General features: G+C 43.5%; 1 protein-coding gene across 1 annotated transcript; it reads right to left on the bottom strand.

Moving 5' to 3' along the window:
• Positions 1 to 26,108: 26,108 nt before the first annotated feature.
• Positions 26,109 to 107,517, bottom strand: epha2b (eph receptor A2 b). Its single transcript, XM_028807920.2, has 17 exons — positions 107,376 to 107,517; positions 95,911 to 95,978; positions 91,478 to 92,123; positions 61,633 to 61,788; positions 61,182 to 61,514; positions 60,973 to 61,097; positions 56,895 to 57,054; positions 54,877 to 54,979; positions 50,227 to 50,279; positions 49,126 to 49,251; positions 44,739 to 44,924; positions 44,407 to 44,468; positions 41,314 to 41,523; positions 35,055 to 35,204; positions 34,533 to 34,726; positions 32,461 to 32,616; positions 26,109 to 28,049 (listed from the first exon to the last, which is right to left on the bottom strand). The coding sequence occupies exons 1-17, from the start codon at positions 107,455 to 107,457 to the stop codon at positions 27,941 to 27,943; spliced, it is 2,919 nt and encodes a 972-aa protein (XP_028663753.1). The 5' UTR covers positions 107,458 to 107,517; the 3' UTR covers positions 26,109 to 27,940.
• Positions 107,518 to 144,179: the final 36,662 nt, after the last annotated feature.

The raw sequence follows: 144,179 nt of genomic DNA, 5'->3' as shown, positions 1-144,179 counted from the left end.
TCACAAAGACAGCCAGCCCACTGTGCATTCCTGCTGGCCGCCAAGCCGCTGCAAACTGCAAACAAGTGCCAACAGCAGGCACAACAGGCAGCAACAGACGTTTTATGTTCATTTATGGGTGAAACCATTGCTACTGAACATATGACTGATTATGCTGCTCCCTGATAAAAGAAAATGTTTCTGCTGGTGTCTGTTCAGATAAAAAAGCAAACAGATTTAGAAATGTTGCTCAGAAGGTGCCTGTTATAATGTTGTGATCATGGTTCTGGACTCTGAGGGTAACTTGTTTTTCTATAACAAACTGATAAAACGTTAATGCCCTAGCAGTGGCAAATAGCTTTGGTTTTATATTTGATTTGATTACATTAATGTTTAAGTTGAGATTTACAAGAAATATTCTAACTGTTACTATGTAAAGGGAATACTGCTGTTAAAAAGCACCTTATTTGTTTAAAGTGTTTGCAAACCAAATACACGCAATACACTACTTTTGAGTTCATTATTGAATTATGCACATAACAATGTGATTGTTGTGATTGTCTGTGATTAATCTCTGTAATTCTTAAATGGAAGATGTTTGGAACAACCACAACTCTTCCTAGAACTATCTGCATAGCCAAGCTAAACCATCCATCACACAAGTGCACTATGGTGAGTGATATTACAAGGGATAAAGGGTTGATTGTACATACTAATGCCTCTCTCTCTCCATCAACAGAACTAAAGACGACAAACCGCAACTCACCGTCAATAATTCCGGTCATTCAAAATGGCTACCACGCAACAATCCTGTCTCCATATTCCATCAATGACGCCACTTCCGGCTCTCCCGAGATGATGTCACTTCCAGCTCCTCTTTATGACGCCATTTTCTGGTCCGCCATAATTATGTCACTTCCGGTCCTCAATGATGACATCATTTCCATCAATCTGCATTTGATGTCATTTCCTGTCACCATTTTGATATAAAAATCTGATGTATTTAGTTCTCATGTGTCAAATGCTCTTGTTTCTGATCCATTTTTGTGATATTTTTTTCATTCTGTCCAAGGACATTATACGGGGTCATTCCCCAACTCTTTTTGAGACTTTTCGGAGTCGTTATTCTATCACACACCATAGGAGAAGGGCATTGATATGAGAGGTGACCAGGAACATGGTGGTCACTCTGGCTGAGCTTTAGGGAACCTGTGTGCTGATGGGAGAAGTTTCTAGAAGGACAGCTACCACAACAACATTCCACTAATCTGGACTTCATTGCAGAGTGGCCAGACGGCAGATGAAAGCCTGCTGGGAGTTTGTAAAAAGGCACCTAACAAGACTCTCAAACTATGAGAAACAAGGTTATGAAATGAAGACCGCACTGTTTGGAGACAATTCTAAGCATCATGTCTGGAGGAAAACATGCACCACTCATCACCTGCAAAACAACATTCCAATGGTGAAAAATGGTGGCGGCAACACCATGATATGTGGGGTTGGGGAATATGGGAGACTTAGAGAGGGATGAGTGAAAGCCAAACAGAGCAAAGTGGTGAGATATCCTTAATGGAAACCTGCTCCAGACTGTGGTGGACCTCCGACTGGGCTGAAGGCTGTTCTTCCACCAGGACAATGACTCGAGGGGGAGTCACGCTAAAGTTAGAAAGTGGGATTTATCAGAAAAAGGAACAAACCTTAACAGAACGGATCATGTCATTTCTCAATGTCGTCATCCACCCTGCACCATGCACTGGCACCACCTGCCAGGAAGTGCCAGCAGAATAAAAGGTCTTGTCTTGTCCTCGCAGGTCATGTTACATTTTCAGATGATTCTGCTCTAATCAATAAGGGAGATGAGACAGAGGAGAGGGGTCAGGTGGAGAACTCTGAGAATTGCCTGCACCGTAAGGAGTGGCTGTTGAGGTGGTCCATTCCTTCAAGTACTTGGGGTCCATATCACTGACAGACTGGACTGGTGTTGGAACACAGTGGAATTACAGAAGGAAGAGCAGAGAAAGCTCCTCTTCTTTAGAAGACTGCGTTCCTTTAATATGGGGCAGTGACATCCTTCACATCTTCGATAACTCAGTGGTGGCCAGTGTGGTGTGCAGGGCTGGTCACATCACTTCAAGAGAGGCCTACCCGATCAACAGGCTAATTTAAAAGGGTGGGTCCAGTTATGGGATGCACGCTGCACTCTGGAGGTCATAGAGGAGGACAGAATTAAAACAAAACTGAGTATCACTATGACCAATGCTGCATATTCTCTCCATAACAAACTAAAACTGAGGCCTTTCAGCCTGTGATTTATTCAGCAGAATTGTGTCAAGAAATCTTCAAACTAGACGTAATAAGCCTGCATAATGCCTCACTGGCACTCGGACTGCCAAATCAGAAGTTTTTGTTAAACATTTTCTTCCTTTTTCGTCATTCTGGTATGTGTTCAAACCATAGTATGTGTGTATATACATATTTATTTATGTATGTATTTATTTATTTAAAGACCAGTAGCGGCGCAATGCACATGAATACACTTGACTTGAGCATTTCTAGTTTTCATTCTTTCTCTGTACGTTTAGCATTCGTTTGCTCAGAGGTTGATGCGCTTGCTGCTTCCTGAGCAGCTCTTCTTTTCTCCACCCTAGCGGCCCACTTCTTCTCTTCTTCCATCGGCATCTTTTCACGTTAAAACTGATTAAGTCAGTGTTTGTGTTACAATTACTTAGTACATTTTCTTTAATTTTTCAATCTGCCTCAAGAATGATTTAAGATATGAAGAGGTAGGGGAAGTGACGGTGAAGGTGGTAGGGATGAGAACGGCACTCGTACGCATGCGCCTCACGGTCGCCCTGCTGGCCACTGCCGAGAGTTGATTGTACAATAAAATAAAATAAAAAGAAGAATAACCTTGGAGGTCAATAATCACCCCGAAAGTGGACAGTAGATGTCACGTAGTATATGAGTACCAAATTTCAGGTCAATAGGTCAAACGGTTTGCGAGCTACAGGTGATTTAAAATCCTGGACAGACAAGCAGACAGCCACGGTAGCGTATTATATAAGAAGATCTGTGCACAGTCAAATTTGCCCAGGGGACAAATAAAGTTCTAAACAGACCCATCAACAACAACATTTCTTTCTATAGTCCGTTTTCACACAAATGATGTAGCTCAAAGTGCTTTACAAGATGAAGAAAGAAAAAAGAAAAAAAAATATAAAGATAAAATTAGGCAATACTAATTAACGAAGAATAAAGTAAGGTCCGATGGCCAGGGAGGACAGAAAAAAAAAACTCCATAGGGCTGGAGAAAAAAAAAAACAACAAAATCTGCAGGGGTTCCGAAGCCACAAGGCCACCCAGCCCCCCCCAACCACCCTTGGGCATTCTACCTAACATCAATGATCTCAATCAGTCCTCATGGTTTTCAGGCTTTACATGGAAGAATTTGTCGATGATGGTCATGTGGACCTCTGGCCTTCAATCCACCAATGTAGGGACTGCACCGGTGCTTTGCTCAGTACTTTATATCAATTACCATATACAGTACACTCACGTATAAGTCGGGTCTTGAAACCAGAAAAATCAATCATAAACTCAGACCCCAACTTATACGCTACGGCGCTGTTCAAAAATGCAACCCTTACATTTTTTTTTACATCTTCTTGCCTCCTCCAATCTTGCATCAGTTTTTCAGACGCATCGAATTTTGTTGCAGCAGCACAGTTACCAATTACTTTTGCCACTTCAACAACTTTTAATTTAAAACCAGCTTTATATTTTCTTCTGATCAAACGCTCCATCGTAGATAAGGGATGCTCTTACGATAAAGGTGTATGAGGGTGTGAGATACAAAAAAACACAAATCAGTGCAAATGTCGCTTCGGAATAGTTTGGGTATTACCATGTAGTCACGTAGGACACAACACATAGTAAAAAAAGGCTGTGTGCTCCATGGTCACTCTCTCAGGTGGGCATTAGCATATCATAATCTCTTGGACCAATAGCGTGAGTTTTCCGCATTTGACTTATATGACCAACATTATAAAATACCGGAAATTATACGAAAAAAATCAAGCCCTGACTTATTCGCGGGAGAACTTAAACAGAAGTATATATGGTATGTTATTATTATACGAGGCGAGACATAAAAATAACTGGACTGGGCTTGGGGCTTTCCTGAAAAACCACCTGGAGGTTGGTTGGACATGAATCATAGAACTATATCCCTCCTACACGCCCTCTCAAACCGCCGACCGTCTAGGTATATCCTGTGAATAGCCCAGTCAGTATTTGCACAACAATCGCTACACGAGTTGCTGCGATAATGTCGGGTGAAAAAAATCGAACAGTGAATCAACATCAAATTTCTCGTGAATTTTCTCTTTTTCCGTAAAGCAGTTTTTGACTGACAAAAACATTCCTGTCCTCGATCATCCTCCCTATTCACCCGATTTAGGTCCCTGTGATTTTTAGTTGTTCCCAAAAATCAACAGTGGATCAATTTAGGATCTCAAACTTGCACCTTTTAGATGTGGAAGCCTGAACAAAAGCCCACAAATACAAGGGGAGAGCAAACAAACTTCTCACAGATAGTGCCAGCGCTCCGGTTTGAACCCTGACTCCTGAAGTTCACATAGGCATGACACTGAGTTTTCGTTGATAAAGAGTCTTTGTTCTGTAATACTTTTGACAGTTTAAGAGACTCCCTCAGGGTCACCCAGTGAGTGAGTGGTGGGGACTGAACCAGCAGTTCGGAGCCTTGGCCACTAGGGGACCGCACAGGACATCCTCAGTGCATGTTAATTGTCTATTGTGAACGCAAGGGGTCGCTGTTGCCCCTTCAAAACCAACAGACAGACATTCAGGACACAAGTTAAAAGCGCCAAGAAGACATTTAATATTTCTCTTCTTTAACTCTTTTAGGGCTAATTTTTTTTTTGTTTCTTATCTCCCAGGGCTGAATATTTTTCCAAAAACTAACATTTTTTAAAAAAGAACACAAAGCAATCGTTTAACATATCAAATCAAAAAAAATATTTACTTTTGACAAATGTTACTGTCTTGCATATTGTATGAGCATGCATACTCTATGATTTCACATACATATCACATACATTTTACACAGCAAAGTCCTGCAAAGTCTGATCTCGCTCAAAGCAGCCAATTTCAGTCATTGCCACATTGCACTGCTTACAATATGTGTTGCTTTGGTGCCTACTTTTCAATTGTCTGTTGCTGCACTTTCTCACATAGATTGTTAGTGTGTACTGTAGAGAGACAAGTCACCCATTTGCCATTGTGCCATGCCACTGCCACCAAGTTTTCTGCCTGCATGAAAACCATATTGTCACCTCTTTTCATCTTCTGAAACTTTATGAACTTTATGCATGGTGTTATAGCCTGGCTCACCCCATGGGATTTGCTTCTGTTTATTACAGAAGTGAATAAAACTTTGCAGCAGCACGTACCTATCACCACGCTGCATAACTTGTCCAAAGCCACCAGGGGACAAAGCACGTTTGGACCAATGCTCCCTGAAGTTATATCACCAGTTCTGTCCCATCTCTATTTGTAATGCCACAGCACGCTTCATCTCGTCTTTTGTTGTGGGTTTCCACTTTGAAAAACGAGAATGCAATGCAACCGCAGCCCGCGATTCAAAAAATCTCTCTGCCTACCTGTTTGTCTCGTCTGACAGTAGCTGAAAAGCAGCATCAGGAGAAAGCAGCCTGAATTAGTTCAACAGCTGGGTGTCCAACAGCAAGCCATGCCGTCTTGTGAAATCTGGTAGCCAGATCGGCTCTCAACGGATCAATGTCTGTGTATTTATCCCACGCGAACCTTGCCGTAGATGCATCAGCTGCGCGAAGGCGCTCAACTGGCAGCGGGTCAGCTGGCGCGGCATCGGTTGGTGTCTGATCAGCTGATGCTGGCTTCTCACTCTCTTGCTCGATCTCCTGATCACTGTCAATAAAATCCGATTCTGAAAAATCAGAGTCCGACTCCGCGATAATGCGCAAAACATCGTCTGCCAAGTGTTTTTTTTTCTGCACTTGCTTCGCTCCCTTGTCACATGTCGATGCCATCTTGCCATTGTTTACATTTCGCAACTCACGCACACGCAAGGATTAGTTGCCGAGTCAATGAGTCTAGCATTCCTCCAAGCACAGAGGGAATGCCTGTGACGTGACAGTGAGATCTGTCGCCATTAGCAGCTGATTGTCGCCCTCTATCCCTGGATGTCGACTTTTGTCGACATTCGCCCTCAACCCTTTCTGTTGACAAAAGTCGACATCAGCCCTAAAAGAGTTAAATAGTGCCCAAAGCCCAAAGCACCACAGCCACCACTAATACAGTAACTATAATAAAAATAAACACAATTCTCCTTCCCTTTTCTCCTCCACACCTCCCAGCAAGCATTGTCTACTACCTCCCGACTCTGGCTCACCTGCTGGGTTTTCAGCAGTCCTTTATATATGGTCTGACCCGGAAGTACTTCCATCCTTCCGTTCACATGACTTGCCAGCACTTCCGGGTCAGATGGAGAATTTGAGGTTCTTGTTCGCCCGGAAGTACTTCTAGACTCCTGTCCCAGGGTCATCTCACAGAATCCCCTAGTAGCACCCACGGTATCCAGCAGGGCTGCGATACCGAACTCCAAAGTTCATGATGCCTTGCGAGAATCTGGGGCACCATTAAGCTGTAAGGAAGCTGCCACCTAGCGGTCTGGGTGAGGCAGTGTTTGATATCCATGTGCCAACCTGATTTTCACTACGTTTTGCTTATATCGTCATTGGTCCAACTTAAAATGTAGGCTATATGGCGTATGAGGGACAGGGGTTGTAATTGAGTAGGGGAGCAACCCAAAAACCAAGGCTGAACTACAATTCCCATTAGGAAACAGTCTTTAAGTCTTGCAAGCTGAAGCAAACAATTTGCACAGGTGTCCCAACTTCTGTTGGTTAATTAAAAACTCTGCCTGTCTTTCATTTACAAAAACTGCAAAACAAAGCGTCCGTGAGTCCAGTGGTGTCCTACACAATTTATAGTCAATAGGAAAGTAGAAGAAACTCTGATAGGACGAGATCTGGCAGACCCAAAGTCACAACCTAATCAGAAGGCAAGTTTCTAAGGCGCCTCACAGCACAACAGCTTCAAGCACAGCTTAACAGTGCAGGTCAAGAAAAGCAAATGTCAGTGTCTACTGTGAAGAGGGGACTTTGTGCTGCAGGATTGACACGGCGAGTGGCAGAAAGACAGCCATTCCTTAAAGGATAAAATAGGACCTTGAAATACCTGTGACTACTGCAGACTGCAGGAAAGTCTTATGGAGCGATGAATGCAAATGTGACATCTTCAGTTCATCACTGATGCAGGGTATTTGTACGCCATCAACTTGGTGAAAGGGAAGATTTAGATTTGTCAAAAAATTTGATCTCCGGTTTTCGGCAGATCTTGACGTTTTAGAGTCAATGTCAATTTATTTATATACAGTAGCACATTTGAAACAACACAGGAATGCTGTGGCCAAAGTGCTTTACAATAAAAGAAGAAAAAAAACACACAATTTGATATAAATAACAAACAGAAATACAATAAATGAACATAAATAAAATAAATAATAAATAGAAGTAAGATTACATCATCACAATGAGGAAACCATCAGAATTACTGAAGGTCACGGAAAGCAAGTGAATAGAAATGAGTCTTTAATCTTGTTTTGTACAGTTCAACTGTAGACGACTCCTTTATGTGATCAGGTAAAGACTTCCACAGGTGAGGAGCAGCAGCTGCACAAGCCCTGTCTGTCCCCCTTAGTTTTACACTTGGTACGAGGGACAACAAGAGACAACTGACCAGAAGATCTAAGCACTCTACATGGCTGGTGTGAAGCACACAATTCAGATAAATAGGCAAGAGCAAGCCCATGTAAAGATTTAAAAACTAGCAACAAGATTTTAAAATCAATTTGAAAACTGACAGGCAGCCAGTGTAAAGAAGCTAATATTAGAGAAACAGAGTCAGACTTTCTTGCCCCAACCAGAAAGTGAGCGGCAGCATCCTGGACCAACTGTAACCTGCATATCAGGGATTTACTAATCCCAGAACACAGCGAGTTGCAGTAATCAAGGCGAGAAAAGATAAAAGCAGGAGTAGCTTTCTCAAGATCCCTAGAAGATAAAAATGGCTTGATCTTACCTAAAAGACGAAGCTAGAAAAAGCAACTCTTGACTACAGAATTAATCTGTTTCTCAAAAGAGAGGTTACTGTCAAAGATAACACCAAGATTGCGCACTTGAGGTTTGCAAAAGACAGAGAGAAAGAGCCGAGAAGTCCAAGACCAGTTTGGGCTTTAGCTGATGGACCCACTATAAGCACCTCCATTTTATTTTGATTCAGATCAAGAAAATTATTAGCCATCCAGGATCATAGTTCAGTTGTGCAGCTGATTCATTGCCGAGTTGTAGACGGGAATATAAAACTGTGTCCCATGATACCGAAAACATTGATATCTTGATGATGGGTGTCTGTCTATCTCTGTGTGTGTGTGGGTGTCAAGATGGACAGAAAAATACCAAACTCGAAACTTCAGCCTGTTATAAGATGACGATGTGCTGATTGGTTTTTGAGCCAAATCATGCAAGAGAAAGAGGCACTCGAGAGGAACTCTCAAACACCGTAATTCTGCAATTCATTATGAATTCTTCTCATCAGTTGCTTTCATAATGACCTATTTTACGATCAGAAATATCCGCATCAGAGCAGTAAATGATCACTGAAATGTTAGAGAATAGTTTGGGTAACTTGGTTCCTAAGGCACAAAGCCTACTAACACTCATGTCTGAATTTTTTTTATTTGTTACTGTTTATTTATTCTATGCCTTGATTTTATGAAACATTAAGAGGTGTTCTAAAACTTTTGACCAGTAGTGTATACTCACAGAACAAATAATACAATCAATCAATGGCTAGATAAATAAATGTATATTGTCCAGAAACTGGAAAGTGAACTTAAAGAGCATCAGCATTTAGTTTGGGACGTCAGGAAGAATGACTGATTTGCCTGACAGCAGCAGACAGGAGATGCTCCTCTTAACACACCGGGGTGGAATAAGCCTGTGGCTAAAAGGGCACCAAGACAGCACCTCCCGGACAGGTTGACAGACGAGATCAGACAGGAATTCCCATGGACTATGATGTTTACAGATGACATTGTGATCTGTAGCGATAGTAGGGAGCAGGTGGAGGAGACCCCGGAGAGGTGGAGATCTGCTCTAGACAGGAGAGGAATGAAGGTTAGTAGGACCACCAAGACAGAGTACATGTGTGTAAATGAGAGGGAGGTCAGTGGAATGGTGAGGATGCAGGGAGTAGAGCTGGCAAAGGTGGAGGAGTTTAAATACTTGGGATCAACAGTACAGAGTAACGGATACTGTGGAAGAGAGGTGAAAAAGTGAGTGCAGGCAGGGTGGAATGGATAGAGAAGAGTGTCAGGAGTGATTTGTGACAGACGGGTATCAGCAAGAGTGAAAGGGAAGGTCTACAGTACGGCAGTGAGACCAGCTATGTTATATGGGTTGGAGACGGTGGCACTGACCAGAAAGCAGGAGACAGAGCTGGAGGTGGCAGAGTTAAAGATGTTAAGACTTGCATTGAGTGTGACGGGGATAGACAAGATTAGAAATGAGGACATTAGAGGGTCAGCTCTGGTTGGATTGTTGGGAGACAAAATCAGAGAGGCGAGATTGCGTTGGTTTGGACATGTGCAGAGGAGAGATGCTGAGTGTATTGGGAAACGGATGTTAAAGATAGAGCTGCCAGGCAAGAGAAAAAAAAGAGGAAGCCCTAAGAGAAGGTTTATGGATGTAATGAGAGAGGACATGCAGGTGATGGGTGTAACAGAGCAAGATGAAGAGGACAGAAATATATGGAAGAAGACGATCTGCTGTGGCAACGGAAGCAGCCAAAAGAAGAAGAATCCAGTTTTGCTGCCATCCTCATTTCTAAAACCATTTCCAGCATGTCCAGTGTTGGCCCTGTGATGGCGCGGACTTTCCTTGTAAGTTTGCTCAGGTGTTGTGCTTCTTTTGAGTTCAAGTTGCTTCCCTAAGCACAGAACACCATAGACTGACAGAACATTTCCAGCAGCCTGCTGCATATATCAAAAGACCCGAGTCTTCTTAAATAGTACAGTCTTCTCTGGCCGCTCTTGTTGTTGTCAGACCAGTCCAGTTTGCTGTTCATGTGAACCCCCAAGGTACCTGTAGCTCTACACCACTTCCATGTCATCCCCCTGGATGGTGACTGCTCTCGGAGGCTCCTTGGCATGCCAAAGTCCACCACCAGCTCTTCTGTCTTGCTGATGCTGAGCTGCAGGTGGTCCTCCGTGCACCACAAGATGAAGTCCTCCAAAGCCTCCTGCACTCCGACTCGTCTTTGTTATTAGTGCAGCATGTGATGGAGGAGCCATCAGAGAATTCTGTAGATGGCAAGCACTACTATTGAGCTGGAGGTCTGTTGGGCAGAGGAGCGAACAGGAAGGAAGAGGGGACAGTGCCCAGAGGTGCTCCAGTATTACACACCACCACTTCTGACACACAGTTTTACATTTTTAAATAAAGCCAACGCTACTGGACACCAGCACATCATTACTACAGTAAGTGTGATAGAGATAAGCCTGGAAGAAACTGAACATTAGCACATGCTGAGTCGCTGTTCAGAATACGAGTGTTAGTCACTTTTACTGGTTTGATGGCAGACATTTCTTTAAATCCATTTTATGAGGAGGCGGTTATAATTTTAGGCTTTGATGCCAGCACAGCAGTGTGTTTTGTACCAATCTTTCAATCAACGTTGAATGAGCCAACTCTGAATCATCTTTACAGCTGTTATATTTCATCCAGGGTTCCTCTCCTCTCCTGGCTGGGGTTCAAAGTCTTGTTTTACATCGTTTTCTGTTCTTTGCTGAGCCATTTATTTATGTTAATGTTGCTTGTATTAATTACTTGCTGTGTTATGTTGCATGTGTTTTGTGGGTGGTCCCACATGGTGTGGGCTCACTTGCCAGAAACTGCCCTCCGCCCTATAAATCTAAAGGGTCTCCCTCCCACAGTTCCTGATGGTCCATTGGGAATGTGCTCTGGAGTTGGTGAGTTTCTACACCTCTTTTCTCTTATTGTAAACTAGCTGTCCCCTGCAAATCCACCCACGTAGTAGTGAAACAGGACAAACTTTAAAAATCAATAAAAACAACAAAAAAATGTAATTCTGGCCAAGCATTAAGTAACTCGAACGTTGGCACTGTATCTGATCGTGTTTAGCTCCGACGGGAGAGTGGCCCCCATGTGTGGAGAAAAGCACATGGCTATGATATCTCTGCCAATCAGCAGCTACCCTCTAAAACACACGTAGCTCTGATCTCTCTCTCAAAGACGTCAAGCGTTTCTCATTAACAATCTCTAGATGATATTGTTTGCTGAACAAACAGGTATCGCTAGCTAAGCGGTGGCAAGGTGCACTCCAACATGTGGCGACAGGTAGAGCGACTCGAACAGAGGCTGGCATGTGAATAAGGAGGGACCCTCCCACAGCCTGTCTTGCTCGGATTTGCGCAAATAAATTGCTACCGCATGCAAATTATGCTACTTAGCGTGCTGAGAGAAGTCGCAAAATCAACCAGAATGTTCAAGCAAATTACAGAAAAAAACACGATCTAAATCTGTTAAGAAGTTCTCTCGTGAAAAGCAGACAGACATACAGACAGACGTTGAATTTTACATATATATTAAATATATTATTAAAATATTACATATTAATTAGTACTTTGTTGACGTTGGATTGCCTTGTTGTTATAGGAAACTCCATTTTTCATCTGAGCTTCACTGGTACTCCACAGAGCTTTCTTTTTTGCCTCTGGGTACTTTGTGGAAATAAACCATTTTAAGTTTTCTAAAGATTCTATGAGGCCCTTTTTGTGTCTAGTTGAGGTTTATGGTGGGAATTTCCCCCTGTGGCTGGTATTTTTGGAAGTGCTTTTGGAACTTTCTAGTGCTTTCAACTCCCAGTTATTGACAATAACATTATCGACTACCAGCACAGGTGATGTCTCCTGTAATAACACAGAGGCCTGCATCAACGTCTGTGAGCCCCAACCCCAACCCACCCCAGGCCCCTCTACTGTGGATGCTTTACACAGCCCATGGATTCAGATATTCAATTTAATAACGTTGGGATTAAACATCTGCTTGTGAAACAGCAGTAAACCTGGAAACACACAGACGCAACGTGCCAATATCCGTAGTGCCAAACAATGAAGATAGATAGATAGATAGATAGATAGATAGATAGATAGATAGATAGATAGATAGATAGATAGATAGATAGATAGATAGATAGATAGATAGATACTTTATTAATCCCAAGGGGAAATTCACAATTATGTCAGTTATGGACTCAAATTATAGATAAAGCAAACACATTCTCAACAATCCAGAGCAAAGAAATTGATAGGGGGGTAGCGTAGATAATCGATGGGACAGTCAGCAATGACAAAAGGGCAACATTTAAAAACATATCAGAATTTGCTCGTTTACCTTAACCCAGCATACAAAAAATATATACAAATTTTTTTTAAGTAAAATGATTTTATTTACTTTAGTTATAAATGCGCTAAAAAGTAAAAAAGAATTTTCTTTAACCACAATTTTCGTGGTTATATGTGACTAAATAAAATCGTGGGGCGCACATAAATTAATTGATTTAAACAATTTTTGAAACTTGTTTAGCATGGTGGGGAATTGTTTTTTTGTATATGTTATGATAAAAGTAGCTATTCTATTAATTGATTGAATGATTTAATTTTTGTGCGCCCCACAATTTTATTTTGTTGCATATAACCATGAAAATTATGGTTAAAGAAAATTTTATTTTTTTCTTTTTACTGCATTTATAACTAAAGTAAATATATAATCATTTAACTTAAAAAACATTTTTTTATATATTTTATTTTTTACTTTTTAGTTTTTGAGTATTTCGCAAATGATTTTTCTTTAATAATTTTTCATGAACAGGAAGCTTTTTTAAAAGTATTACATAATATATCTTCTTTACAGAATTATTTGAATACTAAAAAGAATGATATTTTGGTCTCTATTTTTCTGATCAGGCTCTTATAGGATTAGCGTTCGGTCACTATGTAAAAAAAAAAATAATATCGATGACAGAACAGCAAGCTTACGGCAATACGTTCTCACCGAGATCATCAAGGCTACTCCTTCACAAGAGTCAACAAGTCGGCAGGCATATTTACCGACTTCATTCACTGGAAGAGGCAAGTGGGGGCACTTGTAAGCTCCAATACCTCACTATACTCTCCCTCTCCACAATTGCTGTGTGTGCGTTAATTGGAATCACATAACCATTGATTACGGAGAAATCTGTGACGTAATTGCATCAGTTTTGACAGATTATAGTATTGTCAACGATACTGAACACGTGTGTAAAATTTGAAGAAATTCACTTTGCCAAAAGTGGGTTTAAAATCAGTTGCAAGATTTGACCCAGACAGACAGAGGTGTCAAGTTAAATAAAATCGTTCAATATGCAACACCGGCCACTTTGGCTAGTACTGAATAACACTGTTAAAGGCAGATCAAACAATATAATAATTAATATCGATTTAAAAAAATAAAATCTGCATAGATTTTTTTAAGAACATTCCTACTTCCCTTTTAGGTGCAGTTGCATATACTATACAGACGACCCCCAAAATTCATGGGGGTTACGTTCATAGAGCACCCGCGAATTGTGAAAAACCACAAATTTTGGATGTGGTCAAAAAAATGCCTATACAGTAATCCCTCGCTATATCGCGCTTCGCCTTTCGCGGCTTCACTCCATCGCGGATTTTATATGTAAGCATATTTAAATATATATCGCGGATTTTTCGCTGCTTCGCGGGTTTCTTCGGACAATGGGTCTTTTAATTTCTGGTACATGCTTCCTCAGTTGGTTTGCCCAGTTGATTTCATACAAGGGACACTATTGGCAGATGGCTGAGAAGCTACCCAGCTTACTTTCTCTCTCTCTCTCTCTTGCGCTGACGTAGGGGGGTGTGAGCAGGGGGGCTGTTCGCACACCTAGACGATGCGGACGCTCGCTAAAAATGCTGAAAGATTATCTTCACGTTGCTATCTTTTGTGCAGCTGCTTCCTGAAACGACATGCTGCACAGTGCTTCGCATACTTAAAAGCTTGAAGGGCACGCATTGATTTTTGATTGAAAAACAAACTCTGTCTCTCTCTCTTTGTCTGCTCCTGATGGAGGGGGTGTGAACTGCCGCCTTCAACAGCTTTGTGCCGCGGTGCTTCGCATGTTTGCTTTTCTCTCTATCTCTGTGACAGTCACTGCTCCTGACACGCACTCCTTTGAAGAGGAAGATATGTTTGCATTCTTTTAATTGTGAGACAGAACTGTCATCTCTGTCTTGTCATGGAGCACAGTTTAAACTTTTGAAAAAGAGACAAATGTTTGTTTGCAGTGTTTGAATAACGTTCCTGTCTCTCTACAACCTCCTGTGTTCCTGCGCAAATCTGTGACCCAAGCATGACAATATAAAAATAACCATATAAACATATGGTTTCTACTTCGCGGATTTTCTTATTTCGCGGGTGGCTATGGAACGCAACCCCCGCGATGGAGGAGGGATTACTGTAAATGCATATTTTTATAGTTTAAACCCTAAATATGCCCCCCAAAAAAACTAATTTCAAATTCAGCTTAATACATTACTCTAAAAAAAAAAAAAAAAGAATGTAAAGGTAAACCCGTCTACTGTACAGTACTGTACTGCTATGTATCCCGCAGTGCTAGAATGTAAAATACCGATGTTACCCCAATATGTACTGTGATTCATCGAAGTGCATTTTCTTTGGTATGCCCTGTTTGTTTTCTTTGGTATAAGTAGGGTATATACGTAATAATTTAATTTAATAAAAATACAGTAAAATGTACGGGTACTCGCCAATAATGAATGATATTGATTGAAGATGATGATGAATTAGCTGTGCAGTACGATGAAGGTATGTAATGAAGATAATGACTGCAAAGCAAAGCAGAGGATTTACAGCTCCTCAGATGGCTACTGTGGCATAACTTTTTAGTTCATGGAGCAAATCCAGTAGTTCAACCTTCTCCTGGAGAGTCTTAAACTTTTTCTGGTGCTTAGATTCATTGCCAGAAGCCTTAGAAGGTGCAGGGCGTTTGGGCAGCATCTTACGGCTATAAGAAGAACAAAACGAAAAACACGAGAACACTCTGTGAAACACTCGAGATAGCTACACGTAGTAAACTGTTATGATACGGGAATGCTGGGCTACATCTGCCGCAGATGCGTCACAGAGCAGCAGCCAATCAGCAGCAAGGAGAAATGAATAACGCTCTCGGATTGGCTACTTTCACCATCCCAAGCCGCGTTTTCCTCAACGATTGCTTTTTGTTCTCTCTACAGTACAGTATTGCTACAAAAAAGCCATAAAAAATTGCGGAGGATATTTGCGGTTTCCGCTAACAATTATTAGTTAGATTCTAAGGAAAAATCCGTGAATGACTGAGGCCACGAACACTGAACAGCGACTTTGCGGGGGTCTACTGTAATGTGTGAAGCTCCGACTACAAAAGCCCGTCTGTCTGTCTGTCTCTCCACATGAAACAACTGCAGCTAAATGAACTAATTAATAACACAGGAAAGGCGCATCTGCCCTAAACTGATACAAACACAGGACAAGTTAAAAATTGGACAGTGGAGTCGGGAGGTGGGGTGGGCTTCAGTGGCTTAAGCCCCTGATTTTTGAGTCTCAGATATACACAAATACAGTAATCACAGTAAGCCCCTGATCTTCTTGCCCATCGTGTACCATTCGTATTCCTGTTATATAATAAATCAGCTTCCTTTCCAAATTCTTAAAGTATTTATATAATTTTAACAAACGGTTGTGCTTGACTAATATTAATAGATGGATGAGGAACTTATTTCAGGAGCTTTTATCATTTCACTGGGCAATACTGATTTTATGCTAGTATTGGCCATTTTGTATTAATATTTGCAATTGATAATTATTGGATACAACTCTACTGGGTATACTGTGAAATATGCAATGTTTAAGAAAACTGGACATGAATCAGTCACAGACCCTCCACCACTAACATGTTCACATTACTTGAATTGCAGTCTGCCGTGTATGAAAGCCACTGAGCCACCACAAGCCCCTTTGCGCTCTATTTTCAATTCCACTTTAAAGTGTAGTTAAAAAGGACACATTTAATGTTGTCTACGAAAGCAAGGAATTGCATTCTAGTATCGCTTATAGTATAAGCCTTATACTTTCGAATGTGACTCTTTGTTACAAAACTATTTATTAAACAAAACTGTCAAAGGAAATAAAAATTGCGAAATGTTCCACCGTTCCTATCAGTTAAGTTAGTCGCCGAATGCACCTGAATGTCACGCCATGCAGGCACCGTCGACAAAGCCCAAGTAAAATCTCTCTTTGAAAACACTCTCTTTAGGATGAGTCATTGTGACACTGAAAGCTTTTCCATTCAGGTTTGGGTTTGCCTTCAAGTCTCATTGCCCACCCAGTGGCCCCGCAGAGGTGTTTTTCTCCCATGGGATCTTCCACTGCCTTGTTTCCATGAGCTCAAAATGTGACTTCCTTGTGTTGTGCGCAGCCTGGTCTGACATTCCGCCTCTTCTCATGTCTGCACTGTAAATCCCTGGAGGGCAATCGCTGTCTCATTGTTTATTCTTGTTCTCTGACCCAAAGGCCTTCTTCTTGTCATACTGGGTTTGCCATTCTAAGAATTGCGCTCTTTTGTTCGTTTGAGGAATCTGAAGAATTCTCTCGTTCGGCATGAACACACATGCTGCGCTGCACGCTTTCCAACCTGGGCTGTGTACTTAATTAAAGGCCAAGATTGAATTTCTGTTCACCCTGGGGACTCGGGAGGTTTCAGTAGCTCAGGACCTAGTATAATTCACATTCCCAATGCACGTGAAATGGATCTTCAGGATCTCCTGCTTTCCAGTGAAAATAAAAAGCTGGGGTGGAATTGATAAGGCAGAAAAGAACTGTAGAGGGGAGAGGACCAAGAAGAGAAAAACAAATAAAAAGTCATAGTGGGAAAGGTAAATGCACCATCCGTCTATCCATCCACTAATTACATTATGTGAACAAATGATGGAGTTCATGTGTTTCACTGTCAACAGGTGGGTAATATCCAGCACCCAGCCATGAAATCAGCATTGACAAACACTGGCCATAGAATGAGTTGGACTGTGGAGCTCAGTGACTTCAAACACGGCACTGTCATAGGATGTCACCTTTGGCAAAAGTCAGTATGTGAAATGTTCGCTCTGCTAGATCTGCCCCAGTCATCTGTAAATGGAAACATCAAGGAGCACCAACAGCGCAATCACCAAGTGGTAGACCACCAAACTCACAGGCCAGGTGCTGAAGCGCACAGCAATTAACAATTGCCTCTCTTTTGTAGTGTCACTCACAACCAGGGTTGTGCAGTCAGCACACAAAACCTTCAACTCCGACTCCTCTATTTGTAAGTAAAGCCAATTTACGGTACTGGTCAAAAGTTTGGGGTCACCCAAAAATTTCCATGTTTCTGATAGTAACTGACACCTTTTTTTTTATCAGGATACTGTTAAATGTCTCTCCATTATAAAAAAAAATCTTGGATGGAGACGAGACGTGATTTTCTCTGAGAGACACTTGTATGTCCCACGAGACGAGTCCACACCTGGGGCCGGAAAAAAGGACAAAGAGTAGATGACAAAGTAGAACGTCGTAAAGAATTCAGAAATGTTGGTGCGGTACACATACAGAGCAGGTTACAGATAATGAATGCACGAAAATTCAAAAGTCTCAAAAAGGGGATTAGAAAGATCGCATTAGCGCAAACAAATGGAAATTATTACTCAGTGAAATAACGGAACAGCGAAAAGAGATCGAATATATTGTTCAGATTTAAACTTTAATTTCATTTCAAACTCAGCTTAATACATTGTAGATTAATACTTGTAGATCATCTAATTCGTGTTGCCAGCGAGAATTAAAAGTTTCCAAAAACATTGATGCAGTATGAAGTTCCGTGAGATGGAGACTTTTAACATGAGATTCTTTCAAGTCACGCCCTACTTACAACTATTTTCAAACAAGACCACAGTCATCTAACCTCTGAGTTGTGTGAATACTTTTGTCAGACTCACTTCCTACGCTCTCAGCTCTTGTAAATTTTATCAGGACAATAATTTCATACGTTCCAGATGACACGTTAACGACTAAGCGAAGAAGAAAGAGCATGAACAAACTTTCGAAAAAGTCTGTTTATTTATTAGAGAGAAAGAAACGATATTCACTCACGGGCAGTTATATGTTGCGTTGTCACGTCATATAAGTCCAAACACGGAATCAAAATGCAGTGCGATCTTGAAGAAATGATAATTCCAAATATTGTTTTTACTTAAAGTTTTGAACTAAAAGTGAAAATAATGCATATGTAATAATTATCATGAAAATAACAATCTCATAAAATTGTATATCCGGTTAACCAAACACGGGGGTTGGCGAGCGAAACGAGCAAGGGGCAGAGCCCCCTAGTATTTAAAAAAAAAGCCACGGCATTACTAGTGTTTCTAATGGCTATTACAGCTGGTAATGAATGATTTTTATTATTGACATTGCCTACTGAAAATGGAGCTTTGCCGTCCTATCTTTCACTGTCGTAAAGGTCAACTCCCTTCGCTTATCCTTCATTAGTCCTGTTGAAACGCTAACTGGTTATTAGAGAAACCTTTCTAATGTGGAAGAATAATTTTAGGGTAACAGCATTCATCTTAAAGAAATAGCATAAAGGGTTAATAAATGTGGGAAACCAAATAAAGGTCAAGAGAATGTAGAAGAAGAATGTTCTCCTCAGCACCATGTATTTTGTGTGTTTAGTAAATTAGAATTTTTATAATAACTATTTTGTAACTTGCCAGTGAGAGACACTTTGGCTTATGAACTAACAAAAATATGTTATTCCAGGATTCAGGAGAAATAGTGTCCACATGAATAAAATCTAAGCTGTTTCTTGTTTTCCCTTTCTCAGAGTGAATGTTTCAGGGACAAGGTCATGAGGCTGCAGAAAGTACACGTAGTTTATGCAAAGGCGTCTCTCCTGTGCTTAGCTTTGAAAACACAGATAATGCTTAGCTCAACAGACATATTGTTTAACTTTACTGTTTTGATAAGGATGTTCTTTCTGTCTTATTAATCATGAGATGCTAAAGTATAAAAAACCCCTCCTGGCTTTTGATCAGGGTTCAATTGAGCTTTGCGGCAATAAGTTATGCTCTTTTGAATCTCTACTTACTGTGACTCCGAATGAATAAACAAGAGAATTGAGAAAAAATATTATCTGTCTGCTCTTCAGTGTGCCTTTTTCGTCCACAAGAACAACAAAATTTAGATTTGGTTTAGGAAAAATACTGAGATGGTCAAGTAAATAAAGAATGTACCACAAGAAAGGTTGATGTAATATACAAAATGTACTGAAGGATGACTAAGAGATGATGAAGAAATCAGCAGATGTCCTATAAACAATGAGAATGGACAATTGTTATATGCACAGAAGTTTCAAGGGTGGTGTCTCATCTCAAAAGGTATAAGAAGAACCAGAATATAATATAATAAGACTTTTATTCTATATAAATATTTGGGTGTAAACCAACAAACCAACCAGAGTAAAATGTATGCATTGATTGACAATGTATGTAAATTAAACAGTTTATAAAATGAACCTCTATCCTTTGTTTCTCTGACCATTCTGATCATGTCAACCATGCTGTAACGGACTGCTTCTGAAGAATGTTCCCTCCAAGGCATTTTGCTGAGGAGTAATTCAAAGATACAATTAACAGCTTTTCTCCTGCCTGATTACTGAATTGTCCTGTTAGATGATATTTCTTTCTTTAATAAGACTAGGGGGCTCTGCCCCCTGCTCACTTCGCTTGCCCACCCCCGGGTTTGGTTTACCGGATATACAATTTAAAGAGATTGTTAGTTTCATGTGAATTGTTATATATGCATTATTTTCACTTTTACTTTAAAACTTTTGTAAAAACAATACTTGTCCTCTATTTCCGGCCCTGGGTGTGGTTACATCACTTTCTCGCAGGACGTATAACGCTGCTCGCATTGTGAAGGGTGTGCGGTTCATTGCATGTTAAGAAGAAGCGGTCGGATCATCTGCTGGCTTTCTGCTGCTGGCGAGCTGCGTGTTTTGCTTGTCGCTTGTCGTTGTTTTAAGAGCTGGGAGCACATGAAGCGTGTCTGCCAACAGCAATCCAACAACTGCTAGGTTAGATGTCCGTGGACTTGTTTTAAATGATGTCTCACTGCCTTGTCTCGCGTGATGTTGTAAAAACAATACTTATCCTTTATTTCCGGCCCCAGGCGTGGTTAAATCTCTTTCTCACAGGACGTACAACTCTGTTCACATTGTCATGGGGTGGGTGCGGCTGAACGCATGCAAGGAGAAAGCGGTCAGATCATCTGTTGTCTTTCTGCTGCTGTTGCTGCTGTCACGCTGCCTGTGGATCATTTTAAAGCCTGTACAGCAGCTGTCCTTTTGCCACTTCGTGTCTCTGCCACTCGCGTTGTGAAGGGGGGGTGGGGGGGGTTAAGGTGGCTGAACACACGCAAGGAGAAGCGGTCGGGTCATCTACTGGGTTTCTGCTGCTGGTGAGCTGCATGTTTTGCTTGTCGCTTGTTGTTGTTTTAAGAGCTGGGAGCAAGTTAAAGTGTCTCTCGCGGGACTTCAAATTGTCTTCCGAGACGATCACATCTCATCTCCCTACCAAAGATTTTTTTTTTATAATAGAGAGATGTTAAATTTCAACCACACTAACTGTGTCGACATGGCTGAAACTTGTTATTCTGTTCACTTGGGTTACAAGGTACTGGCATTCCTACAGTTCAGCTCTAGGGTCAAAATGAAATGGCTTTCTAAAGAAACATGTCAGTTATATCTATCTATCTATTTATTTATTTCAGAAGGAAGGTTATTCCATACGACAATTGTCAAGAAACTGAAGATTTCATGCAAAGGTGTCAGTTACTGTCTTGAAGGAAGCGGGCAAACTGGATCTGACCAGGATAAAAAAAACAAAATGTGAAAGGCCCAGATGGGCAACTGTATAACAGGAGGTGGACAACAGAGTGTGTGTAGTGTGTGAAATATCTCCTCAGTTGGCTTCTTTACTAAACACACACACACACCAAATACCAGTGTCATCTGCAACAAGGGAAAAAGATGAATCCAAGCTGTTGAACCTGCTCCACTTTTCCAGTTATCGTCTGTTAAATGCCTGCGTTCTTTTGCCCATTTTAATCTTTACTGTTAACTGAGAATATCAGACCAGGGTTTGTCTACTTTTATATAGTATATGTTGTTAGTACAGTATATTAGGTTATGTTATGTGACATTACAGTAAGTAGTTCTGTTGCTTTACGTTCTGTTGTTCCTGCCGATTCCTGACAGGCTCATGTCTCTGAAGGTTTTATTTTCTTTTTTCTTATCCCAGTCCCCCATCTCCTTCACTTTGGAGTAAATGCAGATCTTTAATGAACGCCACCACGCACAACCCCTAGTGATCAAACTGCAACATTGTCATTCCATCCAGCTGTGTTAAGTTCTCAAATACATTTCATGGGAATTTTAATCAAGATTCAAAGTTTATCAATTACAACAGTTTCAGTTTTCTTATTTATTTTTTAATTATTGAGCAGCACAACCTGACCCCAGGAGTCACTGACAGAGACAGCGGGGAAGTGAGGAGGCCGACAAGAAAGAGCAGGATGTGAACCTCAGATCACTAACAGCCTTCTGTCGCTGTTTATTATTCAGTTGTTCTCACTGAACCCCTTGACCTGTCACTAAAACACTGGGCCAGATATATAGAATCTAATATTTCGAATCCATCTTTGTGCAAAGCGCTAGCCAGGAAACATCTGAGAGATAAAAATGAAAAACCAGGAAAGCAAAGAGAAAACAAATTACAGACTCCCTGTGGTCTTTGGCTTCATTACCATTTTATTAAAAAAAAATCCAACAAGAGCATATAAGCTTTTTTTTAGATTTAGTCTTCAAGAATTAATAAATTAAAAAAAAAACATCAATAAATTACAAAGTGGGGTAGGAGTAGAACAGGAGAGAAACAATAAGGGAGTCAAAATGGGGAAGGCCTTGTTGGTAGAATAAATAAAACCAGATTCTGCTAGAGAAAGCATGTTTCAAATTTGAAATAAATTTTTAAAAAAAGGATATTGTACAGTGAAAACATAAAGGAAGCTCAGAGACATTAATACATAAAATGAAATAAAAAAAAAAAAAAACCTCTGCGCAAGGAAATGGGACCCTGGGGTGTGAGTTGGGGACTCTTCTGGTTGTGTGTGTGTGTGTATATATAAATAAATACTTCATCAAGATACCATTAAATTGATTTAAAAATACAGCCAATGCATTACTAACGTTGCTTTTACTACTTGAAATGGCTTACTCACTTGTAATTTACTATTCACATACACTGTAAATGCAAAGCTCCACTTTTAGCAGCCATTCTTTCAAAGCCCTAAAGGTCAACTCCCTTGGCTTACCCTTAATTATTAATTTGAAATGTTAATTGGTTATCAGAGAAACCTTTGTAATTCCATTTGCCCCACTGAATCCTGTTATTCTGTTCACTTGATTTCCAAGGTCCCTGGTATTCCTAAAGTTCAGTCCTGGGTTCAGAAATGGCCAAAGGGTAAACTAACAGCTTTCTCAAGAAACACGGCAGACGAGGGCAAAGTGGGTCTAACTGGGATAGAAAAAGACGGGGAAGGCCCAGATGCAAAACTGCATGAGAGGATAAGAACATCAGAGTGTGTAGGGTGACAAACAAACGCCTAACAGGTCCTCCGTTGGCTTCTTCATTAAATACACGGCAATTACTAGTGTCATCTGCAACAGAGGATGGTATCTTGATAAAAAGAGTATCAGTTTCTGTTAAAAACATGAACATTCCTGGGTGTGTCCAGACTTCTGACTGGTAGTATATACTGTATTTATATGTGTGTGTGTGTGTATACAGAATATTCATCCATTCATTCATCTTCTAAAGCAGCTTTATCCTGAGTACGGCCACCAGAGAGCTGGAGGCTAATCCCAGCAAGCATAAGGTGCAAGGCAGGAGCAACCCCTGGAGATGATGCCAGTCCATCAAAATGGTAAACACACTCATATGATAGATGTACTGAATGAATACATTAAAATGATTACTATATGCATATAAACATACATACTAGAACAATTATGAGGAGGGCAAACCACTCAGCCCAAGCTCATCCATTCTACTCACCAAGACTGCACAGTACATACTGCATTTACATGTATTTAGCTGCCCCAATAAGCTGGATGGACAAAAATAGTCCTCTCTTGTTTGTCTATACAGTATAAGAAAATAAGAAGGTCAACATACACTATTTATACATATATACATCTACATATTTATCTGTTTATCTTTATATATATCTACATATATATCTACATATATATATATATATATATATATATATATATATATATATATATATATATATATATATATATATATATATTTTTTTATATATATATATATCTCCCATGACACTGCTCAGGTTAGTAAATGGTATAATACGGTATGGCACACAAACACACACACACACACAATGTAGATACATATATACAGTATTCAATAAACTATATATAATATATACTGAAACATCTATGTGCATTAAATGGATGCTACACATAAACTGTATATCCTGAATGTACATGTATGCATTATGCTGTCACTGTACTGTACATATAATCCATATATGGTACATATTTATGTAGGTATGAAAACATAGGTGCATATAGCGCGTATTACTGTATATACATACATGAGTACCTATAGGCACACCATAAACACATCTAATTTCAGAAACCCCTTCAACATAGATTTCTAAATTCAAGTTCACAGAGTACAAATTCATTAAAGGCTGTTAAAAGTCTATTATATATAAATATAAAATGCTTATGAGCCCCACCTGTGTTATTTTATTCATAACAGGATACATTTTTTTTTACTGTTTTATCTTTTTTTTTTTTTTTTTGCTTTTTCTTAAACCACCTCTTGTGAAAGAGCAAAGGAAGACAAATTATCTACAATCTGTACATTTGAATGTATTATTAGGAGACACTTGGCAGGAATGAAAGGCTGGCGGCTCTAGGAGGCACGAGCAGACCCTCTGAACGTGGTGTCCCCGACACCCCTGCCTTTCAGTTACACACGACAAGGTGACATGTCACGCTGCCACTGCTCCTGCTGGTTGTGGCTTATTGCTTTCATATTAAGACTACAGTCTCACACACCGCTCTGCCTTTTGAGGAATCACAAGGAATGTTCAAGGCTCAGACTTCCCGCGAAGGAACAGATCCCCAAAAACAAAGGTTGTGGTCGGACATTTAAAGAAAGAACAACTTAAAACACAAAGGGATTTACAGGATAATAAGAGCGGGCAGCTGACGTTTAACTTATGGGAGTGGAAACCCACTGGGGCAGTTTGTGGTAAAAAGTGCCTTGCTAAGCTTAGTGATTCCATCCTTTTTTTTTAATATCTCGGCTTGATTTCTTTTTTTTTTTTTTGTACCTCGCTGTTCAAACGAGAATTGAAATACGCGGTCATCAAATATTAGTCCAGACGCTGTCAATATAATTGCGGGTATTTCTTGATGCTTTGAATATTTTAATAACTGTTTTCTCTTGACCGCTTTAGTTCCAAGCAGTTATTACGGCTGAACTAATGACAGGTGGTGCGCTCCTATTAGACAAACGTCTTATATTCGGAAACACAGCCCTGAATGCTAATCAACACGCCGAGTTAATGCATCAAGATTGTTTAAACGTATTTCATTTGAAGGCTAAATTTATTATATAATGGATTCTTGTAAAGCTCATTTCTTGAATCTCACAGTATACGTTTGTTTTGAAGGAATACTCCTCTCTAAAATGATATTTTTATATGTTACTTACCTCACGTGGCTTGTACGGATGAGAAAAAAAACTTTAATCTCACGGACAGGGAACGCGGGAACGCGCTTCGAAATTGAAGACCCGCCCCTCGCGCTCATTCGTTGGTTAGACGTCCATTCAAAGCCTCGCTTTCCCCAATACCTGCGCTTATTTAAAAATATTCTATCAAACGCGGCATGCATTGCGAACATACAAACGGATATCTGATGCGTGGATTATGCAACTCTAATAAATATTTCCTATCATGGACGTTTATATATTTCTTGCTGTTTAACAGCTTTGGTCTATGTAGATGTCCCGTTCTATCAGAAAAGTTCTCCACGCTTCATTAAAAACGTGAGATTATTTTTTTTTCTCAGCCATCACTACGAAACAGTTCAAGTATAAACAATATATTTTTTTAATGACCATATAATGTTTAGTGGTGCTGCTTTTCACCTCTGGAGACCTAACTTTAAGTCCTGACTTATTTATTCACAGTATGTGTGGAATTTGCATGTTCTCCCCTAGCTTCTCATCAGGTATTTTGCTTTTTATTCCCACTTCCCAATGACTTGACTGTTGGTGACTAAACTGGTCCAGTGTCTATGAGTGGGCATCTCGTCTAGAGGTGGTTCCAGCCTAGTCTCCAGTGTTAGCATGACAGGCTCCTAACTGAAACTAGAACAAGGTGTTACTGACAAAGCTGACAGCTTTATAGAAACACAGCCTGATGAGACATGCAGCTCTGCGGGTGTGAAGTCATAATAAATTACAGAAGAGCTGAATGCTGCAGGTGTGCGAAAATAAAATAAAAATCAGCGTATTTACTGACATTCACTATTACAGGTAAGATACTGGGCAGCCCAGACCATCTAAAAGTGCTCTGAAACCACCATATTGGAACGATTATTTTATTAGTGTATTTAGATCTCATCATTTTGAGGTTTTATTATAAGTTTTGTATTATCATTCCTAATTCTTATTGCTAATTTTTCCACTCATGCTTTTCATTTTCTGAATTGCGAGGAGACAGATCCTATCATTGCAGCATCTGAGGCAAGACAGGAACGGGGATGCCATTCGATCTCTGGGTACAGTTACTGGCGCACTGAAATCTTAAATAATCAATTAATCCATTTGTTACTAGCTCATGGGAAGTCAGGACCTATTACTGACTTAAATAATGGTCTACTAAATAAGTACATTCAGTCTGTCCATGTCGTATCCGTTAGCTCAGCCAAAAGGCAAAGCTCTCAATTTACCAATCGCCTTAACGTTTTCACCCTCACCTATGGCCACAAGTTTTGGGTACTTGATCACAGATAGAAGCGGTGGAAATTAACTTCATTCTTGGGGTGTCTGGTTTCAGCCTTAGAGATTGGATGATGGGCGAAGACATTTGGGGAGAGCTCAAAGTAGAGCCGCTATTTCTCCACATCGAAAGGAGACAGTTGAGGGTGTTTCAGGCATCTGATTAGGATGCCACCCTGTTGAGGTGTTTCAGGTGTGTGCAACCCGGGAGAAGACCTGGGGGGGCACATCCAGAACACACTGGCCTGGGAATGCCTAGGTATCCTCCTAATGAAGAAGATGAAGGAGATGACGGGGAGAAGAGACGTCTGGGCATCTTTGCTTAGACTGCTACCCCTGCAACTAGAAAATAGATGGCCGAGTGAACAGTCTGACCACCCCACGTTCTCCTGAGCACGGACTTGGCAGCAACCCAGGAACAGGAGGGCACCCTCACACACATCAGGCTTGTTTTCGTATGTTGGAGGAAAAGCAAAGCAGCATGAGAAGAAGCCTCATGGACACGGAGAGAATATGCAGACCCCATAAGTGTGTTTTGATCAATTGATGCTCCTCTACTAATCATTCTGCATTCTCTTCTCATACTACCTCTTTCAATTACTGATTTGTCTTTCCACTTCCTTCCTTCCTTCCTTCCTTCCTTCTACTGACTTTATACTGACTGTAATTTGAGGCCTCAGTGATTAGTGTCCATTATGAATGGTTCTACATTAATTAACTGAAGTGGTATAAAATACTTTTTTCTGATCCCAGGTAAAAAACATAACACATACATCATCAAATTCTACATAAATTATTTACTAAATAAATTATTTACATTTGTGCATAATCTATGTGCATATATTTAAAAAATAACACGGAGATTCTTAGAAGTGATGCAGATGGGATCTGCTGACCAGCGGAGCTTAAGGCATGATTCATCTCCTACGAAATGAGTTGCTGTAGCGATGCCCAGCAGCCATTTATTAGTCTTGAGGGCACAAAGGCACCAAGCGGAAACCCATTTGCAGAAAAATGGAGGCACTTTATATCCAAAAAAAAAAGAATGGGGTGGAAAAGGCCACCCACCAATCAAAGCAAAAAAAAATAAAGTGTCGGAATGAGACACGGGGTGGCACAGGTGACGCCAAGTTTGAGAAGACCCCGTGCGTCGTGGGCTTGCTTGTTCCAAGTTCCCAATCAGGAATGTTGGAGTCTTAAGTTGGGAAAAAAAGAGGATTTGTATCAACAACGATGTGGCCTCCACTCGAAGATCAGATGCGGGTCTAGAGCATGGCTACAACTTCAAAAAAAAAATAGAACTCTTCTGCATGTCTCTCATTTTTATAGATAAATAGAAATCTTCTGTTTCAAGTTTATAGGCAGTGCCATTGTAGGAGTTGGGCTGACTCAGTCCTCTCTGATCGGAAACAGCCAGTTTCTGTCTCTGGTCAGCCACCCTGAGGTATGAAGCAACTGGACCTGAACCTCCTGCCTGTTTTCCAAGCACCGGAATTGGGCGTATGCTGGCATCTACACTGCGAAGACGCTCATGGTGCTCGTCTGGTCCTTGAGACTCACAATGCTGTAGATGATCCTTTTCAAGTGGCCAGGCAGTCGGACACCCACGTTACGAATATCCCTGAAAGACACAAAGAAAGATCGGACTTACCAAATGAGCTCAAACCAAGCCAAGCTGCTGGTTAGTGGGGAGGCACAATCAAACCCCACGGTTCGTTGGCCAACAAACCAATATTATTTTTATTGTGCCTTTAATAGCAAACATTGTCATGAGGCAACTGTGGGACTCCGAACATGAGATCTTGTGTGCTGCTAATCATGTTGTGACTCGAATGGGGGCTCACCATAAAGGCTGCTTTGTAACAAACATTTGCAATTTTCATATTTTTATGAATATGTAACGAGAAAAAAGTGACATTTTTCTCACTTCCAGTTTCACGTTTTCTTGCACATTTCCAGTGTCTCCTGCTCCTCTGCCCAAGTTACACAAGCAGAAATCTGCCCCAGTCTGTCCTTCATGTGGCTAATAAAGACTGCTGGCTTGAGTGGTTCTTCTGCTTCCAGACACCAGTTTTTCTGGGACCGGGACCCCTAGACAACACTTCAGGGGATGTGCTGTGCCGTGATCTGGAGGTCCTTTCCCTGGCTGATGTGTAATTCCTGTTAGGTTTGTTCATTGTGTACTGCAGTAGTCTCAAACTCCGGTCCTGGAGGGCCGCAGTGGCTGCAGGTTTTCATTCTAACCCTTTTCTTAATCAGTGACCTGTTTTTGCTGCTAATTCACTTCTTTTGAATTCATTTTAATTGACTTGCTCATGAAGACTACAACCTCTTAATTGTTTCTTTTTTCTTAATTAGCAGCCAAACAATAATGAGATACAAAATGATCCAGACATGACCAGTAAACTGTGATCATCACACAATATCTGAAAATAAAGAAAGGCGAAGGTCTCAGGAATGTCGTTCTGCTCAGGTCCACAAAACATTTTAACGGTGCTCTTAGAAAAGAGAAAAGCAACAGTTTCGTAAATGTCTGATAATGCACCGTGAGAGCAGCAACAGGCCACGGAATTAAAGAACGGGTTTAATTAAACGACACAAATTGGCACCTCATTAAGCAACTGGTTGGAGTTTGAGGCCCTGACTTAGTTGGTCTTCTGTTGGCTCACTCACTTCAAATTTCATTTCTGTTTGTGTGCCAATTAAGGAAAGAAATAAAGCAATTTAGAGGAACAATGAAGAAATTCAGGGGAACAAATCTTAAAAAGGCAAGTCAATTAAAATGAAAGGTAAAGAAGTTAATTAGCAGCAAAACCAGGTCACCAATTAAGAAAAGGGTTAGAATGAAAACCTGCAGCCACTGCGGCCCTCCAGGACTGGAGTTTGAGACCACTGGTATACTGTGTCTTTAAGTACTGTGATATATTTGGGGAGCCCTAGGAGGCGGGGCCACCCTGATGTCACAGCTGCTGGGACCACTCTCAGCCTTTACATCGAGGAGAACGAGAAGGTCCAAGTAGCGGGTCATTGAGTTTGTTGGAGGTGTTATTGTGAGTATTGCTTCTCTTTGTTTTTGTTTTTTTTCAATATTTCATTTTTCATTTTGGATTCCTGATGTTTGGATTTTGTTTTGGGACTCGTTCACCTTAAATTGCCTTTTTACGCTAATCTTTATATATATATATATATATATTTATGTATATATATATATATATATATATATATATATATATATATATATATATATATATTTGCCCCTTTTCCTTCATTCTAAATAAATTATTGTTTGGACTTGTCTTATCAAGCCAGATGGTTTGATAGTTCATCTTTTTTGAAAGATATTTTTGTACATTTCTTGAACATTTTAAGATGTTTTGAACTTTTAAAGCCTTCTCCACAGACTGCCTGTGGAGTATGGGGTCTGGCTGCCAAAGGGTGAGACTATGACTGGGCAAGTAGATGAAGGTCACAGCCTGTTTTGTGGCTCTGTTAGGAGGCTTCACACCCCTTTTTGCCACATTTGCTGCATCCATGGGTTATTGTGAGCATAAATAATGAAGATGACAAAGAGATAGACCATCAATCAGAGCTAAAACAAGAAATATGCAAAGCAAAGAAATCCAGGAGGCAAGACGGGTTGAGAACCAAGTGATGACAACAAAGTCGAAACTGCAGATCAAATCCTAACACTCTAGGCTCACTTAGGAGAAAGCCGACTACTGGTAAACCGAGCTGTTGAATATCTACCTAGGGATACCAAGCTGTGTGATCACTGCCATATTTATACCGTAAGGACAAACATGTCTCCAGTAGAGAAGAACACATCACGTGATTGTGTCATGTAAAAAAATAACACAAGACAGTAACAAAAAGCAACCACATCAAAACAAAAACTAAATGAAAAATTAAATTCAACATACAAAAAAAAAAAAAATTTTGAAAGTGCTAAAAGTCCACCCCAGAGCATCATGGGAACTATAGAAATAATAAAAGTTAGCTCCATATGTGCAAAGCATACAATTATTCAACTTAAAATAATCTATATGAGCGCATCACTCTCATTTAAAATTATCAAAAATGTTTCCAGGGCAAGATCCAACCTGCAAACGTTGCAGTGGAGCTCCAGCCTCACTGGGTCACATGTTTTGGGCCTGCACCAAATTAACATCACTCTGGACCAAAATCTTTAAATGCCTATCAGATAGCCTTGGAGTCACAATCCCTCCTAATGCATTAACAGCTGTGTTTGGTGGGCTTCCAGATGGGCTTAAAGTGGAGAAGGACAAACAAACTGTAATCGCTTTTACTACACTGTAGGTGCCACATGGGTTGGACGGACATCCTGGCCAGGATGGGGAATAGACCTGGAAGGAAGGATCGGAAAAGGTGAACCGACACCCCATTAAAAAGAGAAAATGTGGATGGACGTTTTTTACTCCCCCCAACATGCTAGATGGCAGCAGCCCTGGGGTTCTGTGCACTATAAGGAACCAGCAGGGTATGCCAGGATATGTAGTCCGGCAGAGCAGCCCTGCTGGGGTCTCTGAGTACCACGAGAGGGCGCTGTAGGGAGACAAGCTCACTATTATGGATTTCCGTCAGGCAATCACCCTGGCACCGGTAGTACTCCCGGGTCTGTAATAAAAGGGACTGCACTCCCTTATTCAGGCGAGTCAGAGCTGGGAGGTAGAGAGGCAACACTTAACTGGAGGAGGGCAGTGCGGTGGTGAGAGAGTTATTAGGGAGGAGAGGATGACTTGTGGGTTGTGCCTTTTGTACCATATTGGAGGTATTTTTTGGTTAATAAACAACCTTTATTTGAACCCAGGACTGTGATTCTGTGTTCATGTCGGGGTTTGGGCTTGCTGACGCTGGGTGTCCATCACAGCATGTAGGCCTTTCTTGCTCGACTGGAAGAATCCTAACTCACCTCTTTTAAGTCAGTGGGTAACTGATGTTATATGCGATTTGAAACTGGAAAAAATCAAATTCACACTTAGAGGATCCGTTCAAAACATTTTCAAACCCTGGCAGGACCTAATCAATAACATTTTAGAATAAGCACTTAAATTGAGGAAGCGGATTCTCTTATTTTTATTAGTTTTACACTGCTGGCCTAGCTCTCTTTCTCATGGGTGGGAGTTCATTGATTCAAATTTAGTTTTGTAAAACTTGACTTGCTTGCATGGAATGTTTTTTGATTTTAAATACATTCAATAAAATGTTAAAAGCAAAACAGAATCATAACAATGCCGGACCATACGCTAAGGAAGAGCTGTCATAGTAATGGAGAGAAATTTGGTGGTCAGACAGCAGTCTTAGCTTGACATACTGTAACTCTGGGTGACACCTGACTGTCATGTAGAAGGACAACGTCAGGGAGTCAAGTAGCCGGACAGCCCTCACTGGACTGTGTACTGAAAGTGTCACTGCTGGGTTGTCCATATGGGAACTGTGACTTGCCCATTGTCATATCTTCCCGTGGTAGGTGCAGGGTCTTATGGACATTCTCATAGCTGGACAGCCCACTCTTCTTGGCTCACTGGAGTAAAATCCTTGTGCTCAGGGCAGCATTATCATGACTCACAGATTGAAAGGTGTATGGAAGATGCCTTAGTGATGTGCATTTGATAGATAAATAGATAGATAGATACTTCATTAATCCCAAGGGGAAATTCACATACTCCAGCAGCAGCATACTGATAAAGAACAATATTAAATTAAAAGAGTGATAACAATGCAGGTATACAGACACACAATAACTTTGTATAATTTTAACGTTTACCCCCCTGGGTGGAATTGAAGAGTCGCATAGTGTGGGGGAGGAACGATCTCCTCAGTCTGCCAGTGGAGCAGGACATTGACAGCAGTCTGTCGCTGAAGCTGCTTCTCTGTCTGGAGATTATACTGTTTAGTGGATGCAGTGGATTCTCCATGATTGACATAATTGATATTTGGCCAAAATACCTGGCAGTCAAAGAGGAAGGCCATGCTGCACAACACACTGACAGGAGCTAAATGAATATACTTACTCTGCCTTCATCTGCACCACCTGGTCCATAGACGTGACGCCGGCTGACAAGAAGTTCTCACAGTACTGGCTCATCTTGATCGACTCCAGCCACTCCGCCACTGACTTGAAGGGAGTTCCATCAGACCCGCTTGTGCTGGGAAGACGGATGGACACGCTGCAGGTAGACAGAAGTTGCGATGTTCAGGTTGCACATGGGAAGAACATAGATGGATAGATAGATAGATAGATAGATAGATAGATAGATAGATAGATAGATAGATAGATAGATAGATAGATAGATAGATAGATAGATAGATAGATAGATAGATAGATACTTTATTAATCCCAATGGGAAATTCACATTCTTCAGCAGCAGCATACTGATACAATAAATAATATTAAATTAAAGAATGATAATAATACAGGTGAAAAAAACAGACAATAACTATGTATAATGTTAAATATTAACGTTTACCCCCCCTGGTGGAATTAAAGAGTCGCATAGTTTGGGGGAGGAATACTGCATATACATGCAAACAGAGGACTGCACGTAGCATTATCCCAATGTGAACATCCATCCATCCATTATCAAACCCGCTATATCCTAACTACAGGGTCACGGGGGTCTGCTGGAGCCAATCCCAGCCAACACAGGGTGCAAGGCAGGAAACAAACGCCGGGCAGGGCGCCAACCCACCACAGGGCACACACACACCAAGCACACACTAGGCACAATTTAGAATCGCCAATCCACCTAACCTGCATGTCTTTGGACTGTGGAAGGAAACCCACGCAGACACAGGGAGAACATACAAACTCCACACAGAGAGGACCTGGGAAGCAAACCCGGTTCTCCTAACTGCGAGACAGCAGCGCTACCCACTGCGCCATCGTGCCGCCCCCCCAATGTGAACACTGATCTTTTAATAATAATAATAATCTGATTGGATTCTCTTATCATGCTGACTCTTCTGATTGTTCATTCTCTCTCTCTCTCTCTCTCCCTCTCTTTCCTCACTTCTTTCCATCCAGATCTTCCATTTCCTGTCTCCATGTTTTAAGTTAGTTTTCATGAGTGTAATTTGTTGAGTTGTTGATAACAGACATTGTGCATAGTGCTATATTAACTGGCTGGCTGCTTAGTGGCTTGGTACACTTTTGTTTTTCAAATCTCACAGATAAAAAACATAACACAAGCATCATAAAATTCTACACAAATCAATTCTAAATATATTTTATATGTATTGTCACACGTGCGCATGGGAGGCAGTCTAAGGGTTTAACATAAGGTAAATCACAGAGACAGGGGCTGATGAACAGCTTTCTCCCTCTTTCCAAGACCTTCAGAAGGGAAGACCAGCTAAAGCTCTTCCTACTTCCGGGGCCAAACCACACCTTCCTGCCTACCTCACTACCCCTCCTAATCCTGCCTCTTTCTGCTAAGAAAATTTAAAGAGCTGCCCTCCACTCACCAGTTCAGCCTATAGTATGTTAATATCTTAATGACGCAGTCATTGTTAGCAGGGGGCAGTCAATATAAGAGGTGGAATCCCCAAAACTTTATCTTTTCTCCTCTATTTTGTTTGCAGTATGCATAGGGCCTGGGGGTATTGTTACACAACCATGTGGGAGGCCCCACCCCTTGTATGTCTGTATGGAAGGCCAAGGCCCCTTTATTGGTCTATGATGCTCCACATTCACCATTAAGCCTGTCTCTGAGTGTTCATCCTTCATATTTTCTTATTAGTCTCAAAGCTTCTTCTGATTTGCCAGAGTTGTGCCCTCTTCAAAAGACTACCCTACTCCAACTCTAAGGCCACACCCTTTTACCAAATAAGTTCAAAGGCCTCATCCTTCCCCTCCCACTCTGGTGAGGCCCCGCCCCCTCAGCTCCCCTGCATATCACTTGAGGGCGGCAGCAGCAGCAGCAGCAGTTTAATGACTTTTATGAGTTGAATGGCCAGCATAACAATAGCATGGGGACTAAATGAATTCTAGAAAGACAGGTAGCTGGAAGGACACTGTTGGCTTTTAAGGGTCTGCCCAGTCCACTCCTTATCTCCAAGCCACTACCTTTCTAAGGTTTCTTACCGTGGGTCAAAGTCAGCAATAGCTTTCAGTGAATCGGGATTCATCATCAGTTTTTCCAGGAGGCTAACAATGTCGGGGAAGCGGGGCCGCTTGCTGCGATCTTGCTTCCAGCACTGCACCATAAGCTGAAACACGGCTGACGGACAGTCCATAGGAGCGGGTAGCCGGAAGGCCTCGTTTATTGCCTTCATCACCTGTGAATCAGTAGGAAGAAAAGAAGAAGCTCAGTCAGCTTGTGAACAGCATGCAATGAAACAAATGGCTGATAACTTGGAGGAATCAGTCACTCTTCCCTGTCAGTGTTTGTCTTTATCCTTACAGATCTTCCTCATCCTCACATGACCAGAATTTACTCTTTCCTAAGATGTCCGCACACTAATAGAAGCATTAAAAACATTCTGTATGTAGAAGAGCTTGAGTGCCCACATCTGCAGGGCCATATTGTTACACTCAAAGTCCACACAGCAAACCAGCACTGTGAAGCTGCTGGATGAAGAGTCTCTAAGATGGCCGGCAGCTCACCTCATGGTTAGACATGTCCCAGTAGGGCCTCTCCCCGTAGCCCATCACTTCCCACATGACTATGCCGAAGCTCCAGACGTCGCTTGCCGAGGTGAACTTCCTGTAGGCTATGGCTTCTGGAGCTGTCCAGCGGATCGGAATCTTGCCTCCCTGTTTAAAGGAAAAACCGATACAGTAAGAAAACGAGGGGAAAAGACGATGATGTCACCAGCTGACGTGAGGCTGGGGTGAAACAGAAGAGCAATAGCAGTTATGACACTGAGCACATTCAGGAAAGACATAGAAATATGAAACAGCCGACTCATGGAAATGGATAACAAACTAGGCTGCTAGTTGAGCAGCAGTGTGACCTCGTGGAGAAGACTTGGACCACAGGGATGCAGGTTCAGTCACGCTGTATGACCCTAGATAATCTGTCAGTGGTCCCACTGTGAAGACAGATTTATAGTTCTGCAGGTACAGCATAGCTTGACACGCACCTCCTCCAAAAATGTGGCTATGTGTCATGTTGACAAGATCAGTGAGCAGCCCCCACGACTCCAACCGGCCAGTTTGGTAACCACGTATCTCCAGTAACGCATTTCCATTTATCTTCTGCTACTCTGAAGTACACATGGAGCAGATCGAGGAAAGACTTGCAGATGAAGTTAGAAAATATATACTTTTATATGATATCTCATCAAAGACAAACAGAGGGCAGCCGGCTTGTGTAGTATGAAATGTCGGCTAACATCGGTTTGGAAATCGGCGAACGTAGGAAAAAGTGGAAAAATGTGAGAGACAAATTCCTATCGAAAGAAAATGTCTAGCAAGAGAAGCAGTCACCGTGGAAGGGTGCAAATTACCTGCCTTTGAGTGGATCTTTTGCTTTTCCCGTGTGCTACAAACAGCAGCAACTAGCGTTCAGCACGGTGTGACGTGACCCAGAAGTATAAACTCCATTTGATGGCATAGCCTAATGTGTAGCGGCATATCTGGATGCGGGAGGATCAAATTGTGGAAATGTTTTATACTTAAAAGGTGTTTTGGGTTGATAGTCTGCCCATGGTAACGGCTTCTCAGATACTGGGGAGCCTTCAAATCATCAGATGGAAAGATCCAGTCGTCGGAAAGGGTGGCCCAGTACAGACTCTCCTATAAAACAGTCAGGATTGGGCAGGCGGCTCCAGGACTCTGAGTGTGTCTGTTATCACTGACCGTGGACACCATTTTCTCCATTGATGCTGCCGGCTGAAGTTTTTGGTTTCCTCTCCTCCACAACAACATTAATATATAAATGTAATAAATTATTATGATTATGTCTCTGATGACTCTTCCTATGAAGTCAGTAGATGGATTGGGAGAGCGTGAGGGGGTCATGAGGTCAGCAGTAAGGGGTGTGTGATTCTCCTGATATCTCTGCAAAAGGATGAAGGTGCAAGTCTTTAGAGTCCTGGTGCTTCCTGTCTTGCTATATGGTTGCGAGACATGGATGCTATCCAGTGACCGGAGATGAAGACTGGACTCTGTGAAGGAAAAATGAACTGCTTGCAAGCTGCTACGGGTTAAAAGCTGACAAAGCTGTTTTGCTCTAACGGCAGGTTATTCATACAGGCGCCAGTCATAAGACAGGGTGCAGTAAGCTGACCGAAGAGAACTTCCTCTTTAGGAATGCATCTGTTAGACACAGGAAAGATGACCTTTCCCTCTTTAGGGCCCCATCTGACACGTACAAAAAATAGAAATGGTTGGCCAATTTGCGTAATATAAGATGAAATACTTAGATAAATTATATTATGCTTATTGATAAGGGAAGTGGGGGGGGATATAAAGCCGATCGAAAAAGGAAATCTGCGCTCTTCTACCTTGCAACGCATGAATCCATGTCTTCACCGGTGCCTGAATAAAGACGGATTGATTAAATTATTCCTGTCTTCCTCGGGGGTTTCTTCCACAACTCCTTCAGTACTGTGTCTCTACGGAGAATCCTTGGGTACCGTTGGTTTGACTTTTTCTTGTTCCCGGAGTCCCGAATGAGGCACATTACCTGCATTGTGAAGGAGCGTCAGTTACGGCACTATGGCCACGTGGCGTGATCTGGCTTGCAGGACCCTCATTGTTGAGGACCCGAGTGGCTGGACCAGGCCAAGGGGACACCCACAAAGCACCTGGCTGTGGTAGATAGAGGGTCATTTCCGGAGAGTGTGACTGGAGCACGTGTCTGCCTGGGGGGTTGCCAACTGGGGTCCTGAGTTGTTTCGTTGTGTGGCAGGTGCGGCAGCACGCCTTACCAGTGCATGCTCCGCAACCAGATCTGACCTGACCTCCTCCATTGTCAACTGGCCATAACTCAATAATTAATTCATGTATAGACGTTGGTTTAGTTTCCATGTGTGTTAATCAGGTTCTACTTTGTTTTCTGCATGTTTGCATCTTTACGTGTACTAATTCTATATTTATTACATTGTGAAATTTAAAACTGCAATTTTACCTGAGAACTCTGCAAAGATCTCTATAAAAAAATTAACTGAATTGATTTGAACTGAACATGAAGTAAAGCAAAACTGCTTCAGCTGCTCTTCTTCTTTTCAACCCCCAGAGGGAAGGCTGTTATTATATCCAGAATGAGTTGCTGAGATTTAGAAAATATTGCTGTGCCTTATGCATAAAACTATTCTTGTAAGGAATAATAATATTATTCACAGTGCAGGAAAGAGTCCCATTCAAATCCTCATAAATGCAATCCTTATCTTTGTTATTTCAGTAGTGCGCTACCAGACTCTCCCCATCCTCTCCATAGAGAATTAAAGATTAGCAAAGATGGAGGTCAGATGGAGATGGGCAGCCTCAGAAAAATACGTGAATGCTGCCCTACGATGGATGCAACATCAGGCTGATTCCTGCTTTGAGTCTGATAAGCCCCCAAACTGAAAAAAACGTTTAAGAAAATGGATCAACAGATTCATTTAAGATTCTTTAAAAAAATAAAGGAGTTTACTAGCGTTTAACAGTGCCATTCTTCTATTTAATCAAACAAGCAGTGTGGCTTAGTAGAGGCTGGACTGTCAACTGCAAAGATGTCACTGTCTGAGAGTGGGCAAGACCCTAATATGGCTGCGCTCCAGTTGCAGGGAAGATTTACGAATGACTCCATATTTGTAAATCACTTTAGGAGCCACCAGATACCTACAAAATATATAGCTGTGATGATAAAAGGTAATGGTGTCAGCAGAGCTCATTCTAGCAACATCCGACGCCATGGAGGACCTGGCACTGGGTGGCGTATCAGACCATCACAGCACCTCATCCACACGGACGTAGCACCACTTCAGACATTTCAACTCGTCAGTCGGTGCACTAGTTAAAATTGCCTACAACTCCCAGCAGCCCCGGTGGTTTTATGCCATTGGACAGATTCAGAGGGCACAGGGGTTGCTGGGAAAAAAGGATGATTAGGCGGGTTCTTTAAAAAGGAACCAAATACGCACAGAGGAGATCGCAATCAACTGTCTGTATTTGTTTCTACGCATCACACACACACTATTGGGTTACAACTCAATCACCATTTTCTGCATATATGTGCTGTCCTACGCCTGCTTGTCCGTCTGGTTTGGTCTTGATTGGCTACGTCTTCGTTTGTGCATCCAGTCACATCAGATCTTCACACTACAACTGGACACTGGTAGGACAAAACCTGACATTTCTTTCAGAGGGCTGTTCACTCCACACACCTTCGTCATCTGTACCGGCTGTACTGGACTGTGTTTGGAGTTTATTGTTAGTGTGTGTGAAGTGTTTACTGAGTAGTGTCTGTTGTTTCGTTCGGTTTCCTGTATGTAAATAATTATCGCTGTCAAGGAATCATATGCATTTGCATGTGTTTTCTGCTTAAAGATTATCTTCTTTATTTCTTTATTATCTATATTATTAGGGGGCTTCAAGTCTCCAACTTAAAGTTTAAATCCAAACAATATCTACATACTTCTGTCATTTCACCTATGTCCATATATTCAATCTCTTTTCACTGTTCCATCATTTCACCAAGTAATAATTTCTGTTTGTTTCCGCTAATGCGATCTTTACTTTCGAATTTTAGTACTTTCATTATCTCTAACCTCCTCTGCATGTGTATCGCGCCATCGTTTTTGAATTCTTTACGACGTTCTACTTTGTCATCTACTCTTTGTCTTTTATTTCCGGCCCAGGCCTGGTTAAAACTCTTGGCACAAAGTCTCGTCTTGTGGGACATGAAAGTATCTCTCTGAAAAAGTCACGTCTCGTCCCAGGATTTTTTTATTGTAATAGAGAGATATCTTTATTATTTATCGCTTATCAGTGTCTCTCTGTGTATAGGTGTATATGTGCCAGGTCAAGGCTGGGTGTGTTCCTGGGGTCCTAGTAATAAAATAAACAAATCCCTGTCTTCAGACAGTGTCCTCGCAACCCCAGCAAACTTAACTTGAATGACTGTGAGCTGTGCTGAAGCTTATGTGTGTCCCTGGAGACATGAGCACCGGGCTCAGGATTCAAAGCCAGACCACGGTGACCATTGCAAGATGCTCCTCCATTAATGGTAACACACTCTGAATGTAAAGCCACATACTTAATTTGCTAACATGTCCTATTTTTGTATTGCCCCTTATTCTCATGAGTACTTGCTTCTGCTCATCAACACTTGATACATCACCACTCTCCTGAGTCATAGTCCACGAGTAGATCTACCTTATAGTGGCGGGTTTATACTCGGGAGCTGACAGCTGCAGACGTGGGCTTGCGCAGAGGTTTGCAAACCCTCGTCTGTTTATAGTGCAACTGTTCGGAGTGCGACAGTAACTTTATATATCAATCTTGTAGATATTTCCATTTCTGCCTGCACAGACTTCATCTTGGCCCAGAGTCTGACCAATTTTGTGCCATTTGGCTTTCTCTGTGCATGTTTAATGCTGAATTGTATAGGTCAGGAGTGGGCAATGTCTGTCCTGGAGGGCTGCAGTGGCTGCAGGTTTTTCTTCCAACCCACCTTCTTGGTGAAAAGTCAATTATTGCTGATGAAGAAACACTTACTGCTCAAGTGATATTTTGATGCTAGATTTTAGTGGTCTCGCTTGTTAAGGTTCCCCACCCTTAATTGCTTATTTCAGTCTTAAACAGATGCATTCAGTGTTTTTAATGGCTCGTGATTAGCAATAAGATGTAAATGATAAAGCAGCCAGCAGTTCTCCATCTAGCTTGTTTCCATTTACATCTCTGTGTGTTCATCATGCACTGTTTGATTTAATAAAACACTTCAAAGAAAAAATGTGACAGACTGAAGATTATCCGTTTTAGGCTTCAAATCATTTGGATGACATCCTTGGAAAGGAAAAAAACTATGATATAAGAACCTAATATTGCAGACTAACATGCCATAGAATTAAATAAGGTCTGAGATTGGCAAGGATTGGTTTCTAATTAAGCACTTGGGTTGGAATGAAAACCTGTAGCCACTGTGGCTCTCCAGGACTGACATTGCCCACCCCTGGTATAGGTGAGTGTCTAGTGCATGTGCAGTCAACGTGCACAGGACGGGGCAGTCACAAAATTCTGGAGACATACCATTGCTGACTAGATGGCCCATGCACCATGACTGCTGACGAAATTTATGTCACACATATGCCTTAACGGACCCTTGCAGCCCGTCCCACGCGGGCCTGTACGTCTGTCTCCCTTACCTCAAGACGTCTGTCTTCATAAGTCAACACCTTATCGTTTTCCAGTCCTACTCATTCCAATAAAGGGTCAGGCTACATAAGCAAAATCTTATGACAGCAAACTGAGGCCCAAGGCAGTATGTATCCATCTCAGGACACCCTCCTGCACACACTTGGGTCAGTTCAGGATTATCAATCAACCCTTACCCACATGAAGTGACTATGCAGAGCTCAGAATGGACAGTCGCACCAAAATCCCTGGAGCGGTAAGACAGGAGTGCCACCAGTGAGTCACATTTCACGGTCATTCCTTAGATTCATTCAACTCAGGTACTTGCAGGCTAACAAATGCCACCAGTTTCTTAAAAATTCACCCAAAATGTCCCTCTTTTCCCTGACTGGACACACAGACAAAGCTGTTCAGCTCTCCTAACAATTTCAGATCACGTCAAGGCTTCCAAGTTTACTCCTCCTATCAATCCCATTGTTTAGCTTAAGGCCCAGGAACAAACATAAGAGCTCACCCTGTGCTGGTGAAACAGAATAATAAAAAAAAACACATGCAGAATTTTGAAACCCATCCCACTTACAGTGGTGGTGTAGGTGCCCTCGGGGTCGTCCTCCAGCACCCGTGACAGCCCGAAGTCGGACACTTTGCACTCGAGCTTGCTGTTCACCAGAATGTTACGGGCCGCCAGGTCCCGATGGACGTAGTTCATGTCAGACAGATACTTCATGCCTGATGCGATGCCGTGCAGCATGCCCACTAGCTGATAGGCCAGAATCTCTCCATCACGGCCCTAGGAAAGAGAAAGAAAAAAAAAGTGCGTGAGTGTTCACGGAATTAATTGGACACGAAAGCAGCTGCTATTTCATAAATGTTCAATTCACGTTATTTTTGTCGAGCTCTCTTTGCAGACGTTACAGACTACTAATCACGTGATGTGTACGCATAAAGACATAGGTTTGTTACAAAAGACCTGCGACAAAGTGGTTTGAAATGGATTATAATAATAAAATCCAGAAATATCTGTTCATTCACAGATTGTTGAACTAGGGAACTATTGAACCATGACATCCACGGTCACAAATCAAAAGCAGAAACATTCGTTCTGTTGTGTCACTACAAGAAAGTCCTGTCCGCAGGTAAATAAAACACCAAAGGGTGTGTCCCATCCTGCCAATAACACTAGAATCCCTGAAGCCTTCGATAAAACCTGTAATGCCAGGCCACTTTAAATTCCTTTGCACCTCCTCATCAACATCTTTTGTTTTGCAAGTGTGTCGATCAGCTCAAGCAGCAAGCAGCCTGCTATCCCACCAAACCGCCGCAGCTCAACTCGGACAAAAAGTTCTCCCCAGTCAAGACTCCTTATCTGTGTGTGAGGTGCCTGGAGTTGTATTGGGTAAATAAGAGATAATTATTTTTGAACACATGCATTTCATGCGTGTTCCGTATCTATGACGATTTGTGGAAATGTAGGATAACAGGAAATGTGAGGAAGGCAAGAAATGTCAGAGTTATGTGTATGTGTATGTGTGTGGTGTGATGAGGGTGTTTGAATTAAAGATATCCACGTTTAGGAAAAACAACACCACCCCACCCAGGCCAATCAGGAAAAGGTGGACAGAAGAGGGCTGAGCACACATCCCTGGGTGGGCTACAGTGCTGAGCATTGTGTTGTTGGAAATGTAGCACATAGCTAAAAGAGAAACGTTTTTCATGTTCTACTAATAATTTATGTTAATCGGTTTTGAAATACTTTGTTTTCAGGTCTGCTGAAAACAACTCTGTTCTTTATGTGTACTCATTATGTAATTAGTCATTTGTACATTTTGTAATTGCGGTTTCCAGGGAACTTTTCAGTTTGCACTCATTGAAGAGCACTACAGACAAACAAGTGAATTGAGCTGACAGCAATTGAGTATCTGCTAAACCAGGGGTCCTCAATCACAGTTCTGGAAGGCCGCAGGTTTTTGCTCCAACCCAATTGCTTAATAAGAAGCAGTTATTGCTCAAAGTAACACTTCTACTTCACCTTCGTTGTCTCACTTGTTAAGATTTTGAACACTTATTTCTTATTTTAGCCTTAAACTGCTGTATTCTTGGTTTTTAATTGCTCCTAATTAGCAATAACATGCAAATGACAAAAGAGACCAGCATTTCTCCATTTAGCTTGTTACCATTTACACCCATGTGTATTTATCCTGCACTATTAGGTTTAATTAAATACTTGGAATGAAAGTGAAGACAGAAAAGTGAAGGACTGAGAATTACTCATCTGTTTAAGCCTTAGATGATATTTCTCTATTATAAAAAAAATCTTGGAAGGAGACGAGACGTGATTTTCTCAGAGAGACACTTATATGTCCCGCGAGACGAGTCCACGCCCGGGGCCGGAAATAAAGGACAAAGAGTAGATGACAAAGTAAAACGTCGTGAAGAATTCAAAAATGTTGGCATGATACACATGCAGACCAAATTAGAGATAATGGAAGTATGAAAATTCGAAAGTCTCAAAAAAATGATAGTAAAGATCACATTAGTGCAAACAAACGGTAATCGGTGAAATAACGGAACAGCGAAAAGAGATTGAATATATTGTTCAGGTATAAACTTTAAGTCAGAGACTTGTAGATCATCTAATTTGTGTTGCCAGCGAGAATTAAAAGATTCCAAAAATGTTGTTGCAGTATGATGTCCTGTGAGCCGGAGACTTTTAACATGAGATTCTTTCAAGTCACGCCCTACTTACAACTATTTTCAAACAAGACAATGATCATCTAACCTCTGAGTCGTGTGAATACTTTTGTCAGACTCACTTCCTACGCTCTCAGCTCTTATAAATTTTATCAGCACAATAATTCTATACGTTCTAGATGACACGTCAATGACTAAGCCAGCGTTTCTCAACCTTTAAGTATTTGCGACCCGAGTTTTCATAACAGTTTTGATCGCGCCACCCTAATGTTTTTTTGAAACCCTAATAAAATTTATTCCTATATTTTTTGCTGCCGTTACACCGCTACAAGTTTAAAATTTTCCAACGAATAGCGAAATTACGCCACATATGGCAACATTCGCGCCCCCTTTTTTGCTACTTCATTCGCGCTCCACAGTTTGAGAACCGCTGGACTAAGCAAAGAAGAAAGAGCAGGGATAAACATTCGAAAAAGTCTGATTATTTATCTGAGAAAAAGAAACGATATTCACTCACGGGCAGTTATACGTTGTGTTGTCACGATGTAAGTCCAAACACAGAATCAAAATTCAATGCGATCTTGAAGAAATGGCAATTCCAAATATTGTTTTTACTAAAGTTTTAAAGTGAAAGTGAAAATAAGGCATATGTAACAATTCCCATGAAAATAACAATCTCTTGAAATTGTATATCCGGTTAACCAAACCCGGGGGTGGGCGAGCGAAGCGGGCAGAGGGCAGAGCCCCATAGTCTTTAGAAAGCGGAAGAAAATCTAGGATATGAGAATGACCTGACATGGCAGATTTCAAGCACTAACGAGCCATGAAATTAATCAAGCCACCAGGTTAGAACAAAGACCTGCAGCCACTGCGGCCGTCCAGGACTGTGATTGAGGACCCCTGTGCTAAACTAAGACATTCTGGATTGTTTAAGTCAATAGGCTCACAAGAACTCCAAGAAGAAAATGGAATGAGAACTCACCCGCAGATACTTGTCCAGTGCGCCATTCTCCATGTACTCAGTTATAATCATGGCATGTTTATCTGTGGGAAGATTTGTCATCTTTTTATTAGTATGTTAGGACACAGTCACTGGTTATCATCCTGTTTTTCCTTACCCCAATCCAGTAAACCACCCCTCCAGAGCAGTAACTCGCCCGGTACATCACACATCATTCTATCTATTCATTCCAAAGATCCCAAAATGCAATAAGGTGGCTCACGAAACCTTCATTACATCCCTGCTCAGGAAAGAAAGCCCACCGAAGAACCCCTGCCTCTGACCAAATTTAAAAAAGACAAAGCCGTAGTTACTCTTGGTGACGACGCCCTCCAGACGGATGATGTTCTGATGAGAAAACTGGCCCATGATGCTGGCCTCGCTCAGAAAGTCTTTGCGCTGCTTCTCCGTGTAGCCCGGCTTGAGTGTCTTGATGGCCACCGGCGTCTCCTTCTTTCCAGAGAATTTCAAGATACCCTTGTAGACCTCCCCAAATTCACCTGCAAGGACAGGGACACACACACACATACACTGTGAGTAGGAGTAGGCCCTAGTTCAGGTTTGGTTTGATGACGTACCTGAGCGGTACACTAAGTAACAGCTGGCAGGTTAGGGAGGTGATTGACAGGGCAGAAAAAGGAGGGGTGGGATTCAGAGGGGGATATGGACCTCCTTACATGGCTCAGAGTCAGGGTGCACACCCAGCCTCCCCGGCTCATTTCTTAGCATTCTGCTCGTCTTTACAAAAGGAAGTTGTTTATTTTATTAATAAAGCGCCTTTCACAGACAGAGTCACAAAGCACTGCATACCATAGAAAACAATTAAAACACACAATTACAAACAGTAAAACAGAACAATTAACATTTAACAAAGGAACCATAACTGGAAGAGCCACACAGTTACCCATACGCTAACCTAAACAGGTGCCTTTTTTAAATATATCAAGTGTATCTGCAGCCCGTAAAGCAATACAATAAATCCAAAAAGTAAAGCGTGGGCCCGAGAGACCACCTGATATGAAAGCTAAGGCTGCTGGTGCTGCAGATCTCCCCTTTGTAACTGGAGATCGGACTTCCTTAGTAGAGAGACGGACCACAAACAGTCCGCGTCGGCAGTAATATCTCTAACAACACAATGCTCAGCACTGCAGCCCACCCAGGGATGTGTGCTCAGCCCTCTTCTGTCCACCTTTTCCTGATTGGCCTGGGTGGGGTGGTGTTGTTTTTTCCTAAACATGGATATCTTTAACTCAAACTCCCACATCACAATACACATATATGCATAACCCTGACAGGCAGCTGCTGGAGGAGGACGTCCCCCATATTTAAACCTACAGTACAACACCTACGTCATACCAGCCTGGGACAGACAAGACTCCAGGATGGATGGATGGATGCTGATTCTCCATTTGTCTTGTCCTGGATGTCCTGAGGTGGAGTTTTTCTTAACATGGATATCTTTAACTCAAATGCTCTCATCACTCTAAAGAGATACATAATAATGCAGACAGACAGCTACAGGACATCCCCTTTGTTTAAATCCGCAACGCCCACGTCACACCAGCCATGGACAGACAGGCCTCTAGGATGGATGGATGGACGCTAATCCTCCATTTATCTTGTCCTGGTGGTCCTGAGGTGTAGTTTTTCTAAATATGGATATCGGTAACTCAAATGCCCTCATCCCACTACACAAATACACATAATGCAGACAGGCACCTGGAGGACATCTCTCAATTTTAAAAGCCCTCATCACTCTAAACGGATACACATAATGCAGACAGGCAGCTAGAGGACATCCCGTTGGTTTAAATCTACAACACCCATGTTATATTAAACTTGGACAGAAAGACCTGTTAGATGGATGGATGGATGGATGCTAATCCTCCATTTGTCCTGTCCTGGTGGTCCTCAGGTGATGTTTTTCTAAACATGGATATCTTTAACTCAAAAGCCCTCATCACTCTAAACAGATACACATAATGCAGACAGGCAGCTACAGGGCAATACCCTACAGTTAAACCCAACACCATCCACGTCATACCAGCCTTGCACAGACAGACCAGCAGGAGGTGCCACCTTCTCACCAACTCTGGCCACTGCAGTGACTTCAGCTTGAATCCCAAGTCCGGGTGCTCAGAGCTCTCTTAAGCTGCCCAGTGGCTCCTGCCATTTGTTTCCCGCTGACGTCTTCATTAAAGGTGAGCGGCTCCTCTGATTTATTAGGCCGTCACCAAACACCCAGTGCCATGTGCTTGACACATTTAGCAGACATATGGAGTTCAGGCCCCGAGCATACCCCGCTGAAGTGCCAACTGGATGGCTCAAAACATGTGGCTGCTTAACTCTTTACTTAATTTGAAGTCTTTTTTTGGTGGGGGGGGGATCCCTTTTATTAGTGTGAATTAGTGGAATGTCGATGCGGCTGATTTCCTTTTCTCTTTTATTTAATCTGCTGCTGTGCACATCTGGAAGGACAGGATATGTAAAGCATCTGCTGCCACCTTTTAATGTGAGTCTTAATAACGGCGGCACACTCCACTTGCTTGTAATTTGCTCCCAGATTGTAATTAAGATAAGCGGCACATGATGGCTTTCATCCCCCCCCAAGATCTCGTTCAGGCAGCTGTTTTTGACTTTTCTCTCCTTGTAAAAAGATCGTCCATAAAAGACCCGTCTGAACGAGCAGCGCTTCTCAGGAAAAGATTTGTTCTCTGCCTTCTTTTTTTGTCTTCCTAAGCTTGTCAAGCGTTTGGGTGCAAAAGAAAAGCTCTGAGCGCGTCTTCCCAGCTGAGTCCCAATTCAATACCTCGGCTTGACACCAGTGTGGGAAAAAGGGGGAAAAAATGAGAAAAGGCCGAGATGAGAGAGGAGGCATCTGCTGGGCGGCTGGGCTCTTAGGTGCCGGCCGTCTGTTCTCCGTCTCTCCGCGGTGTGGCTTATGCAAATCCGGGTTTGTTCACTCGGCACCTTCACGCAATGGCCGCTATGTGCCAATCTAGATCAGGATTAAGGGGAGCCTGCGCCTATCGATCAGCCGTGCCACTGCTTTATACTGTATAGCGCCTTTCATGGTGTGGCCAAACAGTTTTGAGAAGGACACAAGTGTTGCTTATCACAAAGTTTGCTGCTGCAGTATCTTTAGATCTTTTTGTCAGATGTTTCTATGGTATACTGAAGTAGAATTACAAGCATGTCATAAGTTTCAAAGGCTTTTATTGACAATTCCATGAAGTTTATGCAAAGAGTCCATATTTGCAGTGTCGGCCCTTCTTACTTTTTCAAAACCTCTGCAATCCACCCTGGCAGGCTGACTATCAATCAACTTCTGGGTCCAATCCTGTCTGATGGCAGCCCATTCTTGCATCATCAGAATTGGTGGGTTTTTGTTTGTCCACCCACCTCTTGAGAATTGTCCACAACTTCTCAATGGGATTAACGGTCTAGAGAGTTTCCTGGCCATGGACACCAAATTTCAATGTTTTGTTCCCCGAGCCACTTAGTTATCACTGTTGCCTTATGGTCCGGTGCTCCATCATACTGGAAAAGGCCTTGTGGGTCACCACACTGTTCTTGGATGGTGCGGAGAAGTTGGTCTCGGAGGATGTTTCGGTCCCATTCTTTATTCATTATAGATAGATAGATAGATAGATAGATAGATAGATAGATAGATAGATAGATAGATAGATAGATAGATAGATAGATAGATAGATAGATAGATAGATGAGTGCACTATATGATAGATGTGAAAGGTGCTATATTACAGATAGAGAGGTAATACTTTTCTCATAGGGTCTTTCACGGTGATCATGTCCAAAAAGTCCCCTCATCAAAGCAGCTCGTCCATCCTGATTTTCTCCAGCGCCAGTCCTGTCACTGAGCTGTCACTTCTTTCCCAGTCAGCACTATTCTTCATACAGTAGCTGCCTCACCACTACGACTACTGCTGTACTATGAATGGCAGGTGGAGAGGAGAAGGGGGTAGCGGGACTTCATTAAATAAACAATCCTTCCCATATTTTATTTTCTGGGATTATGTCCACTAAGTCATTTTCATTATTTTGGCTTCTGCTCATTTCAGTTTTACCGGATTCCCGAAATGATTGGTTTGAAACTACCAGTACATTTTACTAAAATTTAGCATCTTCTCTGTAATTTGTTATTTTCACACCATTTGTCAGGGTGCCAGACCCAGACAGCCACCAGTCCATCACAATGCATCACCTCACGCTGAGCCAGGGCAGCGTCATTCGCCGGCGTCTTTGGGATGGCACAGTTAAACCAAACGCCTTGCGGCAAAGCCCAGGGTCGGAGCTCACAAATTTCAAACAGATTTTCGTTTTATCAGTTTTAAATGAGAGTTTTGATTTTTAAAATGTAGCCCCTCTTCACGGGATATCAGTCACTCATAGGCAAAGAAGAGAGGAAAGGAAAGCCATGTCAGCCTGTCATCTCCCAGCAGGGCTCTGCGGCCCCTCGCTTTCATAGCTGGCTGGATCAATGACCGGAGAGTCATGGGAATCACCTCTGAGGGTGAAGGGCCAAATCTGAAACCTCGACAAGTCAAGCGAAATCACAGAAACGCGCCGTTAAGAGTGTATGCAAATAGCTCTCGTCTAATCGGCTGGCCAGCACTATGGCACTTGTCCCTGTGCTGCCTTTCATTTTGCAGGCTACTGCTGGTCACCGAAGGAAACTCACCAGCCCCGATGACCTTCTGCTTGGTGACGTTGCTCGGATGGATCTCTCTGGTAAACTTCAAGATAGCCTGGTTGGGGTCTTCATAAGTGTGGGGGTCCACGTAGAACTTCAGGGGCTTCAGTTGCTCTGTATAGAAGGAAGAAGAGAAGACGATTTGAAGGAGGTTGATTGCCTGGGGGGCAAAAGTGGCACCCCACTGGGAATTTCACACATTTTTGCAGAATGGAGGATGAATGGCAAGTGGAGAGGAGAAGGGGGTAGCGAGAGTTCATTTCTATAGGTGAATCTCTTTTATCCTGTGCTTCTCAACCATGAAAATGACGGGATGTTGAAATCAAATCCCTTCCAGGTGCCAGCTGTACCGACCACGGGGGTTGGTGGGGGGGCTGTGGGGCTTGGGGGGTGGGGGGGGTGTTGAAGACTTTTTATCTGTTCAGGCTTTGTTGTTGTCAGCCTCACTCACACCTCCTTTCCGTTTGAATGAAGAATGTGGTCAGACTGGCCAAAGGTGTGGTGGGTGGGAAGGGGGGGGGGGTGAAGTTGGCCCTGATGTGACCTGTCACCAGCCACTAACCTGTGTATAAATAAAAAAAAACACCTTGGAGCAAACTGGGGGCATAGTAACCATGCATTTCCATTAAAAAAAAAAAAGACCCCCAGGTGAATGCTGAAGGGCAGGAATCTGATCGGACCCCTTATCTATTAACAAGAATGAAATTTGGAGGTCTTATTTATCCCCCACTTCCCCAAACTGGGGTCCCCCAAACAAAAAAAAGCACTCCCCTCCCTCCCCCCAAGGAGCTGCTGGCGCTACACAACAAAGAAAGCTTTGAAGATGGGTGCCCAAAAAGCCCCTCCCCCCCCCCCCCTCCTGTCCCATGGAGTGAGATTACCATCTGTGACCTGTCAATCAGCCCGCCGTTGAATGGATGACACTTCTCACCACTGGACGCCACACTCTCACGCTACTGAGGGGCTACCGGGACACAAAAGTGCTCACAAGTGGGTGACCCCTGAGTAAAGGCAGCTGCTGACCCCTGGAATGGCTGGATGATCATAATGATGGCTGCTCGAGTATCACAGGAGTGTTGGGATTCTTACCAGGGTTGAAATAAGTGTCCTCGACTCCTTGACGACCGTGGGGGCTTCTCTTTCTGTTCAAAGGAAAGAATCATATTAGAAAAAAAAAAAAAGGTTTCTGTTTTACTCAACAGAATGTCATGGCCAGCAGCCTTATAACATATGAGTAGGACAAAACATGTCAGTTTATTAATCCATACTTTTATATTACGAAATAATACAATCATTTTACCTTTCATGCGAAAAACACTTAGGGTACAGCAAAGTAAAAATCTGAATTAAACGATATCCAGGAGAAACAGTTACAGAAAAATCTAGCAATTGGGAAGATGGATAACCACGAGGCTCTCTGTCCACACTTATTAAAATACGGACAATGAGTCTCCATTGTCACCTGTAGTTCACACACCCCCCGGCATCTGCAGCCCATCACAACGAATACCCCAGGGCCGCAAACTCGTCACTGCAACGTGGACGGGTGAAAGGAGGCTCTGATCGCGCTCTGATTGGTCAGCGCATATTAGATAGATAGATAGATAGATAGATAGATAGATAGATAGATAGATAGATAGATAGATAGATAGATAGATAGATAGATAGATAGATAGATAGATACTTTATTAATCCCAAGGGGAAATTCACATACTCCAGCAGCAAAAAATATTAAAGAGTAATAAAAAATGCAGGTAAAAAACAGACAATAACTTGAATAATGTTCAACGATTATCCCCTCTGGTGGAATTGAAGAGACGCATAGTTTGGGGGAGGAATGATCTTCTCAGTCTACAGATTATGTAACCCTTCCCTGATTGGCTCTCACTCATTATACAGCGTCTCATTCCCTGATTGCTGATTGGTTGCCCTTCACAGAAGAAAGTCAAATTCCAGCAAAGTGGGCATCAAAAAGCGGCTTGTTCTGTTGGTTACCCTCATGCATACGTCCTGTACAGCTGGAATGCTGCATACGTGCGCAAAAGGACAATCATTTACCACTTGCAGCGATCGGCAGTCTTACCATCCTTTCAAGGATCGTCCCGCTGATGTGTGCACCCCCTGTGACGGTGAACGTCTGCGTCATCTGCATTTTCAGTTGTTTTAGCGTGTAATGAGAACGATATGGAAACGCTACGGTGGACGGAGATCGTGTCAGTGTAAAAGTTACTGCTGCTGTCTGCTGAAGCTGGCATCCCAGCCCAGGCTCCTGTCTGTCTGGAGTTGACACGTCCTCCTCACGGCTGGGAGGATCTTCTTCAGTACATACTCTCCAAACAGTGGGGGCTTGTGATATAAATAAATACATAAATAAATAAGTAAATAAATAAATAAAGTTCTGCTCGCAATGCTACCAGGGGCAATTTGAGTGGGTCATCACCCAAGCAAACCTCACATTGTTGATATTGGGGGCTTTAGTTGGATGGAACATTCTTACATTTTTTTCCCATGTGAATCCATTTATGTCACTCTTGAACTCTCCGTTCTTGTGGCTCTCAAACTCAGTACTGAGGACCCCTTGTGGCTGCTGGGGTTTGATGCTCCCAGCTTCAGAATCAGTGAGTCATCTGACTGCAAAGTGACCTCATTTAATGGGCTCATTAATGCCTTCTATCTATCTATCTATCTATCTATCTATCTATCTATCTATCTATCTATCTATCTATCTATCTATCTATCTATCTATCTATCTATCTATCTATCTATCTATCATATAGTGCCTTTCATATCTATCTATTAAATAGTGCCTTTCATATACAATCATATGAAAAAGTTTGGGAGCCCCTCTCAGACTGCATAATAATTTCAACAAAAAAAGTTAACAGTGGTCTGTCTTTCATTTCCTAGGAACATCTGAGTACTGCGGTGTTTTCTGAACAAAGATTTTTAGTGAAGCAGTGTTTAATTGTATGAAATTAAATCAAATGTGAAAAACTGGCTGTGCAAAAATGTGGGTCCCCTTGTCATTTTGCTGATTTGAATGCCTGTCACTGCTCAATGCTGATTACTTACAACACCAAATTGGTTGGATTAGCTTGTTAAGCCTTCATAGACAGGTGTGTCCAATCCTGTGATATAAAGATATTTAAGATGGTGAATGGCAAGTTGTGTTTCCTTCCCTTTGACTCTCCTCTGAAGAGTGACAGCATGGGATCCTCAAAGCAACTCTCCAAAGATCTGAAAACAAAGATTGTTCAGTCTCATGGTTTAGGGGAAGGCTACAAAAAGCTATCTCAGAGGTTTAAACTGTCAGTTTCAACAGTAAGGAATGAAATCAGGAAATGGAAGGCCACAGGCACAGTTGCTGTTAAACCCAGCAGGTCTGGCAGGCCAAGAACAATACAGGAGCGGCATATGTGCAGGATTGTGAGAATGGTTACAGACAACCCACAGATCACCTCCAAAGACCTGCAAGAACATCTTGCTGCAGATGGTGTATCTGTACATCGTTCTACAATTCAGAGCAATTTGCACAAAGAACATCTGTATGGCAGGGTGATGAGAAAGAAGCCCTTTCTGCACTCACGCCACAAACAGAGTCGCTTGTTGTATGCAAATGCTCATTTAGACAAGCCAGATTCATTTTGGAACAAAGTGCTTTGGACTGATGAGACAAAAATTGAGTTATTTGGTCATAACAAAAAGCGCTTTGCATGGCAGAAGAAGAACACCACATTCCAAGAAAAACACCTGCTACCTACTGTCAAATTTGGTGGAGGTTCCATCATGCTGTGGGGCTGTGTGGCTAGTTCAGGGACTGGGGCCCTTGTTAAAGTCGAGGGTCAGATGAATTCAACCCAATATCAACATATTCTTCAGGATAATGTTCAAGCATCAGTCACAAAGTTGAAGTTACGCAGGGGTTGGATATTCCAACAAGTCAATGACCCAAAACACAGTTCAAAATCTACAAAGGCATTCATGCAGAGGGAGAAGTACAATGTTCTGGAATGGCCGTCACAGTCCCCTGACTTGAATATCATCGAAAATCTATGGGATGATTTGAAGCAGGCTGTCCATGCTTGGCAGCCGTCAAATTGAACCGAACTGGAGAGATTTTGTATGAAGAATGGTCTAAAATACCTCCATCCAGAATCCAGACACTCATCAGAGGCTATAGGAGGACAACGTCTAGAGGCTGTTAGATTTACAAAAGGAGGCTCAACTAATTATTGATGTATTATCTTTGTTGGGGTGCCCAAATTTATGCACCTGTCTAATTTTGTTATGATGCATATTGCATATTTTCTGTTAATCAAATAAACTTAACGTCACTGCTGAAATACTACTGTTTCCATAAGGCATGTCATATATTACAAGGAAGTTGCTACTTTGAAAGCTCAGCCAATGAGAAACAAAAATCCAAAGAATTAAGAGGGGTTCCCAAACTTTTTCATATGACTGTATATGTATCTGTCTACCTGTCTGTCTGTATTATATAGTGCCTTTCATATCTATCTATCTCTCTCTCTCTGTTGCCCCCTCCTTATCTGGGGTGTTGTATTTTAGTCCCACCACGTAGCTCACCCTGAAGTGTACATTTTGTCTTCTTCACTAGCACACAGTCGCTTGGTCACCCAGCACATGGCGACTCAATCTAAATTGGCCCCCGCATGGCAGGGCTGGCTGCTGAGCGGGCGTCCACTTCTGCGTATTTCACTTTAAGGCCTCTGAAAAGGAAGTAAACGCGCCCTGTGGGTTCACCATACTTACCTTTACAAGGCGCTGTATAAATCCATGAGGAATGTCAGCTCTGTGTAACTCTATGGAGTGTGTGTGTTTTTTCAAGTGTGTGTTTATTTCGTGTTTCTCCGTCTGAGTCACAAAGTCCACATCCGCCAGCTGATAGGATTGCCCAGTCATGTTTGCTTTGCATTCTGCCAGCTTAGCCCTCGGACTTTGATCACCACACACTGATATGTGGCCGATTTATTAAAGGCAAATAAACATTCCCAGGAGGAGGTATAAGCCTTGAGTCAAGACATGAGATGACAGTAATAATCTTCTCTTGCCTTGTGGAATTTTAACTTTTTTTTTTTTGTTTGTTCCTTTTTAAATCTTTAAAAGCAGAAGGGCCTGAGAATGAAGGTAGCGGCATTGCGGGTGCATTGGCCGGTGCACTCAGTGTTTTTTTAAAGCTAAAGCCAGAAATGTCAGAATGCTTTCTGTGAATGTTTAGGAGAGCCGAGCTCAGAGAGCTGCGGGTGACCAGCAGGGAGGAATGTGGATGGTGGTGGTCACCTGCTTGGCCCACAACTCCATGCCACTCCCTGGCCTGCAGGCTCCAACAAGTCGCCACTGTCTGCGGGTGGGTGGGGTGGGTGAGTGGGGTTTCTCTTCCTCAGCCTGCCCACCCACAAAGAGTGGACCACATTGGACGACCTGCCAGTCACAGGAAGTGCCGGGGCGCTATATATCCGAACACGTCACACTCGGGGGTCACTTCCGCAAAGCTCCACGTCTTCAGACCCTAAGCGGAAATGAGCTTTAGTGGGACATGCCAGTGAGCAGCAAGCCAGCTCTCATTGTTGGGACAGAAGTAATGTGCTTATTACAGAAAAATGTAAATTATATGGCTCCGCATTCCCTGTCACAAAACAGCGCAAGGCATGCATCCGAAAAATGAGGAAGAATTTGAGCGGTTGAGTACAAAAAAAAATATATAAAAACTACACCAACCTCCTCCTGAGGAACAGAAAGATTCCCACAAGCAGCAACATGGCAAGGCCACCGACAACGGCACCGGCAATGATAGTCGAGTCGTTCTGAGTGTGCTTGTCGGCTGCAAAGAGAACAGACAGGAGGAGTTAGGAGTAATGTCATCAAAACCGAACAAGCAGACAGCCTTGCTTACATCATGACGATAATAATAGTACATTTCATTGATATAGCGCCTTTCCCATGCTGAAGGCAGAAAGCGGCCCACACCAGGGCCTTTTATAAAAAGTGGAGCAGATAAGAAGGGGGGCATACTATGGGAGACACAGATGGGCAGATATGGTGGGGCAGAGCAGGACATGGGCACCACCGACAGTTATGACCCTTCGTTTGCTTTGTTTATACCAAGCAGGTCATATTTGGGTCACAGTGGTGCAGTGGTAGGGCTGCAGTCTCACGTCAAGGACACAGGGCTCTCCTGCATGGACTTTGTCTGTTCTTGCCGTGTCCACGTGCACTTCTTCCAGATGTTTTCCAGTTTTCTCCCACAGTAAAAAGACATGCGGGTCAGGTGGCATGTGTGTCTGTGCTCACCCGGTGCTGAGCTGGCACCCTGTTCAGGAATTGGTCCTGCCATGTACCCGATGCTTGCTGGGGTAAGCTGAACCTGACCTGCGAATGGATCAGCAAAAATGAGCTGGACGGATGGGTGGTCAGGTGGAGAGAACAGGGGGGGTCAAATATTAATGGCAGAGCAGACATCTAGTTACCTATATAGTGCCTTACACATCTATCTCTCTATTATATAGTGCCTTACATGTCAATCTATCTGTCTGTCATCCTGCCAACTATACCAAATTATCTATCTATCTATTATATAGTGCCTTACACATCTATCTCTCTATTATATAGTGCCTTTCATATCTAGCTATCTGCCATCCTGCCAACTATACCAAATTATCTATCTATCTATCTATCTACATTATATAATGCCTTTCATGTCTGTCTATCTATCTATCTCTATTATATAGTGCCTTTCATATCTATCTATCTATCTATCTATCTCTATTATATAGTGCCTTTCATATCTATCTATCTATATTATATAGTGCCTTTCATGTCTGTCTATCTATCTATATTATATAGTGCCTTTCATATCTATCTATCTATCTCTATTATATAGTGCCTTTCATATCTATCTATCTAGCTATCTCTATTATATAGTGCCTTTCATGTCTGTCTATCTATCTATCTATCTCTATTATATAGTGTCTTTCATATCTATCTATCTATCTATCTCTATTATATAGTGCCTTTCATGTCTGTCTATCTATCTATCTCTATTATATAGTGACTTTCATATCTATCTATCCATTATATAGTGCCTTTCCTATCTATCTATCTATCTATACCCTGCTGTTCTCTCTTAAACTCTGTGAAGTGCCTTGAGCATGGGAAAGGTGCTATATAAATAAAATGTATTATTATTATATATCTGTCTGTCTGTATTACTGTATATAGTGCCTTACATGTCAATCTATTTATCCATTATCCTTCCAACTATACCAAGTTACTATTATCTATCTATCTATCTATCTATCTATCTATCTATCTATCGATTGGACTGGTACCAGTGTGTTATACAGGAGCAGATAGCATCTGTGTCAGAGATGCATGGTGAGCTAACAGAGGGTCTGACGTCAGTGGCAGTGCAGACATCTTTTAAGTAATCAACTGCACTTCTGACATTGGTGGCTGTGCAGATGCCATATATGTAGAGAAGTTGGCATTTTTATAAGAAACAGGCATGGCGAACAAGCTGTGGGTTTAACATCACCAGCTGCACAGACTGCTTTTCTACAAAGCGTGGGCCTGACATGAGTGGCAGCACAGACAATGCCCATACCCAGCAGATGGCAATTATACAGAGCGGGCATGGCGGTGCAAACTGCTGGCTGTGCCCAGGCTCTGCTGACATGTTGTGTGGATCAAGGGCACTATTTTTTTTTCACCTGATTTCTGTGGGGATGTCAACTCACCATCTGGCAGGGTGCTGAACTCGTGCTCTGAGCTGTAGGTGCCAGGCCCCTCTGCACTCACAGCCTGCACACGGAACACATACTTGGTGGACGGACTCAGGTTGGTAATGGTGACAGAATTCTGGTCACACCTCAGTACCGTGTAGCTCTTCTCATCCACCTGAAAGCAAAGGTGTATTTTTAAAACAAACTGATGATAGGGCTTAATAACTAACACTCACTAATTCATTAATTAATTATAAAGCAAATTCCAAGTCACTCGTTATTAAGTCATGTGGTCACTGAAAAGATGAACGTGTCAGCGGCCTGCCACTGTAACAACACAGAGCCTGGGGGGTGGAAAGGTCAGGAACATGACAGAGATGAAGAAGAGACCCCCAGCCTGATGGAAGTCATAATACAGTTATGGAGCAACAAAGAGCAGAACACTGGAAAACATTTGATGAGAACAGACAGTAAAATTTGGCCTGTCCACTCAATTACTCCAAAATAACATCAAGTGGAGTTTTGAGGGTCCCTAAAATCAGACTGTCCACCACACTACTTGGTCACTTATTCTATTTGTCTATTATTCTCTGTGTAAAGAAAAACCTCCTAGTGTTTGTGTGAAGTTTACCCTTAACAAGTTTCCAACTATGCCCTCGTGTTCTTGATGAGTTCATGTTAAAATTACCGTCTTGATCCACTGCACTAATTCCCTTTCATAATTTTAAACACTTCAGTCAGGTCTCCTCTTCATCTTCTTTTACTTAAACTGTAAAGGCTCAGCTCTTTCATTCTTTCCTCATAACTCGTCCTCTCTAATCAGCCTTGTCGTTGTTCTCTGGGCTTTTTCCAGTGTTGTTATGTCCTTTTTATGGCCTGGAGACCCAAACTGCACTCAGTACTCCAGATGAGGCCTCACCAGTGTGTTATAAAGCCTGAGCAGAACCTCCTGTGACTTGTGCTCCACACATCAAGGCGCTATATAACCTGACAGTCTGTTAGCCTTCTTAATGGCTTCTGAACACTGACAGGCAGTTGACAGTGATGAGTCCACTATGACTCCAAAATCTTCTAATTTTTCCTCCTAACTCATCCCCTGTAGCCCTCTAATCAGCCTCGTCGTTCTTCTCTGGTCTTTTTCTAGTGCTGTTATGTCCTTTTTGTAGCCTGGAGACCCAAACTGCACCCAGTACTCCAGATGAGGCCTCACCAGTGTGTTGGACTCCACACTGTTACAACCTCTTCTAGATCTTTCTGTTAAACTCTGCTCATTTACTTTAATTTGGTGCAGATGGCTTAATCGAGTCCTGCCCTAATTACCCACCTATTCAGTTGCTCACTGTTAATAAATCACCTGGGCTGTCGGTGGGGTGTAGGTTAGTTTGGGTTTTAGGGGAGCGAGAGAGAGTGTGAGAGGAGAAGGATTCAGGTGTGGAGAGTTAGGGTGGGATGGCCTGGCTTTGGGTTTTGTTTCTTTTTTTTCTTATTACTTGTTGTAAGCTAAGCATCTACAGTATGTGATAAATGTGGACAGTGGGTATCTAGCTGTGTACATGTTGTTTAGCTGGATCGCTAAGTTAGGGTTGTCTGTTTTGTGTGTAACTTTCTCCATATTTTGTGAGGTTTTTCTTTTGGACAATAAAATGGAGTCTGTTTTTATTTAGCTGGTTTAATTTTTTCTGTGGTTTGTCCCCCCACACCCCCCTTGTGTGTGGCCTATTTCTATACCCCTAGGCCTTTTGGTAGGCCGTAACAACACATCAAGGCGCTATATAACCTAACATTCTGTTAGCCTTCTTAATGACTTCTGCCAGTTGATAGTGTCGAGTCCACTATGACCCCTAAATCCTTCTCATGAGGTGTACTTTCAACTGTCAGACCACCCATTGTGTATTCAAACCTCCCATTTTGACTTCCTAAGTGTAATTCTTTACATTTGCTGACTTTAAATTTCATCTGCCCAAGCCTGTCTGCTGTCCAAGTCCCTCTGTGATGACTCCACTGATTCTCGATTATCTGCTAATCCACCTGTCTTGGTATCATCTGCTAACTTAACCCGCTTGTTCTTTATATTGCTGTCCAAACTGGTGACCCTTCAGCTCCTCGATGGCCATGGGCCATGCTGTTTCTGTTCACAGCAAGGAATCATTTTCTGTCTTCCTCACTAGCATGTCATGGTCTTATAACAGATGACTGTGGTAAGCTAGTGTAGTAATCAATGTTTTAAAAAATGATACCATAATTTGAATTCTTTTAAAAAACAACTCAGAACTCATCTGTTCAGGAAGGCTGTTAGCTCTACTTGACTTTATCACCCCTCTCTCGGTTTACCTCTCTGTCAAGATGATCATGTAACCTGTGTGTGTGTGAGACCATCAATTATGTTGTCTGTTAGGCTTTTCTCTGAATTTACTGTCTTACTCTTCTCTATTTATTTATCTGGTTTAGTACAACGCTATATACTGTATACCCTGACATTCTCTCTTAAACTCTGTGAAGTGCCTTGAGCATGGGAAAGGCGCTATATAAATAAAATGTATTATTATTATAATAATAATAATAATATTACTATTATTATTATCTGTCTGTCTGTATTATATAGTGCCTTACATGTCAATCTATCTATCCATTATCCTTCCAACTATACCAAATTACTATTATCTATCTACCCATCTATCTATCTATCTATTGATTGAACTGGTACCAGTGTGTTATACAGAGCAGATGGCATCTGTGTCAGAGATGCATGGTGAGCTAACTGAGGGTCTGACGTCAGTGGCAGTGCAGACATCTTTTAAGTAATCAACTGCACTTATGACATTGGTGGCTGTGCAGATGCCATATATGCAGAGAAGTTGGCATTTTTTATAAGAAACAGGCATGGCGAACAAGCTGTGGGTTTAACATCACCAACTGCACAGACTGCTTTTCTACAAAGCGTGGGCCTGACATGAGTGGCAGCACAGACAATGCCCATACCCAGCAGATGGCAATTATACAGAGCGGGCATGATTGTGGTAAGCTAGTGTAGTAATTAATGTTTTAAAAAATGATACCATAATTGGATCTTTCTAAAAATGTTCACCCTAATCACGTGTAGCCCGTTGTCACCCACATGCTCATGGGAGGCTCAAAAGAAGGTAATTCCCGGTCAGGCCAGGGGGCGGCAGAGTGCATCAGTCCTTTCTCTTATCTCCCAGCAGACCAAATGTGGGAAATTCCACCTGGCTCCGCCCCAGAAGATGTCACTTCCGGGTTCCGCCTCCCAAGAAGTCGCAGTCCGATGACCTCATTTCCTGTTCCTTTCCCAAGATCCCTCCGCTTCCTGCCATTCAACTATATATCCGCCATGTTTACTGACCTGTGCAGTTCTGTTTTGGACCCTTTTTTCATATTTTGCAGCCAAGCATACGGGAGGCTGCCCCCAAACCTCTTTGTGTATCAAGGCTTGATTATTTACCACAGTAAATATATAAAAAAAAAATGAATTGGACAATATACTAGAAAAGCAGTTAGCGACATGTCAAACAGTTGGGTCACACTGAGGGTCCGTCCACACTACTTAGTGTCGACACTGGTCACCGTTTTTGCCTTTTTGTCCACATGACAACGCTCCACAGAGCAAAATGTAAAGTAGGTGGGCGAAAATGAAGAGATCTGGAAAAGCAGAGCTCTGATTGGTTCGTCTGTATTATGTAGGCCTTCCCTGATTGGCTCACCCTCTCACTCTCTGATTGGTCGCCCTTCATGTAAAGAAACTCTTAATTCCAGCATGGCAGACCTGGTGGAGTTGTTGTGCTGCTTCCCCAAATGCATATAAATTGGGTTTTGTTCATTCTGAATGCTGCATACACGGCACAGAGTGCAAATCATTTACAGTCTGGTGATAAATGTTGTGTCCAACAGCAGCGTTGGTGCCCCTTGAAGGATTTTTTTGGCCGATGTCCGCACTCCCAGTGCAGGCGCTCACCTGTGTTGGACGGGCATGTATTGATTTCATTGCAGTTCCAGCACCGCTACTGTAACAAACAGGGCTAACCCCACGGTCTCAAGTCAGGCTGAAATAATGGCCAGCTCGAAAGGCTTCACCCACCTTCTTGCGGTACATGACTTCATAATGGCCGCCACGAGCAAGGTGGCGATTGGACACCGGCCAGGATACGGTCAGGCTGGTCTTGCTACTCTCTTCCAGAGTCATGGAGGTCACCCTTGGAGGTTCTGTGAAAGAGAAAGATGGGAGTCACTTAGGGTGGGAGAACATTGCCCGGGAGGGGAGCCACCATTGCTCTAACCGCCACTCACCTGTCTGGTTGATGCTCACTGTGACAGAGGTCACGGCCCGCTGCGTGCTGAGATGGGACACTCCATTTTGGGCCTCGATCCAGAAGGTGTAGTTGACGTGGGCTTCCAGGTCCCAAACTGTGGCGGTGCAATCCTTGAGGTCCTTGGCCTGCGGCTCGAAGCGCACGTTGGTCTCGCATGGCTGACAAGTTTCCCCCTTCGCCGTGCAGCGCTCGCAGGTCATGCTGTACCTGAGGTCGCGGCGGCCACCCGTGTTCAAAGGGGGCTGCCATGACAGCTGTAGTCGGGTGCCGGACACCGAAGTGAGAATGTTACGAGGGGCCGAAGGAGGTGCTGCAAGTGAAGGAGAATTCGAAAAGAAATGGAGAAAAATGAGTGTCTGAGAAGGGATGGGGGGCCACTTGGTACGAATGGCAACAGAAGGTGTGAACACCAGAAGACGACGACTTACCCGTACAGTCCTCAGTGAGCGGGTCGTCAGGTGCTCGATAGTAATTGTCCTCACAGAGGCAAGACAAGGAGCCTTTAGGGGACAGCTGCGTGTTCTTGGGACACTTCATGCAGCGGCCATTTGACACATCGGGCTTGAAGAAGCCGCCATTACAAGCTGGAAGAGACAGAGAAAGCATGACTGAGTGGTGCAGGGGGTCCAACCTGAATAAAGAAATGGCGGCTGAGAATGCAAATCACATTGTTAGGCTTCTCTGTGACATTCTGCCATACGAGCTGAGAACCCAAGAGGGCCCAATAGATAACTGCCATTGATCCACGTTCATAGTCAAGTGGGATGAATAATTTAATATTAGAAAACTGATAAAGAACACAACATCAGGCAGATTAGCAATGCAACGCTAGAAACAAAGTGCTTCATACTTAATATATACTTGCTTATTAGTATGACAAGCATCCACAAAAACCTCTAAATTACAAGTGCAAAGTACAACCATCTCCATAGTTCTTCAACCGGACGCTATGGCCAGTTAAGGGGCTCACTGACCGGACACTTGCATCAGGACACGCCATGGTCACGTCACGGCCCACAAAGTCAAGCCATGTAAGCTTTGTTCTCTCTGAGTTCAACCACATATGACTGGCACGTCTAACACCCCCTCACTGAAGGTCCGCGTTTCCGTTTTGCGCATCCTCAGTACCAGTGCTAGTGGAACGGAAAAAAAATGGCTGGCTTGTCACCCTGGGAATTGCAACTTGACAGTGTCACCCTGTCACAGTCGCTTATGGCCTTCTGTTATTGATAGCTTATTTCTAGAACAGTGACTTCATTTTACAGATGGGACATCTCAGGTCACCCAAATGAAGCAGCATGACGAGCATCACTGGGGTCAGCTGGAGCCGAAGGCCTGGGGGTCTTCACAGCTCGCCTGTTACAGAAGTCGCTGCAGTCAGGTAAGTTTATACTGCCAGGCACTGGCATCAGGGAATACAGGCCTAATGAATATCATAAGGTTATACAATGGGATTATATTAGCCATCCATCATTCCATTTTCCAACCCGCTGAATCCAAACACAGGGTCACGGGGATCTGCTGGAGCCAATCCCATCCAACACAGGGCGCAAGGCAAGAACCAATCCCAGGCAGGGTGCCAACCCACCATAGGGCACACACACACACACACCTACACACCAAGCACACACTAGGGACAATTTAGGATCACCAATCCACCTAACCTGCATGTCTTTGGACTGTGGGAGGAAACCCACGCAGACATGGGGAGAACATGCAAACTCCACGCAGAGAGGACCCAGGAAGCAAACCCAGGTCTCCTTACTGCGAGGCAGCAGCGCTACCCACTGTGCCACCATGCTGCCTATACTGTATTATATTATATTATATTATATTATATTATATTATATTATATTACTCAATCATTGTCTTTGGTGGCCTATCATAAAAACATTGACAGCTGCCAGTCTATCGTAGGGCATACTTACTGGCACTGGGCAAAATTACAGATGCTGATTAACCAAAGAAGATGACATTGGCACATGGCAGGAAAAAGTGAGGGCTCAATAAGCAGGTTAGAAATTGGGAGACTGGACACAACATCACTTATCATACTAGAACACAACATAACATTCTCAAACCTAGAGATATTATATTATATTATATTATATTATATTATATTATATTATGTCATGTCATGTTATGTTATGTTGTTATATTATATGATATTATATTATGTTATGTTATATTATGTTACATTATATCATATTATGTTATATGTTATATTATATTATGTCATGTCATGTTATATTATATTATATTAAATTATATCATGTTATGTTATATTAAATTATATTATATTATATTATATTATGTTAAGTTATGTTATTATATTATATTATATTATATGGTATTATATCATATTATGTTATATGTTATGTTATATTATGTTACATTATATCATATTATGTTATATGTTATATTATATTATATTATGTTATGTTATGTTATGTTATATTGTATTATCATTGCAGAATCAAACATAAGGTGGGAACCCACCCTGTAAGATGACACACATTGATTGTGAATTTGAACTCTGAAAAATGTATATTATATTATATTATATTATATTATATTATATTATATTATATTATATTATATTATCACTGCAGAATCAAACTGCAAAATGTGTGTGTGTTTGTGTGTGTGACGGACTGGCATCCTGTCCTGTGATTGTTCTTGCTTTGCGCCCCACGACTGCTCCAGCTGCCCCGCGACCCTGCCCTGGATTAGCAGGTTACGAAAATGAACGGATGGACAGATATTATGTTCCACATTCCACCCCTGTGTGACTGAGCTTATTCCAGTTCTGCAGTCATGATGGATCAGTGGCCCGACACAAACATTGGCACAAATGAGGGACATTGCCCGTTTGCTGCAGGGCGCATGTTCTAATATCACCCATTCAGTTCAAGGTCCCAGAGCCAATCTCGCCAGCTCCAGACTGGGCAGCAGTTGACCCGCTGGGCCCACCGACTTGCACAGGCCTAGTTTGAAATCCCCAATTAACGTGACCTGCACGTCTTCAGGGACGTGGGAGCAGACTTTCAGGAAGCACCTTGAGAATAATAAACGCTGTTAGGTTAGTAGGTGACAAGCTCAGAGGGTCCAGTGCAGGAGGCCCCCCGCTTCACCTTCTTCTGTTTTACGGCTACAGAATGCCAGCAGGGGGGATGTTGATTCATTTGCAGCGGGGCTCTGGACAGACGTGCCATTGTGCGGAGTGGCCCTTGCTCTGGGCCTTTGTCACCCCAACTCTGTGAAGCTGCGGCGCTCGCTCGGTTCCTCCCTCTTGTCTTGTAAATGAGTGCCGTCGCTCGCCTTTGTTTTTCTTTCCCTCATCTACAAAGGGAACAGCGGGCCTTGTGAAGTTGGAGCAAAATGCTTTGTTTATCTCTCCCTAGGTTGTAACGAGCATGTTAATCCTCCTCCTCCTCCTCCTCTTCCACTCAGTCCTCTGTTCTTCTGAAGACAAGGAATTAGACAAGTGGAGAACAGCCATTAATTAGCACAAGAAAGGCGGCCGTCATACCTCAGAGCTGAGAGTGCCCCCTGAACACAGACCTGCCGAAATCCGGTCCTGGGGATGGCAGACTAGCCTCTCATCTCGCCAAGGTTGCCCTTTTGGCAGGTGAATAACACCCTGGTGCCTACTCCATGCATGTAATGGGGGGCTACAGTTTGTGTCCTGGCATGAGAACTGCATATCTGCAGAACAGGGCAGGGGGTGTGGGCACAGGAGCAAGCCAGGAGAGGGAGAGGGGCCGGTCGACATCCCATCATCACACACTCACACTCATCTCCCTACATATTTGTGCCCACTCACGTCCATGCAAGTATGAAAAGCACCTACAGAGCACGTGCCCACACGCTGTCTTAACCTCCCATATTGGGATGTTCCCTCACATGCCAGTCTCAAATCTGAATGTGCCCACCAACGTCGGCACATGCCCAGACTTACCCAGGCACATAGAGGCAGGCCACCATTCTCAACACCGCCATCCGGGCTCGCCCATTCATACATGTAAAAGACACACACCTAAACAAACATGCCCACACGCCAACAATATCCACCCACAGACCAGCATTGGTGCCAACGCACCCACAAAGGTCTCAAAACTCACGTAATCCATCCATTCAGGGGCTGCAATCAGGGTCCGCACTACCCTGTAGGTGAACTTGGTGGTCAAATAGAGCGGCAAAATTTGGGGGGATGGCAGGGGTTATTAATCAATACAGGCCTATGAACACTCGGACTCAATCCAACTGTCCAATCATATTGTTTGTTTAAAATGATTTACCCCTACTAGCGGCATTTGGTCTTAACGTCTGACAATAACGCTAATGATAATAATAATAATCCTCAAACTGTAGCATAGAAGACACAGACATCACAAAATGAAATGAAACGAACAAAACAGCAACAGGATGGTAGCTCTTGACGGACAATTTAATTCAGTCTGTTGTTGTCTCCCAAAGGGGCTTACGCTAAAAACTTGCGTTAAAACCTATCTGCCGTTCACCACCAACTACGAAGTGTCACTCTTGGCACAACAAGGCAGTCCTCCATTGTCCATCTCTTGCTGGAAAAAAACTCTTTGGCGGTTGTCCACTGATTGGAGAGTTATATTGGATTATTTGCATATATTAGCAAGGAGAGAGAGGAAATAGGAATCATGGGTGAATGTTTAAAGATAATCATTAAACTTCCATTTCATTACATTTTGTGCTTGTTTTAAGCTTGCTGATTTATTTTATACATTTAAATGACAAGTATATGTTAGAGAGATGCCTTATTTCGATTATTAAATAGACTGTCACCATCACTGTAAAATGTATGCTTAGTTGGAGGTTTAAATAGTGAGCTATAGACAGCATTTTTCAGAGTTAATTGATAGTGTGACTTTTTAAAACATTGACAATTTAAGAAAATGTTATATGCTATAATTCTTACTTGTTTTCTGAAATGGACCCCCGCAAGCGAGTATTTTTCTTGTATTAAGTAATGAACCGTTCCCATCGACATTCTGTAATTGTAAGTTGATGGTTTGATATCCAAACCTTTCATATTTCACTCTCCGTGACTCCAGGTTTCTATGTACAGGTCTGGCCGTAATGACTCTGCTCAAAGGAAAGGGGTGGTGGAGCCCCCCTGTTTGCAGCTTTACCTTTGGCAGGAAAAATGCCCGAGCCAGCACTTATACACGTACATATACGCATGCCCACCTACACACACATGCCCTTAGAAACAGAGTCAGGGTCAGACAGAGCCATGCGGTATGCCAGTGCTCACTCATGCACTTATCCATATGCCCACCTGCACTATCACTCACACACACACACACACACACACACACACACACACTCAAATAATATGTCCTCAAGCACATGTCCACACATTAACAGCCTGGAACAGTGGTGCCCAATCACACACACATAAAAAAAGGGCTACATGTCGATATCTCTGCCATTTGGAAGGAGGCCCACTAATGATTTCTACATTTCTACAAACAGGCCCACCACCTAGCCCTGCCCATTGATAAGCCCACCCCATAATGATAATTACCAGAGATGTATCCATGGGTTAACAGGGTATGATGGTGCCTGCTCTTGCAGAAAGCAACAGGCCTACACATCAATAAGCCGTCTCATTCATTCTCAGAAATGTCCAGGCACAGGTACTATTCATGCCAATGCACGTAAACAGATTTCTACAAACAAGACCCATCCAATCCTGCCCTGTGATCAAATATTAAAATCATATTTCTCTCACACGTCAATATGCCTTCCAGTTCATTTGGAGGGAGGCCTACTCTTGAGTACCAGTCACAATAATGCCCATACATGAGTACCAATCACGACAATGCCCACACATGAGTACTAATCACAATCCCAGAGTCGTACCCAAGGTGGTCTTAACAGCATTATAGACCCCCGGGCAAAGCAGTGCACTGTGCCCCCCCCCCTACACAACCACTCACAAGCATAAAAATGTAAATACATAACACAGATTAGCACTTGTGCCCAGTGTGCCCATGCATTAAGGCGGCCTTAGTACCAACTTGTTAATGCCATCAGCATTGAGCGCATAGCCACTGATGCCCCCCTGCTTTCATTCCTGTAGCTGAACGTCCGGAGTGCGCTCTGCACCCGTCACACTAGTACGGCCATTTTTAAACATTTCAATCCACTCATAGACGACGAGAGGGAACTTCATCCCCATACTGAGCACATGTGTGGCACAGCTTCTGCCCACTAAAAGCGTACAACAGAACGCCATTCCTCAGTTTCATCACCATCTTCACCACAGGGTGACAGCTCTGATACTGAACTGCAAGGACTTGCCAGACAGAACTAGTCACATGACCCTCTCAGACACGACCAATGGCTGCTCCTCCCGCCTTCTCCGTTTCCAACGACAGTATAAAAGGGCGGAGACTTTATTAACGTCCCTGGTAATCAATAAATTGACAATAGGTCAAACAGTGGATAGGGGGTCCCTCCAGCTCTGGAAACATCAGGAGCCCCAAAGAAATCAGCCGCCCTATAAGGACGAAGCTCTACGGCACAAATATTAAGTCGGTGACGCTGTGCAGAGCAGAAACATGGAGGACTACAAAGCATGAAGAAGAAGATCTGAGGCTCCCTAAACCACCGTCTGCGTCAAATCCTCTGAACCCACAGCAGTGCTGGTGGGGAAAGTGCGGCAGACAATGTCGCTAGGAAAGAGAAAGCGAATGGAGACCCCGAAACACCAGGAGGTGGGACCCGCATGATGACGCCAAGCTAACAAGACTCGGGTGAATGGCAGCATTGAACAGACAGAGCTGGTTGGGTTGGGGGGCTGCCATCAATGACTGATCCCCCAGAATGAAACCAAACAAAAAATACACAAACAAACCCCCCCCCCCCCCGCCATGCCACTCACTCTCACACACAAACATCCACCCTCATTTCTATCTGGGCATGCCCATTAAAAATACCTGGGCAATACCCAGTCAGGCCCACAGAGACATGGGAATGGCCACACACATAGAGACTGGCGCACAGCACCCGCAGTATGGCAATGTTCGCTCACACGCACAGTCCAAAGCAGACATGCCCACACAGCTCCGGCAGAGTTATTCCCACTCTCTCTCACACACACACACTCACATACGCCCACACAGGCATGCCCATACAGAGCTCCATTAGAGTCATGCCCGCTCTCACACACACACACACACACACACACATAGAGACTGGCCTTCATACAGTAGTACATCCTCCACACCCAAGCATGGCAATGCCCATTCATGCACAGTTCTTGCCCACGTAACCCCCTGGCCACGTTGCCCTGCCCCCCTCTGTGCCTACCGCGGGTGCCGTCTGCGATCGCCCAAGAAGCCATACTGCACAAGAGACACAGTAAAAACGTCTGAGTCGGTCTGCTCTCCGTCTCTGCCAGCTGCAGCTAATTTAGCATGAAATGAAGAAACCGCAGGTGACGGGAAGAAGCCGTAAGGAAAGTGCCAACGAGGCCACAAAGGCAGCACTCAGGCTTTTAACATGCATTTAATTAAGGAACGGGCGTCTGACGCCACCTCTCGTGATCCCATCAGCCGCCTCTCGGGTTGCCGCTCCAGGTCTCCAGGTGCCTGCCATATGTTAATGCCAAAAACAAATGCGACACCAACGTGCCACCCCGAGTATGACTTTAAAGCCATCACTCCACATGCCAATTCTTGATTCCATTTCCTTGCAGCCAGATTAACATCCAAGTGCCCACCTGAGATCATAAAATGATTTAAAAAAAAAGACCCCAACCTGGGTCACTAACTAGCCACAAAGGCAAGCCTTGGCAGTGCCAGGCTGTACTGTATAAACACACTCTATGCGGCTGAACAGCGGGGCGACACATGCCAGGGAGACAAGTGAAAGCTGCCAAGACAGCATTCCGCACTACAGACACATGGCGGACCACCCTGGTGCAGCGCAAATCCTCAAGGACAACTTGGCACAACACCGTAATAGGAGTACAACGTAATAGGAGTGCTTAATCTCCCTCATATTGATGCCAGGGTGCCCATGCCAGGAAGTGTATGTTTCCAAGGTAACTTTCTGATGCAGAGAAAAGTGAGTGCCTCCATCTTTAATAGAGAGAAGGGGGGGGGGGGTTCAGGCTGGTATCAAGTGCTCCATTATGGTGGATTATCAGCTTGATGAATGCCAGCACCTTCATCCACAGGGGCACGGGGGTCCTATCTTTACGCCATTATTGCCCATAACATATAATTCCACTCCTCTATACAAGGCTTTCCGGGCGGGATGACCGAAGTTGTGAACTCCTCCTGGCATCACAGAGAAATGCCTTGTGTACAAGTGGCACCACGTCCTTATGATAGTGCAACGTGCCAACAGTACCGAGCGTCTTCTCTCCTCCTGGTATCCCCTGGCATTTGCAATGAGGATACAACACTTCTATTCTCAGATGAAATTCTCCAAACAAACACTGCCACTTTTGCTTAGAGCAACTGGCACCTCTCACAATGGCGGACTCGATAGAATCCTCTGATGTCGTCGTTTTCTGGTACACGTTACACTCTATTGTCATTTTTTTGGGGTAACACAATCCGTTTCTATCATTACTTTCGATCTTAGATTATCTATTAATATGGCTCTTGATGCCATCTCGTTTTTCATGTGTGCTGTTAATTTGAGCAGCAGTCGTCACAATGCACGCCATGCTACGTCACCCAGAGATGCTTGGCAGCGGTGACGGAATAAAAAGGCTGACATCGAGCATTCCCAGAGCATCCGAGTTTACGGATAAATCAAACTTTCGAGGCAACTCAGATCTTGCCTGAAGAAGGGGCCTGAGATGCCTCGAGAGCTGGCCAATAAAAGGTGTCATTTTGCCTGACTTCTCACTACATTCATAATGGCTGACACGGTACAACACCCTAGTACTACGGATAAATCAAAGAAACTCTCAGAGTGATTGTGGTCGGTGTCGAGCTTGTTAAGGACGTCTAGTTTCTGGCTTTTGGACCTCTTGGACCTTCTTGGTTTTGATTTCTTCTTCTGGTCACCTCCACTCTTTTCCATCACCTGGCACTGATGCTGGCACTCTTTGTTAGGAATTGAGAAGAAGGCCTGGTTTCCTTTGATATCACTGTACAATGTCCCCATGGCACTCTGAGGTGACAATCTGGGGACGGTCCTTCCCATTGGTTTCAGGATTGTCTTTATCTGCTCCCTGAGGAAATGGGGCTTGTCACCATCGTTTATAAGTGGGCAACGTGTGAGTGTGGTTCCTGCGCCATCTCTGCACAGTAGTTGAGTTTTACTCTGTGTTGACAGCCATGCCACCTGCAGCTAATCACGTTCAGGCCCGGCCAGTACTTGGGTGGGAGACCATCTGGGAAAAGCTTGGGTTGCTGCTGGAAGAGGAGTTGGTGAGGCCAGCAGGGGGTGCTTAGCCTGTAGTCTGAATGTGGAACCCAATGCCCAAGTGTAGTGATGGAGGACACTGTGCTGTAAAAATGGTGCCATCCCTTTTTCATGAACTGAGGTTCCTGTGGTCATCAAAGTCCCCTGGGCATCCTTTGTAAAGAGTAGGGTGTATCCCAGTGTCCTGGCTAAATTGCCCACCATGGCCTAGTCATTCCAGCCCCCTAATCATCCCCTGTCTTTGATTGGCTATCTCTCGCACCGCTTCACCACCTAACAGCCTATTGTGTGGTGAGTGTACTGGCACAAAATGGCTGCCATCGCATCATCCAGGTGGGTGCAGCACATTAGTGGTGGTTGAAGTGGCTCCCCACAACCTAAGTAAAGCGCTTTGAGTAGTGAGAAAGGTGCTATATAAATGAATTATTATTATTATCATTATTATTATTAATACTATTATTATTAGTTATTATTATTATTATTATTATTATCATTATTAATTACTTATGCTTAATATTATGATTATTATTATGATTATTATTATTAGTTATTATTATTATTTGTTATCATTATTATTATTTATTAATTATTATGAATATGATTACAATGAAAAGAACTTTCTGGGGTTCTCTTCATGCCAGCCCCATGCCAGTCATTCCCTCCTGCTGCCAGCTGGCTGGCCAGACCTCTGCTCTCAGGGCTCAGCATGAAGGTTGAATGGCAGAAGACTAAGAGTCACCAGCTGGGATGACACCGAGTGGCCCGATGCTCTCATTGGTGTAAACAGAAGCAGCTGAGCACTCCTAGGGGTGGTGGCACGAGGGCCCCCCCCGCCACCCCGAGGCCAATCCAGGTGGAGAGGAAGCAGACCCGTCCTTACCTTCAGAACAAACCAGTTTGCCGGCTCTGCGCGAAGATCTTATCACGCTGGGTGTGGCGCAGTCAGAGGAACTGGCGAGAGGCAAGGCCGCAGAAATGGGGAACGACTGGCAGCGGAGTCGATAAGCACAAGAGGAAGAAGCCAGCAGTGAGCGGACACCAACAACAGCTAAGCTGCAGGGCTTCATTCCATTAAACCAGCCGCACCGAAGCCCAAAAACGTGTGCCAAACCACAATTCATTTCTGCCCGAGTGCAAAGGAAAGCCCAGGAGCACAAGGCACACTTAACACAAGTTGGCGTTTTGGTCCCAAATACAAATGAATTAAATAAAATATCAGCTACTGATTTATGCCTTCCTGCAGTTGGCTTGCAGCAGAATAAAATCCCCCATAAGCAGACATCTCTGTGCGCCCGACGCCCGCAGACACCAGGCTGTCCAGGATGCAACAGGAACCTCCGGACTGCCTTCCTTCCTTGGCTGTAACGCAGCAGTAAGAATTGGAAAAAAAGGGGGCTTCCGGTGTTCCAGGGACCACAGAACAGGATGGAGTGGAGAGAACTGGGGGGGTCGGCATTAACAGGCTGAGGCAGCTGGGCGGGCAGGCAGACTCAAGGAACACAATAACAGCTTAAATGGACTGGCACGGACTGGCAGCGAGTAATTCAAGTACACACAGGCTGGCATGAGCATGGAAAAGGGAAGTAGACAAGAAACGGGCAGAGGAGGACAGGAAAGACGAAAGTGTCACCTACCGCCAAACGGCGGGCATGGAAGAACACAACACATATGCCAGCCTTGAAAGGCTGGCATTGGCATCTGACATCAAACTACATAAACAAAGGCTAGAAATGGAGCTGGGATTAAATCAGCTTGATTTTTTTCTTTCTTTCTTTCTTTCTTTCTTTCTTTCTTTCTTTCTTTCTTTCTTTCTTTCTTTCTCTCTTTCTCTTTCTTTCTTTCTTTCTTTCTTTCTCTTTCTTTCTTATTAAATGACAATAAAGAAAGCATAATGTGTGATGCTATCTAATTAACCAATCAATTACCATGCAAATCCATTCATTCACTCACTCATTCATTTCTTGGTTCATTCATTCATTCATTCATTCACTCATTCATTCACAAGCTACTGTCATGTTACACCCATCATTTATTCCCTGGTTTATATTTGCTTATTTTTTTTTTAATTTAATTGTTGTTTTTGTAATAGTTGCACCACTATTTACTATATGTTTTAAATATTGGTATAATGTCTTTGTTAACATTGTTATGTTTGATTTCGTTTGTATGTATTGTGTGTGTGTGTAATTTTGAATCCATTTGTTGCCTCCCGTGACTGGTACCTAAAGAGGCAGGGCCCCCTTTGGCAGTCCCAAAACACATAAGTCCCAAAATCTCTTCCAAAAAAAGCCCACTTGAGGGGGGAAATCCCATAAAAAAAAAAAAAACCTTAGTTAGATACCATAAAGGGTCACAGAGAAACTTCCACCATAATGAAAGGAGAAGTGTCCATCTTTCTGTCTGTCCGGCTGCTATGTCTTTGTCATTCCAAAAGATGGCGTATCACAAACATTAATGCTGCTTTTAAGAAATCCAAACTGAGACAAATGCATTGCAGTTGTCATTCCAACAGATGGCACTTTACAAACATTCTTAGTAATTAAATGTACTGCATTTATCGTTCCAACAGATGGCACTTCACAAATATTAATGCTGCTTTTAAGAATTCCAAACCAAATGGCATATAACAGAGACAGATGCACTGCACTTGTCGTTCTAACAGATGGCGCTTCACAAACATTCTTAGTAATAAAATGTATTGCATTTGTCATTCCAATAGATGGCGTATCACAAACATTAATGCTGCTTTTAACAATTCCAAACCAAGACAGGTGTATTGCATTTGTCATTCCAACAGATGGTGCTTCACAAACATTTGCAATGATGCATTTTATTACTAGAAATTTTTGTGCTGCTCCATCTGTTGGAATGACAAGTGCAGTGCATATTATTAGTACATGCATTACAAAATACATTCTAATAGATGGTACACTGCAATCATTAACAGTGAGTTCTGTGTTGATTACTTAAGATGTCAGAACGTCTTAGATGGGTATCACAGCTAGCTATTTATTATTTGGTTTACACCGCCTTTATTCATGGCGACTTACAACATTTGACATACTTGAAGATTAAGATTAAGTCCATTGAGGATTGAAGCCAGAAAGTACTTTACTTCTTTACCCAAAGAATTGTGGGAATCTGTACTAAAGTACTGGGACATGGAGCTCAAGCAGAAACCTTTGACGGCTTGACAGCGTCGCGGGATGGACTGGATGGTCATCTCTCTCTCTTTCACAACACGATCACATGATCACAGCATGATATTTAAGGTTTTATAAGTCTATCAAAAAATCACATCATTAATTTGCTGATAAACCACAGGGAATGTATTTCATCTCTGCGGATAATATTAGATCAGTCAATGAATCAATCAATCACGTCAATCAGTCATTCATTCATTTCCTGTGTTTCTTCATTTCTTTACTCATTCACAAGCTGTAGAAAAGGGTGTATATATCATTAACACATTCCTTCTTTCAATGAATTCATTCACAAACAACAGAGGGTGTGTGTCAAAGTGCCTCTTTTTTTGTGAGCAGCCTCTCTTGAAGTTATGCATCTTCTAACATCTAACTTGACTTTTCTTATTCCCATTCATTTATTTATACGATACAAAGAGAAACTGTAAATAAGAAAGGCACTATACAATAGATAGATAGATAGATAGATAGATGATAGATAGATAGATAGATAGATAGATAGATAGATAGATAGATAGATAGATAGATAGATAGATAGATATGAAAGGCACTATAGAATAGAATAGATAGATAGATAGATAGATAGATAGATAGATAGATAGATAGATAGATAGATAGATAGATAGATAGATAGATAGACCATACATTTCTTGACTTTCTTCTCCTACTTGTTACTCCTAACCTGCCTGGCTGTTCCCACTTTGCGTATCCCGCCCCCCTGCACTCCTCTAACCCCCATTTTAAGTGACAGTGTCGGGTGTTCATGTCGGAGGCCTTAGTCATCTTGCCGAGCAGGGAGCTGAGAGGGCCCCTCGCCGGTTACGCTTCTCATGTAGCACATCTAAAAGCCAAAGTCAAGCAATGTCTTACGCAAATCAATATTTCATGTCGCTGGAGCCGATTTAGGCGAGCGCAGCCCCTCTGTTTCACATTAAAAGCGGCTTACCAAAAATGCTACTGTAGCAAAAAAGGGGAGTGGGTGAGTGCTGCTGCAGATGTCGGGGAGGACGCCGCGGTGCTTTGTGATTCGTTTCCCACAGGGCTGTGTCTCCAAAGATCTCATAAAGGAGTCGCTGCTTTTTTATCCCCTTCCTTTCATTTTTTTTTAGAAATCTTCTGGAGGCTTCTCTTCTTTTTCTACCCATCTGACCCCGATGTATGCCGCTGTATTTTTGTAGTGGTAATGGTGGTTGCTGTGCAGGGCATTCCGGTGTCAGCCAGAGGGACACTGAGGGCCGAGATGAGGTCTTAACACTACCACTTCTCTAAGTGACCGTCAGTCTGACTGCAGACATGAGGCTAGCAATCACTTAATTAATTATGCTAATTTGTTGTGGCCAATGAGGAGTCGGCTTTGCTCTCAGCCCTCTCCCATAATGCACTATGTATTCATCATTAGTCAGATAATGTGCTAGATAAAGTTATAATCCACACCACAATGCACTGAGTTTATACACTGTATATATATATATATATATATATATATGAAGCCTCTCCAGTACATATATACTGTATATAAATATATATATATGTATATATGAAGCCCCTCCAATACATATACACTGTATATAAATATATATATATATATATGAAGCCCTTCCAATACATATACACTGTATATAAATATATATATGTATATATGAAGCCCCTCCAATACATATACACTGTATATAAATATATATATGTATATATGAAGCCCCTCCAATACATATACACTGTATATAAATATATATATGTATATATGAAGCCCCTCCAATACATATACACTGTATATAAATATATATATGTATATATGAAGCCCCTCCAATACATATACACTGTATATAAATATATATATATATATATATATATATATATATATATATATATATGAAGCCCCTCCAGTACATATACACTGTATAAATATATATATATATGTATATATGAAGCCCCTCCAGTACATGCACACTGTATATAAATATATATTTACTGTATATGAACTCAATACATATAATGTAGTGTTTATTTTTTTGTAATTTCCAGTCACATAACAGCTCAGGCCTTTTGGGACCCCCAGTCAAATAGGATTAAAAGGATGCAAAAGCTCCTGCTGTAGCACAAGGCGTGGGAAAGCAGCGTCCATTTGAAAATAAACCAGTGGACGTGTGCTTGCGGGAGAGATCTTGGCCAGAGAAAGCCCCCAGAGGAAGCCGGGAGATCTCGCTGTTTATTTGTCGGAATGCCACAGAGAGCCCCGGCTACATCTGTGGTATGGAGCTGGACTTGTGCCCATCAGGCCTAAGGCATGCATTTGATATTCCAGATTAGACTCATTAGTAATCTGGATTTCCAGTCAATGGTAGCCTTGCGGTCGGCGCTACTGTCTCGGGGCAGGAGAGACTCGGGTTCAATGCCAACCTTGGGGTCTGTTGCCGTGGTGTGCAGCTTGCACGTTCTCACCATGTCATTGTAGTTTTTATCACAAAGACATTAGTTTAAGATGGCTTGGGGTGACTCAGGGTGGCCAATAATAGATGGGCACCTCATCCAGGAATGGCAATGCCAGGACATTCAGAAAATGCATTGATGATTGAATGCCTGGCAGTCCTGCCTGGGCGAGCCAAGCCGACATAAACAGAGACAGCAAATAAAAGCGCAGGGCAGAGGCAGGCGGCCCGCCCGGGGGTCCAGGGGAAAGGCCAATCACTTGTCATGCAGATCAGGGGCAGCTGTCAGCAGGAGGGGCTGGAATGAACACATTTGGAAGGCTTTCATCCGATCGTTAGGCTCATCAGGCCTCCAGCAGAAAGAACGGACCCCCAAATCAACTTTGAAAAAGAAAAGAGAAAAAATACCCTCACACCTTTGCATTGTTTTCAAATGAGTGCCCACAGGGCACGGCTGGGACTTCTTTGATTTTAAATGAATATGTTCACATTTTTCTCCTAAAATATTCTTTTTTTTCTTGGCTTTAACTCACATATCCAGTCTAGCATTGCTGGGGGTCCGTCAGTGCCTGTCTCTGGGCACAAGGTGGGACGCCACACCGCATGGTCAGCTCAAGTCACACAGGGCCGAGTTGGTGTTGGCATTTGGGAGGTCGGAGGAGAACGGGATAACGTCCGGCCGGGGATTTGAACCCGCGTCTTTGAAGCAGCTTGCAGCCCCCCTTTAAAATTTGAAATTAACAGAACTCGTCCATCCATCCGTCCGTTCCCTAAACCCACTTCATCCTCAACCGGATCGTTGATGCTAATTGCTTTAAAGTCATTTGCATTATATGAGGGTACAATGTGAAAACAACACAGGAATGGCAAGGGATAAAAGCTGGCACAGCACATGGCATTTGCAGTGGCTTATGGGTAGTCTAGACATGCCCAGCGCGACACTCTGCTGTTAGCCTAGTTGAAGCCACGGTCCAATGAACATGGATGCCGTGCTGTGGGATTTTGAACAGGGATGCCATGCCGATTTTTTCAAAATTTGAAACTTCCTAATGGGGGGGATCAGTGAGCTGTTTGGGTACCCCAAGTCATCCTGCACTTCACTATGGTGTGTGCAGTCCCATAGCTGTGATATCCCAATCCGAATCAGTCTCCGCTCATAAAGGCATTTGCCATCTCAACGTGGGCTTGTTGATGGTGGACCCCCTCGAGCTACTTTGGTCTCACTTGTTCTTCTACCCATTGTAAGAGACGGCCGGGACGCCCCTGCGATGGAAGGATTTTCCAGGACACTGCCTCCCCCAAAACACTAGATGGCAGCTCCAGGACATCCTCGTTTCCTTTCCAGTGTTGGGGGGGGGGGGGTTTGGGGCGCTCACCTTGCTCATATAGGTGCCAGGCAGCAGCCTAAAGGTTTTTGCCTCCTCTGAGGCTGGCAGCCCCCTGTCTGGCCTCTATCCTGTCAGATCAGACAGTGTGCCAATCCACACTTGAGCCCCAAAGCCAGCTGACTGGAATGCCCCTCTCCCGACTGAAGTGGGTGGGGAGAGCACAGAGGGGTCCGCACAAAGGCTGCCTGAACTCCATCTCCGGCTGGGATTAAAAGTACTGGAGGGGCTCTTCATGCGAGTACACCTGCCAACAACAGCACATGGCCCGCCTGAACACAAGCAGGGGATTTACTGGCATCCTGTGCTTGGCGAGGCGGGCCGCGTGGCTTTATTGGCAGCACGGCGGCAGAGAAAAACGCCCCGGCTGATTAAACTCGCCTCTTAAAAAAAGCCTCATTAAAAAGGGCGCAGCAGCTTCATGCCCACCGTCGCCAAGACTAACAGTACCACTAGGGGATAATTAAATGAGGTATGGCAATCCCCGGGCGGAGACCTCTGCCATCCCAGCAAGCCCTGTGCTCCTCATTCCCAGCATTCCCGAATCAGAGATAGCCGGAGTACAGCTGTCCTTTCCCACGAGCAGGTGGAGGCGCAGGATCAGGCCTTGACTTGTACCACCACCTCAGGAATTTCTGTCCGGAGGCGGGGAAGCGACGCGTCATCAAATATCTGCTCTTTTTTCTTTTCTTAATCTCTCTTTCTTTCTTTCTTTCTTTCTTTTTAAGTTAGTTATTTATTTTTAATCATCGCCTTTCCCTCATTAATCACCATCTCAGCGCTGGATTTCCTTCCCAAAATTCCCCTCATGTTACTCAACAGGTAGAAACTGACAAGGTTGCTATGGCGACAGGGAGACACACACACACACACACACACACCCCTCCCCTTAACGATCCTATTGGACGTGTGAGCAGAACTGACCTTCATGTTGTCAGATAAGCAGGCCACCTGATATGGCCAGTAGGACCCTGATGCCTGTCTGCTCCTAACCGTTCTGTGGAGCTGCTCCTCACGCAATGTCACCTTCCACGTATTTGCTTGCCTGTCACACCCTGCGTTGTCTGAAGGTAGCCGTCTGAGGAAACGTGTGAGACGAGGGCCAGGTGTTGTGCCTTATCCAGACAGAAACTAAAATGGGCAAATAGTCCAAGTTCGTATGGGCAGAGCTGTGTGCCCCGCAGTACTGAGCACCTGGCCACCAGTGGCAGCTTAAGGACCACGACAGGCTATGTTGTCATCCATAGCTGTGCTGAGGACTGGGAATTTCAGGGTGCTCATCAATATGTGGGAGTTAGCCACCTGACCGATGGAGGGCTGCGGAGATGGTCGTCCTTCTGACAAGGGAGCTGAGGCTCTGTTCGAGTGACCACTGGGTTCTTGGTCACCTCCCTGACCAGCGGCCCTTATTGCCCAGTTACTCAGTTTGACTGGATGGCCAACTCTTAAGAAGAGTCCCGGTGGTTCCAAACTCCTTCACTTTCACAATTATTGAGACCACCGTGCTCAAAGTTTTAGAAATGGTTTGACCCCCTCGCCCTGATCTGTGCCCCACCACAGGGGTCTGCAGAGGGGGTGCTTGGACTTCATGGTTTGGTTTCTGTCCTGACATGCAGCGTGAGTGTAGGACCTTCTCTATAAGATGACGACGTCCAATCAGTTCAGTTTGCCACCGGTGGACTTCAGTCAAGTTCTAGAAACATCTCAAGGAGAATCTAAGTAAACAGGCGGCACCTCAGCACATGTTGAAATGCCACAGCAAAGGGTCTGAATGCTTATGGGAATGAGAGATTTCAGCTTTTGATTTTAAAAAAATGTGCAGATCACTTCTGGGTTATTAAGTGGAGATTTAAGGGCAAAAATGGCAAAATGATCTATTTAAAATGAAACCTACAACATAACAAAGTGGGCAAAATGTGAAGGGGTCTGAAAACTTTCTGAACCAACTCTGTGTATAACACAAATATATAAATATATAAGAATATATAAATATCCACTCTAATAAAAGGACAAGTGTTTGTGCATCCTTCCAGTTGCTATGTCTCTGTTATATGCAATTTGGTATGGGATTCATAAAACCAGTCCTGTTGTGATGCGCCTAGGCCAGCAGTGTAAAACTTTATGCTAGTAAAGACAAATGAATAGATAAAATAATAAAAGAATAGAGATAAATGGAGTAAAGGAGAGGGAGAGAAAAATACACTGCATTTTATTACTACAAATGTTTGTGATGCACCATCTGTTGGAATGCCAAATGCAGTGCATTTCATTACTACAGATGTTTGTGATGCATCATTGGATAGGACTGGTAAGCTTTGGTTTTTTTTTTACTTTTCTGTTTTTTTTATTTTGATATACTTTGTTAATCCCTGAGGGGAAATTGTCTTTTTGCATGACCCTTGGAGGTCAGAGCACAGGGTCAGCCATTGTACAGCTCCTCCTGGAGCAATTTACAGGTTAAGAGCCTTGCCCAAGGGCCCAACAGCAGTAACTGGATTTGAACCGGCAACCTTCCAAATCCTTAGCTTCAGAGCCACCACTCCGGGCTGAAAGGTCTGTTCTCATCCAGATTGTTCTACTGTTCTAAAGTTAAAATCTGTTGGGATGACAGAGACATAGAAACTGGATGGGCACACAGATACACAGACACCTATACTTTTATTAAGGTGGATGTTGGTGATGTGCCACCTGTTGGAATGACAAATGCAAAGCATTTTATTATAACATGCATTACAAAATACGTTCCAATAATATGGTGCACTTGAAACATTAGGACTGAGGTCTACTTTGATTACTTAGATTGCTAGCACAGCTAGTCTGTAGTAATAAAATGCACTGTATTTGTCATTCCAACACATGGAGCATCACAAACATTTGTAATAAAATCCATTGCATTTTTCATTCCAACAGATGGTGAATCACAAACATTTGTAGTAATACAATGCATTGCATTTGTCATTCCAACAGATTGTGCAACACAAATATTTGTAGTAATAAAATCCACTACATTTGGCATTCCAACAGATGGTGCATCACAAACTTTTGTAGTATTCCAGTACATAGAGTCCACACATAGTGCTGACTTTGCTGTAATGATTTTAGGAGTGCCGTCTCCATAACTTTCTTTTTTTTCTTTCCACCCTCCTGCTCTCTACGTTGTGTTGCTGATGTTCGAGTTTCATGCGTGTGTCATACATTACCCTGGGACTCTACAACAGCAGATATCATGCTGTGGACTCTATGTCAGCATATTACTGATTCTGGAACATTCTAGGTTAGCTTGCATTGCTCTCTGTTAGTCGGCTGTTGATTTTTTGCCTGGTTTTCGCTCTCTAAGTCCTCCCAATCTTAACGGATATAAACTTTGTGTTCTTCTCGGTGTCAGTTCGACGCCTTTTGTATTTCAGTGGTTTTTGTTCTGTTCGTATTTGGAGGGCCGGCTCTGAACGTTGCCCATCATTTTGTGGGAGCCTGCAAATGCTTCTGGCAGCGGCTCGTATGCACTTTGGGGATGTTTGTAATACTTTGTGCCATTAAGTGAACAATGGGAACAAATTACAGGCTTGGAGGGTATTTGAGGCAAGCCTGCTCTGTAGGGTCCATGGAGGAATTCGGGGGTCGCCCACTGAACAATTGGGCTGTGCTCCAGGCAGCTCGCTCGAGTGTCCTGTAATTAACGCCAGGGCTCACAGAGCAACGTGCAACAGCCACAGCAGCAGGGTTTCATTAAACCCAAAAGATAAGCCAGGCGGCCGAGGGGACGGCAGTGGCACGATCCCTTTTAATTAGGGCTTCAGTGGAAACTTGTAATTAGTGAGGAACGATGATTAGCACTTTACAGAGGGGACGCTGGACAGTGCTGGCAGGGTTTACAGACTGGCAGGGATTGTGGCCCTGAAGGAGGAAGGAAAACGAACCCAAGTTCAGGCTCTGAACACCTGACTGCGTGTGTGTGTGTGTGTGTGTGTGTGTGTGTGCGCGCGAGAGTGTGTATGTGTGTGTGTGTGTGCGTGTCCATGTGTAAGTGTGTGTGCGTGTGTGTGTGTCTGTGTGTGCGTGTCTGTGCGAGTGTGTGTAATTTATTGCATTCATTGCCCACTGTATGGAGGTCCTGACAGACTCTTTGTTAACAGCACCCTTCAGGTGTTTGAGCGGAGGGGCCGAACACTCCAGGTGTTTTCCAAGGTGTGGCCGATATTATGCTAGGAATGAGCTGCCCTTCACCCTGTAACTCTTCCTGTGGGCCACCCATCCCACTGCCAAGAGAATACTTGCTGACCACCTGGCCGGGTCCCTCTGAATGGCTTGCGAAACCTCCGGATTAGCCTTTTTCCTCGTTGTTGCATTCCAGCCTCAGCGTCATGGAGACAGCGTGCTACCCGAGCCCTTCACTGAAGCGCCCGTCCCTTCAAGAGAAACAGGAAGCGGAGAGGGACGCCGGGTCAACGCCCTTTCACCCAAGATAAATACCACCTTCACTGTCTCCTTCCCGTCATCCACCCTGCTTCTGTTCCTTTCCGACAATTCCACTCTGGCCTTTGAAGCTGAGGGTCACCACCTTCTTACACACACACTTCTGTTCACACTGCTGAAGAGTTTCTCACGTAGGAAGGCCCAGATTTCTTATTTGTGACTTTTAAATTTAAAGGGTACTTTTGAGGACCCACAGAACTGAGATCCCTCCCTGGGTGCAGAACCAATCTGCCATGATGGGAGCCCAGCGAGGACGTGCCGAGACGCACTTTGGCAATTTTAAGTTCCAATTAACCGTCTTCAGGATGGAGGGTGTGAGCGCGAGTGTGAGAGACTGGCATATGGCAGGCCGTCAAAGTGTTTAATGACTTCATTCGACTTGTCTTCATTGTCTTTCGATGAGTCAACGTCACATATCAGAGCCCTGAAGTATCATTTGGGGAAAACGGGAAGCAAATCTGTGAGCAATAGTGGCTTTGTGAGTGGGGTGGGCTGCTGTGAAAGGCACTATATGATAGATAGATAGATAGATAGATAGATAGATAGATAGATAGATAGATAGATAGATAGATAGATAGATAGATAGATAGATAGATAGATAGATAGATAGATAGAAAATAGTAATTTTGGTATAGTTGGCAGGGTAATGTATAGATAGATAGAGTATGAAAGGCACTATATAATACATAGATAAGTAGATCGATAGATAATAATAATTTTGGTATAGTCGGCAGGATAATCTATAGATAGATAGATTGATAGAGAAGGCACTATATAACATCCTATATTATCCTGCCGACTATATCAAAATTACTTCTATCTATCTATCTATCTATCTATCTATCTATCTATCTATCTATCTATCTATCTATCTATCGATTATCCTGCCGACTATACCAAAATTACTATCTATCTATCTATCTATCTATCTATTATCCTGCCGACTATACCGAAATTACTATTTTCTATCTATCTATCTATCTATCTATCTATCTATCTATCTATCTATCTATCTATCTATCTATCTATCTATCAATTATCCTGCCGACTATACCAAAATTACTATTTTCTATCTATCTATCTATCTATTATATAGTGCCTTTCATATCTATCTATCTATCTATTAATCAATTATCCTGCCGACTACAGTATACCAAAATTACTATTTTCTATCTATCTATCTATCTATCTATCTATCTATCTGGTTCTTTACCTTCCAGTCTATGCTGAGCGTATTGGGCACATAGCAGCAATGCGCCGTGGACGGTGGGCCGCTGGGTTTTTTTAAGCCACTCCCCCCCCTGCTCACTAATCCCGCTTGAGCCCTCACAATGAATGTCATCTTCTTCTGTCGACCTGCCTGACGAGGTCAGAGTTCTCCTGCTGAACCTGCCAAACGGAGACATGGGAATCAGGAGCGGGTGAGTCGGAGGGCTTCAGAGAACTGAGCAGGGTGAGGTCAGGATCCCAGTGACACAACAAAAACTTCCTGTGGAAGTGAGGAGGCCCCCATGCAGACCGGTGGTCATGGCGGTGTGGGGGGACGATCGCGTTCCCCGCCCATTACCATCGGCCACTGCTCATGGCATTGTTCAACCCGACATTCCTATCACTCTTCATTTAGTTATTTTTTTTTTTGTCTTGCCCGGAACAATGAGAATAACTTTCGGATGTATCACTTCCTAAGAAGGTGGGTGACTCACTGAAGAATGTCATCTTTGCTCCAAGTGCTTTCGTTTCTGAGGTGATCAGTAGAAATGAAAGGAGGTGAACTTCTTCATTACCCTCCTCATGCGGGACCCTTAGGGCTGTGCAGTGAGCTGTATAAACAACCACAGCCCCCAGAAACGGTCGATGCCAGCAGCAATTAATGGGGTTAAAAAAAAAGGAAGGAAGGCACACAGCATGCCGGCCAGCCGATGCTGATTTTCCATACAGGATGTGCCCGATTTCACGCCAGTGCCACTCCATTATAAATAATCAAAGCAGAAGATTCAAGTACATCAGAAAATGGAAAGTGTGAACACAAAGGCACGAAAGGAGCAATGAGCTCAGGCATCGACAAGAACAAGGCGGCAAAGAGCAGGAACATCTAAAATGGCATATAAAACTGACGGCAGGCCATGGGGACGAGTGAGCCACCCATCGGGTCATTCCCAGTCGGAGACCCACGTTCAGTCAGAGTACTAACAGGACCGCCAGCGCTTGTGGCAGAAACGGTGCAGCCACACGCATCCACACGAGACCCCCCCAAAAGAAGAGATGACACCTTGACAGAGCGAGTGAGCGGGCATAAAGAGGGCATCAGGCATTACAACAAAACATGAAATGGCACCCACAGTGGCGCAAAGCGTAAAAAATATGGACATCCTGGCAGAGACCCTGCTAACAAGCATATGCTGAATATTAGAAATATCCCTATGGAGGAACATGGAAGACAAAATTAAATAAATAAATAAATGTACTGTGAAATGTGACAATAAATTAAAAAAAACACACAACAATATGTGAGCATTAATACTGAACTGTGCCATGAAATACGCCTTGACTGTGTACTTCTGTATGTGTGGTGTACTGTAAGGCTTTGGACTTCAAACACCGAGTGGTGATAGCAAATCCCACTACTGACACCAACTGACCCTGAGAATGTCACCTCACCTGACCTGCCTGTGCTTCAAAAGTCTCCTTGGATAAAAGTGTCACCCGGATAATCATTCAAAATCATTAAGTCATTCATTAATTTTACTGACATCACCCGCCATCAAATGAAAACGGCCAAATCAGAGCCGTCAAAGCTGAGAGGGCGGGCTCTAGTGTGTGCTCTGATTTGATTGGTGTTCTGCCAGGAGACACTTAGCAGATAGATAGATAGATAGATAGATAGATAGATAGATAGATAGATAGATAGATAGATAGATAGATAGATAGATAGATAGATAGATAGATAGATAGATAGGAAAGGCACTATATAATAGATTGATTTCTGAAGGCACTATATTTAAGGTGCGGAGTTTTCTCGTATGCTTTGCCGTCCCCTCATCCCCTCGTCTTCCTCAGGGGGTAACGTCACCCAATGCTCCTCTCAGTTCTTTCCCTACAGTTCATTCTGTAGCTCTGGAAACAATCAGCTCACCACAAAACCTAAAACCTCACAGACAGAAGAGGAAGAAGAAGAAGATCTTACTGTTTACAAAATGAAAAGCAAAATGAAATGAAACAGATCAGGGCTGCTGGAAGAGGTTCATGCCAGCCTGCCAACGCACCCCCTGCATTTTTTTGGCAGGTCTTAAAATATTTTCTGCAGCCCTTTGGAAACACGGGGAGCTCGACTTCCAAGGCCTGCACGTGTCTGTGGCCCAGGGCCTGCCTGACCCCCTCATGCCATTGCAGTAAGCTGACGGCTGGCAGACACTCGGGAGGCCCCTGCTGCGCGGGCGCAGGTGCAGGAGGAGTTTTGCTCTCGGCATTCCTCTCCGCTGTGGTAACTGGGGAGGCTCCCGCATTAAATCTCTCAGGAATGTTCTGACAGCGGCCACCTTATTGCTCCACTGCCACTCTAACACTGGGGTCTATTGTTCCTGAGTAAACACTCGTCAGATGGGCATTCAGAGGGGCCAAGTGAGCCCAAGCCCGAACAACGAGACGGCACTCGTTTTTCCAAAGACACACAGACTGGTTTGGAGAGGAAGCTGTGCACCTCGAGGCTTTTAGTCGCATTGTGTCGGGGGGCTCATGGGGTCCGGGTGACACGAGGTTGTGCGCATTGATCAAGCTGACGCCACCATAAAGTGACAACATGAATGCAGTTCCTCTCACTTTATTCTTATATACTGTAGTGCCCACCCCAGCAGAGCCGCTTAGAGCCCTGCAATTTCTCAGAGCTCCTTCGGACCCCCTTTAACGTATCATTCTGTTTACCACTGGTAAGTTCACATTTTTAGTTGACATTATAATTATTTGTTGTTTATACCCCGTCCCCTCCCACCTCCATTTGTAAGCAATTAGGCGAGCGTGAGTCACATGATCAGACTTTGTTCTTATATTTCTGCAGGGCACTGGCATCACCACATCTTAGCGAGTCTTCATCTTTGTCCAAATGTGTGGGAATGGTGAGTAAGTGGGACCACACTTGACCCCGACAACTAAGTGCAGGGCACATCGAACGACTGTTTGGTGATCATTTAAAATGAATGTGACCCTCCCAGTTATTGAGCCGAAAATATTGAATCACATATGGGGTGGGGTGGGGGGGGGTGTGTCTCAGTAAGCCTTAGGCACTACTATAAGGGAACAATTGAGCTATAGGGCCTGTCATGCTACACGACTTCTCCAGCAGATCTCCATTTAAATAAACTTAGCAAGCAAAAGGCAATTACAGAGAAACCCTGGGAGCAAACAACATGAATACAAGCAAGTGCCCTGTGGGACGCCGCTCAGCCATTAGGGGCAACATGTGACCAGCTAGGGGCTACTTGTGACATTTGAAGGGCTTTACTGACCACCTCATGTAATTCTAATACTGACTCTGAAATACGTCCATCATGAGAATAAATGGCCGCTCCTTGTCAGGATCACATGGTGGTGGGTGGGGGGTAGTATTGTTTGGGGGGTGATGGAGGGGGGTGTGCTTATGAGTGGTAAGAGATCACCAGAAAGGGGGAACTGAGGACAAACCGTCAAGATGAGAGGCGCTTTATTCTCTCAGTTCTGAATACGGTGGGAGCAAACAGAATAGGCGGCCCACCATATGGCTGGGGTCATTTCTCAGGCTCAGCGCTCTTTATAGACTGGATGGGGGCCTTTGACCAGTCTGCAGGTTGTTAGATTGAAAGTGGAATTTTTAAATTATATTATATTATATTATCCATCCATCCATCCATTTTCCAACCCGCTGAATCCGAACACAGGGTCACGGGGGTCTGCTGGAGCCAATCCCAGCCAACACAGGGCACAAGGCAGGGACCAATCCCGGGCAGGGTGCCAACCCACCGCAGTATATTATATTATATTATATTATATTATATTATATTATATTATATTATATTATATTATATTATTTACTCGTCCATTTTTAAAGGTACTTAATGTTGTCTTCTGTGCTGAGGAGCTGAAGACTAACCTGGCAAAACTGGGCACAAGGAAAGAGCCAGTGCAGGAATGGGCACCAGTGTAACGTACGGATGAATAACAGGGCATTCTATTGAAGCCACCCATCCACTTGCTTATACAGGGTGAGCAAAATGATGTTAACATTTGAATGGTGGAAACAATTAATGCACTAAACAAACTTCAAATGTGCAAAATGATTTTCACTCACCCTGTACATGCTATTATTATTATTTTTTTCTGTTCCATAATTCTTTTATGAGTTTAAGGAAGGTTGTTGTTATTGTTTGTTATAACATTTCTTGAAATTCTGTAATATATAAATATCCCTATGAGGACAAAATAAAGTTCTGTCTATCTATATACTATATAGTGCCTTTCATATCTGTAAATCTATATGCTGTATAGTGCCTTTCATTTCTATCTATCTATGAAATATACAATATATTGCCTACCTTCTTCTCTCTCCCTATGGTTCTATCGTTATTATATTATATTATAATGTTCTTAAATCCTCTTAATACAGATTCAGAGGACACTGAGGTCCATCCCAGCAGCAGGAAACTATCAGCTCATCATAGATATATTCTATTCTATTCTATTATCCATTCATCCATTATCCAACCCGCTATATCCTAACTACAAGGTCATGGGGGTCTGCTGGAGCCAATCCCAGCCAACACAGGGTGCAAGGCAGGAAACAAACCTCGGGGAGGGTGCCAGCCCACCACAGGGCACACACACACACACACACCAAGCACACACTAGGGACAATTTAGAATCACCAATACACCTAAACTGCATGTCTTTGGACTGTGGGAGGAAACCCACGCAGACACGGGGAGAACATGCAAACTCCACGCAGGGAGGACCCGGGAAGCGAACCCAGGTCTCCTAACTGCGAGGCAATATTATATTATATTATATTCTTATTTACTCATCCATTTTCAAAACTGCTGTGGTGAGAAGCTGAAGACTAATGTGACAAAACTGGACCCAAGGGAGCAACCCGCACTGGTGGCAGAGTGGTAGCACTGCTGCCTCACCATAAGGAGGTCATGGGTTTACATTACAGGTCCTCTCTTAGTGAGAAAAGTGCCAAATAAATATAATGAATTATTATTATTATTAACCAGTAATGGGCACCAATGCATTACACAAATAATTTCTATTGCATTCTATTCAATCCACTCATCCTCTTTGTTATGTAATATTCTATTCTATTATATAGTGCCTTTCATATCTATCTATCTATTATATATATGGCTCTTCTCTATATCTCTCTGTCTGCCTCATATTGTGTTATACATAACAGGACGTTCTCAAATCCTCTTACTGCAGATTCACAGGATGCCATGGCACATCCCAACAGCACTGGGTGTGAGGTGGCAAACTACCCTACTATTCCATCACAAACATTTTATATTATATTATATTATATTATATTATATTATATTATATTATATTATATTATATTAACCATCCTTTTTCCAAACCCATTTATCCAGAGTAGGGTCACAATGTCTACCCTCCATTTTCTATTTACTGGTTCTGTGCAGGCAGATCTCCCGCTGGCAGCCTTGACCTAAAGGCCGATGCCAGCCCAGGGTGGCACACTCATGGGTCTGTACGTTTACTGTGCCATTCCCGTGATGTGTACAGCTAAATTCTTCCTTGCACGTGCTAATCAGCACCCAAAGCTAATGCACTGCATGGCGGATATTCGAGTGCCCACGTCGCGCTTGCCATACAGGCAGTGACTGAGCCGGAGGACGGCAGCGTCAAAGCCGTGAATTGAGTTCTCCACTAGCTGATGAACTTTGTACTTTCCAGTCCCTCCTCTGTGCTACGGTTTGCTTTGTGAGATATAAATAATAACCCCGCATTACTGTATGACCCACAGATGAATTATTAAGGCAAACACAAATAAGTAAAACAAAGGGGAATTAACTGAACAGAATATATCAAAGATACACATACAAGAAGTGCACATGAAAGGGAAATTCTTTGAGAAAGTAAAAAGCAGCCTTATTCATTATTGGTTCATTAAATGGAGGACAGAACGATGTGCCCGTCTGCTAAGCCTGCTTTCTCTATGACTATGTTGCGAGGTGCCAGATCCTAACTCAGCACTGCTGGGCATCACACAAGAACCAAATCTGGAGAGGGTGCCCACCTACAGTACCACAGGGTACACTCACAACAGCCTAACCACATGTTTATGGAGTGTGGACGTTAATCCACATGAACACAGGGAGAGCATGCCAGCCCAATACTGATGCCATCTTACATAGGGAATGATCCGGAGTCTAAATGTCGAAAACGTGGTGCCCACTGTGCCCACCCTCAGACAGAGAATTATGAGACAAGCATTTACGAAAAGTCACAGCCACAGTGGCCATACTGGGGGGTGTTTGACCCCCCCCCCCATTCCACATGGTCCTATTTTTGACGTGGGTGGTGGGTGGTGTTACTTCCTTTCATTCTGTCGGGGGGGCCGGAATTGTCAAATTATGCTTTCCTGCTGCAATTCAAATGGGGGGGGGGGGGGGGTCAGAAGAGAAAGGGTTAATTTCCTTTCCACATTTTGCCCCTCTTTCTTTTTTTTTTTGCTGATTTCAACTTCCTCTTTAAGGAAAAGCCATATTTATAAAAGGAATGAGCAACAAGACCAAGACGAGGGGGAAATGGAAAGCCAGCAGAGGGGCAGATAAAGGAGCAGATGAGCGTTGGTGGGGCCGCTTCTTCATTGTCAATCCCTGTGGACTTCACGCTGTAGATCTGCAAATCGGCAGAATTATTTATTAAGCCAAAGAAACGTTCAAACCCGCGGCACAACAGCATGGAGTTTGGATTGTGAGGGACACGTTAATTTGGCATTTTGGACTCAGTAGAGAGAAGGAGTCTTCAGTGTCAAAGTGAAAGTAGATCTCAGCCAAGTGATCTCCACAAATGACAAACTCAAAACACTAAAGCCTTCATTGCACAGGCATTCATTCATATGATGACACCAGATTTCAGCCCCAGGGTCCCACATTGTGTTCTTTCTCTCTAAGCCCACCCAGCCACTTTATTTCAAAATCACTTTGAGGAACGCGTATATGATAGGAATTTAGGATTTCACACACCGCGGCGCCTGCCCTGATCGAGGGTCTCAGAATCGTCACTCTGTCTGAGACACACCAGAGAGGAGGACCACATTGATGTCGCTTGCTGATTTGGGAGCCGTTTGACTACGCTTGATACGTAAATACGAGCACCAGAACGGGACATGACACCCAGTACACCCCCTGCCACGTTTGAGGATGAGTGACGCTACCCCAAAATGACACTCTGGACTTTTCTGATACTAACCAGAAAATAATAATAATATTTAAAGTAGAAGGAGAAGATGAAGAAGAAGAAGTTGAAGAAGTAGGAGTAGAAGATGATAAAGAAGAAGATAAAGAAGAAGAAAAAAAGAAGAAGAAAGAGTAGAAGATGATAAAGAAGAAGGAGTAGAAGAAGAAGAAGAAGAAGAAGTAGAAGATGAAGAAGAAGGAGTAGAAGATAATGAAGAAGAAAGAGTAGAAGATGAAACAGAAGGAGTAGAGGATGAAGAAGTAGAAGAAGAAGGAGGAGTAGAAGATGAAGAAGCAGAAGAAGAAGAAAAAATAGAAGATGAAAAAGTAGAAGATGAAGAAGAATGAGTAGAAGATGAAGGAGTAAAAAAAGAAGAAGAAGAAGGGCATTGCGCTTATAGTTGCCACTTCACAACACTGATGCCACCTTACTTATGGAATGATCCAGAGTCCTAGTCTTGAAAACATGGTGCCCACTGTGCACACCCTCAGACAGCGGATTACGAGACAAGCATTTACAAAAAGTAACAGCCACAATGGTCATGGCGGCTCATGAGCTCTCCTAAGTCCTGGTAAAGTTTCCAAAATTAGGAAAATTGCTCAAGTGCTGTTACACCAACCCGTGGGAGAAGGACCACATTGGCATCCCTCTGAGATGTCTGCCCCATTCTCCTAAATAGAGCCAAGATCTACAAGGTGAAGGTAAGCTATGAATACAGAAATACACCGACTGGAGCCCATGAACCACAGCAGGGTCTCTACTCCACCAAGATCTGGAGGTGTACCATCTCATTCCTGACTTTCTACTTTGCTCATGTCAAACTTCACCCCAAACATCTCCATACCGACTGGTTATACGTGACTACAGACGACAGAACACATGCATTTGCACGGTTTTAGTTCTTACCTTGGCAGCTGTCGTTGCCCATTTCAAAGCCTGGCTTGCACTGGCACTGGCCAATAGGCACCAGCCAATCCCCATCGGTGTTGCAGTGCATCTTGGGAGTGTCACTGCTCACGGCGTTCTCCACGCAGGTGCCGCGGACCTCCGTCAGTGACTGCGAATCCATTCCAGCGACGGTCTCTGGGAAGAGGGCCAAGTTGCGGACGGTGCCGGGACACATCTTGTAGTAGACGCGCACGGAGAGCAGCGCAATGCAACCCCCGATGTCCTGGAAGGCCAAGTAGAAGCCCTTTTTGGTCAGCGGCCACACCATGCGCATCTCCGTGTTGGGATGTTCTTCACCCTTGGTGGTGATGGCATCAGGGGCTATGGTGGCGACTTTGCGGAAGTGGCGCTTTTGAAAGTGTGTCCCATAATCCACATCCGATTCCATGTAGTAGAGGTTGAAGGTCTCCTTGCAGGACACCGAGCCGCCCGGGAAAGAGTTGCAGTCTCGCACGATGAAGCGCATCTCGATGAAGATGCGAGAGGCGTCCTTCCGCTGGATGAAGTTGGTACGCAGCCAGTTGTCTTGGTCCCCTTCTTGGACGTTACAGACGGAGTAGATGTACATCATTGAGCCGTTGATCACGTTCTGAAGGAGGTCCCACTGAAACAGGAAAAGGAGCAAATTCTTAAACCTTCATCGATGAATAAGAAGAAGAAGAAGAACAGCAACACAGAAAGTCCAAAATGCTACACTGAATTGCTGGTTTGCTAAAGAGTGGGTTCTTAAATTATTCAACAATAGACATAATAATAATAATAATAATACAGTAATAATAATAATAATAATAATAATAATAATAATAATAATTAGTTACATTTGCTTAACGTAGGGAGTGGGGAGCCACTAATGTGTCGGCAGCCATTTTGTGCCAGTATGCTCACCACACATTAGCTGTTAGGTGGTGAAGGAGTGGGAGACGGTTAGCCACTTAGAGACAGGGGATGATTAGGGGGCCGGAATGACTAGGCCATGGTGGGTAATTTAGCCTGGCCATACACCCTACTCTTGCTCAGTGGTCTTTGATGACCACAGCAGTGCCAGTTTTACAGGACAGTGTCCCCCGTCACTGCACTGGGACATTGGGTTCCACATTCACACCACAGGGTTAAGCGCCCCCTGCTGCTCTCTCAATCTTCCTCTTCCAGCAGCAACCCCAGCTTTTCCCAGATGGTCTCCCATCCAAGTGCTGGCCGGGCCTGAACGTGCTCAGCTGCAGGTGGGTAACCTCTTCTGAAGTGCAGGCGGCATGGCACCTGGGCAGTACGGAGACCTCTGACAAGACAAACGAGTCACAAACCAAAGCTGCTTAGCATGAAAGGTCCAGATTGGGGTTAGGATTCTTGAGAGTCACAAAACTGGCCACTAGGAGGGGGAATTCACAGCCAAACCCCGGCAAGTACTAAGCGCAAACACATGGACCTTAATGAAATGTGAAAGCTCCTTGGGAAAGAAAGGGGGTTTGAAAGCCCCCCCCCCCCAAAAAAACCTCTGGTGGAGATTTTTTGAGTCGTTTTCGGACCTTTTTGTATTTGGGAACATCGTATTTTTTGCTGTAAATGACTCACAAAAACGTTTAAAGATTCTCTAGTGTGGAGAACCAGAAGTGAACAGCTGGAAAACAGAAAATAAAACTCCAGGTGGTGCTCTGGTCCAGAAGTTTAGAACCAGAAGAGGAGAGCAGGACGATCCCACGTCACGCTCGGCGCTCGAGTGGTGTAGGACAGGAAAATGGTGAACAATCTCACTCCGTTCTACAAAGCCTGACAGCGCCGCCTCAGGGTCAGACCTGGATGAAGATCTCGTGTTCTCTGACTCTTCTGAAGCAGCCGTAATTATCATGGCTGTCTAGTCAAGTCGGTGGGCACCATTCTGCTAAAATGGCCGACAGGTGGTTATGTGTCCGAGCACTTTGGGTCTCAGCGCCTGTCTATGTATTGCAGGTTTTGTCTGTACGAGTGTCTCACTCTCTCACTCTCACACACACTCACACACTCCGTCTGTGGGCCGCTGCTGTGCCTTCGTAACGTACGTGTGAACGAGTGGCCATGAAATTCCTTCGAGTCCATCCCTGCCGTGTCTCTGTGAACTTGGTGTGAATAGATGGATGCACTCACAGGTTCAGACATGTTTGCCCGCATTCCTCTGCCCTCCTGACAGTCGCCTGTGAAGACGCCGGTGCAGTGAGAGCAGACGCACATTCCACATGCTGACCCGAAACTCCGTCTGCAGCCCACTTCGACTTTTTCTGTTTTTTTTTTTTTATTTCTCGTGAGGGTCTTTAGGCTGCGGTTGGCTCGCTTTTACAAAACTCAGGTCAACTTTGATCCGTCTTTGCTTTCCCAATTCTCTGTTTACTTTCTTTTTCAATGGTTGCTTAAGATAAGGAGACTGCCAGTCATGTTTGTTGAAGTTCCATTATGGTGTTGGCTCCCTGCCCTTTATTTTATTTTTGTACTGTTTGCGAATTGCAGGATGAGATCAGATCCGCGGTCCTCGTCAGCTTCCTCCTTCAGCTTTTTTGACCAGTGGCTAACAGGCTCATTGTCTTCATTGACTGGCTGTGGGTCACCCTGTGGCTTTTGAACTCGTATCTTAATGGGGAAGTGCCATCCAGCCGGGTGGGGGTCACTAGCATGGACATCAGCCGCGATCGTCACGACACAATCACCTAACGCTTCAAATAACAGTCCATCCATCCACTGAGCTGTCAATCCAGTTCAGAGCCGTCCTGGTCCTTATCTCAGTAGGATCAGCGTGGAAGAAGTTCAAAGAGTGGCTTGTTTGCTGATCATAACTGTGCAGCCTTCTTTATTTACTCTTTACACAGCAGGTTTAGGATATTTGATCATTTATATTCAAATGATTGAGTGGTCAGTCAGTTAGGCAATCACTGTACACCATTATCTGTAATCACAATGACGTGTCTACAGAGTTTAATTAGGACCATCAGTAATTCTTTAGTGACTTTATAATCAACATTGGATAGAGAAATGGACAGGTCTGTAACAGCTGTAGACTTGATCTTTTATGGAACACTATGGAGTCTGAGCACAGGGTCAGTCATTGTACAGCACTCCCAGAGCAATTTTCACATTAAGGACCTTCCTCAAGTGCCCAACAGAGTAGGATCCCTTCTGGAAGTAACAGGATTTGAACTGGCAACCCTTCAGATACCAGAGCAGATCCTTAGCCTCAGAGCCACCACTCCGCCATTGTCTGGCAAAAATACGAGACAGACTTGGAAACAGGAACCTGCTCGGCTGGGCCTGCAGCGGCGAACCTTCATAATTGATTAACTAACAAGAAAGGCGCCCTGACAAACCTGCTTGAGGAAATGGTGGCAGCCGCCAAGTGTGTTGCCTCACCTTTCTCGACTGCACAATTCTCACGGTTTGACTGCTTCAAGGTGACGCCTGATTTCAACAGGGAGTTTAAAGGCACGAAAGGGGTAGGCATGAGGCCAGCTAGAGGAATAAACGAGGATGTACAATATCTGTTAATCTGTCATTATATAGTGCCTTTCACATCTATCTATCTATCTATTATATAGTGCCTTTCACATCTATCTATCTATCTATTATATAGTGCCTTTCACATCTATCTATCTATCTATCTGTTATATAGTGCCTTTCACATTTATCTATCTATCTGTTAGATAGAGTGATGTGAAAGACACTATCTATTTATTTATCATATAGTGCCTTTCACATCTATCTATCTATCTATCTATCTATCTATCTATCGATCTGTTATATAGTGTCTTTCACATCACTCTATCTATCTATTTGTTATATAGTTCCTTTCACATTTATCTATCTATCTGTTAGATAGATAGATGTGAAAGGCACTATATGATAGATAGATAGATAGATAGATAGATAGATAGATAGATAGATAGATAGATAGATAGATAGATAGATAGATAGATAGATAGATAGATAGATAGATAGATAGATATGAAAGACACTATCTATCTATCTATCTATCTATCTATTACATAGTACCTTTCACATCTATCTATCTATCTATCTGCCTTTCACATCAGTCTGTCATTCTGTCTATCTATCTGTCTGTCTGTGTACACAGTTTAATCGCCCCTTGAGTCCCCGACGGCTCCACACACACACACACACACACACACACACACACACACACACACGTGTACACCCATTTTAAAAGTGAAACACACATCGAGTTCCAAAGTAAAGGAAACGGCCATTTTTTTTGTTTTTTACACAAATGGAGAGGCCGTGAGATGAAAGGGGGACCCGGCGCAGAGGATGAGGGAGGAGTTGCTTCATCCTTTGCGCCCCTCCAAGAAAGTGCGAGGTCAGACTCACAGCTGCTGCCCCCCCCCCCAGTGCTGAGAGATGGACGTCAGCCTTACCCCCTTCTCGTATGGACTCGCTAGCCAGCCCAGCTCTCCTCTGGTGGCCTCCATGTCCAGCAGCACCTCTGCAAAAACAAAAAAGGGAGAACTTGTTAAGAATGCCAGACCTCATTCACCTCAGCCATCCCACCTTGCCGGGGGTCCCTAAGAGTATCCCTTCAGCTCCTGGTTATGCTGATTGTTTGCCCCCATCTCCAGGTATGTAGGCAATCTGCTGAGTTTTAAAGTGCGCTACGGAGCAGCTCGGTGGGCAGGGTGCAGGGGGCACTCTGCTGAGTTATTCTTGATGACATCTGAAGAGGGTCTTTGTCTCCCAATCCAGATGCCATGCTTGGAGTAGCAGAGCAGACAGCTGGTGGCATTCCGTAATTACAGCACCACCCTTTATATTGCTTGGCAAAGGCCGCGGTGTAAACAGGCAATAAAACAGGGGTGGTCTGACACTGAGGCAGGCGTGTGCCAGGCAGCCAGGATTGAAATTTGATTTCCTTACGACTCGCCAACCACTGCTATGGCCGCGTGGCTTTTCTGCAGTACGTTCTGATGGCTGATCTTCCCAAAGCTAACCTTTAACACAAGAAAGGCAGTCCCTCCTTCCCTCGGCTCGAGGGGGCTTGTGCTGGCTTGCTAAGAGGGGCACTCTTTCAAAATATTATGGGGGGGGGCCAGGGGAAATGAAGCCAAGCCCAGTGAAAAAGGGCAGAATGAGATGCCAGGCCATCAGAGGGCACAATAACACACTGGGGCAGTAGGGGGGCACCAAGTGACCTTTACTAATAATTTTAGCTCATTTGAACATTCCGGTCACATTTACACCGTGACTGTGACACCTACAGGTGTGATTGTGGTGACATTTTATTTTATTGCCTCACTTCCTTCCCTCATTTGGCCTCTCTGTCCATGCAGGCTGCTTCTCCTTTCCCGTAACAACATGTCCAGTCTTGCCCAAGCAGACCACCAAGAACCAAGACCCCCACCCACATCCACCACCCCTGCTTTTTTTTTTTTTTTGCAGCTCCACACCAGACACGGCTCCATGAGCCTTCAGCCCCAGCACCACATAGAGAGCTCGTCACCCACACAAACCTCGCCTGAATCATCTCAGGGTGAGTCCTTTAACGCTCACGAGGACATTTCTCATTCTGAGTATAAAACACTCAGGAGAACAGCAGAGATCTGACACCGGAGCAGAGACCATGGCGTCCATCAGGCCCGTTTGTTTAGCTGATAGCCAAGCTGTCCCAACACCTCCTCCTGATTCTTCTTTAAGGTCGTCGAGGTTTCTGCTTCACCTCCATGTCTTGGTAGTTTGCTCAGACTCCACAGCATGCTTTGAGTAAAGGGGGGCTTCTTGCCGTCGGTCCTTCAGTTTGTCCCATCTAAGGCTGCTAGTAGCTTCTGACTCCTAAGATACTCCACTGGACTGAGCAGATCTAAGAATGGTGATGGACTAGGGGGGCCGTTGGAGGGGCAGAATGTCAAATCAGCTCGAAATTGGCATGGATGTGTATGTGAGTGTGCCCAGCAATGGAAGGGAATCCCAACCAGGCGTGTGTTTACCTTGAACCAAATAGTGTTGGAACAGTCTTGGAATTAAATTCAGATTTCATTTTAATAGCCCCCTTCTCTAAGATACATGTGGCTGGCTTATAGCGCTGGAGTTCAGGGCTCTCCTCCAGACTCATCAGCTACCCCCAAAGGTGGTCTGCTAGCGGGATAAGTGCCAGGCCCCCCACAAGAGTCAATAAGCAAGTCTAATAATATAATATAATATCCATCCATCCATCCATTTTCCAACCCGCTGAATCCGAACACAGGGTCACGGGGGTCTGCTGGAGCCAATCCCAGCCAGCACAGGGCACAAGGCAGGAACCAATCCCGGGCAGGGCACCAACCCACCGCAGGACATACACAAACACAACCACACACCAAGCACACACTAGGGCCAGTTTAGAATCGCCAATCCACCTAACCTGCATGTCTTTGGATTGTGGGAGGAAACCGGAGCACCCGGAGGAAACCCACGCAGACACGGGGAGAACATGCAAACTGAGCACAGGGAGGACCCGGGAAGCGAACCCGGGTCTCCTAACTGCGAGGCAGCAGCGCCACCGTGCCACCCCTTATATAATATAATATAATATAATATAATATAATATAATATAATATAATATAATATAATATAATAATGGCACAGTGCTGTAGTGGTGGCACTGCTGCCTTGCAAAATGGAAATCAGGGTTCACATGCCAGGTGTTCCCTTTGTCAGGTTTGCATGTTCTCCCTGTGGGTTTCCTCCCACAACCCTAAGGCATTCAGGTGAGGTGAACTGGCAACTCTACATTGGTCTGTGATGTGTGTGTGTGTGTGTGTGTGTGTGTGTGTGTGTGTGTGTGTGTGTGTGTGTGTGTGTCTATCGCTCTGTGACGGACTGGCACTCTGTCTGGGGTTTGTTCCTACCTTGTGCCCCATGCTAGCTGGGTTACGCTCCAGCAACCCCTGGTCTGAATTAAGAGAGTTGGAAAGTGATATGACATAATATAATATAATATAATATAATATAATATAATATAATATAATATAATATAATATAATATAATATAATATAATATAATATAATATAATAATTTCCCATTGGGGACAAATAAAGTTCTATCTTTCTATCTGTCTGTCTACTTATCTATTATATAGTGCATTTCATATCTATTTATCCATCTATCTATAATATAATATAATATAATATAATATAATATAATATAATATAATATAATATAATATAATATAATATAATATAATATAATATAATATAATAATTTCCCATTGGGGACAAATAAAGTTCTATCTTTCTATCTGTCTGTCTACTTATCTATTATATAGTGCATTTCATATCTATTTATCCATCTATCTATAATATAATATAATATAATATAATATAATATAATATAATATAATATAATATAATATAATATAATATAATATATGAATTTCAGACAGATAAATAGAACTTTATATCTACTTATCAATTATATAGTGCCTTTCATATCTATCTAGCTATCTATAATATAATATAACATAACATTAGGGTGGCACAGTGCTGCAGCGGTGGCAGTGCTGCCTTGTAACAAGGACCACACGTTCCCTTATTGAGTGTCCTCCGGGTGCTCCAGTCTCCTGCCACCGTCCAAAGACATGCAGGTCAGGTGGACTGGCAATGATATACTGGCCCCTGACATGTGTGTGTGTGTTTGCCCTGTGACAGACTGGCACCCTGTTGATTATTGCTGCTACAGCTTCTCGCAGCCTTGCTCTGGATAAGCGGGTTACAAAGATGGTTGGCAGGGTTGGACCCCATGGAACAATACTCAGCTGGGAGGCCAGTGTGATGGAAGGACAGGGGGAGATAATCAGTCAGGGATACATGATCCCCAAACCCATGAGGGACGCATTAAGTGGCAGGATCCATGGGCAGTGCTACCAGTATGGACACCCACAGGGTCCCAAGTGCACTAACCTCTCTTCTTCTTTTTCTAAAGATCAACAGAAGGGAAACCGAGACCAACCGGCACCAGCCTCCATCACCCTCTGCACAGACACAGAGGACACTGACAGACCAAGAAAACCTGAGCTCCGCGGGCGACATTGCATGAGCCCCCTTAAAATGAGGAAGCCGCTGGTATTTCCCAGAGCTCCTGTCTTCTGTTCTTGGTTATTTCTGAAGCTCTAAATGAATGAAGCTTCCTGCTGAAACCTTTTAAGACCCAAAAATGGCTCCCTTATGGCAAGAGCCACTTTGACTCCCCATGAAGCTTTTAAACTCAAAGCAAATGAAATGGGCATCACATTTAGCCATTGTGGTACCCCCTGAAGAGCAAGTCCTCTTTTTAAAGCGCCTTTCATGCTCACACACTTCACAGGGAATACCCCATCGTGCTTCATCCTAGCTTGACAGCCTGGCAGCGGCTCAGAACGAGTTAGCAGACCCGCAGGAGGTGCCCGCCAATACTGCCACCAGCAGCCTCTCCGCCTGCTCCACTCTTAAGGTGCGCTTGGGGGTCCAGCTCACATATCTCCTGTGAATGAGCTGCTGATTTTATCCACAGGAAGATGAGAGTCCAACAAAAAAAAAAAGAAAGATGCAGACAATTCCATTTCTCACATCCTGTCAGGCAGTCTGGCCGCGGCACAGCACTGATAGCGGAGTGCGGGTCGACGGGACATCACGGCAACGTGCGGGATACGCAGGACCACAAAATTTCATTAGAATTAAAAAGGAACGTGAAATAAACATTTGAATAAGAGGGACAATAACAACGGGTAACTGGCCGGTCAGCATGACCACCTCATGGCTTCAGAACTGGAGGTTCACTGCCAGTGTTGGGTTTCCTCCTGGCACTTTGGTATTCCTCCCACGTGTCTGAGATGCCTGTGTGTGTCAGATTAGACGTTGACTCTGAAGGCCATGTCATATTTTCCATCATAATCTTAGCAGGTCAAGAGACAGTCGTGTAACATGACAGGCCCAGCCATTCGCTCCAAGCGGGTTTGGTGTTGTCCTTAGTCATCACGTGAATGAAAGGTGAGAGCCAATGCAGTGACAAGGAACACGGACCTCACAAACTGGAGAGCGAGAGACGCTTGTCTGTCTGATATCTCGAGTTTTATGTATCACGACGGAAGAGGACTGAGACTGCGGCTGAGTCCACCATAGCTATTAACCCTTCGTACAGCACCGGCTCCATCAGGCCGCATATTATTGGCTGTCAGAAGACGGGCCAAGAGTGACTGTGCTGGCAGGCAGGCCATCAGGCTGTCACTAAATGTCACCTTTTCACTCATTTAAATTGATCAGCAAGTCTGACGGAGGTCCCACAATGTGATATCGGCTAAAGCTGGCCCAGTGTGACCATAGGAGTGCCAGTGCCTTGTGCCCACACTCCTCTTGGCAGAGGCCCCAGCGGCACTCAATCCTCTTATGGATAAGCTGGTAAGGAAACCATTGAATGGATCATCATCATCATAATAATAATAATAATAAAGGGTCTTGTCAGATCCTAGTCAGACCACCAGCTGAATCCATACTGCATGTTCGTCCCCCTTTGCTTTCCTTCAGGGACCCCAGTCAAAGGTGTCTACATCTGATCACTTGATAACTCGAAACTGACCCGGCATGCGTTTGATTGCGGATGACCTGTCCTGTCCAATAATTTGACTCCTGATTTTGTACTTAAAACAATATGCCCCCCAACCCCCCCCCCCCCCAAAACAAACCCCCAACAATGATAGATTTTTTTTTGGTTACCACGTCGTTTGTAGTGAAGGTGAATTAGGTGTTTGCTTATGGCAGCCATACGGGTTAGCTACTGAACAGTCAGTTGGCACACGCTGTATAAAATAACCTGGCACTGCCGTAATCAAATATCAAGTCAAGCGCCCCCCCCCCCCCCCATTTGTAGGGACCCCATCACTCCATTCCAGGCCTGCCACTCTGGTGTGGAGTTCAGTCTGAGGTGTTAGGACATCAAACAAGGGTACAGTACTGCTACCAGCCGTCGCATTCAGGGGTGTCCATTTCTACAGTGCCCACTAACCCCATTGTATAACAGTGGGATTCTCATAGGGGGGGTGGATGGGTGGGCGTTTAGGGACATGCCCAGACAGATCAGCATACAGAGAAATGTTAGAACTTGACGTGAGAGGCTTTAAAGGGAAAGGGTCGCAGGGATCATCGCCCGCTTTAAACACGCAGATTTACTGAGTTTAGGATGTGGGGTCTTGGGACGGAGTAGGGAGAGATTAAAACCTTTAGAGGTCCTCAAAAGATTGTGGTGCCCCCATATATACCTAATTCAACAATAATAAAAATTAATTTTTCAAAATGAAACCAAACTTATTGTAAGATGTAAAGTGATGTTTATTGCTGTTCCACTCTCTTCACATATGAATTTTTTCCTCTTACTTGTTCTAATTGCAAAGTCTTTGAGCAGACCCTCAAAACTAACCTTACGTAACGCGTCAGCTTCGGGACTTAGTTGAGATCCGGCATCCCTCCTGCCTAGTTATGGAGTTGATCTCTTGGGTATTTTTCATATTCTTCAACTGAGAAAATGTGCGCTCGGCTGAGCAGTTTGTGACCATTAATGTTAAAAAGACACAAAAGCAAATGTGTACATTTAGAAAGGCACACTCGACATTGTCTTCTGTGATTATTTTATAAAGACGGGACAAAGAGTTAGGGTTAGGGTTAGGGATAGGATGGTCACGTGAGCCTCTGTGTCTGTGCGCCACTTTCTAATCTCGTTGTATTCCCGATATTAATATTTATCATTAACCTCTACTATTTACTCCTTTATTTATTATCCATCCATTATCCAACCTGCTATTTTATAAAGACGGGACGAAGAAGAGGATGGTCATGTGAGCCTCGGTGTCTGTGCACCACTTTCTAATCTCGTTGTATTCCCGATATTAATATTTATCATTAACCTCTACTATTTACTCCTTTATTTATTATCCATCCATCCATTATCCAACCTGCTATTTTATAAAGACGGGACGAAGAAGAGGATGGTCATGTGAGCCTCGGTGTCTGTGCGCCACTTTCTAATCTCGTTGTATTCCCGATATTAATATTTATCATTAACCTCTACTATTTACTCCTTTATTTATTATCCATCCACCCATTATCCAACCCGCTATATCCTAACTACAGAGTCACGGGGGTCTGCCAACACAGGGCGCAAGGCAGAAGAAAAACCCTGGGCAGGGCGCCAGCCCACCGCAGTTATTTATTACCGAATATATATATATATATATATATATATATATATATATTTACTGTTTTCCAGAACTTAGGATGTGGCAGGGACGGATTAACACCTTTAGAGGTGCCCCCATATATACCTAATTCAACAATAATAAACCGTAAAATAAAAAATAAAAACAATAATCTTCTTATATAATACGCTACCGTGGCTGTCAGTTTGTCTGTCCAGGATTTTAAATCACCTGTAGCTCGTAAACCGTTTGAACAATTGACCTGAAATTTGGTACAAATATACTACGTGACGTCTACTATCCGCTTTTGGGGTGATGATTGACCTCCAAGGTTATTCGTCTTTTTTATTTTTATTTTATTGTAGAACCAACTCTCTGCAGCACTCAGCAGGGTGGCCGTGCGGCGCATGCGTATGAGCTCCGTTCTCGTCCCTACCACCTTTGCCGTTACTTCCTCTACCTCTTCATATCTTAAATCATTGAGATTGAACACTTAAGTGAAAAATTAAAGAAAACGTACAAAGTAATTGCAACACAAATGCTGACTTATTCAGTTTTAACGGGAAAAGATGCCGATCAAAGAAGAGAAGAAGCGGGCTGCTAGGGTGGAGAAAGCGCATCAACCTCTGAGCAAACGAATGCTAAACGTACAGAGAAAGATAATGAGAACTAGGGATGCTCAAGTCAAGTGTATTCACGTGCAGTGCGCCGTTACTGGTATTTATATATACTCCCATTTAATGTGGGAGTCACTTTTTGTGGAGCCTGGTTTCATCTGCACCATTTGCAGTTTCGCACAGTATGGCCCTGGAAAAGACGGCAATGGAGCATTTCTGTGGTGATCGATGCCCTAAGCACGTGCTTATTTAGCTTAATGGTTAATCCTGCGCTGCATGGATCGGGGTCTGCATTGTCTTAACTGGGACCTTTAATGTGCCCCTGTCGTGTGCCCGAGTGTGTTCGCTATCGACTGGCATCCCATTCAGGTCTGATGGTGGGTTCGCGAGAAAAAAAAGAGCTGGAAATATTTTGCTTATGCGGTACATTAATTTCGAATAATCACAAGCCGGTAATCTAGTTCACTTCCTACAGCCCCCCTCACATTAAAATGCAATGCTCAGTCTAGTGAGACCACGCGAGGCAATTCATACTCGGTCAGGAACTCCCGTTAGGTTTAAACGCGAAGCTGACTGTGCAGACAGGTGGGATCGGACTGGGCAAGATGGGGGGCTATTCTACTGGGGTCCGATTGAGAGCCGACAGTCCACCCGCCGGATCTCGAGGGGCTCCAGTTATACGGCGGTGTACGTAAACTCGAACGGCGCATGGCGATCCGCAGCACCAGCGGCAGACCAACTAACATGAAAAAAGGGGCTAAGAATGGACCTGATTGAAAAGGGGGATTCCGTAATAGACGCGGCTTAAAAAGAGCTGGTAATATCGGATAAGCGCAATTTAATCGATTAAAATAATCGCGCGTATCGACAGCATTGCAACTCGAAACGCACACGAGGCTTCTTGTATTTCGCTAATAATGAATGTGGTAGGGTGACTCTTCAGAGCGATGCCATAGGGGAACCAACCACTCGAAGGTTCCAGAAAGAGTCATTATTTATTTATATCCGTAACAAGATATATAAAAAGCCAAGAATGGACGCTAACAGACTGGTGAAATCCCAATGGCTTCCTCATTTTTAAAGGACTCTTGCTGCTTGTGATCACGCAGTCAAACATCAGGTCTTGTTGATCGGTTACATTCTAACTCGTGAAGTTTTCAGTTTCATCCGCGTATAAGGAACCTCTTCAAAGATGAAAGAGCCGACTTCTAATACAAAGAAGCCTGCAGAATGAGACGGTTATTTGGCCAGCAATGGAATGGGCATGTCAAGTGCCGTTTAAGGACCAGCGGAATAACATTCATCGGATACAGGGGGCGAGGGGGCTCTTCAGAGCGGTGCCATTTGGGAGACATGTTTTACCGCCCAAAAGAATCACCCATCTGAAGTTTCCAGAAAGATCCATTACTTATTTAGAGACGTAACGGGCTCCGTTGGTAGCGATGATAACAGATTTGTGAAATCCCAGGAGAACTCCTGCTGCATAACTGACACAGGCCAAGTTCGGGCCCCCTTCATCTGTTAGTATCAGCCTACTGTACATTCAGGACCTCCGTTTATCTCACATATTAGGAACCCCTGGAACGGCCAAAGTGCCAACTTCATTCAAGAACTCCTCTCAGGATGAAACTCAAGAAACAGCACGAGACACCAGACAACCCAATCATTAAAGAAGCGTTAAGAGTGTACAGGCTTGAGGGATATAATAATAATAATAATAATAATAATAATAATAATAATAATAATAATAAGCAAAGAACCGACAATGTTAGTCTGATGTAACACAGATGGACGAATCTAAGGAAACTACACGATGTTTATAAAACTTTTACAACGCGTCATGGTGCCGAATCGCTATAAACTTCGAACGACAGTTTTATTAGGACCGTGTTTCCATCCATAAACCCTCTACAATTTAACAGGAAGAGTATAATTGGAACTTTTACTTTACAGTGAGACATGTTAGCCCTGTTAAGTAAAAAGTTAATATTTTCAACATCTTGAGCAGCTTTCTGAATGCTGATGGGAACATTAAATCTTTAAAGCGTCAAAAACAGAGCGAATAGATAGATAGATAGATAGATAGATAGATAGATAGATAGATAGATAGATAGATAGATAGATAGATAGATAGATAGATAGATAGATAGGAAAGGCACTATATAATAGATAGATAGATAGATAGATAGATAGATAGATAGATAGATAGATAGATAGATAGATAGATAGATAGACCAGGGGACTACAGTATATGACACACAAAGTCACTTATAGGACTTCACGCATCTCACGCATTTTAGATTTATTACAGTAGTACTTATTCGCACTTATAAGCCGACTTTGAACACATGAGACACAATTATTTTTATTTTTCCACTTGTAGCACCCACAGGTGAAGTGACCTGCAGCTCAGTGTCACCTTGTGACAATTTGAACCGACAGCTTCCAGGTTTGAAGTCCAACGCGTTGACCAGCACGCCACACTGGACAAAGGCATCAGCTAAATAATAAGTAATACGAGTGAGTGTATATAGGAATCTATCACCGCTGGCACGCCCCAGATTATCTCTGAATACCTTAAACTATGACTCCCTTGTTCAAAACCAAAGACATTTTGCGGATGTGTTCAAATACTACTACAGTACAAACTTGAGCTTTGCGCGATTTTAAACTTAAACGCTTGATCAGAGCGGTTCAGGTGGCAGGCCTGGACGCCCATATCGCTCGCTGTTCATTCCCATCACAAGTGGCCCCAGGACAGTAACCGTCTCTGGTGGGGTCGCATGCCACCCTCGAGCAAATCACTCACATTCACTCGCGCAGTGTCAAGTTCACGCGGCCAGTTAATCCACGAATCTGCGTGATAGAGAATTGTCACTAAGAATAAAACACTATAATAAATATCTACAATGAAACCGTCCCTTTGGGAAAACGAGCCTTGATCCACGAAATCTGATCTGCCGACGATACCATAATTGATTTCTAAAGAACAGTTTCCTGGGGGACTACAAGCTGTGACTCAGCAGACTTTAATCACAATACTTTAACACACCTTGTCAATATACATCAATGATTCCGAGCTATGTTAACTATTCCAAACATTCCGCAAGTGACAACAAAATAAAAAAAAAACTGAGATTAAGATGCCATGTTGACACACTTTGGGATAAATCCCCTATCGGATATTTACAGAGACTGACACATAGAAAATCCAGTATGCATAAAGCAGCTTGTACAGCCTTTAACTAAATTTGCCACTTCTTATCGTTATAACCTTCCATTTATAATCCACGCTTCACTGACACAACATGAATGGGAAACGGCACCCCACCCACATCCCACGTCTACACACAGACAGACTTGGTGAGACGTTCGCCGTAGCGATTGCTGTCACCAGGACCACAAAGCTGCCACCACCCGGCACAATCGGGCGGCGTGCACTTCCTTTCAGTCGGGTTGACTCCAGTAAGGGTTAAGGTGAATCACTTTTTATACCTGCAGGCTTATGAAAATCTCCCACGCAACACCTTGCCTTTCATCTGCAGCGTCTCAGCGTACAATTTGCCACTGTACTAACCAGATTTCTCAGTTTCCCACGCTATAATTAATCTGCACTTATTAGAGCAGCCTAGAGAATTACAGAGCGAGGCTGTCCGGTTGTGGAATCCATGCCTTTCCTCTATGAAACGTGGAATTTGTTGTACTTCTTAGGGGCAAATCCATTTAAGAGAGATCACATTAAAGAGTGGCTTGTGCATGCCACCGACTCGTGCGCCATGACCTCCCCCAGCAAAACTCGGCTTTTAGCAGGAAAAACAGCCAGACATTACTTTGATTTTTTTTTTCAGGAAAGAACGTAAAAAACCACATTTGTATATTTTCGTCCTCGACTCTGAACAGCAAATCTGCGAGATCGTCATTTGAACAGATTCTCAAAGAGGAAATTTGCCCAAATGCGTCAGTCCCAGCCATGCGCTTCGGCCACTAGTACACTTTCAATCCCAGTCCCCGACTAAAAAGCAAACAACTCGGCTTTAAATTATAAATATTAAAAAAAAACGAATGACTTACCTTCTTTTGCCTGGTGGCTAATAAATACATAGTTAATAAATACAGTAAAAAATAAAATCCTTCTGTTTGCTCTGAAATCCATTTTTTAATCCTTTTTCGCTTCTCGGCCGCGCCACACGTAACAGACCTGCTAACTAAAAGTTTTCTTCAACTGAGCTCCCCATTCATGGGACGGGCGCGACATTAAGCCCCGCCCCAAGCCCCGGCTTACCCTGTATGGTGCTGCACTGGGCGGAGGAGCAATGTGGGTGTGCCCACTGTTAGTCTTGAGCCCGAGGAGAAAAAGATGAAAGGAAAGGTAAAGGAGGACGTTTGCCAAAAGAGGTTTACACTCCTTCACCCTGCGCCTTTCAGATGGAAACATTTGCATTTATTTGACAGACTGCTTCAATCCAAAGCGAGCCACAAATCACAAGTGAATGAAGAAATGCCGGCCATACAAGTGCAAACTAAGTCAAAACATCAATCACGATTAAGTACGACTTAAGAAGTTGGCTCGCGTGCTGCGAAATGTTAGGAGAATGTAGTTTATATAGCGCCTCCCTGAGTGCTCAACATCTCAGCGCATAATTACATGGAAAATGAACTGGAGCGTTGGTGAGACTCTCACCTTAAATCAGAAATGGGACTGAACTGGAAAAGTTGCCTTAACTGGTCATTTCGGGCTGACCTTTGTAATAAAACTATACTAAGAATTTAAAATAACAAGTTAAATGACTGTAATACGGAAATAAAAAATATATAGTTGTGCAGCGCCGATGGGACGGCACAATGTCAGCCTATACGATCACTTCTATTGTCTGATTATTTGTTTTATACATGTTGCATGTCCATATTCTTCCATAATTATTTTAATTAAATCCGTTTGCATATTTAGTGGTATTTATTGATACTGATATTGCCCCATCTGCTGTGTCGTGATATTGTCACTTAATTTTTTTTAAGTTTTCGCACCAGATTATAGATAGATAGATATTTTATTAATCCCAAGGGGAAATTCACCACCAGTGGGGCTATCAAAACATACTTTGTTGTACAATATGATATTGAATTGAATAGAAATAAAATTAGATTTTAAAGAAAAAATACTATATTGTCAGTTTAACAAACCGAGTCCCCAAGTCATCTGTTTTTACGGCGCCTTTCCGCTGCCAGGCCAACTGCAGCTAATTACAGTTTATGGCGAGCGCGTCCTCCTGCTGTCTGTCAGGAACGCAAAGTCGAACAAGAGAAGTCCGACATGTCACATTTAAATAACGTCTCATTTGCTCTGTGCCGGGCTTACCAAAGCAGCGAGCTGCCAAAAGATTCCGAGAAACGACAGCGCGACGCGTGTACGGAAAAGTTCAGAAAATCAAACGCATACTTTGCGGGCGCCCCAGATGAACCCAACTCGGGGCTCGTTGTGTTGGAGACGAAGTGGTACGAGCGCTTCGCAAGGACAAAAACTACTCTATTTCATTCCTAATTCTTAACATTATATTGACGATTCTAAGATGAACCAGTATGAGGTGTGTGTGTGTGTGTGTGCACCCTGCGATGGTCTGGTACCCGTCCATGCGGCGACTCCCGCTCTCTAACGGTTCTGTATTAGCGCTATACTGTGTGGTTATAACGTCGTACAATTCTTTGACAAAGAACCATTTCTCTCTGAGGGACTCTTTGTATGTTAAATTGGTCCTTTGGGCTCTGAAGGGGTTCCTATGTGTTCCAATGTTCATATCTATCTATCTATCTATCTATCTATCTATCTATCTATCTATCTATCTATCTATCTATCTATCTATCTATCTATCTATCTATCTATCTATCTATCTATCTATCTATCTATCTATCTATCAAAACAGGCATCTTTAATATATAACAGGCGACCTATGGCAGAATAGATCAAGAAAACCTGAGCTTAGCCAGTGTGATTAAATGGAACAAAGGTCTTTTTATAATTAGGAAGCCATTGTTAATGAATCATTTATCCATCACTCTATCTATTTTCGAACCCGCTTAATGGTGTCTCGGGGATGATGGAGCCTATCCTAGCAAGCACTGGGCGCAAAGCAGAAACAATCCAGGCCATCACAGGGCGGGGACACGCACGCACACACACATGTCTCGCACAATTATCAGCCCAAATACACGTAACTGACATATCATGTGGACTGCGCACTCCTAAGAAGCCCACGGCTATATGGCTGCTTAAGGAGGCTGTTACGATCTAAATACATAACGGGTATTGAGTGGAACCTTCATATGGACGGTTCTTTGCGGAACCATTGACGTCTCTCTGATAAACTGCACTTTTTTCTGTTTTTAAGATTGCATCTCCATTATCTTATTACATTATACTGGCGACACTCGACTGGGCCAGTCTGAGGGGCGCGTGTGTACCCCGCGGAGGTCTGGCAGTTCTGTTTCAGTCGGCTCTGATGTTGAAAAATCGAAATGTTGTCCCTTTTATTGCACACAGAGTACGTGAAGTCATAACAGTTATCTATTTAATTTTTATGTTGTGCTAATAATGCTTATGCCATTTCATTGTAATCGTTATGTAAACCGTGGGAACTGTTCAAAGCGCTATATAAAATAAAGATTGGATCATTTAACTTTTTTTTGTTCTGTTTTGTATTTTTTAATTATAAAGGTAGAGAGAGATAGATAGATAGATAGATAGATAGATACTTTATTAATCCCAATGGGAAATTCACATTCTTCAGCAGCAGCATACTGATACAATAAATAATATTAAATTAAAGAATGATAATAATACAGGTGAAAAAAACAGACCATAACTATGTATAATGTTAAATATTAACGTTTACCCCCCCTGGTGGAATTAAAGAGTCGCATAGTTTGGGGGAGGAACGATCTCCTCAATCTGTCTGTGGAGCAGGACAGTGACAGCAGTCTGTCGCTGAAGCTGCTCTTCTGTCTGGAGATGACATTATTTAGTGGATGCAGTGGATTCTCCATAATTGATAGGAGCCTGCTGAGCGCCCTTCGCTCTGCCACAGATGTTAAACTGTCCAGCTCCATGCCAACAATAGAGCCTGCCTTCCTCACCAGTTTGTCCAGGCGTGAGGCGTCTTTCCTCTTAATGCTGCCCTCCCCAGCACACCACTGCGTAGAAGAGGGCGCTCGCCACAACTGTTTGATAGAACATCTGCAGCATCTTATTGCAGATGTTGAAGGAAGCCAGCCTTCTAAGGAAGTATAACCGGCTTTGTCCTTTCTTGCACAGCGCATCAGTATTGGCAGTCCAGTCTAATTTATCATCCAGCTGCACTCCCAGATATTTATAGGTCTGCACCATCTGCACACAGTCACCTTTGATGATCACTGGGTCTATGAGGGGTCTGGGCCTCCTAAAATCCACCACGAGCTCCTTGGTTTTGCTGGTGTTCAGGTGTAGGTGGTTTGAGTCGGACCATTTAACAAAGTCATTGATTAGGTCCCTATACTCCTCCTCCAGCCCATTCCTGATACAGCCCATGATAGCAGTGTCATCTGCGAACTTTTGCACATGGCAGGACTCCGAGTTGTATTGGAAGTCCGATGTATATAGGCTGAACAGGACCGGAGAAAAGTACAGTCCCTTGTGGCGCTCCTGTGTTGCTGACCACAATGTCAGACGTGCAGTTCCCAAGACGCACATACTGAGGTCTGTCTTTAAGATAGTCCACGATCCATGCCACTAGGTATGAATCTAATCCCATCTCTGTCAGCTTGTCCCTAAGGAGCAGAGGTTGGATTGTGTTGAAGGCGCTAGAGAAGTCTAGAAACATAATTCTTACAGCACCCACTGCCTCTGTCCAAGTGAGAGAGGGATCGGTGTAGCATATAGATGATGGCATCTTCCGCTCCCACCTTCTCCTGATATGCAAACTGCAGAGGGTCAAGGGCGTGTTGAACCTGTGGCCTAAGGTGGTGAAGCAGCAGCCTCTCCATGGTCTTCATCACATGTGATGTCAGAGCAACAGGCCGAAAGTCATTCAGCTCACTAGGACGTGATACCTTTGGGACTGGGGTGATACAAGATGTTTTCCAAAGCCTCGGGACTCTCCCCTGTTCCAGGCTCAGGTTGAAGATGCGCTGTAGAGGACCCCCCAGCTCCGATGCACAGACCTTCAGCAGTCGTGGCGATACTCCATCTGGACCCGCTGCTTTGCTGGCACGAAGTCTCCTCAGCTCTCTGCTCACTTGCGCTGTTGTTATTATGGGTGGAGATGTTTTTCCTATGCTGGTATCAGCAGAAGGATGTGTGGAGGGTGCAGTACTCCGAGGTGAGAGTGAGAGTGGGTTAGGGTGGTCAAACCTGTTAAAAAAGTTATTCATTTGGTTTGCTCTCTTCACGTCTCTCTCAATGGTGGTACCCCGCTTCGAGCTGCAGCCAGTGATGATCTTCATCCCATCCCACACTTCCTTCATGCTGTTATTCTGCAACTTCTGCTCCAGCTTTCTCCTGTACTGCTCCTTCGCCGCCCTGAGTTGGACTCGGAGTTCCTTCTGCACGCGCTTGAGCTCATGCTGATCACCGTCTTTAAAAGCCCTTTTCTTCTGATTCAAAAGGCCCTTGATGTCACTTGTAATCCATGGCTTGTTGTTAGCATAGCAGCGTACTGTTCTTACTGGAACTACAATGTCCATACAGAAGTTGATGTAGTCAGTAGTGCAGTCAACAACTTCCTCAATGTTCTCATTATGAGATCCCTGCAGGATATCCCAGTCTGTAGTTCCAAAAAGTTCTCTCAGAGTATTCTCAGCCTCCGGGGTCCACTTCCTGAATGATCGTGTGGTTACAGGTAGGACTCTAACTTTTGGTTTATAGTAGTAGATCATTTATAGAGTAGTCCAGGTATGTCTTCTTCTTCGGATAACTAGCGAGACCCTTCGTATATAAGGCAGGGGAAAGACAGATTTTTGCTTAGTGGTCAAATCTTTGGACTGTAAACCTTGAAGGTTGTGGGTTCAAATCCCACTAGTGATATAGTGTGACCCTGAGCAAGTCACTTCACCTGCCTCCAAGAAGAAAAACGAAAGAAATGGAATCAACTGAATCGTAAATGTTGTAAGTGTGTTTGGATAAAGGCGTCATTCAAACAATAAGTAATGGTAATAATAATAGGTTGGAGGCCGGAGAAGGCGCGGGGGTCCGGGGAGTCTAGTCGTGATGATGGGGGACTTGCTGTATAATTTTCAGGAGACACTATTGTGCTGATTGGTCGTGTTGTGTGCCGTCTGACTTCAAACACTGCCCAGTACCTCCAACAGCAGAACACAGAATCACCGGTGCGAGTCTTCAAGCGCTGGGCGCAGGGCGGCATGGGGGCGCAGCGCTTAGCTCGGAGTCTTGTCGGATTGTCAAGTGCTTCACGCCTGTACAGTAGAAGTGAAGAGGGGCAGATAGTGAAGGCATTCTCGTTCCAAACTACTGCAGAAAATTTTGGTTTTAGGGTTGCCATTAATGACAAAGCATTTCACGACTAATTAAGCGCACGCACGCATCGTTTATCCACTAAAAGCAGCAGAAAGAACGATACAACCTGCTCTTACAAAATTAACTGGAACCTGCAATGAAGAGCAATAATGAAAATATCGCTGTAATTAAGAAAACTCGTAGCCTACTCTGCCTTAATGGCTCTTTCCTCTATCAAAGCCGCCACAAGATTAAAGGTTTTCAATTGCTGTAGGCATCACACAAAGTGCCGATTGGAAGTGCGCTTAACATTTAAATAAGCGATTAACATCATGATTTATGACTGTTATGCTTTTGTTCAGAAATCCTTTCGCAATCGAAATCCGTCAAGGCCCGAGATACAGAACAGAACTGTTCTAACTGATTCAGCGAAGAAGCCTGACATTGGAGCCGAGGCTTAACACGAATGTGCTCCTGCACCCGAGCGCTGGGTGGCGCCGCCCTGCCGGTCGCAGGCTTTTGCACGTCGTTCTTTATTTTACAAGCACATGTCAGAAACGACGTTGCACAAATATTAACGATCTGCCTTTCAACAGGGAAGAAAGAGTGTAACGATCAGTAGGTGAACAAGAAGACACGCCCGGCAAACAGACGCTCTCCGCGGTCGTTAACTGGGTGGAGGCGGCGAGTACTCCGGGGCTTTTCTTCTCGGTACTCTTATTACTTCTCGGTTTCTTCGGAGCGCACGTTGGGCGATCTGGCGATTCCAGATTGTCCCTGTGTAAATGTGGAAGGTCGTGGACTAATGTTATGCCTTGTACTTTTATCCAACAAATTATTCAATAGGTGTCTCTTCAGAAACGATGTGGGGGCTTTATAACAACAACAGGAATACGCCTGCATAAGACCCCAGTGAGACCGCCAAATCAGACGTCTATGTGTTCAGGACACAGTGTGTACATGTACCGTCTGAGGACAAATGAAGGTCTAAAACACACTATCTATCTATCTATCTATCTATCTATCTATCTATCTATCTATCTATCTATCTATCTATCTATCTATTGACTATCCTGCCGACTATACCAAAATTATCTATCTATCTATCTATCTATCTATCTATCTATCTATCTATCTATCTATCTATCTATCTATCTATCGATTATCTTGCCGACTATACCAAAATTACTATCTATCTATCTATCTATCTATCTATCTATCTATCTATCTATCTATCTATCTATCTATCTATCGATTATCCTGCCGACTATACCAAAATTACTATCTATCTATCTATCTATCTATCTATCTATCTATCTATCTATCTATCTATCTATCTATCTATCGATTATCCTGCCGACTATACCAAAATTACTATCTATCTATCTATCTATCTATCTATCTATCTATCTATCTATCTATCTATCTACCTATCTATCTATCTATCTATTGATTATCTTGCCGACTATACCAAAATTACTATCTATCTATCTATCTATCTATCTATCTATCTATCTACTATCTATCTATCTATCTATCTATCTATCTATCTATCTATCTATCTATCTATCTATTGATTATCCTGCAGACTATACCAAAATTATCTATCTATCTATCTATCTATCTATCTATCTATCTATCTATCTATCTATCTATCTATCTATCTATTGACTATCCTGCCGACTATACCAAAATTATCTATCTATCTATCTATCTATCTATCTATCTATCTATCTATCTATCTATCTATCTATCTATCTATCTATCTATCTATCGATTATCCTGCTGACTATACCAAAATTACTATCTATCTATCTATCTATCTATCTATCTATCTATCTATCTATCTATCTATCTATCTATCTATCTATCTATCTATCTATCGATTATCCTGCTGACTATACCAAAATTACTATCTATCTATCTATCTATCTATCTATCTATCTATCTATCTATCTATCTATCTATCTATCTATCTATCTATCTATCTATCTACAGTGATCTCCTGTATTAAATGAATTCCCACCTACAGATGCCCTTCCTTAGTTAGATTTGCATGGTGGGTTGCCTGACCTCTGCAGACTGGCTGTTGCCAGCGTGAATGACCATGTCCAAAGATGGAGTAGCCGCATTGTCCTTCCTGTTTATTTATCTATCTATTAATAATTAATTAATGACATTACCTTTATTTAGTGCTTTCTAACCTACTCTAAACACTTTATATGGACAGCAGGTGAGCCCCTTCAAGCACCACCAAAGGATGAAGTGCCGTCAGCTATTCTTGTGGCAGTGGGGGATGATTGGGGGTCAAGAAAACCCAGGTCATGATGGGCACCTTAGCCAGGACATCGGGGGGACACCCTATTCTTTTTGAACGATGCCTATGTTTGAAGCCCCCCTTGTTATGTGACTCGTATATAAGCTAGGAATCGTCACTGACTTTTGCTCTGAGCTCTTCATTTGTGGTCATCAATTGTGTACCCTTGTCCTGTAATACTTCTTCCTAAACAGCCCCCCAGAATGATCTTTGCTTGATCACATTGACCTCTTTTGTAAGTCGCTTTGGATAAAAGCTTCTGCTAAGCAAATCAATGGAAAAGCAAAGAACGCAAATCAGCACGGAGTCCTGTCGGTTGTTGCCACACCGCTGTTATAAAACCCAGACTTTGTCAAAGATTGATCCTTATTGATTTGCTATGTGCCTTCTTATTACGCTTTATCTAAGTAATGTTGTATAACCTAAAGACTGTTACTAGGCGGCACGGTGGCGCAGTGCTTAGTGTGGCTGCATCACAACTCCAGGTGATGCTGGACGTCATTCACCATCTGTGTGATGTCTGCCTTGTTCGTATTCTGCAGGGTCTTCAGTTTCTCCCACTATTGCTCGCTAAATGGACTGGAAACACTAAACTGGACTGGTATGGGTGAATGTGCCATCTGCCATACCGGTATCTCAGGTCTTGCGGCTGTGCATCCTGCAAAGAAGCGGACTCAGAGAACAGAAGATCATTTGGGTTAGAAGAGCTTAAATAATGTTAACTTGACCTGATTGAGTCGTGAGGGGTGGCACGGTGATGTGGTGGCAGTGCCGCATGTCAACAAGGAGGTCTGCATGTTCTCCCTGTGTCCCTGTGGGTTTCCCTGTAGCTGCTCCGCTTTCCTCTCATGGTCCAAAGACACGAGGGTGAGGTGGACTGGCAGCATTGTGCCCAATGCTTGCCAGGATGGGCTGCCAGCACAATCTGTGGAACCCTGAAGTCTGGGAAATGAAAGAATCCAACGCCTGAGAGGGAAATGAAATGGCCAAAGGCATCCAAGACCCTGAACTTCTTGTCTTGCCCTCTCTGCTCGCTCCTCGACTTTCTGAACCTGTGAACTTTTGCCCCACTGCTCCGTTTTTTCCAAACCTGGAAATCTGTAACTAAATTAACCTGCGGAGTCTGGAATTTGCCCCAGCGCGGCTCTGCTCAGTCTCACTTGCGGCTGATTAGTCTCAGGAGTTTGGGTTCCACTCCCAATCTTCTGTTATTCATCAAAGAGGGGCTATGGGGGGGGGGGGTTCAAAAACACATCATAACCCCACGAGCGCAATTTACGATAAAGTGGGCACCTCTGAGCCTTAACTTCAGGATGTGACGCTAGCTGTGCAGAGTTCAAGTAGTGCTGTGAGTTTTTGGAGGTTGCTTCCTTTATCTTTCGATGCTTCCATAACTGTGACTTGACTGTTCGGCCTAGCACCCCTCTGCCTTCCAGCTGGCACTACGTTCGCAGTGGGCATGAACTGGAGTGAGAAATCTGAGGAGGTCTCCATAGCCTTGTGGACCTTCAGGATGTTCCAGCAGGACTGGATGTGATTTTGGTGTCCGTCTTGCCAGGGCCAGCTCATCTAATCCTAAAAAATGAAGGGCAGCCCAAGGTGATACGGGGGGCACGAAGTGTGGCAGGCCGATTGTTTGTGACACTTTGAGGGAATGGCGACGCCTCGGACACACTTTGGAGTATGGAGTCTGTATGCAGTGTAACCGGCCCCTGGGACCCCAATGTCCCTCAGCCAGATGGCTGGCCATCCTTAAAATCCCCTGGGTAGACCAACGGTTAAGACCACCAGTGAGGACGGGGAGCAGCAGCAGATCGTGCCGCAAAGGCCCCAATGGCGCCTTCTGAAGTTTCACTTCAGCTTTAAAGCCACAATTAACTGACTGAACGATTTGTTTAAAGGGGCAGATTGGGTGTCTGTGCTTTGAAAGCTGCGGACGTGAAGGACACAAAAGGAGGGAGTGGAAGGAAGAGAATGGAGACCTGAAAGTGTAAGCCCTGGGAGTGGGAGTGGGAGTGGGAGTTGGAGTGTGTGTCTGTGAGTGGGAGTGTGTGTGAGTGGAAGTGTGTGTGAATTTGAGTGTGAGTGTATGAATGAGTGGGAGTGGGAGTGTGTGTGTGAGTGAGTATAAGTGTGTGTGTGAGTGGGAGTGTGTATGAGTGTGAGGGTGTGAGTGCGAGTGGGAGTGTGAATGTGAGTATGAGTGTGAGTGTACGAATGAGTGAGAGTGGGAGTGTGAGTGTGTGTGTGTGAGTGGGTGTGTGTGTGAATGCAAGTAGGAGTGTGTGTGTGAGTATGAGTGGGAGTGTGTGTGAGTGGGAGTGTGTGTGAGTGTGTGTGTTAGTGAGTGTCTTAGTGAGTGTGTGTGTGAGTGTGTGAGAGTGTGTGTTCTGCTGCAGGGAGGTGTGTGGCAGTGGTCTCGTATATTATAAGCAGACATGCATGCCTTTCAGATTCCCACTTCAGGTCCAAATTGTGATTCTTCTTTTGTTTAACTTAGTATTGTCACTTGTGTCATTTGCTTTATGTGTCATTATATTCATTTTGCGTGTTATTTCACCTACACGCTGGTTCCACAGTCTCCATGTGTGTCACACGGTTGGAAATAGAGCGGTACTTTATATGTATACTTACACCTGTTTAATTTCTTTTTTGACAAGGAGGTTATTAGCATAGGGCGGCACGGTGGCGCAGTGGGTAGCGCTGCTGCCTCGCAGTTGGGAGACCTGGGGACCTGGGTTCGCTTCCCTGGTCCTCCCTGCGTGGAGTTTGCATGTTCTCCCCGTGTCTGCGTGGGTTTCCTCCGGCGCTCCGGTTTCCTCCCACATTCCAAAGACATGCAGGTTAGGTGGATTGGCGATTCTCAATTGGCCCTACTGTGTGCTTGGTGTGTGGGTGTGTTTGTGTGTGTCCTGCGGTGGGTTGGCACCCTGCCCAGGATTGTTTCCTGCCTTGTGCCCTGTGTTGGCTGGGATTGGCTCCAGCAGACCCCCGTGACCCTGTGTTCGGATTCAGCGGGTTGGAAAATGGATGGATGGATGGTTATTAGCATATATGGTTGTTGTTCCCAGCAGACCCCCGTGACCCTGTGTGAGGATATAGCGGGTTGGATAATGGATGGATGGATGGATGGATTGGTTATACATGTTTGTTGCTGGGTATAACTCAACAAAGTGAATTTAAATTAAAAAAAAGTCTTCGAAATTATTGTATTTTATTCAAGAACGCTGTAATAGCCTAATATAAGGCAGGCGAAACTGAAAAAGGTAAAATCGTGGCTCATTTATTTTCACTCCTTAAAAAACACAAAATAAACTGAACATGAACGAGTTCAAATCTGAAATGGTGAACTATGAACGTGAATGGATTCATTATAATCTGTGTGAACTGAACTTTGAGCGAGTTCTTGTGAGGTGTGAACTTGCACAACACTGACGGCGTCTCCCATCTTGTATTTATAATTAACGTTCCTTTGGCCCGCGTGTAACACTTTGCACTTTTCTACATTAAACTCCATTTTCCGAGTTCTTTTGGCTGTCTCCTCAGTGTCTGCCATCCCTCCAGTTTTTGCAGATATCACAAGTTTCCTCGCTACTGTGCAGCAGAATCAATGTCGCTATTCACAGAAGCCTCGTGTAAACCCTTACTCCGATTCGAGAAACCGGGCTAACCGAGGCAAGTCTGTCCGCGAATAACCCGATTACGTGGCCATGTAATCCCTTAGCCGGGTTACTGTTAAGCATTTTGTAGTCTGCGCATGTCTGTTGCACTGGGCAGGTGATTACTTCACACATGCGCTTTCAGCAGTCCCGAGTAGAAGTGGCCAAATGGATAAGTGTTCAGGCGACTTCTTTATTTCTTCTCCTGGCTGAAATTTATCAGTATTTCAGAAATCGCAGAAATGCGGTTCTAAACACGGTAGCAAAATCTCGAGAGGAGCAGAGTAACACGGTAACAGTGACGGCCATAACGCAGATTACTGATTACTTTATAAAGTAACGCATATCTTACAGAAGTAACACTCCCTCTTATTAATGAAGCAGCGCTGGGTGGACGGCGAGAAGCACTCGTCACGTGCCGGTGGGCCGCTCCTCTGCAGGGCTCAGTCGCACAGCCAAGCGCAAAAGTGTAATCCGTTAACAGAATGCGACGCATGAATCAGCGATTTGACTAAAACACAAGAAGGCGATAATCCGCGTCTCGCATTCGCAGTTTATGATGACGACGTTTAACTCGTCCTTCCGCACATTAAAGACGTCGTGGCGTTCTGTCAAAGGAGAACTCCAGAAGATTACTTGCGCGTGTAAACGCAGATTATTAATTAAGACATTCAGCCTTCTGCTTTAATCCTGTTCGGTGTGTGCATATGAACGCACACACTCACTGTCAGGGGACGGCTCTCTAAAGGCTCCGAGGAAACCCATAATACAATTTATTATTTGTAGAGCCCAAAATCACACAAGGAGTGCTGCAATGGGCTTTAACAGACCCTAACCCTTTGACAGCCCCCCAGGTCTCACTCCCTAAGAAGAAAAGGAAAAAAAAAAAAACTCCCTTGTAGAGGGGGAAAAAATAGAAGAAATCTTAAAAAAGACAATTCAGAGAGAGACCCCCTTCCAGGTGGGTTGGGTGGGTTGCAGTGGGTGTCAAAAAGAAGTGCATAAATACAATTTAATACTCAGAACAGAACACAAGTAATCCGCAATACAATATAATAATACAATAGAAATAGTACAAGTACGGAGCAGAATTTATCACATAAGAGGATTTGGATTTGTTCAGAGTCCTGGAGACCTCAGCCATCAAGCTGCTTCCCCATATTGGCCATTCCTCAGCCAATCCAATGAAAGGACCCCTCTATCCGACGATTCCTGTGTCCTCCATCAGAGATGACTTTACCTTAGGCAGGCAGAACAACTTGGCAGGTGGGCATTGGCATCAACAGAGTAGGTGAGGGTTAGTAACAAATTCTAACTCTCATGTTCCTTATGTTCCACACTGTTATTTTATTAATCCTTGGAATCATAAGCAGACCGGCATCTTGAGATCTTAATGTGCGCTCAGGTTTGTAAGTCATGATAAATTCAGATAAGTAAGCCGGACCTCGACCATTTAAGGCTTTATATGTTAAAAGGAGGATTTTGAAATCTGCCCTAAACTTAACCGGGAGCCAGTGTAAGGATTTAAGAACTGGAGTTATGTGTTTGTATTTCTTGTTCTTGTAATAATTCTTGCAGCAGAATTTTGGATTAACGGGAGGCTGTGTAGAGAACAGTTTGAACATCCAGTGAACACCACATTGCAGCCGTCAATCCTACTAGAAGTAACTGCATGAATTAATTTGAAGAAACCTGATTTGGACAACTTTGTAAGGTGCACTTTAAAGGACATGCTAGAGTCAAAGATAACTCCTAGATTGAGGGCTGATTCAGTAAAGTTAATGGGGATTCCAACTGAGTTAAATAATGACAGAATATTGTTGTGATCAGCGTCACTCCCTCCAATAATTAACATCTCAGTGTTTAAAGACAGTCCCTTGCGGTTCATTGAATGCGCTTGTGGTGTCGGTGAGTTCTCTTTTCTGATTAATTCTGTGCTTTTGTGTTCTTTCTTTCTTTCTTTCTTTCTTTCTTTCTTTCTTTCTTTCTTTCTTTCTTTCTTTCTTTCTTTCTTTCTTTCTTTTGGCCCTCCCTTCTGTTCACAGTTCATAATCTAACAAAGCGGGCATAAAGAAGACGCTTTCCATGGCGCTTGTAGTGTTGCTTACCTGTATTCTTGGAAACCGCGTTTTGTGAAGTTTGAATGCAAACACAAGATGCCAGTTACTTGCCTGTCACAACAGTTTCAGATGACAGTAAATTCTGTCACCGGTCACGTCACCAGCCCTTCGAGGATTTCTTTCCCCCCAATAACGTCTATGCCCAGTGTAGGCGAACGTCGACGTCTGTACACGTTTTTGGTCGTGTCAGTAAACATATGGAGTTGGATTACTGTCCAGTGTTCATGTCTGAGCGCCGCTCGTTTTGTGCTCCTTTCGTAAGTGCCAGTTACATTTTGAGTGTGAGTGACGTGCTGTTTTGTGGTCACGTGTGATTTTTTTCGGCAGGGTTCCTGCGTGACATCACCGCCATAATTTGCATAAGCGGGGTCCATTCACTTCCTTCCTCACCCTCCTGTTGTGTCCTTCACGTCCGCAGCTTTCAAAGCACAGACACCCAGTCTGCCCCTTTAAACAAATCGTTCAGTCAGTTAATTGAGGCGTTAAAGCTGAAGTGAAGTGCTGTGCAGTGAATGCTGTCACTGATTTCAATGTTTGGTGCGGGGGGGGGGGGGGGGGCGGGGGTTCGGGACTGAATTGGATACAACATCTGTAGTAAACCAACAAAAAAAAAAATAATTTTAGTGACTTCCGGAATAGACTTCAGCTGCTGAATCATAATGCTGTTGGGGTCGGTGGCCGGACCCCTCTGAAATTCTGAGACACGCAGTCAACTAAGCGCAGTCCCGTTTGGAGGAGGTGTGCTACACGATTGGCTGGTTCACATTGAATATTCCCATTGGCTAGAAGAACAAAGTCCCGCCCTTACCGCTTTCGTCCTCCAATAATGTTGGCAGTGATGCCACTTCTGTAAGTCACACAGACACTCGCCAAGCGCGCCACTCACGCTCAAAACGTAACTCGCTCTTACAGAAGGGGCTCAACACGTCACTTGTGGTGTTCACAATTATCAAATTCCATAAAATTACTTTTGTGGATGGAGATTCTTGTCGTTTGAGAACACCGTTTATGAAGTGTAGCAGTGCGGACAGAGCCAGCAAACACGGACTTACCCACCTTGATAATGAAACATGCATGGCGCTAATACTTGATGACTTACAAACCTGAGCGCACATTAAGATCTGAAGATGCCGGTCTGCTTATGATTCCAAGGATTGATAAAATAACAATGGGAGGTCGAGCTTTTAGTTACAGGACCCCCTAAACTGTGGAGTGGTCTACCTGCTACTATAAGAGATGCCCCTTCGGTCTCAGCTTTCAAATCCCGGCTGAAGACTCACTACTTCAGTTTAGCACACCCTGAGTAGAGCTGCTGATTAACTGTGCAGACTACATCTCTGTTGTTAGCCATTAGCACTAAAACATAAGGAACATGAGAGTTAGAATTTGTTACCAACCCTCACCTATTCTGTTTCTCTTCTCGGTACTCAAATGTGGCACTTGGTGACACGGCCCACCTGCCAAGTTGTTTTGCCTGCCAAGTTGTGAAGTCATCCCTGATGGAGGATCGCAGGAATCGTAGGGTAGAGGGGTCCTTTCATCGGATTAGCGCTATTTCAGCTGTGGAATGGCCACCTGGGGGAGGCAGCTTGATGGCAGAGGTCTCCAGGACTCTAAACAAATCCAAATCATATTATGGGGTATCATCTACTGTTAGATTATACTCTGTACTTCTAAAATTTTTATTTTTATACTGTATTGAGGATTTGTTCTGTTCTGTGTATTGTATTGTATTGACCCCCTTTTTCTTTTTGACACCCACTGCATGCCCAACCTACCTGGTAAAGGGGTCTCTCTGTGAACTGTCTTTCCGAAGGTTTCTTCCATTTTTTCCCTACAAGGTTCTTTTTTTTGGAGAGTTTTTCCTTGTCTTCTTAGAGAGTCATGGCTGGGGGGCTGTCAAGAGGCAGGGCCTGTTAAAGCCCACTGCAGCACTTCTTGTGTGATTTTGGGCTATACAAAAATAAATTGTATTGTATTGTAATTGTAATTATAATTATGTGTGAGTCTCATCTCCTAACGTGAAGGCTGACTTTCATTCTGCGCTTCTGTCATCAGTCCTCCCATTCGGATTGATGCCTTTCAAAGACCCCCTCTCTAAGATGGAAGCCAGTCCTGGCTTAGTGGGCCCGAAGCGTTGTGATGGAACAGGCCGGGGCAAAGACTGAAAAAAGTAAAAAGTAAAACAGTCGGAATCCTGTTGTTTATGCTTGGAAGTGACATCCTGGATGCTTTCGTCAGGATGGTTGAGAATACTTTGGGCCTTCCTGTTGTGAATCTGATAACCCTGATTGGAGGGCTGCCAGCTCTCCATAGGGGTCCTTCACAAAGTACTTTAAATTCCTCAAGAGAAAAAAGCAAAACATCTTAAGTTCCACCGAGCTCCTCTTTTCCCGGTGTTTATTTTATCCTAACAGGATGCTGTATGGGCCGTGTGTTCGTGTACGCGGCGTGATGGGCGCTGGCACCAAAACAACCAACAAAAGAGCGGAACTCGTCACCAAAGGGGGCTGAAGGCCTCAGGCGTAAAAGTGGAATACGACTGGCACTTTAATGACATGCAATGTGGATCATGTGACAGCTTTGAGGGGGCGGTCACCGCCCCAGCGGGCTTCAGACGTGGACTCATACGTACAAACAAGAGCAGGGGGTCTGCGTTTTCTGTTAAATGACATGAAGTTATGTGCTTTAGTAAACTCCAAAAAATAAGATGTGTCAATTAATGTACCAAATTCAGCCCATTTGGAGCACTGGGTGGGGTGGACGGGTGTTGCCCCTCGTTGTCCAGAGCAGGTAGTCAGTATTACTGGACTCAGAGAAACCCCATGGTGTTCAGGGTGCACACAAATGGCGGTCCTATGCTGTGGACTTTAAGGAGCGGACACCCCTTAGTGTACAGAGCATGCACACCTTTAATTTCATTCATGGTGCCCAGCGGGTACCAGCGCCAACTCAATACCATCAGAGCTTGATGACGTGATGGGACAGGTTCACGTCAGTGTCTGGAGCACACACAAATGGAGCCTGGATTTAAAGGAGCAGGCACACCTTTACTTTCATTCATGGTGCCCTACAGGTACCAGTGCCAACTCCTTATCATCAGAGTTTGAAGACCAGGGTTGCTCCTTGGTTGTCTGGAGTGCACACCCTTTATCTTTCATTGATGGTGCCCACTCAGTATCATCAGAGCTTAATGACGTGATGGGACAGGTCCACGTCAGTGTCTGGAGCACACACAAATGGAGCCTGGACTTTAAGGAGCGGGCACACCTTTACTTTCATTCATGGTGCCCAGTGGGTACCAGTGCCCACTCAGTATCATCAGAGCTTGATGACATGATGGGACAGGACCACGTCAGTGTCTGGAGCACACACAAATGGAGCCTGGACTTTAAGGAGCGGGCACACCTTTACTTTCATTCATGGTGCCCAATGGGTACCAGTGCCAACTCAATATCATCAGAGCTTGATGACGTGATGGGACTGGTCCACGTCAGTGTCTGGAGCACACACAAATGGACCCTGGACTTTAAGGAGCGGGCACACCTTTACTTTCATTCATGGTTCCCAATGGGTACCAGTGCCCACTCAGTATCATCAGAGCTTGATGACATGATGGGACTGGTCCACGTCAGTGTCTGGAGCACACACAAATGGAGCCTGGACTTTAAGGAGCGGGCACACCTTTACTTTCATTCATGGTGCCCTACAGGTACCAGTGCCAACTCCTTATTATCAGAGTTTGAAGACCAGGGTTGCTCCTTGGTTGTCTGGAGTGCACACCCTTTATCTTTCATTGATGGTGCCCACTCAGTATCATCAGAGCTTGATGACGTGATGGGACAGGTCCACGTCAGTGTCTGGGGTGTGCAGTTTTAGTTCACTTTTTCTAGTTACATTGATTTTACGTTTCTTAGATTTCACACAAACACAATTACTTTATGTTGAAACAAAGCAATCTGATTATCTTCTTTCAACAGGGACAAACATTCGAAAAAGTCGGTTTATTTATTAGAGAGAAATAAACGATATTCACTCACAGCCAGTTATACATTATGTTGTCTCGATGTACGTCCAAACACGGAATCAAAATTCCATGGAATATTGACGAAAAGTTAATTTAAAAAATAGTTTTTACTGAAGTTCTACAGTAAAAGTATAAGTTTAAAAAGTATTTGTGTGTTAATTTCAAAGCCAAACTGAATGAAAATGTATAACGCAACGAATATCTCTAATGCAACATGAAATATAATTTTCTTTCAATTTATTACGTTTTACTATTTTTTACTATGGTTAATTACTCGCTGTACTGTCAAATAGTTAGGTCTATTATGCATATGTAACAATTCCCATGAAAATAACAATCTGTTCAAATCCATATTACTAACCGAGAATGGTAAACCGGATATGGACGCAGGGACCTGCCCGTGGACGCAGGAGACATAGTGCGCAGGCGCCACACAAAGCCCCCCTCCCCAGAGCGAAACGGGAGAAACAAGACAGAGCGAGACAGAATAGGAAACAAAGTAAAACGTCATAAAGAGGTTAAAGAACGGGGCCAAACACATGGAGAGCAGGTTACAGATGATGAAAACTGGAATGCAACAGCTTCAAAAAAACCTAGGCACGAAACACATGCACAGCGAGATACAGAATATAAAAGCAAAAAAAACGACAGTTAAACGTCCACACCACACAGCGGAGACAGACCCGGAAGGTGCAGGCGCCTACATTGCGCGTTGGAAGGCGTGGGAAAGTACGAAAGGCAAAGGCGCCTACACAGTATGGTGAAACCCGACATAATACGGAAGGCGCAGGCGTTGCCGCCGTATTGTGCGTGGCACTACTGCGGAGTGAAGTTAGGAATAATGTGCTGCTTGGGATCGTACAAAACGCCGAACGCGACCCACCGTCTGAAACTGCGGAGGCAAAGCAGGCACGGGTTCAAACCGAACGAGCTCGACTGACGGATATACGCCTACAATGCGCCTCTCAAACCGCAGAAGCAGGGCAAGCACGGATTGAAAACAACGCAAGCTCCTACAACGCGCGTCTGAAACTACAGCTGCCCAGCGGGCACGGGTTCAAAACGCCGGGGTAGATGAGCGAAGCGAGCAGGGGGCGAAGCCCCCTTGTTGTACACAAGCAAAGAGAGGGGTCACATTTATATATATATGTGTGTTTGTGTGTATTGTGACCAGTAGGGGGCATTGCAGCACCCCAATCACAACCACACTACACAAGTCCCGGATTCAGAAAAAACAAGTTTATTAACTAAAGTACCTCACAACAAGGATCTGATATGTCGCATATCCACAGATATTCTCTTCTCCTCTCTTTCTTATTCCTCCACTCCTCTCAGGTGAGTGTCGTTCAGCTCTTCTCCCAGTGCTATGGCATAGACCAGTGGAAGCACTTCCAGGTCGAGTGGAAGTTCCCAAAAGCAGGAAACACAAACCCTCACAGCACCCTCTGGCAGCACCTCCAGAATCCAACAATGCTTCCACCATGGGACTACAATTCCCAGCATGCCCTGTGGGTGTCTACACAGGGATGCTTCAACCTAATGTATCAGGGGAGCATGTAGCCCTCACCAGTTGTCTCCCCCCTGGTCCTTCTATCACACTGGCACCCCAGGCTGGGTGTTATTCTTCGCTATGACCCTGCTGGGATTCCCACATACCCAGGTCAACACTGGCATCTTCTGCCATCTTCCTGGCTAGGGTACACAACACCTGGTGTTTCCTCTTGAGCACCCAATAGGCTGAACTCTAATCCGGGCAAGGAACCTTGCACACCCAGTGGGATCATCCTTAACAGCATTTATATAAAATCATATTTAAATATAAATCACATTCCCAGAAATCCATCACATGGTCTACTATTATACCACAACCTTTATTATATTGCATTCTATTGTATTGTATTCTATTCTATTCTATTATATGCAGCATTCTCACATGTCCTCACATGGCCTACCATCGTGGTGCTGCTGGGAGAGGCTCCAGCCCCACATTATGGTGGTCTCAGGGTGTTTTGTTCTGCATGTTAACGTTTTGTAATGGCAGACAGAACATTCATTCTGCGTCACGGCCCCAGCGCTCTCCGTGTGCTACGTGCCCCTCATCTGTCCCATTAAAGGAAGGGCCGACCCACCGCATGACCGTGCAAATGAGTTAGCATGTGCAAGTTACATGTATGTCGATTCTTCACATGGGAGATGCAATCGCTTGGGAGCTGGATGGCACGTGCAGGCGTGTGTAGGAGCAAACGGAGATCAGAGGACAAGAAGAAGCAGACAACAGGAAGGACCCTGACGCTGTTTCCATCTGATGTTATCTGTAGGATTTCATTTGCAGACTTTAACGGAGACTTGTTGTTTATTATGGCTGTTATAATGGAACCTAAAGAGTCTGTCGGTGTCTCGTTATGAGTTGAGACAAATCCATGAAGTGTAAGCTTTGGCTAGCAAGGACTATACCCCACGAGCATAGGGGGCCCCCCTGCTAATCTATGTATGTGTAGGTAGGAGGCCGAGGTGCTTATAATGCTGTTAAGGTGCCCCTGCCCTGCCCAGTTCTCCATTCATGGAGGCCCATTGATGGTCATCGCTCTTTTTTTAGGGCTTTTGAACCCACAGCCAGTCTAACTTCGCAGATTTTCAAGTAATCCAAAGTCTGAAACTCGTTGAGCAGATGTCAAAGCCCAAACGCCCACCCAAACGCCCACCCGCCTTCCGCTGTGCTGAAGCTCCAAGTGAAAATGTTGACGCTGGTGGGTTTGGCGCTGAACTCGCGGTGACTTCTCTTGTGCAACTGTGCAGGGTGGGCTACACAGGGGATAAGATGGGCACTGGCAGTTAAAAATTAACCTGGATCCATTCCAGGGTTTTTCCAATTGGATTGCTTTACTTTATTATCATTATTATTATTATTATTTTTATTACTGTTGTTTTAGGAGCCTTTTGTTTTAGGTATTTAGCTGTCCCAGAGTTACTTGTTGAGCAATAATTATGAGGCAAATCCCTGCTGATAAAGACGCTCCCTATAAGCCAAAATGAAGCACAAAGACAGGCAGGATAATTAAAAGTAAAGGCTTCATGGAAAAAGGATCAGAAAATATGAAAGGCAAGCTGATCCTTTATTTGTGTCTCTTTAATTCACTTGACGCATGAGCACCAGAAGAAGAAAAAGAGCAAAACTCACGCCATGGCGGCCCTCACATTCTGTGTAAGAAGTTATAAATAATGAAGAACAGAGTGAGGGAATGAGTGAGTGAGTGAGTGAGTGAGTGAGTGAGTGAATGAATGAGGGGGTGAGTGAGTGAGTGAGTGAGTGAGTGAGTGAGTGAGTGAGTGAGTGAGTGAGTGAGTGAATGAGGGAGTGAGTGAGTGAGTGAGTGAGGGAGTGAGTGAGTGAGTGAGTGAGTGAGTGAGTGAGTGAGTGAGTGAGTGAATGAATGAGGGGGTGAGTGAGTGAGTGAGTGAGTGAGTGAGTGAGTGAGTGAGTGAGTGAGTGAGTGAGGGGGTGAGTGAGTGAGTGAATGAGGGGGTGAGTGAGTGAGTGAGTGAGTGAGTGAGTGAGTGAGTGAGTGAGTGAGTGAATGAGGGGGTGAGTGAGTGAGTGAGTGAGTGAGTGAGTGAGTGAGTGAGTGAGTGAATAAATGAATGAGTGAGTGAGTGAGTGAATAAATGAATGAGTGAGTGAGTGAGTGAGTGAGTGAGTGAGTGAGTGAGTGAGTGAGTGAGTGAGTGAATAAATGAATGAGTGAGTGAATGAATGAATGAATGAATGAATGAATGAATGAGTGAGTGAGTGAGTGAGTGAGTGAGTGAGTGAGTGAGTGAGTGAGTGCTGGGGCTCCACTGTCGGCTCGATACATCAATCCAGTAAGTCTGACTGGAGATGGCCAGAGGAAGGTTTACACTGTGAGAAAGGCACTATATAAATATAAAAAAAATTATTATTATTATTGTTATTATTAGTGTTGTGTTATTATTATTGTTGTTGTTGTTGTTGTATTGTTATTATTTTTATTGTTGTATTATTATTATTTTCATTATTATTATTGTTGTATTATATTATTATTGTTGTTGTTGTAATAATAATAATAGTCAGTCGGTTATATAATAATGATAAAATTATTATTATTATTTTTCTCTTGCAGTTTCACCTCTGATTCCCCAGCCGTGCACCTTTGTGTGACTTTAGGGTGGCTGTGAATGGCCCCATATCAGTCAATATGTTTACCCTGCAATGGCACCATGCAGAGTTGGTGCCAGCCTTTGCCCATTGCTCACTAGGACAAGTGCCATCCTTATATTTCTGATTTTCAATGATAGATTGGCCGTCTAGCTGTTATCAAAAACCGGGGCCATTTAGAGCCCACTGAGGCGCTCCTTGTGTGATTCTGGGCTCTACTAGACATAAACTGCTGTCGGTGCTGCCGTGACGCTAAATGACATTTTGCTGTTGTTCAATGCCATCCTTCAATGGCAGTGATTTCCACTCTTTCCACCTTGCAGCTAGCAGGCCATTTCCCGGTTAGACCGGCTACGTGCCTTGCTATTGGCTCCAGTTGACCATCTCCTCCTCCCAACAACACACAAGACCCGCCTCTGCCTGAGTCTTCGCGTCGCTCGTTGGCCGCCTGTTGAGTTTGTCCTCCTCGGTGGTACTCCGGTTACTTGTCACCAATGATGCCAAGGCCCCCTACTTAGTTGTTCACTCCTTCACCACGGACTTTGAATTAAAAATGACATTAAGGAGGTTAAATAAAGGATGTCAGTTATATTCAATATCAGATATTCAGTGTCAGTTTTCTAATACGTGACAAGAAAAAGTTGGTGACGCCTTTGTAAATCACCCGTTTAGGTGTAAAGTGGACTTAAAACATGTTGATCAACGGTCTGATCTTCAAGTTACAACAATGAAGAAGCTCAATCTGTTTTAAGTAACGACACATAAATGTTTGTGCTGCTCTTGTCCACACTGACTATCCCATTCAAACATTCACAACGTACGCTGGAAAAAAAGTCTGAGAACCCCTCGGGTGATGACTGTGAAAAAAGTATTGGAGAAGCTCAATAAAGTCGGACGTTAACAAACCTGGAGACCAACCAATGACACGAGGCTGGAGGTGTGGCTTAGAGATACTTGGACCAATTAAAAAAAAGAGAGACTGAAACGTTTTGAGCTTCGTATTCACAAAAAGCATAACTCGCAAAATAAAACAAAGACCTCAGAAAGTCTCCGATTAGGAATTCTTGATTAGCCTGAAGATAGAAAGGATTTCGACGCTCATCATTCCAGCATATTGTGAAACACGACCTTCTCCAGTTGAGCCCATGCTGATTGTTCACTGCCAGGCATTTACTCCTCGCTCTTCTCCTTCACAGCTCATTCCGTTCATTTGCCGGTGATGCACATTCAGCTCACTGGCCTCTTAGTTACCCTGAGCGGCCCGATCGTCCTGTTTAAACAACGGGATTATATTTCCACTTGACGAATCTCCCCAGCGTCCAAATATTTTTGAAAAATCTGCATCAAGGGTTTCCATTTGCACTCACTAGCTAACTTCATGCCGTCCAGTGCTGGTGATTTGTTAGATTTCAGCCTGTTTTATCCAAACAGCTCTTCTCTCTCTCTACAATTTCCAAGTCCCTCAGGACCTCTTTAGTAGTCCCTGTTACTTTTGGGAGTTGTGACACCTGTAGGGGACGTGCCAGCCACCCAACCCGACACAGACAGACACATGACACACACTTACGAAACTCACGCTTTTGATTTCTTCATCTTTTATTTATTTATTTTTTTAGTACAACACCTTACACAGTGCTGCAATCACCAGCAGTAACTCAGTCCTCTTCTCTTCTCTTCTCTTCTCTTCTCTTCTCTTCTCTTCTCTTCTCTTCTCTTCTCTTCTCTTCTCTTCTCTTCTCTTCTCTTCTCTTCTCTTCTCTATCCTCCACCTCCCGACCCCGGCTCTCCGATTGGCTCCTTTTATATCGTACCCGTATGTTCTCCAGGTGCTCCTTGATGATCTTCTGGCAGCACTTCATGGTGTGGCGGAAGTGCTGCAGTCCAGGGCTCCGCGATCGTCCAAGCGCCCTCTCGTGTATTGCCTCGCTCTCGATCTTCTCATTCTCCAGGCGTCCGTCACAGAGTTCATCACCTTCATATAAACTTTAATAAAACGCAACTTTTATGAAATGCCTCTGCTGTTTCACTGTTTGTATATTCCACTTCGCTTTTCCAGTTCCTACTCTCCATCCCCTCCTTGACCGTTCTAAAATAATAAAGGAGTCTCTTTGGGTCATCCTTCACCATTTTCCTGCATTATTTCCTCCTAACTGCCTTTTGACGTTCCTAATATCCTTTCTAGCCGTTGCTCTCATATGACTGACACGTAAGTCTAGAATTTCTTTTCTTCTTAAGAATTTCGGGATGAGCTTGTGCTGCATTGTACGCCAATCGCTTTTTAGACCTGACCCACTGTCTCCTCAGCTCTCTCCAGGCTTATCTCAAATGACCTTACTGAGGATTTAGAGTTTGCCCTTTGTGAAATGAACTGTAACGGTTTCAGTTTTTGAATCTGCGCTCTGTTCAAACGATGTGAAATGTTTTATTCAAAGATCGCTAGATCCAGTGACGTGCGGTTTGGTGAAGCGCTGACTCCTTCAGAGTCCGTCAGTTTTACAAATATATGAACGCTAAAGAGTAACTTATTCACTATTCATTTGGCACATTGACTACTGGTTATGTTTCATATCTCATCAGTATTCTTTACACACACACACACAGGTAAGACGCCTATTTGGCTGAGAAAGAACGTTACGTTTATAGCGGCGAGAGAGAGCGGATTTGCTCGGCACCCTCCGTGTGTTTTAAATTTACCTTCAAAATTTCACAGTTCATACTCGTTCATTACAAAGTATAAAGTGGTGTACAAAAAATGGATTTCAATTTTGACCTTGAAATATTAATGTTTATTTGTTTTGAAAAGCTTTAATCAATTTTAATACGGACTGTTCAACAAAAGGATAACAAGAAAAACAAATGAATACTTTATTTAAGGTCAAAATTTAATTTTTAAATATTGGATTGTTTTTTTCTTAGTCTGATCCCATTTTATATAAAATTGAAAACCGTTTATTTAGTCTTACCTTTATTTGTAAATGAAGTCCATGCCCTTATCCTTCTCCACGAAAATGTCCGTCACTTTCTTGTAAAAGTCCTCCTTATTGTCTTTTAGTTTTAAAAGCCTTAATCTTCCATTTTGGCAGTCAGTCGGGACAAAAAATAAAAATAAACGGACTGCTGCAGTGCACTTGACTTTCTGATATCGCTAACTTATTGGCGTCTCTGCGTAGAAGGACCGCAGCAACGACCACCTGTTGGGCTCACATGCGCCCCCTTCAGGGTGGCACGGTACTGTCTGCCCCAGTTTGTGCCTTTTCACTGAGGTTTTATGTCCGATCAGCAAGACTAAAGATGTCACACACATTCATTAAAGATATTAGACAGACTGTGGAAAGTCAGGGTGTATAATAAACGTGTCTGCAATCATTATATTGGCGACATACAGAGAGACAACAACACACACGCACCAATCGCAGGCATCAAAACCCCGTGAATGAAGAAGAGCGCAGTCCGAGGTGAGGTGAGGCTCGTTGCTGGCGCACCTCGTGTTTCTCCCCTTGTATTTGATCAGGAAATGCGCAAATTCAGCAATTTTGACTAGAAAAATGATCAAAACTATTGGAATCATACAGAAAACAAATTTATAGCACAGACCAGTGGACACATTTACTTACTTTTTATGATGACCTCGCCTGCCTCCCCTGACCGCATATCCCTGGCTAGATAATAATGGTTCGATCCCATCTATCCCCCCGAGTCCTATCCTTATTATTACAGACTGGGTTAAAGAACAATCAGTGATTATGTCTAAAAATTCCAGTAAGACAAGTCTGGTTAATGCTTGCGTAATTAAAGACCCCACCATGGCTATCATATCCCTCTTTAAACTGTCTTTTTTTAATGTTATTGTGTGCATTAGGGGGTCTGTAACACACTCCTAATATGAGGCCTCAGTCCCTGATGTGGTTCAGTGAAATCCAAACATCCTCACAAAGCTCTGGCTCAGCACCTAACTGAAGAAAAGTCACATTCAGATTTGACATACATGGTGGCGGCTCCCCCAGCATTTCAGCTCTGCCTGTCTTTCCAAAATAGCGTGTACCTGTCTACTGTGTGCTGCTCTCCTGCCCATATTTACTATTTACCCAAGGTTTCTGTTATTCCTACCATATCATAATTAGCTGTGCCACCCGTCTAAGATGGGCTGAAATCTAAATAATCAACGTAGACCTCCGCATTAATGTTTGCAGCACACCATGTCGTGCATGTGCCTCTGTTATATGCCATTTGATATGAAACTCGTATTAGCAGTGTTGTTTGTGATGCACCATCTGTTGGAATGACAGAGGCATAGCAACCAGACATCACACAGACAGACACACAGACGCCTATCCTTTCATTAAGGTGGCTTATGTGCGACTACATACAGTATAAGTCCAACTCACTTATTCCTTACATTATTTCTTTTCTCAGTTTGCACACAATACTGTACATTGGCCTTTATCTTCCTGAACTTGAAGTTCATAAACCTGAGGCTCACTGATAGAGACACATTTGGTCTGTCAGTCAATGAAGAGAGTCGCCTAGCAGCAATGAAAAGTCGTCCGTCTGGAAGGGCCGGTGTGAGGAAGCTGTCACATACACAGTCACTGATGGGCCCTCTTCAAAGTGCTTCATGAAACCCCCAGGTCTGCCCACGGAAACAAAGGAGAGGCACGCAGCTTAGCAGGGCGAATGAAGCCGGCTTAGGCCGGAGTTTGAGATTCGTGGAAAAGGCCGCTGTGCATCACGCAGTGTGTGTGTGTGTGTGTGTGTGTGTGTGTGTGTGTGGGGGGGGGGGGGGTGTGGGGGGGGGTGTATGTGTGTGTGTGTATGTGTGTGTGTATGTGTGTGTGTGTGTGACATTCACAAGAGTGCGGAGCTCATCAGAGGGATCAATCAATCTATCTGTTATATAGTGCCTAACATATCTATCTATCTATCTATCTATCTATCTATTATATAGTGACTTATCTATCTATCTATCTATCTATCTATCTATCTATTATATAGTGACTTATCTATCTATCTATCTATCTATCTATCTATCTATCTATCTATCTATCTATCTATCTATCTATTATATAGTGACTTATCTATCTATCTATCTATCTATCTATCTATCTATCTATCTATCTATCTATCTATCTATCTATCTATCTATCTATCTATTATATAGTGACTTATCTATCTATCTATCTATCTATCTATCTATCTATCTATCTATCTATCTATCTATTATATAGTGACTTATCTATCTATCTATCTATTATATAGTGACTTATCTATCTATCTATCTATCTATCTATCTATCTATCTATCTATCTATCTATCTATCTATGTATCTATCTATCTATCTATTATATAGTGACTTATCTATCTATCTATCTATCTATCTATCTATCTATCTATCTATCTATCTATCTATCTATCTATCTATCTATTATATAGTGACTTATCTATCTATCTATCTATCTATCTATCTATCTATCTATCTATCTATCTATCTATCTATCTATTATATAGTGACTTATCTATCTATCTATCTATCTATCTATCTATCTATCTATCTATCTATCTATCTATCTATCTATCTATCTATCTATCTATCTATTATATAGTGACTTATCTATCTATCTATCTATCTATCTATCTATCTATCTATCTATCCTGTCTTACTGTTACTCTGTGTGTCGATTGCTTTGGTCTGGAGTGGGAGTGGCCTTTGTGCTAGCAGGAGAGTGAGTGTAGCTTTTTCTTTTTTTTCTTTTTTTTTTTTATTTTATTCTTTTTTTTTTTTTTTTCTCTCTAGTCATTTCTCTTAATTTTTAGCTGTGTTATTTATATATAGTTATTATTTCAAGTTTATATAGTATTTTGTTTTTAAAAAGAAGTGGCTAGGATGGCTGTGTCCCGAGGGATACAGCCAGGCCTTTTGCCACATGGCTTTGAAAACCTTAGCAGAAGAAATGGCATCAAGTTGATTGTTGATCCAGTAGTTTCAGTAGAGAAGTGTGTTACTGAAATTGGAAAAATAATTGGATGTAAAAACATTATTTCTGCTTCGCGAATGAATAAGGCAGTTGTGGTATTTCTAAATGAGGAGGCCTTAGTTCACCATCTGGTTCAGGAAGGCCTAGTTATTAATGGAACCCTCATTTCTGTTTTGCCGCTTTCAACTCCTGCAAAGAGGATTATAATCTCTAATGTTCCTCCTTTCTTGAAGAATGAACTGCTACGTAATGAATTGCGCAGGTATGGCGAGATTATTTCTGATATTACTTTGATTCCTTTGGGGTGTAAACAGCCAGAATTAAAGCATGTGGTTTCATTTAGGAGACAGGTTTTTATGCTCCTCAACAGAGGTTACAATGAGTTAGATGTTGCTCTGAAATTCAAAGTTGATGGATGTGATTATATTGTGTTTATATCTTCTGAATCAATGAAATGTTTTAAATGTGGCCGTGCAGGGCACAAAGCAGTTGATTGTAAGAGAACTGATAGTAGTTATTCTATGGGAGGTAACATACATGTAGCGAGGGAGTCAGATGTAGAGAATGAGTCTGAGGACTCCGACTCCGATGCTGAAGATCAGCAGATTGTTATCTGTGAGGTATCCACAGGTACTCTTAGCTTGACTTCAGGAAGTTCTGAAAATCAGATACCCAGTTGTAGCTCCACAGTTGAAAGGAGTGAAATAAAGAAAGCTGAGACAAAAATGCCTGAAGTGGACGGATTGGCTAAGGCCGAGTTGAAGTCCTCTAATCTAAATATACATCAGGTTGAAGAAAAGGGCCCAGCTGAGGCTGAGGTTATGCAGCTTATCAGAGAAACATCACCAACTGAGGTGGATGACATTGAAAGTATGAATGCTGCTGCTGCTACTGCCTGTGAACCATCTAAGGTGGATGAGCGGGCCGAGGCCAGTCCTGAGTCCACAGTCCACAGTGAAGCTGCTCACCCTCTCTTGAATCTCAAAGCTGTGGCAGAAACTGAACCAGGCACCACTTCAGGTAGTGCAGTTAGAGAAGAAAAAGCTGGAATTGTTGAGGAAATGAATGTTGAAGAAGAATGGACGACACTCCCCAGAAAGAGGAAAGAAACCTCAGACGGTGGAGTAGGTGCAAAGAGAAGTAACAAAATGAACCTGACAGAGGGGGCTGACGTGTCTTTAAAAAATCGCTTTTTAAATACCAGAGAGGTGACAATTAGCCCAGAGTGTGAGGAGAGTCAGCAGGGTGGTGAGGACAGTGACTCTTGCATGTCAAGTGACAATTTAACTGGTACTCTTGGAAAAACGGAGTACAGCACTGAAAGCATTCTGAGCTTTCTGGATTTTCTTGAAGGCAAAAGGAGGGTCAATGTTGTAGAACATTTTCCTGACCTGGAACTTTTTTTGGTTTCAGCCAAGCGTGTTATGCTTAATGCTGTTCCTTTGGGAATGGAAAGAAAAGAATTTAATCGTTTAAAGAATGTTATCAGCAAAGTTAGAAAGTCTCTCACCTCCAGCACATAATGGCTCCACACCAGTTCCTCTTTGCTTCATTAGTTAAAGTTCTTGTTGTCATTGCTGCTCCATTTCTATTCTTTCTAATGCCTGCTCTCTCTTTGGGCTCTTTGAACGTTAACGGCTGCAGAGACTCCTCTAAGAGAGCCGTACTTTTTCAATATTTAGAACAGAAAAAACTTGATGTGATTTTTCTTCAAGAAACTCATACTGACCCAATGAATGAGTCGGAGTGGCAGAGGGACTGGGGTGGCATGACGTTTCTGAGCCACGGCTCCAGTGCCAGCGCAGAGGTGGCAGTGCTCTTCAGTAAAGCAATTCTCCCAGAGTCCATCGACTGTATTGAGCAAGTTAAAGGCCGTCTCATGAAGGTTGTTGTTCATATTCAGGGGAAAAATATTATTTTTATAAATGTCTACGCTCCAAATGAGGGCAAAGAGAGAATTTCTTTTTTTCTTTTGTTAAAAGACGTACTCGCTGAGTGCAGTTCAGAGGATGTCGTGTTCTTAGCTGGTGATTTTAATTGCACTGAAAATGCAGTGATGGACAGGAATGGCGCTGAGCCTCACCCGGGGTCAGTCAAGGTGTTGCAGTCGGTCCTTCATCAGCAAGAACTTGTGGATGTGTGGAGGGAGTTGAACCCGACGGCGAGACAGTATACATGGCTCAAGGCCTCCAGTGGCATGTTATCTATGGCACGGCTGGACAGAATTTATACTTTACAGCACAATTTGAACCTCATTTTGGGCTCTTGCCTTCTGCCCACAGGGTTTTCAGACCATAGTTTAGCTCTCACTCGTTTTTCTTTGGGGTCTGAGAGTAATTTTAAATCTTTCTGGCACTTTAACTCTAAACTTCTTAAAGACTCTCTATTTCTTCAACACTTTCATCTCTTTTGGGACAAATGGAGACTCAGCAAAAGTGAATTCTCATCTCTGAAACAATGGTGGGATGTCTCCAAGGTCCAAATTAAACTGTTTTGCCAGTTTTATTCTGAACATTCTTCTAGAAAGGTCACCATGGCCATTAAAGAACTGGAAGAGGACATTGGGCTAATTCAAGCCAAACTGGATAGCGGTTTTGATGCCACTTTGCTTGAGTCCCTACAAGACAAAAAGGATTCTCTAAGATCCCTGCTGGATGAACAGGTGAAGGGTGCCATTGTCCGGGGGAGATTCCAGAATATTTCTCACATAGACGCCCCTACGCAGTTTTTCTTTTCTTTGGAGAAAAAGGTTGCTCAGGCAAAAATCATTCACTGTCTGAAAACTGCAGATGGGACTGAAATGACGGAGACTGAGGAGATCAAGGAATTTGCCTTAAAATTTTACAAAGACTTATTCTCTGCAGAAACCGTGGACTTGTCTTCAACCACAGAATTTTTCTTTGATGACTTACCACAGTTGACTCCATCCACTAAGGAAGTACTCGACCTGCCACTATCGCTGGAGGAGCTCACTAGTGCTCTTGGGAGTCTAAATCAGAACAAAGCCCCTGGGATTGATGGACTTCCCGTCGAATTCTACAAGTCCTTTTGGGATATCATGGGTAAGGACTTCCTGACTGTGTTCGTGGAAAGCATCAGGGATAAAGAACTTCCTGTGAGTTGTCGGAGAGCTGTTTTGACTCTTTTGCCAAAAAAAGGGGATCTTTGCAACATTAAGAACTGGAGACCAATCAGCCTACTATGCTCGGACTACAAAATCTTTTCTAAAGCGTTGGCTCTTCGTCTGAGGACTGTTATGAACTGCTTGGTGGCTTTCGATCAGTCATACTGTGTCCCTGAACGATGTATTTTTGATAACATTTTCTTTGGTATCTGCATCTGAGATTCTTGGGTTTAAGGCAGGTCTTATCTCATTGGATCAAGAAAAGGCCTTTGACCGGGTAGACCACCAGTATTTATTTAAAGTTCTAGAGAGGTTTGGTTTTGGTGAGACCTTTCTAGGTTATATTAAATTAATGTACACAAATGTGTTTAGTGTTTTAAAAATTAATGGAGGATTGGGAGCCCCATTTTCTGTTACAAGGGGCATTCGTCAGGGGTGTGCACTCTCTGGTATGTTATACTCACTGTCCATAGAGCCCCTGCTCCACAGACTTCGCCAATTACTTCATGGCCTGTCATTGCCTGTGTGTCCCACTGCATCCTTTAAAGTGGTGGCATATGCTGACGATGTCACAGTTGTCATCACTGAACCCAATGATGTTGTCCTGCTGCAGGACTGTTTACAGGTGTTTCAAACGGTGTCATCTGCCAGGGTCAACTGGTCCAAATGTAACGCCTTTCTGATGGGCAAGTGGGACTGTCCTCCCCCAAGCCTCCCAAGTGGTTTAACATGGAATTCTAAGGTGTTTAAACATCTGGGAATTTACATTGGGAAGTCTGGAGCCACAGCTGATAACTGGGAGGGCTTAATTGATCAAATTCAGGGGAGACTGAAGAAATGGAAATGGGTGGCCACCAAGCTCTCTTTTAGGGGTAGAGTGCTGATTATTAATAATTTAATCGCTTCAATGCTTTGGCATAAATTTAGGTGTGCAGATCCTCCACTTTGGCTATTAAAAGAAATTCAGAGAATTTTGCTGGATTTTTTTTGGGACAAAATTCATTGGGTTAAACGCAGTGTGGTACATCTGCCTGTGGATGAAGGTGGTCAGGGCTTGGTGGACATTCTGTGCAGAATTGAAGCTTTTAGGCTGACAGATTTACAGCGTTTTTTGTACGCCCCTCAGCCTTTACTGTGGAGGAGTTTGGCGTTCGCTTTTTTTCATAGGGTTGGTAATCTTCTTTTTGATTTGCAACTCCTTTTCATTGACGTCAAGCAATTGGCGCTGTCTGTGCTGCCCGTTTTTTACCGCAATATGTTATTAATTTGGCATACTAAAGCAAGCAGAGTGGGAATTAATCTGGACTCAGTCTTCTGGTTACTTGAAGAACCAGTAGTATGGAATCCAACCTTGGAGTTTGACTCAGTTAGTTTGAACTCCCTGCTTATGAGCAAAGGCTTTACTAAAGTAGCTGACTTTATTGATCCGATCAGCAACCAGTGGAAGTCTGAGGCAGCTGTGACACATGAGCTCGGGATTAGGTCTGTCCGCTTTGGGGGGTCGATTATTAACAAACTAAAAGTCTCTTTAGTGCATTTGGGTGCAGGTCCCCTGTGTGAGGAGTTTTTCTCTGGTGATCTCATAAAAGAGGCAGAACCTCCTGAATGTGATATTAGAATTAAACCAAATGTAAAAGATTTTATCAGGCCTAAAAACTCAATTTTAAAAATTAATCACATAAATGGAATTTTGTTCCAAGATTTGTCAAAAAAAGAATTGTATGACTGGTGTCTTAAAGTGTCCCATTTTATACATTTGAAGGAAATGACTGATACCCTCTGGAGGAACACTCTGTGTCTGCATGACACGACATCTCCAGCATGGAGGACTTTATATAAACCTCCCATTGAGAAAAGAGTTGGGGACCTGCAGTGGAGGATTCTACATGTAGCACTAGCTACCAATTCATTCTTAAAAACCATTGGCGCCAGCACAACAGATCAGTGTCCATTTTGCCTTCAGAAAGAAACAATTTATCATTTATTCCTGTATTGTACCAGATTACAACCATTGCTGACTTTCCTTGCTTTATTGTTGTTGAATTTGGGAATTGTATTTAATGAACTCATTTATATTTTTGGAATGTCGGTGTCGAGAATTCATAAAAGAGAATGTTTACTTTGTAATTTTTTGTTAGGCCAGGCCAAGATGGCAACTTTAAAAACAAGAAGAAATAGAGATAAAGGTCTGAAAACCACTGACGCCTTATTAATGTTTAAGGTCCTCCTTCAAAGGAGATTGAAGATTGAATTTGCATATTTTAAACTAATTAATCAATTAGATGTATTTAGTGAAATCTGGGCTGTAAATGATGTTTTATGTTCCATGGAAAATGAATGTCTGGTACTAAAGTCTGAGTAGGAAAACTTTACTTTTAAATGTTTTTGAATGTTGGCTGTTAATTTGACTGCAGTTGTGTTATAATTGTTAATAAAGGTCATTTTAAAAAAATTATCTATCTATCTATCTGTTATATAGTGCCTTTCATATCTATCTATCTATCTATCTATCTATCTATCTATCTATCTATCTATCTATCTATCTATCTATCTATCTCCAAAGATGGCTACACTCATTTATCTGTCACTACCCTGTGGGTTCCCTCCCTGCTTTTCTGGTGCCCTCACCCTTTGTGCCCACCTTGATTGCCCTCATCTACTCCCTCTGTTACCCACAGATGCCCCACTTGTGGTGGGCTCTTCTTTCTTCTGCACCCCCACATTGTTATCTCTCTTTCCTTTGGCACCCCCTTGCCATCTAGGCAACTTACCCCAATCCTAAAGCTAATTTCAGACAGCGCTAGGCTGGTTAATAATAATAATAATCCTTGTTAATAATTCACCATCCCACCCCCATTTCCTTCACATACGCTGGCCAAATTCTTGGCTGTTATTTTCTCCTGATCTTCACATCCACGTCTTCTTTGTTGTGTGTAAATGGTGCCACGCTGTGCTCGCCCTCAAAGCTCACTTTTTGTTGTGTATTCAGACGGTCCCTCACCACGTCATACTCTCCTATTGTCTTTTTTCTCAGCTCCTGTTTCTGTTCCTTGGATGTTCATCAGGAGTAAACTGAAGGCTGAAGGGCTGAGCTCGGAGGCTTCTCTTCCATGCCGTGTGGCTTTAGCACTGCCAGGCTAATCAACTTGACACTTCTGTTTCTGATTCTCTTTAAAGAGAAAAGCCAAGCAAAATGACACCTTTTATTGGCTAACTAAAAAGATTACAATATGCAAGCTTTCGAGGCAACTCAGGCCCCTTCTTCAGGCGAGTGATTCTCTTTAAGTAAACTGAACCTAAAGGCTTTGCCCCTCTGCAAGAGGATATCTGGAATGTTTACAAAGCATCACAGCGACATTAAGATAACACACAGTGCTGAAAAGCAATCGACAGACCTCGTTGGAGGGTCACAGCCAGGATGGCACTGCTGCTCCTGTGGGTCCTGCTGACACAGCAGGGTTGTAAACTAATTCAGCTACTGGGCAGGCTTAAGACTTTGTGTTGTGGGCAACTGATTAGGGTAATCATTAGTGGAGCTGACCGCTGAGTGACCACTGGCTACTGAAGGAGAAGACCAAAGAATCAACTGCCATCTCCTTCACCAGACAGAAGAATAACGGAATCCGTGGAACTGCGGAAAGAGCGGCGGACTGACATGAGTGCAGGAGTTACTTTACATGTCCAAAGGAGTAGCTGGTCATCGTCAAAAAAAAGAGGAAGATAAGACTACTCATGGATCACTGCACTGCTCGAGATTCTGTATACCTGAACTGAGAAATCCCACCAGATAGATAGATAGATAGATAGATAGATAGATAGATAGATATGAAAGGCACTATATAATAGATAGATATGAAAGGCACTATATAATAGATAGATAGATAGATAGATAGATATGAAAGGCACTATATAATAGATAGATAGATAGATATGAAAGGCACTATATAATAGATAGATAGATAGATAGATAGATATGAAAGGCACTATATAATACATAGATAGATAGATAGATAGATAGATAGATATGAAAGGCACTATATAATAGATAGATAGATAGATAGATAGATAGATAGATAGATAGATAGATAGATAGATAGATAGATATGAAAGGCACTATATAATACATAGATAGATAGATAGATATGAAAGGCACTATATAATAGATAGATAGATAGATAGATAGATAGATAGATAGATAGATAGATAGATAGATAGATAGATAGATAGATAGTGTAAAAGACCAGGCCCCAGGCACAGACAGACAGACACCGTATGTCTTAAAAACACACTTCTTTATTTTATCTTCAGCCATGGGGCATGCCTTCCCCGTGTCCCACTGGCCCAACACAGTCCCACAAGCACTTAAATATACAGCACAACTAACCGCACTTCTTCTCAGCACCACCACTCCTCCTCAGGCTTCGTTCTCCTTCCTCCCAACTCTGGCTCCCTGAGTGGTGGTGGCTGGCCCTTTTTATATCCCACCCGGAAGCAGTCCAGGTGCTTGGACACCTGATCCTAATTGCCCTTCCGGGTGGGGCTGAAGGTATGACCAGCTAGGCTGCTGACTCCACGCAGCTCCCCCTGGCGGCCATCCGAGCCCCCAACCAGGCTGTGGAGGACTCCATCTCCCATGGAGCCATGCGCTGGGCTGGGGAATCATTGGCTGCCAGGGAGGCTGCCACCAAGCGTCCCGGGGGAAGTACTGAACAGTCCATGGCTGCTCCCCCAGAACAGATGTAGGAGAGGCGTCCCTGCCGGGCATGGGACCCGGCTGTCCTTTACGATAGATAGATAGATAGATAGATAGATAGATAGATAGATAGATAGATAGATAGATAGATAGATAGATATGAAAGGCACTATATAACAGATAGATAGATATAAAAGGAACAGGACAGTTTAAAGGACAGCAGGATTAGAAAATTGAACTCTTTGGACAAAACTCCAAGCACCGAGTCTGCTGGCTCTGCTCGTCACCCGCGTAATGCCATCTCTATGGTGGCATCATCATGCTATGGATGTGCCTCTCAGCAGCAGGGACAGGCAGACTGCTCAGAATTAAGGGAAGGATGACAGCAGCCAGGTACAGAGGGGTCCATGACTACATGCCACCTCAGACTGGAGCACAACTGTGACTTAAAGTTTACAGCCAGGACAACACTGCAGTGGCTTTGGGGACAAACCGCAGACCTGAGCCCCACAGAACATGCATGGAGGGACACCTGAAGATGGGTCATCCCATCCAGTTGAGAGGATCAACCAGGAAGAATGGGATCAACTGGCCAAATCCAGGTGCGCCAAGCTTGTAGAGACTCAAAGCTGGATTTGCCGCCATAAGGGGCTCCCACAAGATGCTGGATTAGAGGTCTGAAGACAAACAGAAACAATTTTGAAATTGTTTGGTAAATTTGCAAACTTTCCTGAAGACACCTTTTCACTTTGTCATGAGTGCAGATTGATGGGCACAACTGGCAGACATACCCGCGTACACTGAAATCTACAACACAATAAGGGGAGCCCAAAGTGAAGGGGGGGGGCTCCATAAAAGGAGACGTGTCAGCTTTGTGCACTCAGACAGGCCTGATTACAGGGAGCTCTGTGTGTGTGTGTGTGTGTGTGTGTGTGTGTGTGTGTGTGTGTACCTGGTAACCTCATGAGGTCTCCAGTGGGGTCCTGAATGTCTTGTGCAGCATTTGTGCCCAGGGTCTATCCCTGGCATCATCATCAGCATCTGCAGCTGCCACACGTGAGGTGACACCTGACGTTCAGTGCAATGGCTGGGGGGTCTGTACCTGTGAAGAGTGTCAGCAGGCTGACGGAGCCCCCCGGGGCGCCTTTATTCAGCTCACCCTGAGAGCAGCAGGAGGCGCTCCGAGGTGTCTTGGCTTCCATTCTAATTGCCTTCGCTGGATTCCGCAATTAAAAGCCACTTGACTGGAAGCTTTTTTTTTTTTTTGGTTCGCTGGAGGCCCAAACTTGTTTCGTAGTGGCGCAAAAT

This window comes from Erpetoichthys calabaricus, chromosome 8, assembly GCF_900747795.2.
Source record: "Erpetoichthys calabaricus chromosome 8, fErpCal1.3, whole genome shotgun sequence".
Lineage (NCBI taxonomy): Eukaryota > Metazoa > Chordata > Cladistia > Polypteriformes > Polypteridae > Erpetoichthys > Erpetoichthys calabaricus.
The sequence above is the reverse complement of the archived record's forward strand: the minus strand, read 5'-3'. Positions and strand labels throughout refer to the sequence as shown.

What these genes read in the sequence shown, in the direction of transcription:
- epha2b (XM_028807920.2), bottom strand. Translation starts at nt 107,457, where the DNA reads ATGGATTTCAGAGCAAACAGAAGGATTTTATTTTTTACTGTATTTATT. An exon ending in AGTGAGCATCAACCAGACAG is followed by an intron (nt 61,098 to 61,181) that starts GTGAGTGGCGGT and finishes TCTCTTTCACAG; the next exon opens with AACCTCCAAGGGTGACCTCC. An exon ending in GTTCAGCACCCTGCCAGATG is followed by an intron (nt 54,980 to 56,894) that starts GTGAGTTGACAT and finishes TTCTCTTTGCAG; the next exon opens with CCGACAAGCACACTCAGAAC.